This window comes from Glycine soja, chromosome 12 (genome assembly GCF_004193775.1).
Source record: "Glycine soja cultivar W05 chromosome 12, ASM419377v2, whole genome shotgun sequence".
NCBI lineage: Eukaryota > Viridiplantae > Streptophyta > Magnoliopsida > Fabales > Fabaceae > Glycine > Glycine soja.
In genome coordinates, this window is record NC_041013.1 from 9,756,113 (window position 1) to 9,900,291 (window position 144,179).

At 32.3% G+C, this 144,179-nt stretch overlaps 12 protein-coding genes, 4 non-coding genes and 1 pseudogene across 20 annotated transcripts; 6 read left to right on the forward strand and 11 right to left on the reverse strand.

Moving 5' to 3' along the window:
* The first annotated feature begins 289 nt into the window (after positions 1–289).
* On the forward strand, positions 290–1,406 carry LOC114378683 (diacylglycerol kinase 5-like). The gene is made up of 3 exons (XM_028337324.1): positions 290–373; positions 566–682; positions 890–1,406. Exons 1-3 carry the CDS (start codon positions 290–292, stop codon positions 1,205–1,207), a joined length of 519 nt encoding a protein of 172 aa, XP_028193125.1. The 3' UTR covers positions 1,208–1,406.
* A 714-nt stretch (positions 1,407–2,120) lies between these two features.
* Positions 2,121–5,855, reverse strand: LOC114380328 (protein THYLAKOID FORMATION1, chloroplastic-like). Of its 3 annotated transcripts, XR_003659696.1 has the most exons (6): positions 5,479–5,855; positions 4,531–4,798; positions 3,889–4,105; positions 3,496–3,569; positions 3,295–3,410; positions 2,121–2,654 (listed from the first exon to the last, which is right to left on the reverse strand). XR_003659696.1 is itself a non-coding variant. In XM_028339330.1 (5 exons), the coding sequence occupies exons 1-5, from the start codon at positions 5,666–5,668 to the stop codon at positions 2,570–2,572; spliced, it is 876 nt and encodes a 291-aa protein (XP_028195131.1). In that variant the 5' UTR covers positions 5,669–5,851; the 3' UTR covers positions 2,121–2,569. The 3 variants fall into 3 exon arrangements, 2 of the variants coding, with proteins under 2 accessions (XP_028195131.1, XP_028195132.1); XM_028339330.1 differs by lacking the exon at positions 3,496–3,569 and having other exon boundaries at positions 5,479–5,851; XM_028339331.1 differs by lacking the exon at positions 3,496–3,569 and having other exon boundaries at positions 4,531–4,757; positions 5,479–5,673.
* A 46,191-nt stretch (positions 5,856–52,046) lies between these two features.
* Positions 52,047–55,156, forward strand: LOC114378395 (vesicle-associated protein 4-2-like). The gene is made up of 7 exons (XM_028336983.1): positions 52,047–52,561; positions 53,076–53,146; positions 53,732–53,813; positions 53,905–54,023; positions 54,132–54,209; positions 54,555–54,674; positions 54,782–55,156. The coding sequence occupies exons 1-7, from the start codon at positions 52,294–52,296 to the stop codon at positions 54,839–54,841; spliced, it is 798 nt and encodes a 265-aa protein (XP_028192784.1). The 5' UTR covers positions 52,047–52,293; the 3' UTR covers positions 54,842–55,156.
* Positions 55,157–63,461: 8,305 nt separating this feature from the next.
* Positions 63,462–68,479, reverse strand: LOC114379570 (external alternative NAD(P)H-ubiquinone oxidoreductase B2, mitochondrial-like; the record flags this gene model as incomplete). The annotated part of the gene is made up of 9 exons (XM_028338246.1): positions 63,462–63,758; positions 64,081–64,200; positions 64,948–65,069; positions 65,192–65,452; positions 65,927–66,031; positions 66,128–66,347; positions 66,699–66,949; positions 67,363–67,569; positions 68,210–68,479. Coding segments are annotated over 9 exons (1,644 nt in total), but the record flags the coding sequence as incomplete, so codon positions are not given.
* Positions 68,480–71,441: 2,962 nt separating this feature from the next.
* LOC114380115 (external alternative NAD(P)H-ubiquinone oxidoreductase B1, mitochondrial) lies at positions 71,442–76,659 on the reverse strand. Its single transcript, XM_028339051.1, has 10 exons — positions 76,496–76,659; positions 75,277–75,547; positions 74,776–74,979; positions 74,338–74,588; positions 73,819–74,038; positions 73,529–73,633; positions 72,977–73,240; positions 72,753–72,874; positions 71,826–71,945; positions 71,442–71,720 (listed from the first exon to the last, which is right to left on the reverse strand). Exons 1-10 carry the CDS (start codon positions 76,570–76,572, stop codon positions 71,633–71,635), a joined length of 1,722 nt encoding a protein of 573 aa, XP_028194852.1. The 5' UTR covers positions 76,573–76,659; the 3' UTR covers positions 71,442–71,632.
* A 2,238-nt stretch (positions 76,660–78,897) lies between these two features.
* On the reverse strand, positions 78,898–79,003 carry LOC114380618. The gene has a single exon (XR_003659794.1). It is a non-coding gene; the product is annotated as a small nucleolar RNA snoR97 (small nucleolar RNA).
* A 94-nt stretch (positions 79,004–79,097) lies between these two features.
* On the reverse strand, positions 79,098–79,214 carry LOC114380606. Its single transcript, XR_003659782.1, has one exon. It is a non-coding gene; the product is annotated as a small nucleolar RNA Z278 (small nucleolar RNA).
* Positions 79,215–79,508: 294 nt separating this feature from the next.
* Positions 79,509–79,596, reverse strand: LOC114380628. The gene has a single exon (XR_003659803.1). It is a non-coding gene; the product is annotated as a small nucleolar RNA U36a (small nucleolar RNA).
* A 261-nt stretch (positions 79,597–79,857) lies between these two features.
* Positions 79,858–79,996, reverse strand: LOC114380632. The gene has a single exon (XR_003659807.1). It is a non-coding gene; the product is annotated as a small nucleolar RNA snoR134 (small nucleolar RNA).
* A 1,487-nt stretch (positions 79,997–81,483) lies between these two features.
* Positions 81,484–84,166, reverse strand: LOC114378107. The gene is made up of 2 exons (XM_028336650.1): positions 83,751–84,166; positions 81,484–82,473 (listed from the first exon to the last, which is right to left on the reverse strand). The coding sequence occupies exons 1-2, from the start codon at positions 84,055–84,057 to the stop codon at positions 81,776–81,778; spliced, it is 1,005 nt and encodes a 334-aa protein (XP_028192451.1). The 5' UTR covers positions 84,058–84,166; the 3' UTR covers positions 81,484–81,775.
* A 15,935-nt stretch (positions 84,167–100,101) lies between these two features.
* LOC114378684 (QWRF motif-containing protein 3-like) lies at positions 100,102–102,324 on the forward strand. The gene is made up of 4 exons (XM_028337325.1): positions 100,102–101,250; positions 101,723–101,842; positions 101,984–102,100; positions 102,184–102,324. Exons 1-4 carry the CDS (start codon positions 100,258–100,260, stop codon positions 102,322–102,324), a joined length of 1,371 nt encoding a protein of 456 aa, XP_028193126.1. The 5' UTR covers positions 100,102–100,257.
* A 1,071-nt stretch (positions 102,325–103,395) lies between these two features.
* Positions 103,396–104,103, reverse strand: LOC114378260 (annotated as a pseudogene).
* A 2,414-nt stretch (positions 104,104–106,517) lies between these two features.
* LOC114378685 (QWRF motif-containing protein 3-like) lies at positions 106,518–108,306 on the forward strand. Its single transcript, XM_028337326.1, has 6 exons — positions 106,518–106,838; positions 107,325–107,444; positions 107,581–107,697; positions 107,933–108,019; positions 108,099–108,206; positions 108,271–108,306. The coding sequence occupies exons 1-6, from the start codon at positions 106,518–106,520 to the stop codon at positions 108,304–108,306; spliced, it is 789 nt and encodes a 262-aa protein (XP_028193127.1).
* Positions 108,307–110,812: 2,506 nt separating this feature from the next.
* LOC114380444 lies at positions 110,813–113,105 on the forward strand. Of its 2 annotated transcripts, XM_028339512.1 has the most exons (4): positions 110,815–110,993; positions 111,485–111,555; positions 111,680–111,766; positions 112,727–113,105. In XM_028339512.1, the coding sequence occupies exons 1-4, from the start codon at positions 110,897–110,899 to the stop codon at positions 112,742–112,744; spliced, it is 273 nt and encodes a 90-aa protein (XP_028195313.1). In that variant the 5' UTR covers positions 110,815–110,896; the 3' UTR covers positions 112,745–113,105. The 2 variants fall into 2 exon arrangements, with proteins under 2 accessions (XP_028195312.1, XP_028195313.1); XM_028339511.1 differs by lacking the exon at positions 112,727–113,105 and having other exon boundaries at positions 110,813–110,993; positions 111,680–111,915.
* Positions 113,106–113,648: 543 nt separating this feature from the next.
* LOC114380443 (uncharacterized protein DDB_G0290685-like) lies at positions 113,649–116,384 on the reverse strand. Its single transcript, XM_028339510.1, has 2 exons — positions 115,860–116,384; positions 113,649–115,181 (listed from the first exon to the last, which is right to left on the reverse strand). The coding sequence occupies exons 1-2, from the start codon at positions 116,058–116,060 to the stop codon at positions 113,835–113,837; spliced, it is 1,548 nt and encodes a 515-aa protein (XP_028195311.1). The 5' UTR covers positions 116,061–116,384; the 3' UTR covers positions 113,649–113,834.
* Positions 116,385–125,261: 8,877 nt separating this feature from the next.
* LOC114378686 lies at positions 125,262–126,622 on the forward strand. The gene is made up of 2 exons (XM_028337327.1): positions 125,262–125,513; positions 125,594–126,622. Exons 1-2 carry the CDS (start codon positions 125,262–125,264, stop codon positions 126,620–126,622), a joined length of 1,281 nt encoding a protein of 426 aa, XP_028193128.1.
* Positions 126,623–136,118: 9,496 nt separating this feature from the next.
* Positions 136,119–140,930, reverse strand: LOC114380010 (beta-glucuronosyltransferase GlcAT14B-like). Of its 2 annotated transcripts, XM_028338891.1 has the most exons (5): positions 140,333–140,930; positions 139,348–140,178; positions 137,256–137,331; positions 137,053–137,168; positions 136,119–136,896 (listed from the first exon to the last, which is right to left on the reverse strand). In XM_028338891.1, exons 2-5 carry the CDS (start codon positions 139,943–139,945, stop codon positions 136,388–136,390), a joined length of 1,299 nt encoding a protein of 432 aa, XP_028194692.1. In that variant the 5' UTR covers positions 139,946–140,178; positions 140,333–140,930; the 3' UTR covers positions 136,119–136,387. The 2 variants fall into 2 exon arrangements, with proteins under 2 accessions (XP_028194692.1, XP_028194691.1); XM_028338890.1 differs by having other exon boundaries at positions 139,348–140,930.
* Positions 140,931–144,179: the final 3,249 nt, after the last annotated feature.

The window sequence follows — 144,179 nt, forward strand, 5'->3', positions numbered from 1 at the left end:
ATTACAAAAAAAAAAGGGTTATTGAAAAAACTCCTGCATTTTCAACTAGCCAAGGATCAAACTTTCTAGTGACAATCAATTAATGTTTATAATCATTTTTCAGAACATTGCTTTTATGGTTGTTGCTATTGTTGATTATTGAATGATTATTGTCTCTCACATTGGAAACTTATTGTATATGGATGTTTTATAAAAGGCTATTAGTATATTCAATATAATATTTTACTTTTTCTTCCTCTGCTCTGCTTTCTGCTACATGCTGCCTTTGTTTACTTGAATAACACCTAATATGGCACTTTCCATTATATCTACAGCATTCAGTCAATTGTATGTCTCAACTTGCCCAGCTTTTCTGGTGGATTCAATCCATGGGGTACACCAAATAGGAGGAAGCAGAGTGACGTAATTTTCATATACTAATTCTGGAATCTATATTTATTTTGCAAAATATATGTTACCTGTTGGTTTTGAGATTAAGTACTAGGTAACTACTGAATATGATACTTTCATGTAAGTTTTTTTTTTTGTTTTTCTTAGAAAACTAAGGTTTCTTGATTGAATACAGAGAGATTTGACACCACTATTTGTAGATGATGGCCTTCTAGAAGTTGTTGGTTTTAAAAATGCATGGCATGGACTTGTTTTGCTTGCTCCAAAAGGACATGGAACTCGTCTTGCTCAGGTATGTGATATGATAAATTACTGGGTACTGGGTACACATTTGCTTTTGTAGTTTTTTACTCAAGCTCCAGCATCTTCCTTTAATCTAAATCAAAATGACGTTATAATTATTTTCCAAAGTTGACTCATGAATTTATACCATTGTAGAAAAAATTCAAATACACCAATACAAACCAGTGTTTATTTGCCTTTTTCCTTGTTAAGTTAGGCACACAGAATCCGGTTTGAGTTTCGCAAAGGTGCAGCAGATCATACATTCATGAGGATTGATGGGGAACCTTGGAAGCAACCTCTTCCAATTGATGATGATACTGTTGTTGTTGAGATTTCTCACCTTGGCCAGGTCAACATGCTATCCACTCATAATTGCAAGTCTAAAAGTGTGTATGATCCTTCATCACCACACCATGAGGATGAGGAAGATGACACTGATGAAGAAGACTCTGTAGCAGAGGAATTTCGGAAGTTCGGTGCAGCCGATACATTTAGAATCCCAGATGAGGTTGATGCTTCTCAGCATAGTTAGTCCTTCATTATTAATCCATTCAAGTGTTATGCGGCTGAGATTTCTTATACTAATTAGTAGTTAACCCCTTCAAATATTTGTGGATTCTATCGATGTGAGAACCGATTTGTTCATTTCTAGCAGCATTATGGCCGCAAACATGATAACTGTATTGGGAAACAATAATTGCAGTTGAAATACATAGATTTCAAGTAGACTTCATGTATGAGGGCTGGTTTTGGCGTGATTCTGGAAGACTTGAGTAGAAAGGTTGTTGAGTTAGTGCATGTGCTTAGTGCTGTAAAAAATTGTTGATTAGAAGTAAATTCAATCTCTTCTCAGTCCCCGGACTTGTCACATGTTACAATTGCACCATAATTGTATACGAAGGAACTGTTGCATTAACTTCGCATACAGCTTTGGTGGCCAGTGAGGATTCTTAGCGTAGTGACTGAAGTTCCATTATAAATTAATACCTTCTTTTCATATTTTTTTGTTTTAACCTTCTAATTTTATTTCCAAAACAATTGATGTTTTAGAATTTCAAAGTCTAATTAATATTTTTTCCTCTCAAATATACTTTTATTTAATACCCACTACTAATGATACAAGTATAAAAAATTAAGGTATTACATAAGAATATTTTAATCTAAATATTATAAATTTTAGTTCTATTAAATATTTTTTAATCTATGTGTAACAACCTTAAACATTAAAAGATATGAGAAGATATGAGAATGAGATGGTATAATTTACCAGAACAGCTAGCAAGCTGCGTGCCGAACACGTCACTACTGTGCTAATATTGGCAATCAAAATCCAATTAAACCAATATTACAAGTAAAGTTGTGGTAAACATATGTTAGGTGACTATCCAATATACCATGGTCTTCATATTTCCCGGTTTAAGTGTGTAAACAGATAGTCCAGCAAGTTAAGAAGGAAATAAAGTCTTGTTCATGAATCTAAAATGCTTTTGTATACTGTTATTCTGGTTGTGAAACCTTATTTTGTACATGGATGTGAACTAAACATCCACCCCAGAAAATGGGAGATGCTGAAATATGAAGAATTTCAATTACCAGAACATATGCTTTCGGGCATGTATTTGAGAACTAAAAAATACATCTTCGACCGTGTGATGGAAAAAAAAAAATACATGTAAGAAAAGATTACACAAGACTGTGTTGGACAGGTAAATTGTGGTTGAGCATAAAGCAGGATTTAGCTGGATCACCATGAAAGAAGTGCACCAAGTACAGTAGGCAAAACCATGATGATAGAAGTGCCCCACTCTGATTACCATGCCAAAGACCAACAGAAAAAAAAAAGCAAGTCAAGACCAAATCTTCACAAGGTGATCATTCCAAAGGAACCCCATAACTAAAGGCTAGAAAACTGTTGTTGTTGTGTAATGGCCTCATTAGACTTTTGTGGTTCAGCCCTTTCTTCTCTTTTCTTCTTCTCCCTGAAGCAAAAGATTATTTTCAAAGAATCAAGATCTTGCTGAGGACAATAAGCAAGGTAACTATAACATCTACTAGAACAACAGGTTAAGGAATCCAAAGACTTTGACTACTGAACGGACAAGGGTATTAAATGCAGGCTACATGAAGCATTATTGAGCAAATGCGATCTCAAATTGGTATCAGGAAAAATAACTTGACCATAATATATTTACCACAAAGTTCAAAAGTCAGCATGATGCGAATGTTCTCGGTGAATTACTTGAAAGTTTGCAAACTTCTCTAAAAATTATATTTAGAATAGAATGTTAAATCTGTCTTAAAACTTAAGAGCCTAATAAATAGGCTGTGTAAAACCACCTCAAATTTCAATTAGAAGTTCATACCAAAATTCTTAGTATGTTGCCCTGATGTTTGTGATGTCATTTTTTTTTATAAAAAAGGACATTTAGAAAAATGTGTCCATGGACTTAATGGGCTAAACTGCTAAAGAATAGGTAGATTTAGAGCTGCAGACACAAGGTTTGTTGTGGATAAAAAATCATTAAATGCTACAGTCATAGATTTATATCATGGATGAAAACTCCTGAGCAGGGAGAACAACTAAATAGCATTGCAAGATGCAAAGATCTGATGTTTTACCTGTCAACATATTCCTTTAGAAGCTCTTTAGCTTGAACCAATTTGGAAAGCAAGTTACGATACACATCCAAGTCCCGATCCACACTTCTTTTGTTGACATTCAAAACCGCACAGAGCTGTTGAATTGACACCAGAGATTAATTGATAAATAATCCTATACAAAATGTTATTATGCATTGGAAAATAGATAGTTTTACTTACAATCATGATATTAAATGCATCCTCCACAATGCCATTGTCGTATCATCTCCTATGCTTAATATTGTTAGTTTTATCTGTGATTTTGCTGCCTATGATGTTAACATCCTAAATGTTTATTACAAAAGATGCAGTATTCTTCTTCACAAGTCATAGAGTAATGCAATTATTTCAGTAGAAGCAAAATAGAGAAATCATTTTTTTACATTATCAATGAGACCAAGGCCAGAAAAAGGTCATCTAAAAAAGTTGGACAGTCTTGAATTCGTAGTTTTCTTGAACTGGTGTAAATGAGAACTAGACTTGGAAGTTTAAACTTCAAATTGTATAAACTAAATATATAATATATTAAATCAAATCAATATATATCATGATGCCTTAAATGAATTGGGTAACCTTTTCCAAAATTGTTGGTTCCATTGCATTTGCTAACTCAAGAAGACGAAAGAGGCCTATTGCAAAGAAACGGCTATAACTGAAGTCCCCCTTTCCTCCTGCTCTTTCTGCAATATCCTTTAATATACCCTCAACTTCTCCTTCTCTAGATGAAAATTCTAATAGCGAATTTGGGTTTTGAGACCGAGCCCACTCTTCTAATTTCTTTGCATCTACTCTGTAGTGGGAAATATAAAAGATCATTTGATGAACAATAAAAATTCTCAAAATTGAAATTTATTCTAAATCAGTTGATATAACAAAAAAAATCTACAGAGTACACATAATTCTCCTTGCATTTCAGCTAACGACTTTTTCCTTCAGCTTCAGGTACATTTCCTGAGATGAAATTAAGTATTCAACAGATCTCATGAAAAACAATTCACTCTTCTACTTATCATTGGGAAGATTAAATTTCATAACACTCAAAATCATGTTTAGAATCTCCCAAATGCCCCCCAAGCACAGCATTAGGTTCTTGGTGAATTGATGCGAAATAGTCTCTAGTCCCATTAGTTTCCATTTCCTGATCATTAAGTAGAAGATTTGTAATAGGAACCCTTGAGAAGGGGAAGAAAAGGCCAAATTATTAATTCTACTAACCTGTATTGTTCAGGATCTTCTTTCAATGCCTGAATGTATGCTTGGAAGATGGCATCTCGGTCCTCATCACTTGGATACCCTTCCATGAGTTGCTCATATACAGTGACGAAGCCAAGGGCAAATACAGCGTCATAGCGATACGATCTCTTGTATCTCATTAAATGTTGCTGGACAATGAGCTCCTGCAGCACGGTGTTGTAGATACTAGGAATTGGTCGCTTATATGCCTTGAGAAAATTTAACTTTGTCTCAGAAACAGTTGGAGGTTCTGCAGATCAAGTATGTAGATAACCCATAACCAACTATTGATAACAAGATTCCATTTCATCTTTTATTTATTTTGCCCATTTGGCTATGAATCTTAGAACAATAAAGGAACCTAATTTGGAACAATTCACACCATTAGACACACTACAATCACATGCTCACTATCAGAATTAAGCCCTCAACATGTAATTCTAACAGCATCTTCAAATTGAAAACCAAATCATCCGATGATAATATTAAAATTTAAAATTACATTCAATTTTGCAAGAAAGAGCTGCAAAAGAATTTCAGTTCGACATTCACACAAAAAATGTCACTGACACAACAAGGTGGCATCAATCAAGAGAATTTTCAAGTCAATTGTACATAGAGCTGCAAGCAATTACCTTCATTGATTACAAAAGAAACTGTAAAACAAGGTTCAAATCAAATCTCATCAATCACACTTTAAATTGCAGCATTATCTCCATAAAACAAATTCTCACTCAAAAATCAAGTTGCAACACCAAATTTCAAAAATAGACACCCACAATAAATAAATAAAAAATCAATTTTTCAACTCCAAACCTTAAAAAAACAAAAATTGAAAACTACCCATTTCTCATAAAGCTGAAAAGAGCTGAAAACACGTATAAAGTTGTACCCTTTTGTCCCCCACACTCAGTGGGGAACCAAACAAACCTGCGACGGAAGAGGAGCAACGAACGACCATTTTGGAAGCGGAATTGGAAGCTCGAACTCCAACATTGAGGCAGGAGAAACCAACGCGGAAGCGAAAGGTTGGTGAATTGGAAGAGAGTGTGGTGAGGTTCCTCTGCGAAGAAGATTGAGTGAGAGTGGAGAAAGAGAAAGAAGAAATAACAGTAGCCATGGGATATATATATATATATATATAGAGAGAGAGAGAGAGAGAGTGGTGGCCGGTGGGATCAGAAGTTTTGCGGCATAGCAGTGAAAAGAAAATTTATATATTCAGAGGCAGAGATGCATCTGCAGCATTGCTTTGGGTCACGGAAAGTGAGAGTGAGAGGCTTTTGTGAATTGCTGCAGAAACAAAGCTTATCCATGCTCTCTGATAATGAAAAAATTTCTTCATTTTTTTCCAAGGAGACAATGGTGTAATGACACGTGGAAATATGTATCTTGTTTTCAAATCTCCTACAAAATCTTTTTTATTAATCCTTTTACTTAATTAAAATTAAAAAAGAAAATAGTTGTATAAATATTAAATATATTTATTTTTTATATAATATTTTTCATAAAATAGAAAAATAATACACTAACTAATATTGCTTTTGAGGATGAACTGATATTCTTGAAATCTTATTAATCTTTTGTCTTCTTTTTGTTTTATTTTCGTTTCATTTTGAGGATCAATAAAGATTCATTATTTTTTTAGCTCTAATGATCACCAAGGTTAACCGAAAGAGAACTGCTGGTAATACTCAATTTTATACAATATATTTTAGAGAAATACATATTATAAATCGACAGTGTAAAATAATATTCTTTCGTTTAATGATGATTTATTATGTAAGATAAATTTATTTATTTTTAAAATAATTATGTTAAAAAGTTATATTAATATTGATTTGTGTAAATTTATGTTGCATTTTTTTTTTGACTGAGAAATAAAGCAAACTAGACCGATTACAACCTTGGAAAAGAAATGCCTACGACATCTGCCAAAACAAAAGACAAAAGAGTAAGAGGACAAAGATTGTAAATCTTCAAATTATCTAAGAGAGAGTCCAAGGCTTATCCAAGAAAGAGCGAATACGATTGATGAGGGGCGCATGAGGATGCAAAGCAGAATTCTGATTGTTGATCAAATTCAAAGCATTCATGGAGTCTGATTCACAAATGACATGCCTATACCCAGAGTTCCAAGCTAAGAACAAACCTTGATAAGTTGTCATTATTTCTACCAGAACATTGGTAGTGTGACCACAAAAACCCGAGTAAACCACAAGCCATTGACCTCCAGAATCACGAAGGATACCTCCAAAACCATAATCACCAGGATTGCCTAAAGAAAAACCATCAATATTCACTTTAATGCAATTAACCTCCGGTGGGGACCAACTAACATTATGTGTTGATTCGTTGAAGTAGACACTGCAACTTCAGGCAAGATGATGGAATGCAAAACATGAATCTGGTTTAAAATATACCACTGAGACCATACCTGGTCATTGAAGACCTGAATTCCTAGCTCTCCAAATCCACCAACAAGCACAAGCAAATAAGCTTCCATTAGATGTAGAAAGTTGTTCGGAAATCCATTGTTTGACGGCAGAAATGAAGAAGTTGTTGGCACCATCAATATCAAGAACTCTCCAAACAATTTTTGCACTGTTGCAATCATGAAGAAGATGAATAATAGTCTCCTCCTCCAAGACACACCTGTTACCAAAAAGGTCAAAAGAAAGATGTCGCTTAAAGAAAACATGGTTAGTTCATATGCTACCATGAAGAAGTAACCAAAAAAAGTGTTTCAAAGTTTCTGAAATTTTCATATTCCAAATGCAGGCCCAAGTCTTTGGAGAGGACAAATGAACAACAAGCACATCAGATAACCAAAGATAGACAGATTTAATGGAATGGATCCCAGTGGAAGTCTGACTCCAAATGACAACATCATCAGTGGAATCTGGGAATGACAATAAGAATCGAACTTGTGGGTATCTATCCGACCCTACTCCTTTGACAAGAAAAATTCACTTTGATTGGGATTGGGGTCAGAGTTCAAGTTTTTCTTGACTTAAAAATTCTGGGTGGGGTTTGGATATACCACTTCCCGCCCTGCCACCACTCCACCCTCATTCTGACCTCCTATGTATATATTTATAATTATTAATAATATAACTATACATTTATATATAATTTTATTATAACATAATATATAATTATTAATTATATAATATGTAATTATTTTATTATATAATTATTTAAAATATAGAATAGTTATTTTGATAGTTAAATAAATAAGATTACAATTATAGTACTAATAAAATTAATAATTATACATTTAACTAAAAAGATCATTTAATTCTTAAATATCTTTGCATTATTTATTCTTTATTAATTTTTATATATATATATATATATATATATATATTGAATTAAAATGTAATTAATAACTTAATTTATGATTTATTTAAAGTATATCTAACAAATAAATATAAAAAAATATGAGATGAGTTTTTCCTAGGTTTCTCTTAACCTGATGAAACCTGATGAGGATGGGTTGGATTTTAATTTTTTGTCCTTGATTTTTATAAATCTAAACCCAAACTTGTGTCACCATTTGTGGGGACGGGGATAATTAAACCCGCACATAAAGGTGTCATGCCTAGTATTATCAAGAACAACACTTAGCAATTTATTTTTCAAGAGGGAGTGGAGTGACAATATTTTGCCATTGCCTAGTACATGAATCAAGTCATCCTTAACTCTTAATTGAGTATCACTAATATGAACAAAAGAGGAGTGTTAGAAATATATTCTTTAGCATACTCTTTCCAATACACTTTTTTTTATTAATTAAAATTTATTGAAAATTACAAAATCAGGAGAGTCATTAAATATAATGTGAGACCCACCAAATTTTATCTTATTCAATAAATTTCAACCAATAATAAAGAACATGTTTGAATAGGTGTGTTAGAGAGTGTATTCTTAACATTTCTCATTAAGATAATCCAATGATTTACATATAGGAACCTTTTCTAGCCATCTATCACAAAATAAGGAAACATCACCACATCCCACTCTCATATTAAATGTCGATTTCAAGTCTTGAAGAACGACATAATGGATGACCATGAGTATGATGAACCTTTTCTTTAAACTTGCATGAAACAAAGGCGAACTTGAAATGAGCATGATGGTTGCCCTAAATAAAACCAGGATTTAATAATGTCACAAATCTCCTTTGAAAACCAAATATTCTGCATGGTGTCAGACCCTAATTTTATTCGAACCCCCTCAAGGAGAATCCATTAGGTCAAGAGGAGAGCTCAGTGCATAAAAGAGGAGTATTTGCATTAAATGAACAAAGAGAGAGCACAGATCCCAAAGATGAAAAGCGGACTAATCCGGTGGTGCCATTTGGCAACGTCGTCAGAAAAGAGAGAAGGTCACTAGGTAACTCCTCATTCCATCCCTCTACTCTCTTTTTCTTCCTTTCTTCTCTTCCCCATTCTTTCTTTCTTTTCACTATCTCTTGCTTCATTCTGTTCTATTTCGCTGGTGGGCATCTTGGTTGTCGGTGAGGTTTGTGCGGATTGAATCGCAATTTTCCATTCATTATTGCACTTTGTTTTGTGTTTTTTTCACAATTTTCGTCATCATCTTCACTTATTTTTTCCTGTTTCACTTGCCTCCTCTATGCCGCCACCGTTGCGTTGCCACCATCGACCCTATGACGGCCTTGCGTCATTGGGCCTTGCACCAATGGGACCGTTGAAGTGCGCCACCCTTCGTGGAGATGCATTTTTGGGGTGAGATACTTAGGGTTTTCAACCTTATTGTCTAATTGTAGGTTGGACTGGGTCATCTTGACCCGGTTCCAACCCTAGCCCAAAAAATACATTATTAAACAAAAATGAAAAAAGTATTTTGTTTAAACAAAAAAATAAACTGAAACATATAAAATATTTAATAAAAATTAAAATGAAAAGATTTTGTAATGAAAAACAAAAATCATAGATTTATTAAACGAGATTATTTTCTTAAAAAACAAACAATCTGAGACATAAAATATTTGATAAAAAAATGAAAAGATTTTCTAATGACAAATAAAAATCATAGGATTTATTATAACGAGATTATTCTCGTTTGCATTCTTCAGTTTACAGGAGTTTACAGATTAATAAATTTCTCTCTATATTTCAATGTGTCGTGGTAAGAAAATAATAATCCCTTTTGCTTGATACTTTTTTATTTAAAAAAATGCCAATAAATCATACTACGACATATCAATAGCGGTGCAACGCATTTCTTAGTTGTTTCACTGGAATAAGCAAGAAGATGTTTACATTAAATTATACTATTCTAAAGGGTAGATGGTCATGATGTTTTCTAAGTCATTCTTCCACTTGTACATGTTTGAGCAATCTGAACTTTGTGTCTGAAAAAATAATTGCACCTGAAAACCATACAAATCACCAAAATTAGTATAAAAAAAAAGAAGAAAAGAGAAAGACTGGTCTCTTTATCATCTAAATAATATTTAAGTAACTTCATTTAAATTATACAAAATAAAAATGCTTTCACCAATCAAAATACCCAACTCAGGAGTTGTGATGACAACATTCTATATTTCTATATGCATATCATATCAGCTGCATGTATCCAAAAGATAAACTTCATCTCGCATTAATTACTTTGATCTTTTTTATTACAACATCTATCTATTAGATTTTATTCTTAAATTAATCTTATACTACAAAGAAATTCAATTTGTTGAAGAGTTGTGTAATTTTGTGAAAAAGTCAGTCCCGTAACAACCTATATAGAAGTGTTTTCTAGTGAATTACAAATTCTTATAGGAAATCCTTCTTTACAAATTTCATAACCTCTCAACAAATTAAATTAAAATAAAATATATTTCATTGAACAACTGGAATTCAAGAATGATATCCAAAAAATAAAAGGTGGTAAAAGAGATACATGTGAGATGAAATCTATAATTACCTAGCTCTTTAGCACACAAAGGAAGAAAAAAAAAAGAAGAATGCAGATATAGTTCACATGCCTAGATTATTAATTGTGGCTACCACTATTGGTGCTATATGAGACACATTGAAGGATTAAGGTGTTTGGAGGTGGAACTATAGTGGTGTTCTTTTCATCACATCAAAATTGTCTTCAAGAAAATGTTTTATGAACTTCAGGATGGTCATGAACATGAGTTGCTGGGACTGGGGTATTGTAATTGGAAAAAAATTGTTAAAACAATAATACGATAAAATAGATGAAAAAAATTTAATGTTAAATAAACTGTAACAGTCCTAAATGAAGAAACTTTTGTGTGTAAATGGAGATGAAAGCTACATAATTTATGCATGATTTCCAATGACCAAAACACTTCAATACGAGTTGTCTTTTATGTTTCATTCAAATCACAAGTTTCAGTCTAGGGAGTTAGTTCGTACCAAAAGAATGGTGTTACTTAAACTATTTTATTTTAAAAAGAAAACATAAACGTTACCATCAATTTTTATTAATATTTAGGTATCATTATGAAAAATGTTGAATAATTCAATTTTTTTTCCATGCCGAAAAAATTGCTGGCTTTCCATGTCATTGGTTTCTAAAAACTTTTGACATTTACCTTCTTTTACATTCTTAAGTTTACCGGGTAAAATAGAATCACTTGAGCTTGGAACTCTTCACAGGAATTTGCAAAATTAAAAATTTTCTCTCTTTATTTCAGAAACAGCTGATAAATATCATACTAAGACATATCAACAGCCATGCAAGGCATTTCTTCGTTGTTTCACAGAATCAAGCAATATGTTTACATTATCATTGGACTTTAATTTTCTAAAGACTAGAACGATCACGGTGTTTTGGAAGTAATTCTTCCACTTGTACACGTTTGAACAGTCTTTCTAAAGTGAACTTTTGCACCTGAAAAAAAAAGATCACACCTGAAAATCAAACAAATGGCCAAAATTAGGGGGAAAAAAGATTAGTCTTTTATCATTTAATATTTAAGAATGAAACTGCAATAATTAATACAAAATAAAAATGTTTTCACCAATATAAATATTTACCCCAGGAGTTGTGATGACAACGTTCTATGTATGCATGTATATCGATCATTTATATTTGTAATTTTAGGGGAAAGATTTCTTCATATACTATTAGGGGCATATGATCTATCTCCGATCTTTCTTTTCTTTTTTACGGTATTTTATTTCTTACAGGGTTTGTGAGATTTTAAAAAAGTTAAACACATTTTTTCATGAGTTAAATAACTAGCTAATTATAGACTTCATCCCATATTACTTCCCTTCACAACCTCTATCTTCTAGATTTTACTTTTAAATTAATTTTGTCCAACAAAATAATTTAACATATTGAGGAGTTGTAGAATTTTGTGAAGAAGATAGTCCCATAATAACATGTAATTAAACAAGAGAATTTCTTTATGGAATTAATACTTCTTATAGGAAAATCTTCTACACAAATTTCACAACCCATCAACTAATTAAATTACTATGTGGAACAACAATAATTTAAGAATAAAATCAAAAAGATAAAAGGTGGTGAAAGGAAGTGTAATAATTTGGTCTTAATATTTTGAAAATTTGTAACGCTCGTCAGTTATGGAAGCCAAATTCAATGGCTGTTAATGGGTGGTAATGACCACTAATGAATTGTAACAGCCAATAATGAGTGGTAATGGCTAGTAAATGCATTCTTGATAGTAGAATGCCTATATAAGCACATGAATTTGGTCCCTGAGCTCATCCCTTCGAATTCAGTCTTATACACCATCTAGAGAGAGGAAGAGAGAGAGCTTGGAAGAACCAAAACAAGAAACTCTTCATGGCAATGGCTGGAGGTATGATTTGATCTGTAATTTTCGCATTTTATTAATAATTTGTGTTTCTTTTGTAGTTTGTAATATCACAGGTTAAGAGATTTATTCTAACATTTGGTATCAGAGCCACAATTGCCTCTGCCTTGTCCATTTTCGGTTTTCGGTATTTTTCCGATTTGATTTCGTTTATGGTATGAAGGGCCTTGTTTCTTTAAAATAAGATTAGAAATCTGAATTTCGTTTGATTTCCTTAATTTTGACTTTTGAATCGTGAAAAATGGTGTCCAAATGAATGAAAAACGACAGGGTCTGCGTATGGGTCGGGTTTGACCCGCTAAAGGTTGAAGATGATGAACAGTGTTTAAAAAAAAATTCCTACATTTTGAGCTAATTGGGTGTCAAACCCTTGACTCCTAGAATGTAGCAGTACGAGCAGACCACTAAACCAATAAAACTTTTCTGATATGCAGTCGTTTTTAATACGTTATATACTCATTCTGCTTGACAGTTTTTGGAATTTTGATTTAATTTATGCATGAATATATTCTGGAAAATTTTATTCTATGCATATATATATGAAATCAAATGCATAATATTATATTTCAATTATAAAATTATATGAGAATCTTATTCATAATTATATTGTATCTTGATTTTGAAATGCAAAATACTATTTATTCTCATATAATAAAGTTTTATGTCTAAGTGATCTTTATAATTTTGATTAATTATGGATTAGCCACAACATCTATATTTGATTAAAATTATATATTAAGTTGGTTAAAGATCATATAAGGAATTAGACATAATATTGTAATTAATTATACTTATATAATGAATTTTATCTCACAAGAATTTTTATTATATCTGTATAATTAATTGGGATAAAATGACGTATTATTTTTCATGATTTACCCACAAGCATCATGATGTATGTATAATTTGTCGATTTTATCATAAAGTAAATATTTACGATAGAAATTAAATTATTTTCATGTTGTACCCGTAAAGCATGAATATTGAGCAAGTAATTTGATTATTCTATCATAAGGTTTAATTGTTTCTTATTGAATTAAAAATTTAGCCCACAAGCAATTTTTATGTCACAGGATTCAATTTTATGGCATGTTTACATTGGTAAAAGATACAATTAAGATTAGTATGCCTCAAATTTTGACATAAGCCTTTGAATTTTGCAGCTTCTCAAACTATTAGTTTTTCTTATATTCAATGTGATGTTCCCGAACTCAAAGGAGATAACTATAAGATATGGAAGGAGAGAATTCTTCTACAATTGCGGTGGATGGACATAGACTATGCTATAAGGAAAGACGAACCACCTGCAATCGCTGATGAAAGTAGCCCAGCTGACGTTGCGCTATATGAGCGATGGGAGCGATCCAACTGGCTCAACGTGATGTTCATTAAGACCAAAATCTCAGCTGGGATACGTGGTTCTGTTGACCAGCATGAAAAGGTCTGAGACTTGCTTAGGGCCATTGATGATCAGTTCATCACTTCAGATAAGACTTTAACAAGCACCTTGATCATGAATTTTTCTTCTCTTCGGCTCACCAGTGTGAAAGGTGTGCGTGAGTACATCATGAAAATGCGAGATATTTCAGCTCAACTTAAGAAACTAGAGGTTGATATGTCTGAGTCCTTCCTAGTGCATTTCATTTTGAACACCCTTCCACATGAATATGGGCTGTTTAAGATTTCCTACAACACACATAAAGATAAATGGTCTATCAATGAATTAATGACCATGTGTGTTCAGGAAGAAGAAAGGCTTGTGATGGAGATGGGTGAGAGTGCATTGCTGACTACTGCTTATGGGAAGAACAAAGCAATTAAGTCTCAAGCTAATCAGAAAGGGAATGGTAAAATACCACCTCAAGCTGATATTAAGAAGGTGGCAAAGTGTTTCTTTTGTAAGAAGAAGGGACACATGAAGAAGAATTGCCCCGGGTTCCAGAAATGGCTTGAGAAGAAAGGTAAATCAATCTCATTAGTATGTTATGAATCTAATATGGTTAGTGTTAATATTAACACCTGGTGGATTGATTCTGGATCTACTATTCATATTGCAAATTATTTACAGGGTATGCAAAACCTAAGGAAACCAGTGGGAAATGAGCAAAGCATTTTATCAGGCAATAAGCTAGGCTCACATGTGGAGGCCATTGGAACTTGCATTTTGACTTTAAGTAGTGGTTTTATTTTAAAATTAGAAAGGACTTTTTATGTACCAAGTTTTTCCCGAAACTTGATTTCTATTTCAAGGCTTGTACGGTTTGGATATTCCTTTAATTTCAAAGACACATCATTTGAGTTATTTTATAATTCTGAATGTGTTGGGAATGGTATCTTGTCTGATGGTCTTTATCTTCTTGGTTTACAAAATAATGCCACTTATAATTCTATGCAAGTTCAAACTGGTATTAAAAGGTGTAATATTAATGAGAATTCCTCTATGTTATGGCACCGGAGATTAGGACATATCTCCATTGAGAGGATTAAAAGGTTAGTGAAAGATGGGGTACTCAATACTCTAGATTTTGCTGACTTTAAGACTTGTGTGGACTGCATTAAGGGTAAGCAGACCAACATGTCTAAGAAAGGTGCTAACAGGAGTTCAAGCATATTAGAAATAATTCATACTGATATTTGTTGTCCAGATATAGATGCACGAGGTCAGAAATATTTTATCACCTTTATAGATGATAATTCACGATATATGAATGTTTATTTGCTTCATAACAAATACGAAGCATTGGATGCCTTCAAAGTCTTTAAGGCTGAAGTTGAGAACCAATGTGGCAAGCAAATAAAAATAGTGAGATCGGATAGAGGTGGAGAATACTGTGGCAGATATATTGAGAATGGACAAGCACCTGGTCCCTTTGCAAAGTTTCTTCAAGAACATGAGATTGTTGCCCAATACACTATGTCTGGTTCTCCAAATCAGAATTGTGTGGCAGAAAGAAGGAACCGAACATTATTGGACATGGTGCGGAGTATGCTTAGCAACTCCAATCTTCCTAAATCCTTGTGGGCTGAAGCACTAAAGACGGCAATGTATATATTAAATCGTGTTCCAACCAAGGCTGTCCCAAAGACACCTTTTGAGTTGTTTAAAGGTTGGAAACCGAGTTTGAAACATATGCGCGTTTGGGGTTGAGGTGAGAATATATAACCCACAAGAGAAGAAACTTGTCCCGAGGACCATTAGTGGGTATTTCATTGGATATGCCGAAAGGTCTAAAGGTTATAGGTTTTATTTCCACATCATATTACTAGGATTGTGGAATCAAGAAATGTCAAATTTATTGAAAATGATTTGATCAGTAGGAGTGATCAATTGAGGGACTTAGGTTCTGAAATTGATTATATAAAATCTCAACCTTCCACGTCAAATGAAAGATTGGTTGTAATTCATACCCCTCAAGTTTAAAGGGATGATGAACAATACATGATTGGCATTCCACAAACTGTTGTTGATAATCCAGTAGATCAAGTTTATCATCAAATTCATGAAAATGATGAACAACCAGTTGAACAACATGATCCCCAAGAAAATGTTGATGCAACACTAAGGAGGTCTACTAGAGTAAGAAAATCAGTTATTCCTAGTGATTATATTGTATATTTGCAAGAATCTGACTATAATATTGGAGCTAAAAATGATCCTGAAACTCTTGATCAAGCCATGAGTTGTAAAGAGTCAAACTTATGGTATGATGCCATGAAGGATGAGATGAATTCTATGCAGAGTAACAAAGTTTGGAACCTTGTAGAGTTGCCTAATAGGGCAAAGGCCATTGGATGTAAATGGGTCTTTAAGACCAAAAGGGATTCATTAGGCAACATTGAGAGATACAAGGCAAGACTTGTTGCTAAGGGATTTACTCAAAAGGAAGGAATAGATTACAAAGAGACTTTTTCTCCAGTATCTAAGAAAGATTCTCTTCGTATAATCTTGGCATTAGTTTCTCATTTTGACCTTGAGTTGCAACAAATGGATGTGAAAACAACTTTTCTTAATGGTGATTTAGAGGAGGAGGTTTATATGAAACAACCTGAAGGTTTCTCCTCTAATAGTGGTGAGCATTTGGTTTGCAAGCTTAATAAATCTATATATGGTTTAAAACAAGCTTCTCGTTAGTGGTACCTTAAGTTTTATGGGATAATTTCTTCATTTGGTTTTGATGAAAACCCCATGGATCAATGCATATACCACAAGGTCAGTGGGAGTAAAATATGTTTTCTTGTTTTATATGTAGATGATATTTTACTTGCAGCCAACGATCGGGGTTTGCTACATGAGGTGAAACAATTTCTCTCTAAGAATTTTGACATGAAGGATATGGGTGATGCATCTTATGTCATCGGCATTAAGATTCACAGAGATAGATCTCGAGGTATTTTGGGTCTATCACAAGAAACCTATATTAACAAAATTCTATAGAGATTTCGGATGAAAGATTGTTCACCAAGTGTTGCTCCCATTGTGAAGGGTGATAGGTTTAATTTGAACCAATGTCCAAAGAATGACTTTGAGAGGGAACAAATGAAAAACATTCCTTATGCTTCAGTTGTTGGAAGCTTCAAGTATGCTCAAGTATGCACAAGGCCTGACATTGCTTTTGCAGTTGGAATGTTAGGAAGATATCAGAGTAATCCAGGTATTGACCACTGGAAAGCTGCTAAGAAAGTGCTGAGGTACCTTCAAAGGACCAAAGATTACATGCTTATGTATAGACAGACAGACAATCTAGATGTGATTGGTTATTCAGACTCAGACTTTGCTGGTTGTGTTGACTCTCGTAGATCAACATCTGGGTACATTTTCATGATGGCTGGTGGAGCTATTTCATGGAGGAGTGTTAAGCAGTCTTTGACTGCTACTTCTACCATGGAAGCTGAGTTTGTCTCTTGTTTTGAGGCTACATCACATGGTGTATGGCTTAAAAGCTTCATTTCTGGGCTGAAGATAATTGATACTATTTCAAGGCCTTTAAGAATTTTTTGCGATAACTCAGCTGCTGTCTTTATGGCTAAGAATAACAAAAGTGGAAGTCGAAGTAAGCACATCGACATTAAGTACTTAGCCATTAGAGAAAGAGTAAAAGACAAGAAAGTGGTCATTGAGCATATAAGCACTGAGTTGATGATCGCTGATCCTTTAACTAAGGGCATGCCACCATTTAAATTTAAGGATCATGTAGAAAGAATGAGACTTGGTTCCACTTTATGATTGTATACTTATATGTTAAAATTGAAACTTTTATATTATGATATTTTCTCATATTCGGGTGGACATTGATTTATTTGAGAAAAATTATGTTTTGGACCAAGAATAAACATTGGGTTTATTCATTAAGTTTTATTACCACTTTGAGTATATTGCTTGGGAAATTGAGTATATTGTAATACATGGATGAAATTACTCGTTATAAGAGGAACTATCGCTATGATTCGTATATTCATTTCTTAAGAAGATTGAGCATTAAGTCAAAATGTTTGGACCAAGTGGGAGAATGCAATAATTTGGTCCTAGCATTTTGAAAATCTGTAACGCTTGTCAGTTTTGGAAGCCAAATTCAATGGCTGTTAATGGGTGGTAATGGCCACTAATGAATTGTAACAGCCAATAATGAGGGGTAATGGCTAGTAAATGCATTCTTGATGGTAGAATGCCTATATAAGCACATGAATTTGGTCTCTGAGCTCATCCCTTCGAATTCAGTCTTATACACCATCTAGAGAGAGGAAGAGAGAGAGCTTGAAAGAACCAAAACAAGAAACTCTTCATGACAATGGTTGGAGGTATGATTTGATCTGTAATTTTCGCATTTTATTAATAATTTGTGTTTCTTTTGTAGTTTGTAATATCACAAGTTAAGAGATTTATTCTAATAGGAAGTACATGTGAGATGAATTCTATAATTACCTAGCTCTTTAGCACATGAAAAACGTGTTTAATTTCTTTAAAACCTCATAAATTCACTAAGGAAGAAAAAAAAATGCAGATAGTTCACATGCCCAAGAGTATTGTTGTTGCCAATATTGGAGCCATGGAGAGGAATTAAAAGATCAAAGGTTTGTAGGTGGAACTAGGCTGTAAGGTCAACTCAAGATTGTCTTCAAGCAAATGTTCTTGTGATCTTGAGGATGGTCATGAACATAAGTTGATGGGATTGGGGTATTGTAATTGAAAAAAAAAATGTTTAAACAAGGATATGATAGAATAAATTGTTTGTAAACTGAGATCAAAGCTATGTCTTTTATACATGATTTCTGCTTATCAAGACACTTCATTCTGAGTTGTCTTTGTAAAATACGATTCATTCAAATCACAAGTTCCAGCGTATGGAGTTATTCAGACACAAAGAATGGTGTTACTTAAACTTTTTTTATCAAAAAAATAAAGCATAGACGTTGGCATTAATTTTAATTAATATTTAGGATATTAGTATGCCAAATATTGAATAATTTAATTCCTTAAAAAGAAACGGTTTCATTGATATCATAAAATGCAAAAATAGTGTGATTTTTTCATTAAAAAAAAGGCTCCATTTTGAAAATACTCTCAATATTTTGTTAATGACGACATTTAGCATAGGAAAACGAAATAGGTTATGTATTTCTCAGGCAATGATGCATTCAAAGTCATGTTCTTTTTTTAAAAAAAAAAGTTTGTCGAGACTTGTTGATTTTAATTAAGTATTATTTGAGTTCTCCCTAAAAAAAATTGTATTATTTGAGCATATAAACAATAAACATTGATTTTAGACTTTGAAAGAGTAAGAATTACTAAGTCGTCATATTTCAGATATTTTCTTTTTTTTTTTAAATGAGAGGGGTTAATACCCCAAAGAAACAACAATACATACCACAGGGGAAAATATGTGGAAGAAGCATATGCTAAAATAACAAAATACAAAAAAAAAGGAACAAACTAAAAAATCTTCAAGTGACCCTCCATGAAATAAGCATAATTAGCTAACAAATTCGCAACTTGATTAGCCTCACTTTAAGTATGAGACCACCGGAACTAAAACCAGCAATTCTATCAAGCAATGAGCTGGAATCATGAGACTGGGATTAGACAGTGAAATTTTTTAAGCCCCCTACTCCATGAAATATTAATACCAATGTAAATAGCCCATAGGTCGGCATGCAATATGGGTACAAAAAACAAATAAAACAGAACCATTGTGGTCTCCAAAGACACTATCAGTAGTTACTTGGCTTGAATTAAGCTTGACTGAACCATCACAGTTCAGTTTATACTTTATACTGACCAACACCAAGCGGATTTCAACGAATGGAGGGGAAAATTGTTGGGAGTTGGACACCTTTTTAAAACTAGCTAAGTGATGAAAACTAGTTTCAATGGCATCCACTTGACAAATGACACACTCTACTACTGCCCATATATGAATATCCAGCTGCTTGAAAATCCATCCACTCCTAGCTTGCTAAATGAGATCCAATGTAACCACAAAGAGCAAATTCCACTTCCTGCCTTTTACAATAACCTTTGATGTAAAATTTTGGACAAGCCATTGATCGAAATCCATGTTATAAAAATCATCACGCATGTTGATATCCAAAAGCTTTCTCCAAAGATCATCAATTAAGGGACAAAACCTGAAAATATGATCATAGCTTTCGATGGCTGCATTACAAATAGGACACGAATCATCTTAGGTCAAGTGTCTAATTCTCCTTGCTTCAATAGTGAGTAAAGCATTTGAAGCAATCTTCCAAAGGAAAAACCTCAATCTTTCGAGACCTTTCCACTGCCAAATAAATTTAAACATAGGATGAGGCACAACTAGCAATGAATTTAACAAGCTTTTATTCACACCAACCATGGTAAATTTCCCACAAACATCACCATTCCACACCAACAAGTCAGAACCAGGCAAAATCAGGCTTAACTGATGAACACCCCAATTTCTAGTAGAATTAACATATTGGCTAACCAACCTGATGCTCTCGTGATTTGCTGGAATATTATTCAAAACAGTTTTGACAACACTCCTTTATGAGGAACCTAGGAATAATTCCAGAAATCTATAGATTGCCCATCTCTGATACGCCAATAAGAGTTATTCTGAACATGAGGCCAATTATGGCAGATACCCTACCACAAATTTGAGCCTAGTTTTTGCACATTAATCTTAAGGATAGGATCATCCCCACACTTGTTTTTTTCTCTAATAATCCGAACCCAAAACACATCTTTTCTATCATATAGAGTCCAACTTGTTCTCATCATAAAAGCAGAATTGACTTTCCTTGACTGTCTTAAACCCAAACCACCAGAAATCTTTGGAAAACAAAGTTTAGCCCAAGCCACTATACAGACTTTACGATGGTTTTCATCATCCCCCAAATGAAATCCCGACCCTTCCTATCCACTTCATCACAAATAGCTCTAGGAATGTGGACTGATTGCATGGCATAAGAGGGCATAGCTTGGAGCAATGACTTCAGTCACACAGCCTGCAAAGGATAATTGACACGATTTCCAAGCTAAAAGGCACTGATTCACCTTAGAAATAATAAATTGGAAAGTCTGATTATTAATCTTATCATGGAGAATAGGAATTTCTAGATATTTTCCCAAATCATTAGTACACTAAAACCCAGAAAGGCTAGTTAGGTCATTTCCTCGCTGTCACCCCACATTCTTAGAGAAAAAAAAAAAGGGTTTTATCATGATTAAATTTCTGACTTTAGCTATTACAAAAAGAGAAAAAGCATCTTTTTAATCATCTTCACTTGATCAACACTAGCTTCAGCAAAAAAGGAGCAAGTAATCTGCAGAAGCCAAATGAGACAATTTAGGAGCCTTGTGAGCAATCTGAATAGGCTTCCAATACTTGTTATCCACTGCAATTTGAATAAGATGAAAAAGCCTGATAGCAATCAGCTTACATGAGGGATTTCGTCTGAGAGCAGAATCTGCTGAGTTGGCAACAGGATCTTCCTCCCCGTAGCTTGGCTGCCATTAGCCTTATGATTTTGTAATTCCGTTAGGATGATCCTAGCTCAAAATGACAAAATCAGTTATTCTCATTGCATTATAAATAGATGATCAATGTAATAAGGCAGAAAGAAGCAATGAAATTACTTGAGTTTTCCTAATTCTCTTCTTCTTCTTGGGAGGTTTCTGGTCCTCTAAACCAGCTTTTTATTCCTTGCTCCTAACAAAGCCTCTTCATACAAAGTACAAACAAATATGGTGAAATAACACCACGCATAGGAGAAAACTCCTCAATGGCCTTACCATTCCAAAGCATTTTCATTATAGGAGATACAATGCCAAATTAAATTGACAAAGTTATCAGGACAACCAATATCAACTAAGATATCTTTTATAAAATCCCAGCTAAGCTTATCATAGGTTTTTGCCAAGTCAATCTTAATAGTCATTAGCTCCTTTTTTTCCCTTCTCATGGAGTGAAACACTTCCTGGGCAATCACAATATTATCACTGCTCCGGGCGGTTTGGAATAAAACTGCATTGACAAGGGTTCACCAAATCTTCCATAATGGACCTAAGCCTTTGTGCTAAAATTTTGGTAATAGCTTTGTAAGACACATTGCATAGGCTAATAGGACAAAAATCTCGAAAGGTAGATACATTGTCAACTTTTAGGAATAAGAGTAATGTGCGTCTCATTAATTTCTCCCACTTTATGAGGATCTTGAAAGACTTTCTGAATAAGATCACAAAGAGCATTGCCCACAACCCTCCATTAATGTTGGTAGAAAATAGCTTGGAACCCATCAGTTCCTGAAGCCTAAAAAGCTCCCATGCTTCTAATAGCTCTATGGATTTCCTGGTAAGATACCATGGAACTCAAATTAATCGGCAAGCTATTATCAACACTAGGAAACATACTTGTAACTGCATAAGGAACAAAGCCTGATCATTCGAAAAAAGCTTTTCAAAATACATAGTAACCATGTCCTTCAGCTTCCCTGGATCATCTATCCAATTGCTCTCTTCATCCTGAATAGTGGTAATCTTATTTCTTCTTCTTCGAATAATAGTAGACCTATGAAAAAACTATGTATTGCGATCACCAAAAGCTAGCCATTTTGATCTAGACTTTTGAAACCACAAAAGCTCTTCTTGAAGTAAGGTTTCCTCATATTCTCTCCAAACTCTATGCAAAGTGACTTCCAAGTTATGAGAGCATTTAGAAGAAATTCGTCTATTAATATTATCCAAAGTCTTCAACAACCTTTCTTCCTAGTAAATATATTGCTAAACACCTTCTTATTCCACTTCTGTAAAGCATCACAAAAATTGTGCATATTTTCAGGACGTAGATGGATTCCAATTATCTCTAACCACCCTGTTAAAATCAAAATGAGTGATAAAAAAAAGTCATAAATCTGAAAGGACGCCTGAAATAATTATGAGAAACATCACCTAACAACTTGATCAAAAGAGGTATGCGATCAGATTTAAAAGGAGGAAGATGCAAAACAAAAGCTTCCTGAAATTGCATTCACCACTGCAAATTCATCATCACCCTATCCAATCTCTGCTCAAGATTCCCTCTCTTTATCAAAGGTGGAACTCACACCTCCAACACACTCACTCTCAACCTCACAAGAGAATTGTAGAGGATGCACGATAATCTGATTGTATCATTCATAACCCAAATTATATACATTCATTCCTATTTATAATATCAGAATCCATAACAACTAACAGAATTAAGTTTTTGTAGACCCCAATTTTGCATCAAAGTAGTTGAAGGCTACAATAATAAGTGCTGAAGAGCTTTTTGATCCGTCTTTATGATGAAATGTTGCCCCCATAAGTAGTCTTGCCATTTTTTTACGGCAAACAAAACTGCATAAAACTCCTTCTCATAAGCTGACAACAACTTGTACTTAGGTCCCATTGCCTTGCTGATGTAAGTAATAGGATGTCCATTTTGCAACAGAACAGCCCCAATGTCTCCTCCAAATGCATCAGTCTCAATGGTGAAGGTTTGTTTGAAGTCTGGCAACCTCAACACTGGTGCAGACATGAGCGCCTGTTTAAGGCTCTGAAATGCAGCTGCAGTTGCTTCAGTCCACTTGAACGCCTTCTCTTTTTGAAGCAATTCTGTTAGCGGGACTGCAATCTTTCCATAATTCCATATGAACCTTTTGTAATATCCAGAGAGTCCAAGAAATCCTCTTAGTTCTTTAACTGTTGTTGGTGTTGGCCACTGTTGAATTGCTGAAATTTTGTCTTTGTCTAATTGTATCCCTTGAATTGAAATCACATGGCCCAAATATGCTATTGTCTTTTTTCCAAAACTTCATTTTTATAGTTGACCACCAAGCCATTTTCCTCCGGTATTTGTAATGTTATCATCAAACATTCCACATGATCATTCCAAGTCTTATTATAAACTAGGATGTCATCAAAGAATACTAAGATAAACTTCCTTAAATAGCTTCTAAAGATATCGTTCATGAGTGATTGGAATGTGGCCAGGGCATTACATAAACGAAAGGGCAACACAACCCACTCATAATGTCCACTGTGTGTTCTAAATGTTGTCTTATGTATATCTTCATCGGCCATTCTTACTTGGTTATACCCACTTCTAAGATCCAGTTTAGAAAAATAACATACCCCATTTAATTCATCCAGCAATTCCTCTATTAGTGGCATAGGAAACTTATTTTTGATGGTAAATGCATTAAGTTTCCTGAAATCTATGCAACACCTCCAAGAGCCATCCTTCTTTTTTACCAACACCAACGAAGAAGCATAAGAACTAGTACATTCCCTTATAAATCCTGTTGCCAATAAATCCTGCACTTGTTTTTCAATTTCTTCTTTTTGAACATGCGAATATCTATAGGCTTTCAAGCAGACTGGTGTGTCATTGATCAGATTGATCTTGTGATCATATTTCCTCTTAGGTGGCAGGTGTGTAGGTTGCACAAATAACTGTTGAAATTGCTGCAGAATTGTTGTGAGCTCGTGTTGTTGTTCTATTGTTAGTGCCTCTTGCTCCACTGTATTTGTAACACTAAGCAAAACTGAACCATACAAAGCAAACAACACGCAATTACCTTGTACCAACTTGAGCTTCCCAGTTAATTCATGAACTTCTGCACAAGATTTCTCTCCTTGCAATGTCACTTCTTGGCCTTGATGTTGAAATCTCATTGTAAGAGTTGCACAGTTCCAGCATATTTCGCCAAGTGTCGTGAACCAATGCATGCCTAAGATGATCCCAAAGTTGTTGCTAGGAAATATTAAGAAGTCCGTTGTGAATGCACAATCATTGAATTTCCATGTTATTTGCTTACACTTCCTAGTAATCAGCAATTTTTCATCTGAAGCAACTGTTACCGAAAAATCCTTGACAAACTGAGTTTTCAACCCAAGAAACTTTACCCACTTGTCACTAATAAAATTATGTGTACTCCTTGTGTCCATCAAAAATGACATTTTCTGCTTTTTGATCAATCCTTTAAGTTGCAAGGTACCGCCACCTGCTATGCCTTATAAAGCATTAAGGGATATGTGGACATCTGCGTCTTGAATCATATCTATATTGCTATCTATTATTGCTTGTTTGTCTTCACAATCATTTTTCTGCATCATCTTCGCATCTATTTCTTCTTGAGCAGAGAAAATAGCATTTAGCTTACCCCAAACTTTACATTTCGTCCTATGAATTTTATCCCACTTATCCCCATAGAACCTACACAATCCTTTAGCAATCATGTCACTAACTTCCTTCCTAGAAATAGAAGTTGATGGGTTACGCTTAGAATCAGCCATTGCTAGTGACGACATTGAATCCGTATGATAATTTTGTTGCAAACTCGTGATGGACTGGCTCCTCTATGAATTAACAGGTATTGACCACGACCTTGCGAATCTTGTTTTAGGTTTAAGATTGCCCTCTTTTTTCTGCTACATCTTCTTTTCCAATTCTTTTAGAATTTCTTCTTGCAATCTTGCAATATGTACAGCTTCTTGCAAAGACTGCGGTTTGTGGAACCTTACTGATTTTTCCAACTCTGTTTTCAGTCCCGACAAAAAAAAACTTAATGCCATGGATTCGGACACCCCTACACGAGCCAGCAGAGAATCAAATGCTTCCAAATATTCACCCAAATCTTCTTCTTGTTTCAATCTCGATAACTCCGCTACAGGATCATCAAATGCACTGTCATCAAATTGATATGCCACATCTTGTAAAATTTGTTCCCATGATTTGTCCTTGAAGCTAGGTTGTTGTATGTAATGTCTTTGCCATGAGAAGGCTTTGCCATCCATGGATAAAAGTAGTAGTTGCCCACGTTGTGCTATCAGTGTAGCCTCTAATTCAAAAAATTGCTCAGCTTTTACTCTCCAATCTTGAAAGTTTGTTCCATCAAACATAGGGAATTGAATTTGCGCGCATTCTACTATTGATCGATCGAAATCTGGAGTTTCTATACCACCGTCTTCATCGATCAAGATTTTCTTTTCGCCATTCAAAGATGCTATGGATGAAACGAGACTCTCCAACGTTTTCTGCAGTGAATCTAATGTTTTCGTGGTTAATTCTTGTGCCTCTGTAAATGTCTGCTCAAATGATTCTAGATGGGTCTCAATTTCCTTCGTTGTCACCATCGTCCCAAATGTCCCAAGCTAACTGATACTAATGTCAAAGGTGGAACTCACATCTCCAACACACTCACTCTCAACCTCACAAGAGAATTGTAGAGGAGACACGATAATCTGATTGTATTATTCATAACCCAAATTTTGTACAATCATTCTTATTTATAATATCATAATCTAAACAACTTGCTTTCTAAACAAAAATAACAACTAACAGAATTAATCCTATTTAATTTTTAATTCATTTATTCCTATTCCAAGTAAAAGGATAACCTTGGAAGCCAACATCAATAACGAAACATGAAAAATCTATTGTCATTTTTGTAATCAAAAACCATCAAAAAGTCTCACAACAAACCTCTCCATACAACAACAAAGAATACAGAATTGCTAACTTCGGTAATTAACAATCTACAATTGCGAAATACAGTAAAAACGATTGGAGCTACAACATTGTGAAAAATGCAATTTCACAGTACTACGAAGAACATTGCGAATCTGGGATATCGTGAAGACAAAGCCACACGATTCTTGAAGCTCTGGCTCAGAATTATTGCTATCATAAAATTGAAACTAGGATTCGCGTGGGTGTTAGGAAGAAAATCAGGATTAGGGTGCAAATTAGAGTTTTTGATACATTTTCCTATTAAATATTTTTACCTGACTGCAAAAAAAGCATATGTAAGATTGGAAGAAAGAGATTACTCAATCGGTGTTACCGCCTTCAAAGGAAGAGAGAAATAATGTGATAAAAAAAAAAAGTTTCGATGAGAGAGTAGAAAAGTCTTTGATGGGTGTGACATTTGTAGATTCAAATAAAAAGTTATGCAAAATTTATGAAAATCTATTCAACAAAATATTCTATCAAAATTTGTGTGATTTTGAATAGCAAATGATTTTTTTTAGTTGAAAAAAATCTCATTTAAATCTCATTGGATTTTTTTTACCAATAAAAAAATCTTAATAGTATTGATTAAATATCATAATTTTTTAATATTTAAAAATTTTGATTAAATACCACAATATTTTTTTTTATAAAAAATATCTTTTAAAGTCCTAATTGATTACACCCTTAAACTTTAAAAGATCAATGGTCTTGATACTTTATGGCCACAAAGAAAAATAATATATAGGAGTCATTTATGTAATTATAAACATAAATTCGTAAAAAATAGATATAAAATATTACATGTGAATAGACATTTAATTTTTTTGGTAGAAACTAAAATTTTATTAGCTTTTTTATTTTAACCAAGAATGTTTTCAAATTGATTGGTGGAGTCTAATTCCTTTCAAGTCATAGAGATCACCTAAGTTTTGTAGCTCAACAAAGCAAATTTTGTACTCAATAATGTTTGAATAAGTTTGAGAATTGAATGAGTTTTGATAAAGCTGATAAGATGAAGTTGTTCATAAAACAAACGAGTTTTTTTTTTCTCTTCACAAAATGTAAAAATCTCATAATAATTAATTAGGAATCAACAAGTTGTTGGCTTGGATAATGCTGGACTCAATCTCATTAAGCAAAGATTCAAGTTCAAAGTCTATGGATGACAGAAAACGTGATTGAGAGGAGAGATCCTTCTAAAAATGATCAACCAAAGGAAGATTTTTTATCAGCAAAATTGATGGGTACTCCACACCACTGTTATGATAACCCCAAAAAAATAAAAATAAAAAGGAAATAAATCTAAAATATTTATCACTAATAATTCTTTGTAGAAATGATTCATTTTGATAACGTAATCAATTAACATTAATTAAGAGGATAATTTTATAAACGTATAGCTATTAATCAAAAGAAAATTTTAAAATATAAAAAATCAACGTGGGAATTATGAAAAGCATAAGGAATAAAAGGATATTTTAGTCTTTTTTTCTATTTTTTAGATTTAATCAAAGCGTAATAAACAACAGGTTTGATTGTAAATTTTAACCATCATTATTTTGCAAATTTTACTATTGAATTTTTTTCGCTTTTTTTCATCATGTTTTTAATTTTCATGCATTTTGTTGATCCTTTAAATATGTAATAAAGTGTTGACGTGTTCTTATAAAATGATGTCATTTTATCACCAATTTTTTTTAAAATGATATTATTTTCTTAACAATATGGTGATAAAATACACAAAAATTAAAAACATAATGATAAAATATGTGAAAAATAAAACTTAGGTCATAAAATGTGTAAAAATTAAAAATTTAACAGTAAAATGTGTTAAAAAATCTAAAAGGTAAATAATCATTTTTGTTTCTAAAAGTGTAGGATGGTGACAATTTAGTCCCTGAAAGATGAAAAATTAAAATTTAATTCCTGAAATTGTAAAAAGTGTAACAAATTTGTCTCTTTGTTAAGTTTCCTCTTTTAAGGTTAACGAATCCACCTACATGGAACTTAGGGATAGAAATGTCACGAAAATGTTTGCTCACATGGCCTTCATTGCTTCCGGTGGCACCCTAATCCGTGAACAAATACCTTTCGGTACATCAAATCTTCATCCGTCGCTTTTCGGATCTTCTCTGCCACGTCACGGTGCTTCATCGTCGCCTCACAGAGAAGGTTGAGGACCTGGTCCTTGCTCAACGATTCCAAAAGCTTCAGGATCTAGTTCTCGTCTTCGTCTTATTGTTGTTGCTACTGTTGGTCTTTGTTCTCATCTTCTTCCTCCTCTTCCTCAACTTCCTCTTCGACCTCTTCGTATTTGTGAGGGGCATTTTGATTATTACATAGAAGTGTTCTCAACACTTGCAGCAAAAAATTAGAATCTATTTTGCATTAAAAAAATATACAACAATAGAAATGGGAAAAAATATGTTTGTGTATCCGGATGTACGTTCTTGAAGCAACAAATCTTTTTTAATAGTGTGAAGACTCTACGTGTATCCATACTGAGACTAATATATGTTATCAACTCTTTGATGAGTGGAACTCTAAAGAGTAAATTCTCTTTCTACTTTTTAGGTCTAAAACTAGGCTTGAATTTTTCTAGGTTGTGTTTGGTACACTTTGCTCTGAGGTAAATGTTTTTATTTATATTGTTAAAGAGATATGAATTTAGGTCTTTTAAAAAAGAGATTTTATTTAAAATAATTTCATATCTCTTTATCTTTATATTTGAAAATAAAAAACTATCTCATATTTTTTTTCTTAAGGAGTTTCCTGGTATAAGGCAAAGATAATTCCCAAATAATTACATGACTAATTAATTATATCATAGAGTTCAAACTCATTACCTAGAGTTGATGGATTCCTTCTTGATTAATCATTAATTCTACAAGTATTTAATGATGTCTAATATTCATTCAACTAGTGCCCTAAGGCATTAGGTGTCCGAAATTAAAATATAACAAATAATTTATTAATTACTATGATAATCTTATGTCAAAGGAAACTATTATATTTCTTCTTGAGAACTTCCTATTGAGAGATTAAGGTAACATTAACCATTAGGAATTCTCATTTTGAGTTAGTTCAATAATTTCATTCACATGTGCATTATCTATATATGTAATTTAATAAATAAGATTTATTAATCTTTATCCAATAAAGATCTACATATATATTGATCTATCCATATTATTGATGTCTTATTAACAATAATTATATGATCAAGAACAATTTAAATTAAAATTATAAAAGACTTATTTCTCATTATTATAATCTCTATCATGATAACAAGTCTTAATTTTAATCAAGAACTTATCAAATTAACAATTTAATAAAATAGTAAATATGATAATAAAATAAACAATAATTCTTTACTAAAATTAATAACATAATGGATTGAATATTGGGCATACACATTTATTCCCAACACATTTTTGGGTTATGGTTGGTGTTGCTTAAGTGGGGGCTCAACGGACAGAGAAAATTTGGGTAATACCTTTCACTTCCTTCCCATCGACATTGCTCGAGTGCATGGCGGAGTGGAGTATGGTGTGTCACACTAGGGTTTTTTTTTCAAGTAGAATGGACCATTCTATCAAGTTTGTGTGATGTGATGTGGATTGTTCGATCAAGATGTATTGACTGTTGAGAAAAGTGTCAACCAATGAAGGCCACATGAGCAAACATTTGTGTAAAAATTTTGTCCCTAAGTACTAGGTAGGCGGATTCAATTAATGGAGAAAAGTTAATGGAGAGATGAATTTGTTATATTTTTTATACTTTCATAAATTAAATTTTAATTCTTTTATCCTTTAAGGATGAATTTGTCACCATCTAACACTTTTAAGCATAAGAATAATTATTTATCGAAACTTAAATGATAAATTTTGTAAAATAATAATAGTTAAACTTAAAGTAATAAAATGTGTCATTAACCCTAAACAATAGGAATTAAAACTGCATATTTTAGAATAAGAAGATAAAGAGATAAAAACAAGATGCAGAATTAAAAATTAGCAGGCGAAAAAAAATAATTGAAGTATAATTTAAGCCCCTATTCAGCAGAAAAAAAAAATTAAGCCCCAAAAAATGTAAAAATATAAGCCAATTTGCTGGAACTTTATCTTTGATTTGGCAAGCAAGTGTGCCACGTAAAGTATAACAGCAATTAGCAAATACACGTGTTGCTATCATGCTATGCATGTAACTTATTCAGAATCACAACTCATTGTGTTTCCTAAAACCACTAGTTTGCTTCCTTTGGTTTTCCAAAAATTAAACCTATGGCCATTTCCATCATTGGTTTCATGTACTTCCCTGTATATAAGAGCCACCTTCTGTTCATTACCTCATTCATTCACAACTCAAAAATCTTACTTGAGTACAACACTACGGTTGTTTTGTTCTGTCATCTTAAAGCAAGATATGAGTTCATCAGGAATTAGAGCATGGAGTGGTGGAGGCCTTGAAAGACCAGGGCATATGCAGGTGGAACCATGCTTTAAGATCAGCTCAACACCATCTCAAAACCCATTTTGGCTCATTCTCTCAGGCTAACAGGCTTTCTGCTTCTGCTATGCTCTCCACAACACTAAAACATGAGAAGCCAAAGCAATCAGAGGAGTCCTTCAGAAATGTCATGTACTTCAGCTGCTGGGGTCCCAACTAGATACTATAAGGCCAGCAAGAAAATATTCTTTCTCTTTCAATTTCTAGAAATCAAGCTTAGTCTTAAGGAAGATGAGAGTTGAGATTTCTGGGGCTGACTCACTGTATAGTATTCAAAGATTGCCAAATTTTGATAAATGATAGTGTTGAGCATTGCCAAATTTTATTTTTCTTCTTTAGTTTTTTCTTCCCACTTCCATATAATTATTTAATTCTTCTTGTGACGTCAGAAAATCAGTTTCTATTAAAATTTGTCTGCACAAACTTCCTTGATTTCAAAAAAGGAAAAAATAAACAGGAGATGGAGGCAGCACCTTTCCTTTAATTTGTTTTTAATCAATTTTAATAATCAAGGGCTCATAAATAATAAAGGGTGTAACTATATAGAATCCATCATAAGAGCATGGAAATTTCTTTAGTAAGTTTCTTTAAGTTATTTTTTTGGCCTTCACAAGTTATTTCTTGTGGTTGTTACGTGTATAGAAATTTATATATAATTTTATTTTAATTTCAGCTTTTAGAAAACTTGAAATTCACATTTTTTTTATTACGTGATATGGTTATAAGAAATTTATATATAATTTTATTTTAATTTAAGCTTTTAGAAAAATTTAAGAAATTCACATTCTTTTATTACGTGATATCATTATAAGAAATTTATATATAATTTTATTTTAATTCTAAGTTTTTAGAAAACTTTAAGAAATTCAGAAGGTTTTACAAAAAATTTAAAAATTCACAATTTTTTTATTTTTTTAATTATGATTTAATTATGGTGCATTCACATTTTTTATTTTTTAATTATGATTTAATTATGGTTTATTTATGTGTCAAATAAATAAAACAGTTTCTTTATTTTTGAAATTATCTTTTATTGCCAAAACAGAAATCTTTCAAGAAATTTAATTAGCAATACTAAGAGTATTGCTAAAAAGAAAACTGGATGTTACTGAATTCCCTTAATTTCAATTCAATATCTATGGGTTGATTCTCTGAGAAAAACAATGCGATGTATTTGAGCTATTAATTGGGATCCCTGCTGATATTGGAATAGCGCAACTCGTTTTTTAAAAAAATGTGTAACGAATTTTTAATTGAAATCATAACAACTCTTTGAATTTGATTAATTCCCTCCATTGTAATATTTTTCATCTTGAATGATCAGATTAGAAAACAATTCTCATTTCTATTCAATAAACTCCAAAACTCCGAGAATCTGAAAAAAAAAAAAAAAAGAGACATTAGTTAATTGTTGAATTTTTTCCCTCGATGGTGACTATCATGCAATTTATCCACTGAATTTCTCTTCAAGGCTATACAATTTTAGCAGTAAACACATGTAAACAGTAAATCCAAAGAATATTAATATACAATTGACAATAAAGATTAGCAAACGAACTTGTTTCAGGCCAAAACTTGAACTCGATTTGGTTTGTTTCTAAATTTTGCGAGTTATGCCTAGCTGATTGAATTACAAAAGGATAGTCAACCTTAAAAAGTCATTTGCTTAATCAAAATATACACACCAACACTGGATTTTGCTTCAGAAGAATGCTTGTGGTGTTTGTATCTGAGATAGCTGTTCTGCCTTGTTTTCATTAATTCTTTAATCCCATAAAACAAATTGTTTCTTTTTCTTTAACATCCAACTTTTTAAAATAATTACTTGTAAAATATTATTTTTTATTACAAATTAAAGTAAGAGAGGATTGTTGAACCGAAATGTTTATCTATCTATCCGCCTAAAAACTTTTATAATGTATCTTTAGAGTTGATTACAGTGAAGTTGTTTTAATGCCACAAAAAAAGATAAGCACCAAACAAGTAACTCAATCATTCCTCTAAAAATGGGTATATAATATGTTGGAGTATAAATGTAAGGTAAAATCTCATATCGATATTTGAATAGAAAGATTGAATACCATATAAGTGAAGGAGACACTCATAAATTTGAGCTTTAAAGTTTTAGATTTAGGTGTGATGTCAGATTTACTTATATGGCTGCTCATGATCCATTGGTATAAATTTCCTCAGTGTTTATCCTCCTCGATTGCACAATAATTGATATCAAAGTCAGGTTCAACATGATAATCGACTTAGACAAGTAAGATGACAATGGTGGATCCTAAACCTAAGAATCCCTTGTGAGCAGAGTGATTGTTTCTATTTGTTACATCACAATATTTAATATTGCGAATACCACAGGCTTTACCTGCATCCCAACCTACTTTGTAACCTAACAACAGGTGGTTTGGCCTTTACCCTCTATTTCATCATTTTTGTTCGGCCCATAAAATGAGTCATGCACAACAATCTCTACCTTAGCAAATACTTAGCCCTGTGGAAGATAAATAATAAATCTTCCTACTATTCACCCTCGATTGCACAATAATTAGTATCAGAACTGATGGTTCGACTTGGTGACCGGCTCAAACAAGTAAGATGGCAGCGACGGATCCATGGACATAGAGATTCCTTGTATTGAAAGTCGTTCTGACGAGTGAGTCCATGCATGAAAGTCAGACAACGGATCCCACAAGTGTTGCGATGGTGCAAGATACTAGAGCATGTTGGCAACAACGGTTAGACGAGTCAAGACAGCCACAGTACACTCGAGGGGGAGGCTATCATGTAGATGAGACTCACACTTGAGGGAAAAATTATTGAAGTACAATTGTGAGGTGAAATCCTACATCTTTTGAAAATGGAAATGATGAAATACCATATAAGTAAAGGAAAAACTCATAAACATAAGCCTTGAGATTTTTAATTAAAGTATGGTGTAAGATTTACTTATATGGTTACTTATGACTCATTGATATAAATCTCTTTCATATTTACCCACCTCACATGTGTTGGAGTTGTGGAGGCCTTGAAGGAGTCCTTAAGAACTGTCACAATATCAACAAACACATGTCTGTTATGATTGATGAATGAATGTCATGTAATTATGATAAATGGCAATTGCCAAGTCATTGTTTTTCCGAATTGGAAATACGTACGTTAAGCTTCATTTGATTTTGATCCTAGCTCGTTTGAATTCGCAATTTTATATGGGGGTCGTTCCAACATGTAGGTTTACTCTTGTGTATAGTCACACTCAAAGTTTATAAATGGCATACACCTAATAATTAGGATTTCAAAGGAAACTGAAAGCAGTAAGTCAGTAACATACAAATACAAATTTCAGAAAGTTCTTTACCAAAACTACCTTAAGGGAATTATTACTCTGGCATGAACCTTTTTTACATTTATTCTCAATTAGCATCATTAATCTTCCTTTTTATATTCTTAATTCCTTGTCGATCACCATTAAAGACCAACCAATACCATTCATTAGCCTTGTTATTTACACATTACAAGTTTATAACAGATGCAAGTTCCATAAAATGAAAAAAGGGCTATGAATATATTTTAGTTTCTTACATCTGGCTCTTATCATAACATTTCCAATTATTCCCCAATGGCTCTATTTTGCAGAAAATGCTTCAAGCCTTCGCATTTTTTTCCACAATTGTGTGTAAGTCGTTTCATTAATTAGAATTTAAAGCAATAATGAAGTCTACCAATGTACTATTATGTCTCATCCGCTGGCAAGCCTGTTAAAGTATGTGAATTAGTGAAGTAAATATGACTCCTCATTTTTATGAGACTGTGCGATCCCACATTTGTTAAATTACTGCTAGAGTTTTGTACCTACATATCTTGTCCCATTTTTCTTTCAATGATCAAATTAATCTGTCAGTTCCTGTATAGTTTAAGCACACTCAACTAAATCCTTAAAGTTCTAAAAAAATCATAATTAGATTCTTTATAATAAAAATAATTTCTATTTAGTTGCCAGTATAAAAACTATTAAATGTTGACCGCTAGCAATACAAATCTATAAAACTCTTAAACCTTAAAATTATAATTATGATCGCTTAATGTAGGCTAGTGCCCATAAAACTTGCTTTTTTCTTCTCTAAGTTTGAGTTTGATTTGTTGCAAGTTTTTTCTTATATAGTTAAACAATGTATTAACATATATTATATAAAACAAAAAAAAAATACTAAACACCATGAACGGCAATAAAACTTAACATAAAATGCGAAGAAAACTCAACAACTGATGAGTGGTGAATGGTGATGATTGACTTAACATAAAATGTGAAGAAAACTCAACAACTGATGAGTGGTGAATGGTGATGATTGAGCAGGTACGAAATTATCTATATTCAGAAGCTAAATAATTGGTTTATCCACTCAAAACAACTAGTTATTTTGTTTGCTCCAGCCCGCTGTTTTTCCCATTCTCTGGTCACTTCTTTGCTTTATTTGTTTGGACATATCTCATGTTCCATTCCTCTGTAGTCCGTGGATGATTTTTAAAATGATTTTCTGTCAAAACTAAACTACAACTTAAGTTTCAATTGAAATTAAGACTTAGAGTCCGATCCTTCTAGTCAAAATGTTATTTTCTAATTAGCTCCTCTTAAAAATTTCACTTCTTAATCAATAATTAAATCAATAATCTTATGACATTTGACATTTACTTTTTTAAGATACAATGATCATATTGACATTAGAACTTATAACATCATGCACTCTATCTAAAAGTCCTCACTATAAGATCGACTCTAATGAGTTACATTTTTTTAGGATTGTCAAAAACTCAATTTTACCTCTTTTTCAAATGTTAATTTTGATTTTTCAGTACTTAAAAATATTCACACCAACATCTACACAGAAAAAGGTTGAAATATATTTTCAATATAATCCATGTAAATATGACTATATTTAATTTCAATCCTTCAAAAAAATTATTCTTAGCTTTAATTTTTATAAATTTAATATAAAAAATATAATTTTCGCACTTAGTGATATACATGACGTCTGTTTAGATAGGGAACCCCACAATCATTATATAGTGACATGTAATATAACATGTTTAGATGCATACCGGGTCATCATTGAATAATAAGAAAGATTATATTTTATAAATATATTAGAATTTATGAAGATGAAAAGTAATAATAAAAAAAGTATAGGTGTTTGAATAGGATTAAAAATTAGGATTAAATTAAACTAGTTTAAGAAACTAGGAAAAGTAATTTAAAAAGATTTTTAATGAGATGTATAAAATTGTGATATACATTGACTTTTTTACGTTCTCATATTCCTATTGTTCTTTAATTAATATCCTAATAACACTACTCAACCTTTAAGAAAATGACTTAAAAAGGCTTTATTTAAACCAAAATAAAAGTTAACTTGGTGGAACATATATTTGGTTTTCCAAGCAAAGGTGCCAGATCACTTCACTAGAAAAAAACTACACGTGTTCCTACAATCCAGAATGCATGTAACTGATCCTCAGTCAATAGTCATAGCCCATTGTCTTTCCAAAAACCGACAGTTACCTTCCCCTGGCTTTCCTAGAAGATATGGCCATCTCCACCTGTTTGAAACTTTGGTATTCCCATGTGCTTCATTCCATATAAAGACCACCTTCCTTTCATTTCCTCATTCATTCAACTAAAAGCCAACCAATATACATAGTCTAAGAAGAATTACTTGGGTGTTTTCTTCTATCACATAATTGAAAGTCATCTAAGAATTACAAGATATCATCACAAGATACGAGTTCATCAGGAATTAGAGCATGGAGTGTGGCAGCCAATGTTGGATGTTGGTTAATTTGAAAATCGAGATGATACTGGATAAATCTGAAGTCGTGTATAACACTTTCTGATTGAATCAAATTTCGGGGTTCAACCAAAATTGTTCAATCGGATAAAATCAGAAGATTATAATTCAAGAGTTTTGTTTTGGTCTTGTATGTTTTGTCACACCGTTATACTTTCTGAACCAGAATGATTATTTATGATCAAAGAACAGGTGGTTTTTGGCGGTTGATGGAAGTTATTTCTTTTTAAAAACTGCCGTTGATGGAAGTTTTAGTAACTTCCATGTAACTTCCAACCGTTGATGGAAGTTTTAGTAACTTCCATGTAACTTCCAACTGTTGATGGAAGTTTTAGTAACTTTCATGTAACTTCCAAAATTTGCCTAAACCGAACATCTCGTTATTACATTAAAATAAGCGTGCACTCTTATTTTAACATAATAAAGAGATCAATTACACTAAAATATCCAACAAACCTCCCCCATTTTAGTGTAATTACCGATCAAATCACCAAAGTCATAACATACAACAAACTACTGCATAGATGAAATATCGTGACGATTGAATTTCATCTTAGCAAATTACACGTTTCAAATATTCGAATATCAGGGTGTCACTAAGGATTGAACTCTTTCTATTCATAATGAATACATGAAGATAATTTACACAATAGTTTATAACATTACTCTTGCTCGACACTAGTTTACTAGCTTGTGTCCCTATCCTTCATAAGCATATCAAAGCCAAGTCCCAGCTTCTTGAAGCGGCTAAACTTCATGCTTATATAGGTAGTCATTTTCTTTCTTGCACCTGCAAATGCAATTTTTCAAAAGAACCATTGAGAAGTTATACTTCAACCTCCTTAACTTGCAGAACCGAACACATACCTTCTGGGATACTTTCGATGATGTGTTCCAATCTCTACATGTTAAGCTTTCCACATTGAATTCAGCACCTAATGTCATATTAGATGGGAATTGGGTATCTTAACATAAGAGATTTCAGATGGACTTTAATCCTAATCCCACAGCCGACCTTTTCACGAGATCTCTACTTAACCCTTTGGTTAAATGATCGGCCAAATTATGCTGAGTTCTCACAGTCCTACATCCCCAAATTTTGAAATAACTCAAATTTGGTGTCTTTTTGTGCCAAAGTTCATATGGGGTAACCTTATTCCTTTTGTTAGGAATTCGGTTCAACAAGTAACAGGCTGTCAACATAGCCTTACCCCAAAATCCTTCACTTAAACCCGAATAGGATAACATGGAATTCACCATTTCTTTCAAGGTTCTATTCTTCCCTTCGGCTACACCATTCTGTTGTGGTGTATAAGGAGCTGTAGTTTGATGTATTATTCCAGTAGATTGAAAATAAACCGGATCATAATACTCACCTCCCCTATCCGTACGAAGAGTTTTGATTAGCCCATTTTGATGAAGTTCTACCTCTTTCTTATAAATTTTAAATTTATCAAGAGCTTCATCTTTTGTATTTAATAAATATACATAACAATACCTTGATGCATCATCAATAAAAGTAACAAGATATTTTTTATGACCTAATGATGGAGTAGCATGCAAATCACACAAATCACTATGAATAAGGTCCGAGACTTTAGTCTCACTTTTAACATCCTTAAAAGGTTTCCTAGTGGTCTTGGTCAACATGCAAGTTTTGCATTTTTCAATGTTCATATCAAAAGGAGGAATCATACTTGTTTTTGACATATCTTTTAATCTTTTGTAATGAACATGTCCTAATCTAGCATGCCAAATTTCTGATTTTGTCATATTAATTATAGAACTACACGAGGCCATACAAACAGATTCATGAACAAAAGGAACATCAATGTTTAATTTAAACATTCCATTACAACGATAACCAAATCCAACAAACGAACCATGTCTTGACAAGATGTACTTGTCACTTTCAAGTACTTGCTTGAAACCACAATTATTTAAAACCATACCAGACAATAAGTTCTTACGAATACCAGGTACAAATAAGACATTATCCAAATACAAACTTTTTCCGGAAGTAAAAACTAAATTCACATAACCTAATCCTAGGATTGGTTCAGTTGCAACATTGCCCATCTTCACAATAGAGCCATCATCGATTGGTCTAAATTCCTTGAACCAACGACAATCTTTGCACACATGGCTTGTTGCTCCCGAATCAAACCACCAAGCAACGTCATCATCCTTGTTGCTTTTCAGGATCATTAGACCCACTTGGATTAGCCTTGTTCTTTCCTTTGAACACCCGGCAATCCCTCTTTAAATGACCAGGTTTCCCACACTTCCAACATGACAATTTTGTCTGTTTATTTGGACCTTTGTTCTTATTTCCTTGAAATTTGCGTTTGTTACCTTTAGCATTATAATTTTGCTTAACTGTTCCACTTTCCTCTACCATATTAACGGAAGAGGAACCTGCTACGTTTTTATCATTGACTTTGTCAATTTCCTGAGCCCTCAACGACTCCTCAATCATGAAATGACTACCGAGTTGAACCAGAGTCAACTTTTCCTTCTTATGTTTCAAGGTATGCTTGAAGTCTTTCCAAGAGGAAGGCAGTTTATCAATTATAGATGAAACTGCAATGGATTCATCCATTTTCAAATCATGTTGAGTAAACTGACCCAAAATCCGCAGCAATTCATTATATTGTTCCATAACAGGCCTCGAATCAATCATTTTGTAATTAAAGAAATTACTAACTAAGAATTTGTTACTTGAAGCATCTTCTGCCATATACTTGGATTCAAGAGAGTCCCATAATTCCTTAGCAGACTCAACATTTTGATAAATATCAAAGAGAGAGTCAGACATACCGTTCAGAATGTGTCCACGACAAATGTAATCGTCGTTCTCCCATTTCGAACGTTTCCTTATTTGATCCAGAGTTTCGTCTTCCATATACACCGGCATCGGTGTACTCAGCACATACACCACATTCAATGTTGTCAAGAGAAAGTGCATCTTCTTCTGTCATCTTCTGAAATTCTGCCCTTCAAACTTGTCCAACTTTGCAAACTTGCTTGTCATCTTCGAACTATCGTTCGTCATCTCGAAAGATTTGATTCAATCTTTTGTTGGTTAATTTGAAAATCGAGATGATACTGGATAAATCTGAAGTCGTGTATAACACTTTCAGATTGAATCAAATTTCGGGGTTCAACCAAAATTGTTCAATCGGATAAAATCAGAAGATTATAATTCAAGAGTTTTGTTTTGGTCTTGTATGTTTTGTCACACCGTTATGCTTTCTGAACCAGAATGATTATTTATGATCAAAGAACAGGTGGTTTTTGGCGGTTGATGGAAGTTATTTCTTTTTAAAAACTGCCGTTGATGGAAGTTTTAGTAACTTCCATGTAACTTCCAACCGTTGATGGAAGTTTTAGTAACTTCCATGTAACTTCCAAAATTTGCCTAAACCGAACATCTCGTTATTACATTAAAATAAGCGTGCACTCTTATTTTAACATAATAAAGAGATCAATTACACTAAAATGTCCAACATTGGAGTGGTGGAGGCCTTGAAAGACTAGGGCATATGCAGGTGGAACCATGCTTTAAGATTAGATCAACACCATCTCAAAACCCATGTTGGCTCATTCTCTCAGGCTAACAAGCTTTCTTCCTCTTCTTCTACTATGGTTTCCACAACACTATAACATCAGAAGGAAAAACCGTCAGAGGAGTCCTTGAGGACGGTCATGTACTTAAGCTGCTGGGGTCCCAACTCGATGCCATACGGCCAATAAAAAAGAGATTCTTTCTGTTTCAATTTCTGGAAATCAAGCTTAGTCTCAAAGGAAGATGAGGGTTGAGATTTCTGGGGTCACATTGTATAGTACTGAAAGATTGCTTGACTGATGTGACAACCATTATGTAAATTTTGATAAATGATAGTGTTGAGCATTAATTGCCAAATTTTATTTGTCTTCTTTAGTTTTTTCCCCCACTTTCATATGCCTAATTCTTTCTACGAGAGTTGAAAATCAGTTCTTTTTTTAAAATTTGTTTCCTCAAACTTGTTTGATTTCAGTAGGGGGAAAATGAGGAGAAGATGAAGGCAGCACTTATTTCCTTTGTCTTCTATCAATTTAAATAATCAATAGCTCACACTAAAGTAGAGGAAGATCAATTCAATCACATTGAAGGGTATGGCTATATAGAATTCATCATGCACTTCAATATCTATTAGTTGATACAATAGTGTATTGTATTCGAGCTATTGGGGTCCCTATTGATATTGAAATTATCTGCAACTTATTTGTTGAAGCTTTTGTTGAGTGAAGGGACTCTGTCTTGTCTCGAACCAGGAATCTTTTTGTAGTCATTGGTAGTCTTGTAGAGGAACGGTAACTGAATTTTTTTAGGCTTTATTAGAATTCATTATGTATGTATTTTCAAGTATGTAATTAATTAGCACTAAACAAATTGTAGAATTAATTAGCCTCTTTATATAGTCAAGTAAAGGAACATGGCAATATACAATATTAGTAATAAAAAAGGAACATGTTTTATGAAGTTTTGCGGCTTTATTTTTCAAGTTCAGATTTATACTTCATATTCATTGGGATTTTTTGTTCATATACGGTTTGTGGTTTGTGCATGTTACGAAATAATGGAAAATAGAAAAGGAGAAATACGAAAATAATGAAAATCAAGAATTTAGGTGAAAACCAAAGAAGGAAAAAAATCACAGAGAGGACAAAAAAAATTCACTATAATCTCAATTGTGTAAAAAAAAGTGTTGCAGAATATATAAAAGGTAATAAAACCAGAGGAAATAATTAGTATATCAATCAAATGATATATTTAATATACTAATTAGTATCTGGTATTGATGCACTAATTAGGAAAAATACCTATCAATCATAAATTTACTAAGTTATTTTCTCTAAATATTTCTTCAACAAAATCCAACATGATTCAGATCACAAAATTCAACAAATTTCCACCTTGACACAAATTCTATAATGCACTAAAGAAACCACACACTCCAACCCTCTTCCACGCAAAAGTTCCAAAGAGCTAAAAACTTAACAACCAACGCCAACCAAGTCTAAACAATGGTTAAACTTGGCTGTAGGAATATCTACAGGATTATCATGGATACTAAATTTGCTCACAACTATGAATACCTCTTTCACAACGCCCCACCTTGCGAATGTTTTCTTCATATCTGGTTCATGATAGTTTGTTGGGAAATTAGTGAAATAGAAGCTGGTAATAAGATCAGTGGAGTTTAATGTCCCATAATGTGATTTCCCACCTCCCCTCTTCCTCCTCCTAACCTCCGTCCACCCCATGCTCACCGTGTTTCTCTCTCTCTCATCTTTTGTTTTATCGTGGCTTTTTTCTCAAGCCTGAACAATTTGCTGGATTGAAGATCCCTAACCCATCTTACAAAGAAAATAATGAGTTAAAATAATTTTAAGTATATTTGATGACGATGATAGTTATATAATAGTGTTCCTTTCAAAATATATAATAATAATAATAAAAAAAGAAAAAAAAATATTTGTGTCGTCGTATGTGCGTCCTTAAAATAACAAAATTATTTTATATAAAGACTTTACAAAAAGAAAAGATTTAACATAATTTTATATCTCTTTATCTTTGTAAAATTAAAAATTATCTCATATATTTTATTCTAAGAAGCTTCTAATATAAGATAAACATAATTCATAATTAATCACATGATTAACTACAATAATTAATTATATTCCTGGTATGTAACAATAGAATATTATTTTTATTTTATGAATCACTTTCGCATTTATAAAATAATATTCCTTTTTTTATATTAATTATAATTTATAAAATAATATTCCCTTTTTTATATTAATTATATTATTGATGCTAGCAAAATATTTCAGTAAAATATTTATTAGATTAAATTAAATTCTTTAATTTAATTATCAAATAAATTATTTTATTTTACAAAGATTGAAACACTCATTTGTGTGTGATCCCATAGCTTCAATATTAAATCGGTAATAAATTAATCATAACTAAATTACTAATCAAGATAGACGTTTAGTAATACTCATTAATGTTCGTATAGCATGAAATAACATATTTTATCTTTAAGAACCAATAGAAGAATAATGTAATATTTTTTTATCATTTATAGCTAAATCTTAACTCTAGAGTATAATATTATTGTCAAACTCTAATAAGATAACACATTTAATCAATGAATGACTTAAAACTCTTTTCTTCTTTCATTCAATTGTTCTGACTGGTGTCTTAATTCTACCATAGAGTTCAAACTCATTACCTGGAGTTGATAGATTCCTTCTTGATTAATCATTAATTCTAGAAGTATTTAATCATATCTAATATTTACTCAACTAGTGCCCTAAAGCATCAGGTGTCTGAAATTAAAATATAACAAATAACTTGTTAATTGCTATGATAATCTTAGGTAAAAAAAAACTATTATATTTCTTCTTAAGAACTTGGTATTGACATATCAAGATAATATTAACTATTAAAAATTCTTAATTGAGTCTGTTCAATGATGGCATTCACATATACATCATCTGTATATGCAATTTAATAAATGAGATATATTAATCTTTATCCAATAAATACCAATACATATATATTAATTTATCCGAATAATTGATGTCTTATTCACAATAATCTTACTATCAAGAACAATTTAGATTAAAATTATAAAGAACTTGTGTTCTCATTATCATAATTTCTATCATGATAACAAGTCTCTAATTTTAATCAAGGACTTGTCAAATTAACAATTTAATAAAACAATAAATATGATAATAAAATAAAGAACAATTATTTACTAAAATTGATAATATGATGGATTGGATCTTCAACATATATATTTATTCCCAACAATCTCCCACCTGCACTAGAGCCAATCACTATGTATTTCATTACTAATTCCAATTTATGCTCATTAAACTACTTTAGATTTAATTTTGAGTCTCCATAATGAGGCACAATCTTTAGTTTTTCTTAAGTTCTTAAGAATGGTCTTACCCATTTTCAATGCTCCCCACCAAGACTTTCTTGATATCAACTTGTTACACCTAATGCATAAATGATATTAGAACATGCAAAAAATCATGTCATATACAATAGCTCCCACTATGCTAGCATATAGTACTCTAGTTATGTATTCTTTCACTTCATGAGTTTTAGGACAATCCTTCATATTGAGAGTAACTCCAATTCCTATTGGCAAATAGTCACTTTTAGAGTTTTCATGTTATATCTCTTTAGGATAATATTAATGTACTTAGATTGGGAGACACCAAGCAACTTTCTAGATCTATCTCAATAAATCTTTATTTCTAAAATGTAGGTTGTTTTTCCCAAATATTTCAAGGATATTATATTAGTAGTCAAATCTTTCTTCCTTGCATTGTGTATTATTTTATATGTCATCTACATATAAATGGAATGCTCCCAGTAAACTTTTGTACTCACAATGTTCTTCTTCATAGCTAACAAGATTAAATCATTCAATTATCTTGTTAAAATGAATGTTTCAACTTCTACACACTTGTTTCAATCCATAAATGAATCATTGAAACTTGTAGACTTTATTATGATCAGACAAGGATGTGAGTCCCTCAGGTTGTGTCATATACACATCTTCTTTTAGCTCTTCGTTAAGGGAAGTCATTTTCCACATTCATTTCATATTTCATGATCATAGTATGCTACTACAACAAAAAGAATCTGAATTGATTTGATCATTGCCATGGGAGAAAATTTTTGTCATAATTTATACCTTCCTTTTGACAATATCCCTAGGCAACAAGATAAGCTTTGTAGGTTTCAACCTTCCAATGTGCTCCAATCCTTTTCTTGTAAACCCATTTACGACCAATTGGTTTTATATCCTTTGAAGCTTCAATTAAAGTCCATACTTTGTTGATCTTCATTGATTCTATTTTGGATTCCATAGCTTCTTGTCATTTCTTACAATCCAAGCTTTGCATAGCCTCTTCATAGCTTCCTGGATCATCATCATCATGATAAACCTCATTTGATGTGTCATCTAGGACCATCAAGTTTAATCTATCAGGTGCATGGTGCACTCGGGTAGATTTTCTAGAAGGCTCATGCATTGGGTTCATAGGTTGTTGAATTGGTTCTAAGATTGGTTCATTAACCTGCTCTTGAACTATAGCTGGCTCTTGAACCGCAATTATTAGAGGTGATGACCTTTGTGGTAACTTTAGAACATTAAAGAAAATTATCTCAGTTTTCATCTCATAGTCCTGAGTTGTTTCATTGGTTAATTGAGTTTCATCAAGCTCAATTTCTTTACCATGATTTTCTCCTACAAGGAATTTCCTTTCTAAAAAATATAACTCCTCTTGCCATAAGCATTTTATGGTCAAAAGGCTGGTTTAAACAATATCCCATAATTTCTTTAGGATACCCAATAAATCTACATCTCTCATATATTTCCTTAAGTTTGTCTATTCTCAATCTCTTAATGTAAGTGGGACAATCCCAAGTCTTGTTGTGTTTGAGATTCATTCTAGCCCTTTTCATATCACATATGGAGTTGTAGATACTAGTTTTGTAGAAACTTTATTTGACAAATAAGTTATTTCTTCTAAAGCATATATGCATATAAACTTACTAGAAGATCATAGGTAACTTGATTCTCATAGTCAATTAGTATATTAAGCATCTTATGCATGAGAACAATTCTTAGGTAACGATATTAATCGTCATAATTGGACCCAACCAATTTTGTTTCAGTATTTCTTTATGTGGGAAATTCCTTAAAACTATGAATGAGTCACTTGGTTGTCAAGTCATTTCTCACACATATTTTAAAGCAAAATATATCACATATTTTTCTAAGACATGATGTATCACATACACTTTGAAAAATAATCATACCAAATAAGTATCTAATTGTCTGATCAATCTTATTGGTATCTACAAATTAAATTTTATACTCCCCGGATAGTCCAGATGTTTAATATAAAAATATTTTCAAAATTCACATCTCATGCTATATTAATTAATTATAAGTCTCTGATTGTCAAGTCGTTCCTTATTATTAATTAAATAAAAAACTTGCACCATATGCTTTTATTTTAAGCTACAAGTCTCCTAGTTGTCAGGTCGTTCCTTATAATAGAAATATTTTTCATCACATGCTTCAATTTATTTTCAAATTACAAGTCTCTTGTTAGTCAAGTCATTCCTTGTAATAAAATAAATCAAAACAATTTGCATCATATGCTCCAAATTTTTTTAAAAAAAACCACAAGTTCTTTGGTATTAAACAATTTAATATATAAAACAAATTGTATAATATAAAATTTTGCTCCTAAAATAATATTTTTATAGTCATTGACAAGATACAACTTGAATTAAATCATTTTAATTTGAAATCTTATTTCTATGTTAGTGGTTTCGAATTGAATTAACTTTTGTTGTCAACTTCTTTGACATGCGGAAAGAAAAAAAACTTAAAAATTTTTTATGCTTCCATTTTGAGAGAATAACAAGAAAAAAGATAATTGTATGTTTTTCAAGTGGCAATGCTCTTTTTACAGCGCACTTAAAAAACTTCTTTTACTAACCATTTGGAAAAAACTCACATGTATTCTCTCTTGTTTCTATCTAATGTTTAAATTTGAAAACAAAATTCATTGTTGTTTCTATCTACGAGTTATTAACATATTTAACTTTAAAATAATTTTTTTTCCTATTTGCCAACTATTAACATATTAAAAACAAAATCCTTTTTGTTTCTAACCAATAAATCAAATATTTTCATATCGGGAAAAAAAATCAAAAAGATATATAATATCACATATTATTAACTTTTATCTTAATAATCAAAATCTTGACACAATCCTATAAATTATGTATTACAATATATCTCTATATATTACAATCATATAATATATCCAATATATATTATATGTATATAATAATGTAATAATATATATATTATCAATATAATATAACAATCTAATATGTAAGTCAAATATCTCTATGCAAAAGTATATAAATAGAAAAATATATCATGGACATAATGTCATATATTATTGACTTTTATCACAATAATCAAAATTTTGGTGCAATCCTCTAGATTATATGCTACAATATATTTTCATATATTACAATCATATAATAGAATAAAAATCATGAAAAAAAATCACCAATCAAAATTGACACATCAATATATGTGATATTTCACAAATCAATATCAACAATGAATTATAGATCAATTTATATATCTCCCTAGATATTTAATAAATATTCACGTAAAAAAGCATGAGATATTAATTTCAAAATTTCTAAATATCTAAACAAATATATCATAATATATAAATGTATATTTTGTGAACAACTTCACAATGAAAAATGTCGAGCCTAATCATTTTATAAATTATACAAAATATAATTTCACTTAAAATGAATGAATTCATTAACATTTAATTGGACACACTTTTATGATTTTAACATTTGATATACTCAATTATAACAAAGTCATCAATTTATATAGTAATGTTAAAGACAATAGTTTTCATCTTCAAATCTATTCAAAACATGTTACATCTAATAAAAATTACTTTAACATCTTATAATTCACATATTTAATCTATATTTGTATAACCTTTCAATATGTGGAAAAAAAATAATCTACAACTATATCCAATATAAAATAAACAAATATATATCTCAATACATCACATGTACACCAAATCCAATATCATATGGTGATCAACATATATTATTTTTACTTCATTGCAATCACCATATCTTATACTAGATATAATATAATAATAATAATCTAAAGTATATATTAGAATCTTGATTCACATGTCAAATATACAAAACTCATTAAGCATAATCCAACAATTGAATATAGGTTTTAGATTTAACAAATCAAGTCAAAGATATTTCAACAAGCTTATATCATAATATATGCATTTACGATTTCGATCTCAAAAAACAATTATGCAACCATTGCAATACAATTTAATAAACACACATTTTTTTATTATTCACAATGAAGTCAATAAAAGGTTTTGTAACAAAAAAAGAGCACACACACGGTTCTTTCCAAAAACAAGATATATTATATATCTAACAATCTAATATAATGACTATACATCTATGCATGTTTCATATTCAATGAAACACATATTTTTTCACAACAATTGCAATATGTTTGATGGCACCGAACAAAAACATATTCACTTTTAGAAGAAAAACACATTTCACATTATAATTTTAAACACAAGACCCATGGCTCTTATACTAGATAGTTAGATAGAAGTATTCCTAACACTTGTTAGGATCTATTTTGCATTCAAAATATACAATAATAATAAATAGAGAAAAATAAATTTGTGTAGATAATTCACAATTAATCACATAACTAATTACGATAAGTAATCACATTCCTGATATGTAGTAATAAAATATTATTCTTATTTTATGGATAACTTTCACATTTATAAAATAATACTCCCCTTTTTATATTAATTATATTCTTGGTGCTAGCAAAAAATATGATAATATTCCACTAAAATATTTATTTGATTAAATTGAATTCTCTAATTGAATTATCAAATAAATTATTTTCTTTTGTAAAGATTGAAACACTAATTCGTGTGTAACCCCATAAGTTCAATACTAAATAGTAGTAAATTAATCATAACTAATTTACTAATCAAGGTAGACATTTAGCCGTACTCATTAACGTCCGTATAACATGAAGTGACATCTTTTACCTTTAAGAACCAATAAAAGAATAATATAATATTTTCTTCCATCATTTATAGCTAAATGTTAACTCTAGAATATAGTATTATTGTCAAACTCTTATAAGTGAACACATCTAATCAATGAATAACTTAAGAAACTCTCTTCTTCTTTCATTCAATTGTTCTGCCTAAGGTCTTAATTTTATCATAGAGCTCAAACTCATTACGTAGAGTTGATGGATTTCTTCTTGATTAATCATTAATTCTACAAGTATTTAATCATAATCAATATTCATTCAACTAGTACCCTAAGGCATTAAGTGTCCAAAATTAAAATATGACAAATAACTTGTTAATTGCTATGATAATATGAGGTCAAAAAAAGTTATTATATTTCTTCTTAAGAACTTCGTATTTACATATCAAGGTAATATTAACTATTAAAAATTCTTAATTGAATCAGCTCAATGATAACATCCACATATACATAATCTATATATGCAATTTAATAAATGAGATATATTAATCTTTATCCAATAAAGACTAATACATATATATTGATCTATCCGAATTAATGATGTCTTATTCACAATAATTTTAAGATCAAGAACAATTTAGATTAAAATTATAAAATACTTATTTCTCATTATCATAATCTCTACTATGATAACAAGTTTTTAATTTTAATCAAAGACTTATCGAATTAACAATTTAATAAAATAATAAATAAGATAATAAAATAAAGAATAATTCTTTACTAAAATTGATAACATAATGGATTAAATGTTTACCATACATATTTATTTCTAACATATGAATGTCATCATTGTTTAGTGCTCCACAAAATTCAAAAAGTTATTAAGTTATATATTGAGACGATTTATTTTATTAGTTTTCAAATTTAAAAAATCATATAAAAATAAATTAAAAGAACTGAACATTACTTTTTGCCTACATATGTATCCCAACATGAACATGTAGAAGAGAAAAGTAACTTTTTCTATTGCAAAGACTGTTGGATTATTCCCTGCCAGATTATTGGTAGAGCTTGAAATAATTACCAATCGATAATGAATTTTATATATTTAGAAAAAAAAAACATAATGTGTGTAACTAAACTAACAATCCACGTCCAGTTTGTAGGAAATAACTTGTTAGATTCTCACATAATACATATTCAGATAAGAACAATTTTTTTTTTAAATTTAACTAAATTTCAGATCAATAATTAGTCTTATGATTCATTTAAAAGATCAAAACTTATAAAAATAGTTTATAATTTCTTCGGAAAACCAAAGACTCATAATTAAAAAAAAAAATCTTGAACATGAGATAAAGATGCCGTTGTGCAAGAGGGCAACATGGGAGAACCAGTTTGTTTCCCCATGTAGGACCAGTTTGTTTTCCCGTGTTGTCATTCTTAATGACACCACCAACTTGTAATGTTCTAACATCATAGCTTATCATGGCATTTTGAAATAGTCTCTAAGCCTAAGGAAACCCTTCATCTATCTATCTATTCTTTACAAGCACAGTGCGATTCTATCAAATCAAGGGATAAGAAAAGAAGAATGAGATGTCAATTTGGTAAAAGCATATATCCAATGCTTTTTCTATTTTCCCCTTATTTGTTCACCTTTTGTGGTTTAGATTTCAAGCCAAGTCGATTATCGACGCTGATTTTGTTTTTGTTCTTATCTCAATTGATTTTTGCTAAAAGGGTCCAAACCATAAAACAAGCAACCTTTTCTATGTTACTGTTTACCAATTGAGTTACGTGCACAATTAGCAAAATAGAGAATGGAAAATCAAAATAATAATAATAATAATAATAACCAAAAACATGTGGATACAACTTTGTTGTTGCAATTGATGAATCATTTTGTGGACAATAACAGATCAATTTGGGTAACCCAGATTCGAAAGCGAATAAAAAAAGAAAACAAAGATTCTCAAATAATACTTGTTTTCTTAAGATGTATAATAATATATCCCAAATTGTCAATAATTAATATATTTTACTAACATACTTTGGGATACAAATTCAGTAATTACCTGGGAAATGAAAAGGTGGGAATGGCAAATCTTAAGCGAAATCTCAAAAAGAAGTTGCAAATGATTGCACAGAGGGTAGAGTCCAACCAACTGCAAATGATCCCACACATAGTTGGACCTCGAAAGCATATATCAAATACAGAAAACACATCACTCAAATCCGAGTCCTTCAAGAAGTGTTTAGGAATGGGAAATGGGAAATGGGGATAAAAAATATCATTTTATTTTTTATAAAGAGTTTAAAGGAAATTTTCATGGAAAGTGAAATGCTATACCCAAAATTCCGATATTCAGAAATAGGAGATTAGACGGCATTCAATAACTAGCAAATACTTCTACATTCTATGGTTGTTTATTCAATACATAATTATATAAATATAAAAATTATAAATTGTAAAATATTTAAAAATTTATTATATTCATGATAAAAGTATAAATTGAAATATAAAAATCAAGTAATATTTAAGGTTATTAACATATTTCCATCATCGAACCAAAAATAAATTATTTCAAGTATGACTTTATAAATTTTTTGTTATGTTTGACAACATTTTCTTGGTTATTCACATGATTTTATTTATTTTGAGATAATCTTGTTGAAGTACAATCATTTATTAGATGTGGGCACTTCTATTAACAAAAATTCAAACTTTAATTAGTTAGGTGTGAGAAACTAACATTTCTATTAAACTCAACCTTGAATGATACTACAAATTAGGAGTATCCATAAATCAACCCAATTCATATAATTCTTTATAAGAAAATCCAATCCATAAAAATTGAAAAATCAATAAAAAGAAAAATAGAATAAATTGAAAATCAAACAAACATAAGATTGAGTAAATCAAAGTTTTCTATTGGATTAAATTTCTTATTTGATTTTAAAAATACATCAAATCTAATCTAATATAAATTTATCATATTACTCATGCTTAATTTTTGTGTATTTATAAAATTATCACATAATTTACGCATATTAATGAAAAGTGTTTTTAATCATAGATATTTTTTAGTAACTATTTGAGAATAGGTATATAAATAATTTTTAAGTTCTATAAATTTATTTTTAATAGTATGTAGTATTTAAAGAATTACACTACTATTAGTGATATAATGACTTATAGATAAGATACGTGGTATTTTTTTTATTTTAATATTTTCCTCGAATAAATACAAAAGTAAGAGTAAAACTAACAACTAACTCAAATTCTTTTAAAATAGACTGGACTGAGATAGATTCAATTTTTAATCCAAACTAAGTCGAAGGATAAATTAAGAAAATTAAAATGATTGGAACATGAGTTTTCCTTGATTCAATCTAATTTGGAAACAGTCCTAATATTATTTTTTGGGTGCATAGTAACACTCCCAACATAAACAGTTGATTCTAATTAAATTCTACGAAAAATGTTACTATTATTTCGATAATTATAAAAATTTTGCCCAATTTCCCTGTGCTGCCAAATTACCTCTATCATAAAGGTACTAAGAACCCACCGTTTTGGACAAAACATGAAAAAGTTGCAAGTCACAAACAACGAAAGGTCACGTTCAATCTTCGTTTTGCTGCTGAGGCAAACTACGATAAAGAGCTTTCATAAGCAAAGACAACCCAAGTAGGGTATCTGATCTGATACAACACTAGTGCCAAAATCCATCTTCACCCACAAAACAAAACAAAAGCTTCAAACTTTGGCACCAATCTAGCAACCCAGTTGCCGGAAGTCCCATTTTCCGGCGAAGAATGGCGGTGGAGAGTGACAAAACGGGTTCTGTTGGGAAAGGTTGGAGCTTTTGCAGCATGCCATTTTGGCAAACAACTCATGCTTCTTCAACTTCTTCAACAACAACTTTTTCTATGCATCATAGCGTTCACCATCAGAGCCAGATTCTTCAGTCTCTTGATAGATCCACCCATCAACCTTCCACCACTGTTTCTTCTGTGGCCAAGTCTCTTCTGCCCACAAGGAGAAGGCTCCGTCTTGATCCTCCCAACAAGCTCTACTTTCCTTGTATGTCTCTCATTATTAATCCTTTTTTGTTTTTAGCATCAGTTTCTGTTTTGTGTTTTTGTTACATTATCCTATTCAAAGTGTGGTTGTTTATCTCGTTTTCATTTGATTGCTTGTGAGTGGATTGGTCATGACTAATGTGCCCATTTGTGAGTTTAGTTTTTGGTTAATTATTCATTTGGTACCTATAGTTGTCTCCATTTTTAAGTTTTAGAAGCTTTAATCACTACACAGGATAAAAGTTAAAAGTTTTGGTCTCTGGTGCTAAAGACCAGAGAAGAATTTCTACTAGTGTCAAATCATTACAAAAACATTCTAGCTGTGATAAACCCCTACAAAAAAGTATGTTGGGACTAAAACAAGGATAACTATAAGGACTAAATTAATAGTTTAACCTTATTTTTTTGTGTATGTTTTGCTGTAGTGGCTAGGAAGAACATGGGTGTGGTGTGGAGTTTGCATTGGATGTTGGTTTTGTCTCTTGTCTGATATGATGTGTGACTTTGTTTTGAAGATGAACCTGGTAAACAAGTTAGGAGCGCCATCGCAATTAAAAACACTTGCAAGTCTCATGTCGCTTTCAAGGTGCGGTGCATATGGCTACTGTTGTTTTATTCTTATGTTGTTGGATTCAGAAAGTGGTATTTGACTAGTAACTTTTTCTATCTTACACATAAGATAAAATTGGAGACTAATTGTGCTTATTTAGTTTGGCCGTGTTGGAAATTTAGAATGTTGCCGACACTAATTGTCAATGTGTGTTGACATTCTTTGGAAACATTTAGCCGTGTTCAACTTTCTACAATGTAGAAATATGAGGTCAGAAAAGTGTCTTAGCTGGACTGCTTCTCTAACTGTGGCAAGATTGGAGAAACATTTCTTAAGAGAAACTACAATATTTCTTAACAAATAGGGGGTTTCATTAAAAGTTTAAAACAGATTCAAACTCTTCTGAAATTTTGCTATAATTAGATGATATTAGGATAGATAGAAAGTGTAACATTTTGAACATGATTATCTTCATATTTGGTGTCACTGCTTTTATTTTATAGTATAAGTACTTCTATTGTTGTGTATTGAATTTAGTGAAATAATTATATCGTCTTGTTGCTTGCTCTATTTATCCTCCGTTGAGGCTACTACTAATAGTTTTGTTTTCTTTTGACTTAGTTTCAAACAACTGCACCCAAGAGTTGTTATATGCGCCCTCCGGGTGGTATTCTTGCACCTGGTGAAAGTATAATTGCAACTGGTAATTAATCCTTCTAAACTAGTGTTAAACAAAAAATAGGTGAATGCTTGCAAGTTGGGGAATCCTCTAACAATTGTCATGCATTTGGCAGTGTTTAAGTTTGTGGAGCCACCAGAGAACAATGAGAAACCAATTGATCAGAAAAGCAGGGTTAAGTTTAAAATCATGAGCTTAAAAGTGAAAGGCGAAATGGACTATGTACCAGAACTGGTAATGTATTAATGTCCCTTTTGCATGGTGTCTGGCATCACTCTTCATACTTCATCCGTAATGCTTTTAAACACTGATCATAGTTGTGTCATGTGATCCATCATGCAGTTTGATGAGCAAAGGGATCATGTAGCTGTGGAGCAAATTTTGCGTGTCATTTTTCTGGACCCTGAACACCCTTGCCCTGTAAGACTAATAATTAGAAAAATTAAAATTAGTGATGGAAAAATTCAAACATAAATTTTAAATAATCCATTACTAAAGTCTAGTGATTACAAAATTAGCAAGAGAATAACATTTCCATCACTAAATTTGGTTACTAAATCATTTATTATTAGTAGATATATCACTTATATGTCTAAAAATGTCGCGAGCAAAAACTCAGTTTTACATAGTAGGCTGCAGATCCTAGATTATGAGTAGTAATAAGAATCAATTACCAGTAAATGTGTTACACCTCATTCATACTGTTTGTGAAATAAACTGTTGGTACTAATTATCTTCTCCAATTTGAAACATGGTTTCTTAAAGGCTTTGGATAAGCTTAAACGGCTGCTAGCTGAGGCTGAGGCTGCATTGGAAGCAAGAAAGAAGCCCCCAGAGGAGACAGGTCCTCGAGTAGCTGGGGAAGGACTTGTTATAGATGAATGGGTCAGACATATTAATCATGTTTTTTTCTCTCATTTTGGTCTAGCTTATGTTGGAATTACATTGCCTCAATTCATTTTGTCTCATTCACATTCATTTTTTTTATGTAGAAAGAAAGAAGAGAAAGATACCTGGCCAGACAGCAGGTTGAAGTGGTAGATTCTGTGTAAAATATTTCTTTTTATTTTTTTGGTTGTGTCTTTAATATTCTCCAATTTGTATGTTCAGAAATTGAATTCCTTGGCCACTGATATATCAAATGTGGTTTAGTGACTTAGTAAAAGTGCTCTAAATAGATGTTGTGAAAGCATTTCTTTGTTCTATTTAGGTAGCATGTTTGTGGTGTTTAGATGCGATTGAGTCAATGATTGGTGGTACTTAAATTATACTTTTGCATCAGCTCTATAATTTTTAGATAGACATCTACAAATGTAATTGATCTGTGGATAGTTGATGTTTTACTTTCATGCAACTGTTGCTGTGGATGATTGATTTGCCCCAGACTTTATGCTGGTGAACTGTAGCCTCTCTAGTCTAAACAAACATGATACATAAATATACAAATGTGGGTGGGGGAATATGAAGATGCTATTGATCTTTTGAAAAATTATGGTGGTTTATGTGTCAATTTTGGAAAGAATAAAATGTTGGGGTGATATTTTTGTTTTTTTGTTATTTTAAAATATAAGCTGAAAAATTACATTGATAATTAGTGCCATCATTTAATGTTAATTTTTATTAGGCAAATTATTAAAGGAAAACTTTAATTGTAATTAAAATTTCATATAAAAATATTTAAAAAGCACTCCACCTATAAAAAATAATTGCAATACGTATTTTGAGGGAAGGTAATAACTAATATCAGGTGAATAGTTCAAATTAGTAACATTTCTTTTATTTAACTATATAAATTTAATAGGTGTGTTGTGAGAATAAAAAAACTTATACTATCAGTTTCATAAAAATTAATAATATTGTGTATAATGATTTGTGATCATGATAGTATAAAAGGAATGTTTTTAATTCATATATATTATTTATTCTACCTATATTTGGATTAATTTCATATGGTTGAAGGCAGATATTTTATCTAATTAACTAGTCTAGCTTAGTTAATTAAGAGTTACTATAAACTCTTTTTTATGGATCAACGTTAGTTGTTGATTTGTTAAAAGAAATTTAAACTTATAGCATCTCCATCCTTCCTTCAACCAAATTATTAAAATATCTTTTATTAAGAAAATATATTCTTTTCTCATTAAATGCAGAGGTTTGCAGTTAAAATTTGGGTTAAATTAGTTTTTTCCTCTAATTCATTATTTTAGTTTGATTTGTTCTTCTAATTTTTTTTAATTTAATTTGATTCTCTATTTTTTTTAAAAAAAAGTTTAATTTGATCCTCAATATTCATTTTTGTCTAATTCCGTTTAATTTATGTCCATGTTTCTATTTAAGGAAATGTCACATCATCTGTTATATGAACTTGTACGGACAATCTTGACATAGTGAATAACAATGATTAAATTGAATCTTTTTTAAAAATTAAAGAATTAAATTAAAAAAAAATTAAACGACTAATAAAATGATTTATAGTCGGTTAACATTACTTTTTTACATTAATAATGCACATGCAAATTAAACTAGTTTGTTATAATATGTGACGTGTATAATTTGAACTTTAGAGTGTGATTATTTTACTAGTTTGGTCTTTAAATTAAGATTCATTTCACATAAAAAGTTGTATATGTATGTTTGACAAATTATTTTTAATTAAACGTGATTTTCATTCAAATTGAGGTTGAGTCTAAAGTTATTTTTCTTTTATTTTTTTATTAAATATAAAAAGTTTCAAACATAAATCAAGTTATATTAAATATATTTTTAACTAAACTTAAAGTTACAAAATCAAGTTCAACCAAACTCAAAACACACACACTCAGTACTTTCATCAGAACATCCCTACGATCATTGAAGCTTCCACTTTCCAACAGCCAACAGGTGATCCTTTCGATGTCTTTAATTATGTAGTAATTTTTTTTAGAATTAATGGATTATAAAAGTATTAAAATCTAAACCTATACATTATTATTATATTTTATCTTCTAAATAATACAATTTGAATTTCCCACCTATGTTACTTTCAGAAGCAATGATAAATTCGTAGCTAAAATTGGCTGCCGACCGCGCAATCTTGCAGGTTTCATTTTAACAGTTTTGTATTTATACTTTATTATTTGAAAGAAAGCGACTTAAAATTGGCATGCAAATATCATTTGAATATTTTAAGTCAGCGACATAATTTTTAACCACGAGGCAATTCTTTCATGAAAGGAAAATACTTAACAAAGCTAGTTCAGTTGGAGTTAAAAATCTAGCAGTGACGGTATATTATATGAGTATATTAAATACTTTCAAATACTATGTAGAAATCAAAGAAAATTTATAATAATAACTCATCAATTAATTTAGTTAAATTCTTTTGACATTCTCTAGTCTTTTCTATAAGGTTCAGTTAACTCATTCACAAGGATTAAGAAAATGGATTAATGTAATTGACAACATTAAATTTGTTTTAAATTAGTAAAAAAATTAAAAACTACTTTTATGAACAAAACTAACAAACATTATTAATAAATTATGTTTTTCACATTATTACATCATTCTAGAATTGACTTTAATTAAGGATATATATTTTAATGAAAAATAATTAATACTAATGATATTTTAAATTAAACCTTAAAAAAATATCAAGCCATGCTTTTAATTTGACCCTTATACTAAGGACCAGAGGAAGAGGTATAACTAAAACAGCTTTCCACATACTTACTACTATCTTGTATGGAGGCAAAGTGGAATAATATTTTTAAAGGAGTTATTTCACTTAAATTCTTAAAAATTGTTATATAATTAACCAAACATTGTGAGGGATAAAGATCATGAGGACAAGTGATTTAAGAGAGATACACTTTCAAAAAGTAACATTTTATTTTATTAAAACATTACTAAATAAATTATTGAATATGTGGATCAAATAACACAAAATTCTGTATAAAAAGTGACAAAATTATTGTAACTTAATCAATAATCTTTGAATCATGCGTTAAATATTCGGAGCCAATCAAATTAAGGAGCTTTTGCTGGTATTTTGCAGACCTTATTGAATTAACCATGTGTAACTAACTAACTAGTTGTATACTCTTTTAGCTTTTGAAATAATATTATTTTAGTCAAACTACCAATATAAATGTAACTCTCTTTTATCTGATTGCATAATTTTAATAATAGACAAACAATTTCATTCTGTTGAATTTCTCTCCCTTTGTTTTTCATCTTTGTTATGATATTTTATGGCAATTGAGTTTTAAAATCTCCGATGAAAGTTAAGCTATACGTACTAGGCATCACCATTTGTTCTGCAAACCTTATCAACTCGTATTCTATTCAAGCTTAGCGTTAGTTAAAATTATAGGACAGAGGATACAAGCTTGAAGCTGAAAGTCAAGAAGCCATAATTACGAAAGCCATTCCCTAACCACTCATTCTCACGAAAGCAATTGTTAATTAGCATAGGTTAATCGGTTAATGCTTCAAGTTATATTATTCATAATCACTCTCTTTACTTTTATTATAAAATAATATATATATATATATATATCACAATACTCCTTATTATATATTTTATGATATAACTAGCGTGGGATCCGTGCTTATGCACGGTTTTAAAAAAATATATAAATAGTGAGAGAATGATTGACTGAGAAAAAAGAAAAAGTAGAAGTGAGATATAAAAAAAAAAACAGTTTTTTCTCCGGCCAACCGGTATCATTTGGCTGGACATTATATATGTACATGCTTAGTTTTTTACATAAAATTTCAATAGAATTATAATTTAATTACTGTAAATTTTAAATAATCCACTAAGATCTACTTACTAGTGAGAAGTTAAAATAGTTTACATGAAGTCTTAGATTCAAATTTTATTGTCACCATCGTGGATCAAAATAATTAAATTTTAAATTAATTGTTCAACCAATGATTGTTTCAATATCTTAATCTTTGCCTAAATCGAGAAATAGATAAACAAACAACGTGTTTGGATGTTCATATGTAATTATTTTTTTTTTACTGTGATAAAAAAAATATGTAAAAAAAATGTGATTTTTTAAATTTATTGAAAAGTTAATGATTATAACTTACACCTTATAAATATGATTCCTCACTTTTTAACGGGTTTCTAAATACATGAAGTAATTTCTCTTTGATAATGTAATGGCACTGTGTTAGATACTAAAGGAATAACAATGTGTGATCAACAGAGTAAGGGTTTCATAACCGTAATGAAAGTTTCCTTTTTCCCTTCACTCATAGCTTTCTCTCTTCCTTTTCGAACCACTGCCTTCATATCCTCCATTTTTCTAATTCTCTAGTTTCTCTGTTGTCTATGGCACCTTCATCTCCATCCCTACTCCTTTTCCATCATATTTCTCCTTTTCATCCAAACTTATTAGAGTATCATTTGCAACTGCATTCAAATCACTACAGTAGTGCGAGATCTATTTTGCAACATTGCTTTGTTCAAATTCATTGTGAGTTGTTTTCCTCGTCTCATTTTAGTTTTTGAGAAGTGTCAATTCAAAAAGAATAGATAAATGCTAGAAATATGTTCTCTGAATATATTCTTTTTTATGGGTTAAAACTTATTGAAAATCATGAAATTTGTGAGTTTCACTTATTTAATGATATTCTCATCAAATTAATGAATTTTAACCAATAAAAAATATATTTACAAAAATGTATTAAACTGTATCACACTAACACAGTAACACTCCTAAAAAGAGAGAAAAATAAGTTGACACAGGACTCTATCAAGGTTTCTTTATAACAAGAGGATAGGATTTGTAATTATGCGGATGTAGTCCTTGTACTAATCTACTTTCTTTATATATAATATACTACTTTTGCTTTTAAAAAAAAACAAGAGGATGTGATTTATATGTTTTATTTTGTTTGAAGGATTGATATTATGTTTAGCTTTGAGTGTATGTGCCTGACTTAATGTTATTAATTATTTGTTGTGGGTGTAATTCTTTTTCTTTAACATTTTGCATTTGTGTAGGTTTTGTTGGACATTTTAATGAATGATTTTTTAGAACAAAAATAATAATGAAACTAAAGTTCAATCTATTCTGTCACAACTCCCAAGATCGATCATGCTGCGCAAACTAGCTAATATATACTTTACGTATATTTTTAATAATAATAATAATTAATATTTAATTAATATTAGTTTTTTACATAATTAATTTTAGTTATTTAAATACACAATTAAGATAATTGTTTAGCACCTAATTTTTTAAGCCCCGCGTTATCATAAATTATTATTTTTTATTTTATATACATAGTTATTGCTTACCATATTATTTGAAGAAATCTTTTTTATATAAGTCTACATACATACATGTGTTATTTATGGGAGGTAATTTTATTTAAATTAAATAAGATTATTATAAACATAAAAAAAAATTCTCTAAATATTTAATGTGATTCATATTTATGGCTTGAATTCAATATCTTTAATCAAATTCAAATAATCGTGCGTTGTTAATCATGTGTTAATTGATTTACGAGTTCGATGATTTGAAATAATTTAATTAAAATGCTATTGTAGTGTTAATATCTTTTATATTGCTGTTTAAATATAATTTGTCATATATGATAAGATTGTGATCTTTTGTAATAATTACTAACTCATATTTTTAACTAACTGATATTGTAAATATTTTCATATAGAGAATGTACATAAAAAAATAAACTCTTACTTGAAAAATAATTTTCCATTGGTCAAAATGAGTAATTTCTGAGGAAGAATGAAGAGTTTTAATATTTCAATGTTAATTTTACCGTAAATCATTACCCAATGCTAATTTATACATTATTACTGATTAATAATTTTAAATGTCATCTACTAATTTTCTAACTATTTACACTACAAAAAATTTAATTTCTCTTTTAACTTCCTTAACTCTGACATTCTATTCGCCTTTCTTCTTATTTTCTTATTTTCATAGAGTTTCTTAAAAAATATTCCCATGGGAAGGGGGATAGAATCTAATTTTTCTGAGTTAAAAGATCAGTTTTACCGTAATAAATATAATTAAAGTTTTTTATATTATTCTTATTAAATCATTTAATTTGGTAAATATTTAAAAATTTTGATATAAATATCACGTCAATATTTTATTTTCAAAAATATTTTATAAATATTTACAAACCAACCATTTTTTAATTATTCTTAAGAATCATCATTCTTGGGCAAAAAAAAAAAACTTTCCTTATACTAAATGCCCCTTAAGACTAAGCCCCTCTAATAATTTTGTCTACAACCTTAACATTGATGGTTAAATTTTTTTACATAATTAAATAATTAGAAATTGTCTTACATATTACTTTTAAAATAATTATTATAAAAAAAATTATTATATATAATAAAAGTTCAATACCTATATATTAATAATATAAAACAATTTTACATTATCATTCATTCACAAATTACCGTTTGAATTACTTTAAAATATAATTATTTTAAAAATAAATAAATTTATTATACATAATAAATTATAATTTGACTATATAAAAAATTTATACTATCGGTTGCATAAATTTTATTCTCATATAATAGTCTATTATTAGATTATGATATAAATTTTTTTTATAGTGTATAGATTCTAATTAAATTCTAAAATTTTAGACACAGCTATATAATACACCTCAAAGATATTTCCATACACAATATACTCACCTTATTCTATATTGACATGCATAATTCAATACATTAATTTAAAATAAAAATAAAATCTATATTTACAGTGAAGGAGGACAAATAAATACGATACTATTTTTCTTTTATAAAATATTGTGTTGTTAAATATTTTTATATTCATCTTTTTATTTTTTTGATTCATAAATCTTGTGTTGTTGTATACTAAGACCAAAAGTATAAAACTTGACAACTTTTTTATTACCCATCTTAAACCGTGATTAAACAAACTTATCCGTTAACATGGTAGCATAAAAATAAAATAAAGATGATGGGAGGGAAGAAAAGAAAGAGACAGAACGTGAAGTTTGTAAGAGGTGTCGGGTTTTAATTGGCCAACTACCTATGTGACTCATCCATATCTCTTCCCTTCTCTTCGGATAAGCCCGCCACCTGTTACTTTTACCCTTTTCCGCCAACAACTCACAATTCTCATTCTCTAACTGTAATTTTTTTAAGGTGAATGTATTTTTAAGACTTAAATTTATATTATAATTTGTGATTATTTAGAGGATAGAGGTTTATTTTTATACAAAATTAGAATAGATAAAATTTAAGCACAACATTTTTTAGATATTTTAGTAGTACTTTTAATTAAAATTTTGTTTTAATTATTAACACTAATTAACTTTTTAATGTTTATTTTTACTGTATTTCTTATTGAAAAATTAATTCTAATTATTTTAGAAGACTATGTTTATCCAATTGGGTTATGAGGCAGGATTGGCTAGCACAAAATTATAGGAATATCCTTGTCTGTCATATTTAGATTCTGTTATTTCCATTGTCTGTGCAGCATGCTATATATGTATTGCAATTGTAATGAGAAGGCAGCAAGAAATAATACCTTTCTTCTTCGTCTTTGTTCTTAGGAGCCTCCGTCCTCCAATTTTAGGAAGTCAATCTCTGGAAACCTAACATCTGAGAGAGTCATGGCCGAATTCACAATTGGTATAAAATCAACAATCCAAATTAAGTAAAAGTATACAAAGTAGAAATAATATTAACTCTTTACTTGTAATTATTACGATTATTTCTATATAACTTTATAAGTAAATTTGGAATTGATTCATTTTATATCAATGTATTATATTGTTTTAATTTTAACAACTATTTTTATCATTAAATTATTTTCTGTTGTTAATATTAAAATAATTTATATAATAAAATTAATATTATTTGATATATTATAAGTTAATATTAATAACAAAATATTTTAATATTTTCATTTAAATTTAAATTCTTTTATATTATTCTTTTTGATTTACAAAATAAATAAAATTCATTAAAAAAAGGTGAAATTATTTTTGAGTTATTTGTTGTTTCTATTTCACGCCAAATAATAAAAATGAATACAAAAGTAATTATTTGTTTTTTCTGATTGTACGCACATCACTTACGAAAAAGGTGAAATTAGTAAATGATACTTATTTTTGAGTTATTTTTTTATTAGTGATTTTTAGTTTGTTTGGACAAATATAATTCTATTTAGACAAACTTTTTCATAAGGATTTTTTTTTAAAAAAATAATTAAATTTCTCTGACAAGCTTATAGACTTTAGCTTTTCGATAAACTCTGCTTTAACAACTCTTACATAAAATGCAATTTGTGTCTATATACAGAAAATCGAGCTCTAATCATGTAGTGTATTGACTGTTGTGTTCGACATTGCAAGTGTCTGTGAATCATATATTGTCCCACAATTATAGACACATACAAATTAATGATGCTTAACAACACTATTTTCCTGATTGTACTACACCTTACTTGATGGCCCAATAATGCATCGCATATTTACCTCATTATGATCTGGACTAGAAAACCACTTGTAAATTGGTTTAGTTGTAATGACGAATTTATTATTTTATAATTTGTGGATTGAGTTTCAGTGTCTCCGGTAAACTAGCAGCGTATAAGCTTCTCAAAAGTCCAAATTGATTTATTGCAGGAGATGAAGTGGACCCTGTAAATGTGATGTTTTTTTGGCAACCAAAACCAATTTAAATCATAAGGTTGTTTATCAATACAATTAATATAATATACTATAAGATAGGGACAAAGAGAAAAAGAAAATTGCATGAAATTAAACACTTTTTTTTTCTATTTTTTGTGGGCACTCTGGGGTAGGGTTGGGATTATTTACTCTGCTGTGCCAAGCCAAGAAATCTATATAATGAGATCTTAGATTTTACTTGAGTCCCTGCCAAATATGAATCGCCTTCCCCAGTCACCAACCACCAAAAACCTTGTCCTCCAGCTCACTTGTTTGCTGCATGTTTTGGGAATCGTTAGAAGATGGAAACATACTATCACTAAACCTCTATGATAAAATTTTGGGTATAATATGTTTTCTGTACCTCAAAATATTTTGAGAATAATTGGTTTTATTTTATATGAAAATTTAATACGTTTTTAGTCTATAAATCTACCGAAAGTAATATGATTTTTCTCCTTTATTAGGACTAAAAACAGGTGTTTTCGAATAAATGTAAGACTAAAAACGTATTAAATTTTTATAGAGATTAAATTAATATTTCAAAATATTTTGAGAGATTAAAAATATATTTTTACCAACTTGTTGAATAGATTACCTTGTATACACCGAATACCAGAGCCATTGGGTGCTGTGACCAATTGAAATCCAATCTCCTGGAAGCTGAGCTGCAGTTTGCTCTCCTCCTAGAGGAGCAAATTGTCCCAAATGCCTGTACCTTTAAATAAATAAATTATGGGAAATGAAGAATTAGGCCTTTTAAGTTGTTGGTCAATACTATTTCAATTAATCATGCACCATTTTGGTTACACACGTATAATAAACTAAACAATGAACTGAAATAACCATTTGTTTGTTTTTGGTGAATTACAAACACACTAACCATAAACTATTTATTTAACTAAATTAACCGTACTTTATGTCACATAAATTAGCATAGTTTAGATTTTAGAATCCCCTAATACTTATGTTCTTTATTCGCAGTTAACCCTAGTGGCTAGTTGGTTATGCTAAGTTAACAATACCCTTTTTACAGCGGTATCTGGTTACATTGGAAGATAAATCTGGACAAAGCAAAAGTTCTCCATAATCGGAGAAATCATTAAAATCATTACATAGTCTCAGTTTATAGTCATATATCATTAAAATCATGATATATGGCTAAGATTTTCAATTTACTTGAAAGAATTTGTTGGGAAAGTTGGGGAGTAAATATTGAGAAGAATTTTTTTTACCAACAGGCCATCCAACAATGACAAATAAATTTAACACCATACTTTTAATATAAAATCTTAAAGTTTATGAGATCTTCACTTATATGTTGCTTAATTTTTTTATTTTTATCCAATATACGACTTCAACTCACACTTATACTTCAACATAATTAATAAAAATCAGGTACATGTCACTTAGATGTTGCTAGGAATCATAGTAGTCCCAAACCATATAATAATTTCTCCCATACCTGAAGGGACGGAACCGATGGCGTCCAACTCCCCTGAACCTAAGAGGGCCTTCTGGATACTTCTCACACTCCTCCATGCGGTTGAAACAGTCTGCAAGATAGACTCCTTGTTGTGCAGCTACCTATAATGATTCAAAGTTGGAAGGGATCACCAAAGCATAAGTAATATGACCCTTAGTTTATAAGTAGGAAAAGTTTCAACTTATCAAGTTTTATTGAAAAGTAGTATGTGTTGTACATGTACCTGAGCTGTTGCAGGAAGATTTTTCATCTGAGAGTCTACTTTGGAAAGGGCTTCTTTAAAGTATTCAATGTCCACTATAATATTGCTCTCTTGAGATTTCTTTAGCAAGCTGGCCATGTCTCTCATTTGGTTCTTCTTTAAATAAATGTCTACTTGAGGGTATCTCTCAATAATGTCGCCAACAACGTCTTTAAATTCTTTAAGATCTAATTTTCCAGAATTGTTCTTGTCAGCCTTGCTAAATATCACGGCTATATCTTCCTGTTAAAACCGTGACACACAAAAGGACACAAAAAAGTTACATTAGAACTTAAAGAAATAGCATATCACTGCAGCACCTAGAAGTGTTATTAAAATATCAATGATTCCTAGCAAAAGTAACATTTGATGTCAATGGTTGATAAAATCAATAGTCAACAAGTGTTAGGAAATAGGAGGGGGCAAAACACCAAAGAAATCACGATTAATGGATCACAAACCAACCATACAAGTGAAACTTAATATCGCATCTGATTCAAAACTTTAAGGCATTAGATATGTAAGTTCTTATTACTTAAATGTTGCTTAACATGTTCATCTCTATCCAATGTTGAACTTTTTACCCACTTGCATAATGTGGTAGCTACTACCTGATACTATGTTCCTTCCATAATCACATCACATTATAGGCTAAATGAAGGACCATAGGTTAAAAAAACAAGCTTATAGAATGCACAATGCATAGATTGCACCTACCATAACTCTACGTTGATTTATAGTAGCACAATCACCTAGAGCATAGATGTTGTCAGATCCTTCCACCCTTAGCCATTCATCAGTGACCAATGCACGCCTGTTAACCTGTTACATAAAGAATTCTTCATTGCTAGCAAAATTTGAACAGTGACAGTGACTTCTAAATTCTGCCCTTGGATTGTGAGAAACAATTAAACAAACCTGGCCAAGCTGCTTCATAAATTCAACTACTTCAGGGCGAGCACCAATACCAGTTGACCAAACTACCATTCCATGAGGTATAGAAACAACTTGACCACTTGCCCTTTCTTTGGCAGTAATTTCGTTTTCACCAACTTTGACAACCATAGATCCCAACCTCACATCAATGCCATCTCTAGCAAACTTTTGTTCAGCAAACTCTGTAATTCTCTTGTCAAACCTGCAATGAACGAAGGAATTATATCATAGACTCACATCTAAACAACAAAGAGTGAAAATATGTCTCATCCAAAACAATTTTTAAATTTTCAAATGCTCATTTTCACTCCAATCATGCAATAAAGAGCAAAACTTAGATGCAGCTTCATCAAGGTTTTTGGTGTTGTTCTCTAATCAATAATAGGAGTTTCACTTCGATAATCCACGTAATAAAGATTTGCATTAAAAGTCAACATAGATTATTGAGATGAAATTCTAATTCGAATTGAAGAATAACACTTAAAGCACTTATGAAACTGTATCTAAGTTTTGTCCTAATCTTTATATGCTAATAAAGAAAAAAATATATTACATGTTTAAGATATGATCGCCTGCCTCCAGGAGAGTAATCTTCACATAGTCTTTAAGGGAAGGATATAGCTTCGCCATATCCTCAAGTACAAAGTCATGAAGCTCAGCAGCAAACTCTACCCCAGTTGGACCACCACCAACTACTACAAAACTCAGAAGTTTTTTCTTCTCTTCCACTGGTAAAGAAGGAAGGCTAGCTCTTTCAAAAAGGTCAACCACTGAATGACGAATTTTTAGAGCTTCATCCACTTCCTTCAGAGAGAATCAAGAGTCGTTTAGTTTAGCATATCATCTAATTAAAAGGATTTCTTTTACATATGAATACACACACATGCACACATGAAAAAGGAGAAATTATTACATGGTCTAGGATCACCACCATGCTCCCAATCAATCTCCATGATTGAATGTTATTAACTCTTTCTCGTAAATTGAAAATCCCAGTTATATGTTAGGTAAAGATTGATCGGGAGTATGAACACGTGGAAGTCTTAGACCATACAATAATTTATCCCAGATAAGATAGGACAAAATTTATATACAATTCTTAAGTACTTTTGGTGCTAGTTTACATTAAACATTAATATAGGTTGCCTTGGTGAAAGTTCTAATTGGAGAATAATAATAAAACCATATAAGGAATTGCTACTTTAAAAGATATACACCTTCAAGAAATGGGCATGCTCTTGAACACCAGGTGTGTTGAAGGTATTAGAACGGCCTCCCATAGCTATTACCAGGTAATCATAATCAATGGAAAAGTCTTCTTGGCCACCCAACTTTTTGTCTTTACTAGCACGGCAATAAACTTTGTTGTTCTTGTTATCGATCTTATAGCATTCAGCTTCACTGAAATGAATATTTACACCGCTCTGTTCAACACAGTTTCTCCTTGTAAGTAAGTGTATATACTGTAACTATGGTTTGACTAAGATGTAATTTTGAAGCTGAAACATTGTGCACTACTTGTAAATGCATAGAAATGAAAAAAATATTGAAAACAGATATGAAAAATGTTGCATAGACATGAAAACTCAAATTCCACAAAGAAAGTTGGAGATTAGAAAATAGCTACTGTGTTGGTTTCAAAATAATTATTACTTTAGGTGTTTTAGTTTATTTCAAATTATTTATCACTGAAATACTCTAAGGATACATAAATTATTTTTTATTTTCATGTTTATTTTGTCTTTTGATAAATTCACAAAGTGAAATAAGAAGAAATAATGGAGTTAGAAGGTAATATAGACAAATAAGTTCATATTATCCAAAAAAAAAATATTTAACAATTTTCTTAACCTTTATATAAAATTTAGACAAAATTAATCAAACAAGAATTACGTATTGACTCTTATAGTAGTAAGTCATAAGTATGTTTTCTGCACTTTTTTTAACAAAAACACAAATGTGACAGTTAGCACAAAGGATACTTATAAAATAATAACACCTAAATTTTGTTCTTATTTAAAACAATAGAGATCATATATAAATTGATGGAAAAGGTAATAATACCTTCCTGGTGATGCTGCGAATCGGTTCAACGACGCTCCTTGCTTCCACTGTGCCACACGTGACACTTGGTAACAATGGAGTGAATGCAAAATAGTTACGTGGTGAAACAACATGAATATCATAGGAGTTGCTTTTCATATTTTTCAAAAAACTGGTTCCAGCCCAACCAGTTCCAAGCACCACCACCTTCTTTTTTTTACTTTCATGATTAACATATTCTGGTTTGGCATCGCAATATGCCACTAGACCTCCACTACTGCTAAACCCAATAAAGAAAGAGATAAATATAAAAACGAATCAAAAAATAGGAAAAAAAAATCAAATACCTCCAAACAACTTATAAGAAGATTAATCACACTAAAAAATGTTACATACTAAAAAAAAAGTGATTTCACTGTTATAACTCTCTTTATTTTTTTAGAAATTCACTGGTATAACTCTTTCGTAAATTAAACAATTTTTTAGTGAATATATTTGAATCTAACCATATTATCAATATAAATTCATAATATACAGAGGAATCATTTCCGTTAAATAAAGCTTATATCAACACAAACCAACTCAAACCACAACAACAAAGTCTTACCTAACTTAAATATATGAGGTCGATTATATGAATCACATGCATGAATATTGAAATTCAACTTTAAAAAAATGTTTTTGCAATGACAATTAACTTCTTTATAATATTTTAAGAGAATGATAAAGAACATCTTCTAGAATGGTATCATGCCTAGGCATCACAGTTCACGGATCGACCATTAGGCCTCGGCCAACCAAAAAGTCCAACATTCTAATATGATTCAATTTTCACTCTAATCCAATTTATTTTAAATCACTTTTGGATTAGACTTTTAAAATTCATCCATATCTTATTTCAGTTTAAAGATTTAAAATTCATTGTCTGATACATGAATCTTAAGTGGATATCTGAATCCAAACTTGCCTCTAAATTGTGTCTCTTGTAACGGTAAACCCTCCTTTTCCCCAACACCTCCGTCGTGCAGGTGAGTTGATAAATGCAACCGCTCATATCCTTTTCATCGCGGTTTAAATCTATGGTGGCCTTTTTCATGTGCCACTTTCCTCTTCCAATCCACCATGTTCCCTTTGGAGGAGGCACGGATTTTTGGCTCTAAACTCAAACGACCAAACTTAGTAAACTTTTTTTCTTTTCAATTTCTAGTGTTTAATTATTAAAATTTGTAAAAAAGAATCTTTATAACATTTAAGTGGATACATATTGAATATGACCAAATTCATATTTACTTAAATGAATTGTATTTTGAATCCAAATTATTTTAAAAAAAATATAGATATAAATTTAAGATCCAATCCATTTAAATAGATATAAATTGAATTCTTAAAAATTCAATTCATGCCCACTCCTACTGATCGACCATCCCATGACCACTTTTATATCTAGCTCATTCCTTTGAGCATGATGCTTCTGGTCACAGTCACTTGGCACTCAATCACTGAAATCATGCAACCATCACTGACATAAACATGTATGTTGCGTATATGGGATACTTAACATGATTTGCAACTAATCTCCTGAGCAAACATGACAAAGTAACGATGTTAAACCGCTAAACATGTCACTCACTCCCTCTATAAATACCTCCATTGCCACCTTCATCAAGTACGCTTTATTCCACATATAATGTTGTTACTATGCCAAAATTATTACATGATTTAAGATTATGTAATTCTAATGAATATGTTATTAACTTTTTTTAATAAATTGAAAAATATGATTATATGTCATATAAAAATTCACCGAAACTACATATTGTTGGTCTATATAATAATTTTTCACCCGACACACACAAAGTTGTTGTAGAGTTGGACTAGAACAGAACATATTGAAAAAAAAAAAAAATGCATGAACGTAACGTTAGACCTGATGACACTGCAAACAACAACAGTCTTGGCCCATGATGGACAGTCATTGAAAACCCTCGAGGCCGTGTGATAGAAGGAAGACCAACGCATTGTGAAAACCCTAGCTAGCTAGCTAATTTGTCTTCTTCAGTGCTTGTTCCTATATGTTACTTTGATGTGCCTTTTTTTATTCCTTCTGCTATCTTTGTAAGAAAAAATGAAAATACAATTGAGTGCTAGAGAAAAACGGAAGAGTAACAGATTTTTAAGGTATGGTTTTAAACACTATGGCACGGTCAAAGTTGTTACTTCTGCCACTTAGTATGTAAATGCATTTTCTTATGTTGACTTGTTAAATAGGGAAATAATACACTTGCCCTGTTTTGAGAGGAATAGATACCCAATGTATGGGGAGTTTGAACACGTTGAAAAATGCATGGCCAAAAACAAAAGACGATGTTGTAAAAAATAAAAATGACTGAACAAGAACAATGAGAGGGGGAGTTGCCCATTTAATTGAATCTCGAGGTTCGAGCAACGTTGCGCTCATGACGGCTTAATTCACGGATCATTACAATGAATCATGAATCAAATTATATGTCACTCTTTTAGGGTTTTATTTTAAAACATCATTAATATTCTTTTCACATGACCAACTAATTAAAAATTACCTTAAATATAACCTATAAGATTTATTTTAATAAAAATTAATAGTTTTTTTTAGAAGAATAAAAATTAATATTTTTTTTAATAATATGACAACGTAAAGAAAAACAAACGTATATACTACCGTCTACTTTAATGTATTTAAATTAAATTGTCTATAGGTCCTATACACTAAATGCATAAGTTAAGAAATTTTAAAAAAGTGAAATAATTATTTTTTATATTTTAGCATGTAATTTTTTTATTTTTTAACTCTTTTAAGCTATACGTTTAATGTATAACAGAAAAATGATTTTATAATTCATAATTTCTCCATGCTAAGTTGGTCTAATAAAGAATTTTATTTCATTAGGCAGCAAACTTTAAAAAATTGAGTTTGAAAATTAAATTTTATAAATATTCTTAGATAGTTATAACTTATAAGTATTAGACTAATTTAATTCTGAAATAAAATCATTTGCTTTGAAATTCATTAAATAAAAAAACATACATTTCCTCATCTCCTAAGATGCCTCCAAGTAGGATGACAATAATGAGCCCTACGTAAGATTTGGATACTGAATTCCTGTATGTTCAACTTCTTTTGTCATGAGAGAAAAAAGACAAAATTATAATATAATTCATTAATTTGATTCTATATCTTTTTTTTCTCTCATACGTTGGAGGGAACATGAGAGAATAGGCTTGAAAGGATTCAAATCCACATATATTGATGCAAAATGGAAGCTGTAAACAACATAAGCACTCAATGAAAATCTAATATCAGTTCTCAAACTGTTCCCAATCGAGAATGGAGCAAAATGCTGTTCCATCAACATATATCACTAACATTAGGTACAAAAATTAACAAGAGAGAAACAAGGTGTCAAATTAAACTCTACTTGAATCCCTGCCAAATATGAATCTTCTTGTCCAATCAGACATGACCAAGACCCTGGTGCGCCAGCTCACTTGCTTGCTGAATGTTGAACGGAAGAGTTATTAGATAAAAGTGGTTATGCACATAATAATCTAGTTGCCATGTGTCAAACAAGTGTGTTTTGCATCACAGATCATTCATTACCTTGCATATACAGAATACCAAAGCCATTGAGTGCTGTGACCCATGGAAACCCAGTCTCCAGGAAGTTCTGCAGCTGCCTGCTCCCCACCCAGTGGAGCAAATTGCCCCAAATGCCTATACCTTTTGTTAACAGGTACAATTCGTCAGGGATAAAGCTAAGGGCATAAAAACATAATTACCTATTATATTATGTCTTTGATTAGACAAAAAAACTAACCCAAATGGTAATCTAAACCATCTTTTATCCCAATTAGTGTTTAATATTGAATCATAGCCATTATATGTGATGCCCCTTATCTTTTGGTTAGATGTCCTTTTCACATCTTATTATAAAATATATATATTTAATCAAGGAAAGGGTTAGTTTTGGTCAAATATTTTACCAACATAATATGATAGGGTTGACAAATAACTATGTCCCATAAACATATGATCAGGGGTTTGATTTCCAAGTTCGTATGTATGAAAGAATATTTGTTTGGAGAAGTTATTAGTGTTTGACTATTGGCTAGGGAATACCCTGGATTCACCCAAAAATATAATGTTTTATCCTTTCACAAATGTTTAAAGAAAAACACATTTGTTATATTTTGCTTGAACAGTTGAGCAATAGGTCAAGTATAGTCATAACTCATATGTAACAGACCTTAAAGTCCAACATAGGAATGTGGTTTCAAATAGAAACAAAATGCTTCATCTCAAAAAGTGGCATAGAGCAAAGAGTGCACACTTTGCATAATTGGACATCTAATATCTTAACTTGTGTGCCACAGCAATGTTGCTTATCAACTTCTGCTTTCAAATTTGAAGCAATCACTACATAATGGCATTTTATTTACATTCACATACTGTAGACAATTTAGCAATTTCCACCCCATAGACAGGAAACACAACTATAATATAAGAAACATGAAGTGCAGTATTTACCGGAAGGGGAGAAACCTATGACGTCCAGATCCGCTAAATCGTCGAGGACCTTCAGGATTCTCTTCAGTATGATCCCTGCGATTAAAGCACCTAGCTAGATATGCACCCTGTTGGGCAGCAACCTAGATATATCGATACATTAAGAACTTACTGTGTATAAGATATGTGACAGCAAAAACCATCAGCATAAGAAAGCATTAAGTTACTGGTGAAATGATGTATACCTGAGCAGTTGCTGGCAGACTCTTCACCTGTGAATCTGCATGAGAAAGGGCCAGCTTAAACGCTTGGATGTCTATTTCCTTGCTTTCATTCCCTTGCAAATCTTTCCACAGAGTGGTAAAATCACGCAGATGCTTCTGCTTTAGATATTGCTCAACTTGTGGATATCTTAAGATAATGTCATCCATCACCTCCTGGAATTCTTCAATAGTTAAGGTGCCGGAGTTATTTTTGTCTGCAGCCTCAAATATGGCTGTGATATCATCCTAGAAACCAAGGTAACAAGTTAATTATGACAGATGAATTCAATCGAATCGTGATTTACATAACTGTCTTAGGGTGACATAAGTTCCTCAGTTCTCATCTCATGATAGAAATTATAGCATTTAAGTACATGTAACAACTTTGTTGAACTTGTCAGAAATAATCAAATGACAGGCACAATAAGCTTAATTTCTTCATCAAAACCCAATTAGGTTGGTCATATCTGTATTCGTTCAGATAGGATGCAGCACATTGCCATATTGAATAAGCTTAGAAGTAAGAAGAAATACCATGATTTTACGTTGAGTTATGCTAGAACAGTCACCAATGGCATACACATCTTCACATCCATTCACACGCAACCATTCATTAGTTGCTAGTACATGCCTTTTAGTCTGCACATAGAAGAATTCTCACTTATACGGATATGATTACCCATACAATAGTTGATTGTGATTATAAGCCAAGAGAAAATTACTGATTACATGTTGGATCACTACGTGCACATGCGCATACACAAGAAGTAAGAACAAAGAGTGGGGCAAAAAGCATTTCAGAAATGCATGGAATGAAGCAGCACCTGACCAATTTCTTCCATAAAGTCCCTTATAACTGGAAGAGTTGAAATACCAGTTGACCAAACAATCAACCCATGGGGCACCGAGCAAACATCTCCCGTTGATTTCACCTTCACTGTAATATCCTTGTCATTAACAGCGACAACCCGGCATCCTGTTTGAACTTCTACCCCATCTCTTGTAAACTTTTGCTCCGCAAATGAACTTATTCTTTCATCAAACCTACAACACCGAAGATGATATTTTATCCAAGTTGTGACTTCTCATATAGGCTGGGTTGAGAATATGAATGATTTAAAGTCAGACTTCCTTGATGATTAATTGGTTTTATTTTATGAGAGTAGCAATATTAGAAACTCGATACAAAATGTTAAAAGGTGCGGAATGCATAAACAATAGAAGGCTAAAATTGTTGTGGGGAAACAAGTAATGATCTACAATTGCAAGTCTCAACCAAATACCATACAATCTTCGACCAAAGCAAAACAGGATCAAATACATAGGTGGTAGTAAGTTCTTACATGTTCAAGATATGATCTCCAGATTGAATCAATGTTATTTTCACTTTATCTTTAACAGTTGGATATAGTTTGATTAGATCTTCTTGGACATAATCATGCAGCTCGGCTGCAAATTCCACACCAGTTGGACCTCCTCCAACAACTACAAAATGAAGATTTGACCTTCGCTCATCATCAGATAGACTAGGAAGAACAGCCTTCTCAAAGCAATCAATCACAGACAGTCTAATCTTCTGAGCATCCTCAACATCCTGTGAGTGAACATACAGCACATTTTGGATTAGTTGCAGACCGATCAACAAACAAGAGTGTGATTATAATAATTTCTCCTAAGCAATAAGTTCAAAGATTCAATGAATCTCCTGATAAACCAACAATCATAAACAAACAAACAAAATTGAACATTAAATGATTATAACACAAAACAAATAAATTTACCTTCAGAAAATGACAGTTCTCCTTGACACCAGGGGTGTTAAAAGTGTTTACTTGTGCTCCTACTGCTACAACCAAGAAGTCATAGTCCAAGGAAAATTCGTTACTTCCCACCAAGTTGTCAATATTGGACCGACAGAAAACCTTTTTGTTCGAATAATCAATCTTGACACATTCTGCCTCCCAAAAATTCACTTCTCCTTTTCTCTGCAATGGGAAAGGAGGGGAAAACTCCCTTATCAATTAACTAGTCAAAATATACCCTTTAAAAGCAAAAAAAAACAGAGGGGGAGGGGGGGTGGCGAGAAAGAATTCAGACGTGACCACAAGGTGATATCAACAATCTCATACATAACAAAGTCAAGTCTCCAAAAATCTTGTTTTGTAAGTTAAGCATCAAAGAACACTTGATTTCTCATTACATTATACCTAGATGTGATCATTGCTAAAAAACAAATCATTTATCAATAGTTATTCTTAGAGCTCTAGCTTTGTTTCCTCCACCTTTTTAATGATGTTTCGGACCGGCTCTACAATGCTCCGTGCTTCAACTGTCCCACAAGTGACACTGGGTAATAAGGGAGTAAATGCAAAGTAGTTACGAGGTGAAACAACTTGAACATCATATAATGAAGCATCCAGATCCTTAAGGAAACTGGTAGCAGCCCATCCTGTTCCAAGAACCACCACTTTCTTTTTGGCAGGCTCATTAGCTTCAATACTAGGACGTTCAGCTCCTGATTGTGATTCTGAGTATGCCACTACACCACCACCACTGCAATTTCCAAGGGCAGGTAGACTTAATGAAATAGAAAACTTTCTTAAATTTCCAAGGGCAAAATATTTCAATATCTTATCATTTCAGTCTATCAAGGAGGTCTCATCACAAGTTGAAATACTCATCTACCATAACCATTTGAGCTATACTCTCCATAGATGTCATCTAACACTATAAGAAAATGAATCATCCAAACAAACTTTTAATGAATAACCAAGTCAGCATCTGATATTAATTAGAATTCTCCCAACAAATGATGATTTTCTTGATCTTGTTGCATTTTTATTAACAAAGAAATAACCTTCCCCATGCTTCAAAACATTAAGAACTAGTTTTCCAGTCTCTCCAGCACATAACCATGATCCCCTCTTTCAATAAACATGGAAAAGTACATGTGGAAGCTCACATCACTAGAAATCATCCCTTTTACCCGAAACAACATTGCATCGGATCTGACCTGAAAGGATTTGCAGCAAGATCCAATATTTTAAGGCTTTAAGCTATATCTCAAGATCTATAATCTTTTTGGATGATGGCTAAGAAAAAAGGCACTATATCAAACAGAACTCTTGATAGTGGGGGAAGTAGTATTCCATGAGCATATCAAAGAACATTGGAAGTATAAGGATATGAAGTTAAATTGCGTGGATCCATTTGCAAGGCTAATCCCATACATGATGAACACTCATTGAATGATCTTCACTAATAATAGCCAATGGATCAAGTGCAATAATATAACAATCCCCCCTAAAAAAAACTTATCAAGCATTCTTACACATGTGGCTGATTGTGAATGTAAGTTAATCAAAACTCTCAAGTAAGAATATCAACCGACAACAAACAATAGAATCTTAAAATAGACACTATTGCCAGAATTAATCTTCCTACGGCTGATCAATAGAACACCCAAGAAAAATTAATAATGTAAAAAAAAAAAAAAAGAACCTGAGAGTGCAGAGAAGCAGAAAGTTGGAGGAGTTGAGAACCCTGGAGGTCCTGATGAAGAAGGAACCAACTGTCATGGTTACCACTGACAAGAATTTGGGTTAGCAGCTTTTACTTCACAGCTTTGAACTCTGAAGTTTTTGTTTTTAATATATCAGAAGTGTTGTTCTTGTTTCAACTTCAGACAGACAAAGTGGTTAGATCCTGACACCTGGCGTTGACGCGTGGATAGGATATTATTTAGTATTGGACTACGCATCTGGAACATTGTTACCTGCCTTGCTTTTTGAACCTCAATCGCAGATTAGAAAAGATAAATCATTTAAAAAAAAACAAACAGTACATCACTTTATGTAGGAAAAAAACAAGAAAAAAATCAATTACTTTATGTAAAAGTAAAAGGAATATCATTTATAATTTTGTTTCAATTATAGAGAAAGAGAACCATAATTCCTGCGTTTACCGCGTAGTAATTTTTTCTGAAGCTTTAGTTTTTTTCTTAAATTAATTTCCCTGTCCAAACTGATTTTCTTTCCATTTGTTTTCTTATTTTTATACAGTTAAGGGGAAAGCACAAGTAGGAGTTGCCTATGGATAAAACCTCTCAACTTTTGCTTTTCCGGTATTTAAATTTACTTGGAGCACGTACGGAAAAATCGTTAATAATACTAGAAGTCCGATGAGGTTTAACAATTAATTTTTGTACAAACATTAGGTAAAGATGAGCAGAATTAAATTTGAACGCAAGAGACTTTGATACTAGGACTTATTTTAAAATTGACTAACTTGAGAGAGTGTTGATTAACTTACAAAAATATTAATTAAGGAGTTTAATAAAAGCTATCTTGATGTAAGCTACTTATTTACTTACGCACAAGTAAATAAAATTACTAATGCATAGGTAAATAAAAATAAAAAACTCTTCAAGATAGCTTTTTTTAAACTCTTTAATTAATATTTTTGTTCTTCCTAATTAAGTAGCTTATTTTAAAATTGCAAAGTGAAATCCCAGCATTCCAATACTCAAACACAGGAAGTTCAACCTCCAAAACATTGCGAGAAACTGCAACGAGACCCATCTAGAGGAATCAGGCACAGATATTGCGCCACACTGGAGTGGTGGCTCTCTTCCACTGCATCCACTCATTGAGAGACTTGGACATGGCTTTGGTCTTCTAACCTTCCAGAATCCATAAAAAATTTCCGTGGCTTCCTTTTCACGGAACATGTTTTTTGTGCCCATAGGCACCTTTCTACTAACCTTTGTTGCAGGTGTGACTTGTTTCTCTAAAGCACAACAAATCCGAAATTCTCTTCACTGGAATACCACTTCACAGGCGTGAAATCATGGAGACATTATTGGATGTGTTAGGAGATCAGGGTACGCTGTTTCCGATTGTTTGTTGGTTCATCTGGGGGTCAAGAAATGATAAACCAAATTCATAATATTCATAAGTTCATCATGTCATCCGAGACTGCTTGGGTCAGTAGATAATTGGTTATTGTGGTTCGTGTGGTATTACAACATCCTTGGCAGCTGAATTCTTTTGCTTTGTACCATGGGTTGAAAATTGCGTGGGAAAAATGCGTTAGATGTTTGAGTCTTATTCGTTCTATAGTAATCTCTTGACTTTTAGTTACCTTCAGCTCCCAGTTTGACAGCCACATCTGCCCAATAATCCCCTTCCTCAATTGTTTGTCAGGATTGGGATTTTAATTTAACACCATTCCTAATGCGTCAGTTTAATTAGAATTTGATTAATTCAAAATACTTGGTTAATTTATAATTTTTTAAAATACTAATATTAATACTAGTGTTTTAATTTGAATTTAAATTTATTCTCAACTTTTTCCATTCAATTGTCATTTCGGTCATACTTGTATCATTCTCTGTCTAATTGCATTTCATTAAAACCGAACCATACTTTATCACCACAACCTGAATGTTCTTGTCAAAACGAAGAAAAACATCTTTGCGCTAATCTAAACTACTCTTGTAGTCTTGTTCAAAGCTTTTGTACCTCCAAAAAAACACATTCGCGCTGTACTAGTCTAAATTACCCATGTTCAAGCTCCAGTGACTGATCATTCATGTGTTCATGTTTTTGTAAAGGCAAGACGAATCTCACCTCACCATCATCAGAAGCCATCTAAAGCTATGCCACATCTACAATCAATACCATCATCTCACATGCACGACAAAGTCACTAACAACTCCAAAGTCATTTGCAACAAACATGACTTCCGAATTTCATTGAATTTTACATTACGAATTACTAATGTGAAGGCAACAAAATATGGACATACAATTGAATAAATTTTAGAAGTTAACTTACTATCAAGAACTCAAATAGAGCATAATGAAAAAATTCCACAAAAATGTTATAACATGTTTTTAAACAAGATGTAGTGCTGTTATTTAACTCCTATCCCGTGGTTAAACAAGAGATCAAGCTGATGACAACACTCAATCTTTGAGTTTTTCAGACCCAGATCCAATCAAGTAGGAACAGGGTATAGTGAAACTCATGAAAAATTGTATTAAAAATTCACAGTTAACAAAAACAACAAATACACTAGAAAATATCTCAAATACTAGGTGACCTCAGATCAATCGTTGCTGTCATTGGAAATGTAGTAACACCAAGGAGGTTCTCCCTGAAAACAGGGTCTTGGATCAACTACAGCCTCTAACAAGTTGGATTGTAACATCATTGGTGAATTTACAATAGATACCTTTCTAGTAAGCTACAAGGAATAATTTTTAAGATACAAAACAAAAAACAAATCATCATATGCAAAATTCAAAGTCATTTAGAAATATTATTTAGCTGGAAATCTCCCTAGGAGGAAATAATCGTTGCTTTGTCTCAGACTAAATAATATTTCTAAAACTTTAATTTTTAACGGTGTCTGATGACATCGAATAATCCATTTAGACAACCTCACGTAGTATTTAGGCAATTGTGAAAATTGAAAACAATTAAAACTAAACATTCTATTTCACAAAACATGGCTCATATCAAGAAATTCAACCATATTTTAACCAATTGTGCTTCATCGAGAAAACTCAGAAGCGCGGATAAGGTATATCATCGCCGAGAAATTCCAAAACAAACATAAAATAAACAAATAAACCCTTAATTGAGGGAGTTATGTGATGGCTGTTTTCGGAGGAACAAAAGAAGAACCCTCGCCCCAAGGTGAAAAACGACCGCGTTTCGATTTACGCCTTTAGGACTAGCTCCGTTTTCAGAGAACACGTGTGGTGTTCGAAAAGAAGCTGAAGGTATAGCAAGGCGAATTCAGCAAGCATCCATTCAACACCAAATCGAAACTAAGAGAGAGAAATTGAAAAAGAGGAATTTCGCCGTTACTTTGACACAGATCAACCGTGGGAAAATTGGGGCTAAACTGCAACACGAACGGCGGCGATTTGGCACGTGCATCGGGGCGTTCACGTCATGGGGATTTCAGAGAGGCCCGGGAGGCATCGTGCGGAGAAGAATTTCATGCAAGATTGAAGGAAAAGAAAACTTAACCCTAAACCTAAACTAATTTCGAGAGTCGTGAATATTTTGAGTTGGTGCGGCTAAACCCTATTCGCTGCGAGGTTTATATAGGCACACCAAAACCCTAAAATTTCTGTCTTTCCAACGGTAGAGTGTGTTGCCGTCAATGAGTAAGGCTTACCCGACCCAATTAAAAATATCTGGGTTAGATTTCCAAAATGTATGGGTTCAGTCCAAACTTTAATACAGTTATGTATGTTGGCTTTATTATTATTATTATTATTATTAATCTGATACCTGAATAACTCATACATATTTCTTAATCAAGTGAATGTTTGGACCATTGGGGCCGGTCTAATGGTGAGGAATTTGGAATAATATGCATGAAGTGTTTAAACCTCAATGCTAGTTTAACAAAAAAAAAAACTGAATATTTACTTTAAGAGATATTGTATTTATATAAATAAAAAAATGTAGCTTTTTGTTTGATAACAAGAGAGATAAGAAAAAGAGAAAAGAAAATGTTAGATGAGACGGTTGATGTGATCAAGAGAAATAGAAAACATAATGATATTAAAAAAATGTATGAATGTTATAATTCTGATTTTAAAGTGTGTGTGCAAATATTTGTAACAAAAATGTATTTTATAGTCGATTGAAAATTAAACTTACATGTGTCTTTATAATGTTAACGACATTTTGCTATATCTTATTGAATTATCTCAATTTGACTCTATGTCTTACATTAAAAAAACATTTTTACTAATTTGTGTATTATTGAAACTTTTTAATTTCATAAATAATATTATTTTAAATATTAATATTATTTATTTCAATTTCAAGTTAAAATTTTAGTGAAATAACTTGAAATTAAAATAACATTAATATGCAAAATAATATTATTTATTAAATTAAAAAGAAAGAGTAGTAAATTTAAGCATAACTCCTTTTTTATTTGATTTTTTACCTGTATCTTCCTTCAAAGAGAATTATATCCAAGATATATTCAAACACAAAACATAAACACTCTAATAAAAAATCAAATTTTGATTCACTGCATTGATAGATTAACCCTTTCCAGTATAACTAATCCTTGTTGTTGAGTTGTAAATTTAGGAATAACTTATTAACATAATAATTACTTGTATTATATGCACAAGTAGTATTTTCTATCTACCTATAACGGTAATGCGATACACTTGTGCATTTGACTCAGATACGGCAAAGATGTTGCACACTAATCTAATAAATTGTTTCTTTTACAATTGGACTCTTGGAAAGTATGGCTGGCGGATACTCAAACACGCCCTAGCATATGAATTTCTTAAATCACTCAGATTCAATAATAGAATAGATCTTTGAAAAAAAGAATTATGTAATAAGAATTATTTGCACTTGAGATATAATTTATTTGCCTTGTTGGTAATCCAAATTGCTTTTCTATTCCATCCCTTTCTCTTGCATTTCATTCCAATATTTCTCTACAAAATTTCAATAATAAAACTCAATGTTTGTCTAACAAATAAGATCTAGGCTACACTGGCCACAAATCAAAATTGTAAAATGCATTTACCGAAGTTTGACAAGAAACTTATATTTGCACAGCCTTGTGATTCACTGCTCATTTAAAAGCATGCAAGAAACACTACAATAATTGCATCAAGGAGAACAAAATAAACCCCTGTCCATCTATATCATATCCTACCTCAACTATCTAGAACACCAAACTTCATTCTTCCCTAGACTCAGATACATCAATTCTCAGCAGTCATCTAGTCATCCATGTCAAGTGTCGATACCCAACCCACTTAGCAGCAACTCGCAAACCAATAGCAAAAGCTGCAAGGAGAAGTGGAATTGGAAGCCTCATCTGTCTTGTTTCAACTTCTCCAACTTTTTTCCCTTCTGGGGGCGTCTTGGAATACTGATATATGGCCAAGGCAGTGTATGAAATAATCACCAAAGCTCTAACCCAAGGCTCCCCAACACCAGCAAGCACAGCTGCAACAGGCATTGCAGCTGCAACATCATCTCTCTTCTTGACAAATTTTGAAAAGGCATACACCCCAACCAGAAGGGTCCAGAAAAAAAGTTCAGAAATATATCCTCTAACAGCAGCATAACCAATAAGACCAGATACAGTCAAAACATTATGTTGGTCGTTGATGGAGTTTGGTACAGTGGCTTCAGCAATAGCTAAAACAATTGATGCCAGCACAATGATGGTGGTCAGGTCGGTTACAGGAGCATTGTGAATTATCCAAGAGTAACAAGCCCGAATTGTGTAAAATAAATCCTCCATGCATCTAATTGAAAATGTGATTGGACTTCCTATGAATTGGTAGACTACTGCAAAAGCGTATTTTAAGACGTATCCTACAAAACGAATAATTGCAAATGCACCATTCTTCCAGTTTGACAGTTCAAATAGAACAGCTCTCCAAGCATAGACGAGAAAAGCCAGTACTGTACATTGACATGAAATCAAATTATTACATGATCGCATAAAAGAGAAAACAAACCATTAAGGAAACAAAACAACAAAAGTGTTTTAAATGATAACCAAGACCATACAACTTTTGACTTCCACATCTAAGGTTAGTTTCATATTTGTAACCACCATTAATAATGCAGTGTGTATGGGTGTTTGCAATTTTGTTTGGTTCAGCTTTTAGACAAAAAGCCATCCAAAGCAAATACCAAAAAATATTATGTGGTTGTTTGAATACTATATCAAATATGAACCAAGGTAAACTGATCTTATGGGGTTCAGTTAACAGTTTTTTTATATTTTTTATGACTTTCAAAATTGTTTTTAATTTGACAACTAAATAAAGTGAAATTTAATAACCTTAACCCTTAAAAACGCAATAGAGCAATAAAAGTTATTATATAGATCATTCATAGTAAATTAGTCATATACTGTTAATTGGTTATATATTGTTAATGTCATTAAACTCATAGTTTAACATAACCAAAATGCCCAACACCCATGGATCAACATACTACCATAAACAAAAGTTTGAAACACTATTATGTAATGGTTCAAATTGATATAAGTATATTAAAGGTTGTGTAGTTCAGCTTTATTCAACTCAGTTTTAACAATAGATACTGAAAAACAAACCAAACTAAAACGGGGAAAAAATGTTTTCTGGTTTCATCAGTTTTAGTTTTAATTGTAAAACAATTTTATACGATTTAGAAAAACCCTTGTGGAGGAAAAACCTAAATACACACCCATCACCCACAGGATGCATGACAACCTCTTCAATTCGACTTTATAGTTTATATAATCACCACTCCAACAAAACGTATAGAGTTACAGCACCCCTAAAATTATCAAGATTTGGAACTAACTGAATTTCAACAGAAATGAACAATACCATCCACCAAAATCGTATCATTTTGTATGTCAAAGTCCCAGTTCGTGAATGACTGTGTATTGCCAAATGTTTAACCAAGACACAAAACGCAAAAAACAGTATTTAAAATTCATAAGAACATTGTGTTTTACCATCTCCTATAGTCCTATTTGCCCCCCATCTACCCTTCAATCAAAGATAACCTTCACAAAATAACTAGCACCATTCTTCATAATTATTTTTAAAATTAAATCCCAATAACTCAATTATTCGGCTGCTGAAAATTAAAAAAAGAAAAAAAATCATTTATTTTTTCTCTTCCTGTATTTCCCTTAATAAGCAAATGCAGAAAGAGAGAGAGAGAGAAATGGGACTGACCAACAAGCCATGGCCACCTAACAGGAGGACTTGGAACTTCTTTGGCGAGGTACCTAAAGCGTTCGGGCATGGTGCTATTTCCTCGCGCCTCTTTCTCGGCTTCATCCAACCCGGTCAAAACGTCGCCGTTGTTACTCTCCTTGTTGTCGTTTACAGCAAAACGCTTCCAAGGAGAGAAGGTGGGGGTTTTGGGGGAAAAGGAAAAGCCGATGAGGTTGCGTCGGAATTGGGGCCTCAAGGGTTGGAGTTTGGTGGGTGGAAACGAGGGTTTGAAGGAGAGGGACGATGGGATTGTGGTGGTGGACATGGCTATTGAGTTCGTCTTCGGTTACAGTGAAAGAGTCACTCACCTGCTGGCTGCTGCTGCTACGGTGCTACTACTGCCCTATTACCCTTTTCTTTGGGCACTAGAGAAAAAAAAATTGTGAAATTTATATTATTTTTTAAAAATCTATTTTTAAATAATAATTTCTTCTCTTCAACTAAAGCATTCCTAACTTATCACTCAAAAAGGAATTATTTTTAACTCAACATAATTTTTACTAAATATCTTTTTTTATTTATTTTCATCTTTTATCTTTTAAAAAAATTATTTTAATTATTTGTTTTTATCATTGTATTAGCAAATTCTTTTCTCTTTTTTCTTTCTTTTTCTTTTCTTCTCCATCTCTGGCAATGTCGACAATCTCCTTTTTCCTTTTAGGCAAAATCTGGTGAGTACAATAACACTGAAGAACCAATTTGGAATGATTGTTTGACCAACACCTTATTATCACTTCTCATGTGATTTTTTTCCTAAGTGTACACAGGGTGGAAAGAACAACCTAGCTTCGAGGGTTAGGAACCTCCATAAGAGAGAAAGATAAGGAAGAAAACTTGTATTATTTTTCTGGTATTTCAAATACCAGCCAGACACTTATTTATAGCTAGTTCAGGGATGAATACAATGAGGGTGCATGGGGAGTAACAAACAATAATGGAATATCATAACAAAAATGGTGCACAAATGAGGTAAGGAGCAAACAACACGATCTCTATCTTCCAATGAGGGCTTGCCAGCTCATGATTTTGTTAGATGTAATCCACCAAATGTCAGGGTGGGTGGCTCTTGCATTTGGGACGTTGGTGACCACCTTCCATGGTGCGTTGCAGGATAAGGACTTGTTTCCTAACACTAAGCGTGAAGTTTCTATCTTGAAGTAAGTGGTGTACAACATAACCTCTATCTAGTAATTAAGTAATCATAACTTGGTTCCTTAAAACATATTGTGCAGACCACCCCTTCCTAGGTGGGTTAAGTTGAATTGTGATGGAACTCTAATAAATTATTTTTGGAAAGTTGGCCACAAAGGCTTAGTTAGAGGTGATTCAGGAAGATTTATCTTAGGTTTCTCTATTAAACTAGGTGTTTCTTCCATTCCCTGTCTGGAGTTATATGGAATTTTTCATGGTATCAAACTTGCTCGGAGTGTGGGGTTCGATCAGGTTGTTATTGAATCTGATTCTAGCATGACCATTCAATTCACTGTAAATACTTTTGGTTGATAAATCACCCATGGTCCTCCCCTGTGATACATATTAAGAGGCTTTTCCCTTCAATTGGGGATTTTATTTTGAATCACACCTTAAGGGAAGGCCCATTTGGGGTGACTTCTTGTTTTAGTTTTAAAATTTTTAAAAACCAAAAGCAATTTGTGTCAAGTTATTGTAGTTTAATACTACCATGTTAGTATGATTAGTTTACTCAAGTTTAAATATAAAAAATTTATGTTCAATTTTCTTGTGGCATTAATATGCTTGTGGTGCTACAATAGTGACACATGCAAATTTTGTTTACTCTAGTAAAAAAAAAACATAATTGGGTGCTCACAAACATGATGGTATATGTTTTAAGAGCTTTTTGTGTTTAGAAGTATGCAGTGTTGAATAAAAGGTTTATTACCTATTGGGTCGATGTTTAAAAGCTTTCTTTTCTTAAAAGTGTTTTCTTTGTCATTTAATTTCTGCAACCATGTTACCTTGTCATTATTTCTTACTCCTTTTGAATTGTCTTGGTTATATATGATTGCAATGCACTCCTTGGCAGTGATTCTATCTTTTGTTGAAAAATGACAGAACTATGGCTTATCAAGGTTTTTTGGGTTTTGTCTATAGTGTCTGTGTGCATCTTGAGTGTGTTATTATTTTTAAAAGTATGAAAATTGCATGAATATACAATTTTTTAGTTGAAAAAAAAATCAGGATTGACATGCATCCAAATACATCTTGAGACATTAGTAATGATTATGTATTGTAATACAATGTCTCGTGTCAATATAAACTTGGTTTGAAATTTGATTTATCTATTTTGGCCTTTATCTTCTGTTACATGCATAGTTTGATTTATCCATTTTGGTCTTTATCTTCTTAGATCAAATATTATTAAGTACAAACACTAATAATTGATTTAGTCAAATTTATTTATAACCATTTGTGACTCAAAGTTAACCATTTTTACATATGTACTTAACTACACATGATGCTTAGTAAGATTGTTAACCACTAATCAACAAAGTTAACAATAATTTATAATTGACATAACCACCTTATCCGTGGCATTAATACAATTTTTCATCAAATAGTTTGCCTAAATTTAAAACAAAAGTAAGAGTTATTATGTGTATTATACACTTATCAAATCATTTAGGATCATTTTTTTTGTAATTTTTAGTGAAAGATTAATGTAAAATGAAATCCAATCAAATCTAACAATTTAAGTTACTAAAATAACCTTAACTTTGAGTGTAACTAACTTGTAATTGTAGTTTACGTGATTCCCTTGGTACCCGTAGAATTATGACATGACACAAGTTTTGCTCATACTAGTTCAATCTTTTAGGCATGCAATAAAAGAAAATTAATTTTACATGTGAATTTTGAATAATAATATTATAAGGATTAGAATTAACCACAAATGATAAAATGCTAATCATTATTTATGATAGATTTAACTACATTATTTATAGCATGAAAATAAATTTTCATCATATGATGCATCTAAGTTTAAAATAATAGTAAGAGTTACATGTGAATAATACATTTTTTGAATCATTTACGATCATAATTTTTTATAGTTTCTAATCAAAGTTTGGATGTAAAATGACATCCAATCAAATGTAATCACCTAAGTTATTAAAGTAACCTTAACTTTGCACATAACTAACCAATAAATATAACTTGTGTGATTCTCATACAATAAAGGTTGAATTATTCTCAGATAACATGACACATGCTTTCCTCATTCAAGTTCAGTCCTTGATGTATAAGATAAACAAATTTTTGTTCATATGTGACTTGAGTAATAATATTATAAGGGTTAGACTTAGCCACTAATGAAAAAAATAATCTTTATTTCTTATGGACTTAACCACCTTATTCATAACATGAATACAAATTTTCATCATATGGTGTGCCTAAATTTGAAACAATAGTAAAAGTTAACATGTGCATTATATACTTACGAAATCAATAAAATTATTTATAATAAAATTTTGGACTTAAAATGAAATCCAATTAATGTAACTACTTAAGTTATCAATGTAACCTTAACTTTACACATAACTAACCAACAAATATAATTTCTTTGATTCTCTTGGTACAAGTAGAATTATTCTGTTAATTGACATGCCACAAGCTTTGTTCATACAAGTTCAATCTTTTAGGTATGAGCCAATAAAAATCTCATTCAGGTGTGACTTTTGAGTAATAATATTATTAAAATTTATAAACAACAAGTTGATCTTTAAAATTATTATTTAATTAACAAAGCCATGAGCAAAATTAAAACCCACGATAAACAACAAAACATATTCGAGTATCGAAATTAATAAAGTCATGCCAGAAACAGTCATTTTTGCAAAATAAATCAATGTAAAGTGTCAAATATATAAAACATCTAAAGAGTTTTAGGCCAAACTCATTTTGAGTCAAAACTATAAAAAAAATTCAAAATCAATTATAGGAAACCTCAATTCGCCCCCAAAGACAGTAGAACTAAGAAGAATAACAATAAGACGGTTGGTTTTGATATTATTATGATGAAAAAAGGAAGGACTTACGAGGAGGGTTAGAGTGAACGGGAGCAGGAATAGGAGGTGGAGGAGGCTCAGAAGAAGACGAAGCCATGAGTAGCAGAAGAAGAAGGAGAATGAGGAGTTTCTCGACAAAATAGGGTTTCTTTTCAAACAAATTCCTTGAGGGGGTTTGTTTTTTAAAGGGTTCCGCGGTTTAGAAATTTTTGTCCTCAGACGATCTCTTTGTAAACTTACTCTGGAAGGGTTCTTGTACTGGCGGAACGAAAAAACGGTTACCAATCAAAAGATTTCGCTGCTGGCGAGATACACATGCCCTGGTTGCACTGATTCTGCCAGTGGGCCTGACGTTTTTGCTCTGGCGTGTTCTAAAGGAGAGGGCAGAGGGAGCATGGATTTAGCGCAGTGTAGCAGGGGTTCATACATATTTGTTTAATCTTTTTGACCAATAACGGAGGAAAGAAAATACAATCATGCACTTGTTGTGTCTTGTGGCTGGATCAGTGGCACATGCTTTGCCAAGCTTGTAATGCCATTCCGGCCACTGACTCGGTACCTGTGAAATATGTTGCTTGCAGTACGCGTTTGAGTCAGCATATATATCTTTTAAAATTTATGCGCGTTTGAGTCAGCATATATTCCGGCCACTGCCATTCAAATTAATAAAAACCAATAAAAATCTCTTGAGTAATAACAATGTTCTCTGGATTTTTAAAATTTATTACAATCAAGTTGATCACAACTGAAGTGGCAAGAATGTTATCAGAGAAGACACAAAAATGGTAAAGATCATTGTCCTTGAGTTTCATCTCCACTTGCCTTTGATCCTTCAAACTTTTTTGCAAGCTCGGGTTGTTGAACCATTTAGATGTCAACTTGATACTAAGGAAATATAGGCTTTTTGAGACTTCTTCAACAGCTATTTGTCCATATTAGAAGAAGAAGGAGAATGAGGAGTTTCTCGGCAAAATAGGGTTTCTTTTCAAACAAATTCCCCGAGGGGGTCTGTTTTTTAAAGGGTTCCGCGGTTTAGAAATTTTTGTCCTCAGACGATCTCTTTGTAAACTTACTCTGGAGGGGTTCTTGTACTGGCGGAACAGAAAAGCGGTTACCAACCAAAAGATTTCGCTGCAGGAGGGATACACATGCCCTGGTTGCACTGATTCTGCCAGTGGGCCTGGCGTTTTTGCTCTGGCGTGTTCCGGAGGAGAGGGTGTAGGATCAAGTGGCCTCAAAATAATTAAGAAAGGGGGGTTGAATTAATTATTCCTAAACATTTACTAATTAAAAATTTACTCTTAGGCTTTTACTATATTATTAAGAAAATAAAGAGTAGAGAAGAAGCTTAACCAAAAGTAAAAGCGGTAATTAAAATGCACAACGGAAATTAAAAGAGTAGGGAAGAAGGAGACAAACACACAAGAGTTCTTATACTAGTTCGGCCACAACCCATGCTTAGGTCCAGTCCCCAACCAACCACCAGTTCTTGAGATTTCCAATAACCTTGTAAAATCCTTTACAAGCAAAGATCCACAAGGGATGTACCCTCCCTTGTTCTCTTTGAACAACCTAGTGGATGTACCCTCCACTAGAACTGATTCACAAGAGATATACCCTCTCTTGTTCTCAGTCAATAACCCAAATAGATGTACCCTCTACTTGTACCACAAAGGATGTACCCTCCAATGTGTTAAGACAAAGTTCTTAGGCGGTTAAACCTTTGAAACTTTGTGAATGGGGATACAAAAGAATTCTCAGGCGGTTAGTCCATTGAAATCTTTTGTATATGGGAAAGGGAAGAATCAAAAGAATTCTCAGACTGTGTCTTATTGAATTCTTTGACAAGGGAGAAGGGAGACACAAAATAATTTAGGCGGTTAGTCCTTTGTTCTTTTGGAAAAGGGAGAAAAGAGACACAAAAAGAATTCAGGCGGTTAGTCCTTGGTGAATTCTTTTTGGCAAAGGGAGAAGACAATGAAAAAGATGAATAACACAATTTTCAAGGTTTAGAAAAACCAAAAAACTTTGGAAAGTTTTTGGTAAGGAAGAAGAAGAAGAAGTTCAAAGAGATTCAGAAATCAATTGGCAAAAGTTTGTTGTCAAAAGAATTGTTAAATATCATTTTAGAATGCAAATCAAAGTCTTGCTTTTATATACTCTTCATGTCTGGTCAAGAGAACCATTAGAAGAGTTATAACCTTTAGAAAAACTTTAAAAACCATTGGAAAAGTTATAACTTTTAGAAAAACTTGAAAACTATTGGAAGAGATACATCTTTTGATTTTATTCAGAAACTATCACGGGTAATCGATTACCAAATCAGTGTAATCGATTACACAAAGCTTTTTTGTGAAAGGATGTGACTCTTCACAATTAAATTTGAATTTCAACGTTCAAACACACTGGTAATCGATTACCAAATACTTGTAATCGATTACAACATTTTGAAATTAATTGAAACGTTGTAAATTCAGTTTGAAAGCTTTTTGAAAACCATTTTGCTACTGGTAATCGATTACCTATTGTAATCGATTACTAGAGAGTAAAAACTCTTTGGTAAAAGGTTTTGAGAAAAATTCATGTGCTACTCAATTTTTTGAAAAAACTTTTTAATACTTATCTTGATTGAGTCTTCTCTTGATTCGTGAATCTTGATCTGATTCTTGAAACTTGATTCTTGAATTCAACTTTCCCTTGATTCTTGAAGTGTTCTTGACTCAATCTTGAACTCATTCTTGAATGTTTATCATCTTTGTTATCATGACGTGATCTTGACTTTTAAGCTTTTTGTCATCATCTTTGTTATCATCAAAACTTCTTGAATCGATCTTGATTCATCATGAAGCTTGCTTCTACAAAGGGCAGAGGGAGCATGGATTCAACGCAGTGTAGCATGGGTTCATACATATTTGTTTAATCTTTTTGACCAATAATAGAGGAAAGAAAATACAATCATGCACTTGTTGTGTCTTGTGGTTGGATTTGTGGCACATGCTCTGCCAAGCTTGTAATGTCATTCCGGCCACTGACTCGGTACTTGTGAAATATGTTGCTTGCAATACGCGTTTGAGTCAACATATATATCTTTTAAAATTTGTGCGCGTTTGAGTCAGCATATATTTCGGCCACTGCCAATCAAATTAATAAACAACAATAAAAATCTCTTGAGTAATAACAATGTTCTCTGAATTTTTAAAATTTATTGCAATCAAGTTGATCACAACTGAAGTGGCAAGAATGTTATCAGAGAAGACACAAAAATGGTAAAGATCATTGTCCTTGAGTTTCATCTCCACTTGCCTTTGATCCATCAAACTTTTTTGCAAGCTCGGGTTGTTGAACCATTTAGATGTCAACTTGACACAAAGGCAATATAGGCTTTTTGGGACTTCTTCAACAGCTATTTGTCCATATTAGAAGAAGAAGGAGACTGAGGAGTTTCTTGGAAAAATAGGATTTCTTTTCAAACAAATTCCCCGAGGCGGTTTGTTTTTTAAAGGGTTTCGCGGTTTAGAAATTTTTGTCCTCAGACGATCTCTTTGTAAACTTACTCTAGAAGGGTTCTTGTACAGGCGGAATGGAAAAGCGGTTACCAACCAAAAGATTTCGCTATTGGCAGGATACACATGCCCAGGTTGCACTGATTCTGCCAGTAGGCCTAGCGTTTTTACTCTGGCGTGTTCTAGAGGAAAGGGCAGAGGGGGAATGGATTCAGCACATTGTAGCAGGGGTTCATACATATTTGTTTAATCTTTTTGACCAATAACGGAGGAAAGAAAATACAATCATGCACTTGTTGTGTCTTGTGGCTGGATCAGTGGCACATGCTCTGCCAAGCTTGTAATGCCATTCCGGCCATTGACTCGGTACCTGTGAAATATGTTGCTTGCAGTACGCATTTGAGTCAGCATATATATCTTTTAAAATTTGTGCGCGCTTGAGTCAGCATATATTCCGACCACTGCCAATCAAATTAATAAACAACAATAAAAATCTCTTGAGTAATAACAATGTTCTTTGGATTTTTAAAATTTAATGCAATCAAGTTGATCACAACTAAAGTGGCAAGAATGTTATCAGAGAAGACACAAAAATGGTAAAGATCATTGTCCTTGAGTTTCATCTCCACTTGCCTTTGATCCTTCAAACTTTTTTGCAAGCTCGGGTTGTTGAACCATTTAGATGTCAACTTGGCACTAAGGCAATATAGGTTTTTTGGGACTTCTTCAACAGCTATTATTCCGTATTAGAAGAACAAGGAGAATGAGGAGTTTCTCGACAAAATAAGGTTTCTTTTCAAACAAATTCCCTGAGGGGGTTTGTTTTTTAAAGGGTTCCGCGATTTAGAAATTTTTGTCCTCAGACGATCTCTTTGTAAACTTACTCTGGAAGGGTTCTTGTACTGGCGGAACGAAAAAACGGTTACCAATCAAAAGATTTCGCTGCTGGCGGGATACACATGCCCTGGTTGCACTGATTCTGCCAGTGGGCCTGACGTTTTTGCTCTGGCGTGTTCCAGAGGAGAGGGCAGATGGAGCATGGATTTAACGCAGTGTAGCAGGGATTCATACATATTTGTTTAATCTTTTTGACCAATAACAGAGGAAAGAAAATACAATCATGCACTTGTTGTGTCTTGTGGCTGGATCAGTGGCACATGATTTGCCAAGCTTGTAATGCCATTCCGGCCACTGACTCGGTACCTGTGAAATATGTTGCCTGCAGTACGCGTTTGAGTCAGCATATATATCTTTTAAAATTTGTGCGCGTTTGAATGGCAGTGACCGGAATCTATGCTGACTCAAATGCGCAAAAATTTTAAAAGATATATATGCTGACTCAAATGCGTACTGCACGCAACATATTTCACAGGTATCGAGACAGTGGCCGGAATGGCATTACAAGCTTGGCAGAGTATGTGCCACTGATCCAGCCACAAGACACAACAAGTGCATGATTGTATTTTCTTTCCTCCGTTATTGGTCAAAAAGATTAAACAAATATGTATGAACCCCTGCTACACTGCGCTAAATCCATGCTCCCTCTGCCCTCTCCTCTGGAACACGCCAAAGCAAAAACATCAGGCCCACTGGCAGAATCAGTGCAACCAGGGCATGTGTATCCCACCACCAGCGAAATCTTTTGGTTGGTAACCGCTTTTTCGTTCCGCCAGTACAAGAGCCCCTCCAGAGTAAGTTTACAAAGAGATCGTCTGAGGACAAAAATTTCTATACCGCGGAACCCTTTAAAAAATAGACCCCCTCGGGGAATTTGTTTGAAAAGAAACCTTATTTTGCCGAGAAACTCCTCATTCTCCTTCTTCTTTTGCTACCCATGGCTTCGTCTTCTTCTGAGCCTCCTCCACCTCCTGTTCTTGCTCCCGCTCACTCTAACCCTCCTCGTAAGTCCTTCATTTTTTCTACATAATAATATCAAAACCAACCGTATTATTGTTATTCTTCTTAGTTCTACTGTCTTTGGGGGCGAATTGAGGTTTCCTATAATTGATTTTGAATTTTTTTTATAGTTTTGACTCAAAATGAGTTTGGCCTAAAACTCTTTAGATGTTTTATATATCTGACACTTTACATTGATTTATTTTGCAAAAATGATTGTTTCTGGCATGACTTTATTAATTTCGATACTCGAATATGTTTTTTTGTTTATCGTGGGTTTTAATTTTGCTCATGGCTTTGTTAATTAAATAATAATTTTAAATATCAACTTGTTGTTTATTAATTTTAATAATATTATTACTCAAAAGTCACACTTGAATGAGATTTTTATTGGCTCATACCTAAAAGATTGAACTTGTATGAACAAAGCTTGTGGCATGTCAATTAACGGAATAATTCTACTTGTACCAAGAGAATCAAAGAAATTATATTTGTTGGTTAGTTATGCGTAAAGTTAAGGTTACATTGATAACTTAAGTAGTTACATTAATTGGATTTCATTTTAAATCCAAAATTTTATTATAAATAATTTTATTGATTTCATAAGTATATAATGCACATGTTAACTTTTACTATTGTTTTAAATTTAGACACATCATATGATGAAAATTTGTATTCATGCTATGAATAAGGTGGTTAAGTCCATAAGAAATAAAGATTATCTTTTTTTCATTGGTGGCTAAGTCTAACCCTTATAATATTATTACTCAAGTCACATATGAACAAAATTTTGTTTATCTTATGCATCAAGGACTGAACTTAAATGAGGAAAGCATGCGTCATGTTATCTGAGAATAATTCAACCTTTATTGTATGAGAATCACACAAGTTATATTTATTGGTTAGTTATGTGCAAAGTTAAGGTTATTTTAATAACTTAGGTGATTACATTTGATTGGATGTCATTTTACATCCAAACTTTGATTAGAAACTATAAAAAATTATGATCGTAAATGATTCAAAAAATGTATTATGCACATGTTAACTCTTACTATTATTTTAAACTTAGATACATCATATGATGAAAATTTATTTTCATGCTATAAATAATGTAGTTAAATCTATCATAAATAATGGTTAGCATTTTATCATTTGTGGTTAATTCTAATCCTTATAATATTATTATTCAAAATTCACATGTAAAATTAATTTTCTTTTATTGCATGCCTAAAAGATTGAACTAGTATGAGCAAAACTTGTGTCATGTCATAATTCTATGGGTACCAAGGGAATCACGTAAACTACAATTACAAGTTAATTATGCTCAAAGTTAAGGTTATTTTAGTAACATAAATTGTTAGATTTGATTGGATTTCATTTTACATTAATCTTTCACTAAAAATTACAAAAAAAGACGATCCTAAATGATTTGATAAGTGTATAATACACATAATGACTCTTACTTTTGTTTTAAATTTAGGCAAACCATTTGATGAAAAATTGTATTAATGCCACGGATACGCTGGTTATGTCAATCATAAATTATTGTTAACTTTGTTGATTAGTGGTTAACAATCTTACTAAGCATCATGTGTAGTTAAGTACATATGTAAAAATGGTTAACTTTGAGTCACAAATGGTTATAAATAAATTTGACTAAATCAATTATTAGTGTTGGTACTTAATAATATTTGATATGAGAAGATAAAGACCAAAATGGATAAATCAAACTATGCATGTAACAGAAGATAAAGGCCAAAATAGATAAATCAAATTTCAAACCAAGTTTATATTGACACGAGACATTGTATTACAATACATAATCATTACTAATGTCTCAAGATGTATTTGGATGAATGTCAATCCTGAATTTTTTTTTCAACTAAAAATTTGTATATTCATGCAATTTCCATACTTTTAAAAATAATAACACACTCAAGATGCACACAGACACTATACACAAAACCCAAAAAACCTTGATAAGCCATAGTTCTGTCATTTTTCAACAAAAGATAGAATCACTGCCAAGGAGTGCATTGCAATCATATATAACCAAGACAATTCAAAAGGAATAAGAAATAATGAGAAAGTAACATGGTTGCATAAATTAAATGACAAAGAAAACACTTTTAAGAAAAGAAAGCTTTTAAACATCGACCCAATAGGTAATAAACCTTTTATTCAATACTGCATGCTTCTATACACAAAAAGCTCTTAAAACATATACCATCATGTTTGTGAGCACCCAATTATGTTTTTTTTACTAGAGTAAACAAAATTTGCCTGTTTCACTATTGTAGCACCACAACCATATTAATGCCACAAGAAAATTGAACATAAATTTTTTATATTTAAACTTGAGTAAACTAATCATACTAACATGGTAGTATTAGACTCCAATAACTTGACACAATTAGAATTAAAGTTGAACAAAAAAAAAACACTTCTAATCAAAGATTATGCAACACATAAACATTATGGGAAAGGAAATAGATACAAATATGTTAATGAGAGAAGTATTATAATTCTCTATTAGTTCTTAAAAAACACCAACATTTCTATCATATTAATATATAAGTTGTAGTTGAACATTTTCAAGGATTTATCTTTTTCCTACATAAATTAAACCTTATTACATTGAAAGAGATACCTTAGAAACAACAACAGAAGCATGTCGTGATGGGTCGCGACCAGAGTAACAAAGGGAGCAAAAAAAATGGATGGAGATTTTGTGTTTGACGAATGAATCTAACAGATGAGAAGGAGAAACAGAGCAACTAAACAAACTTCCTTCGACATCGACAAGGCTAGACCACCTCCGATGAGTGTGAAGGAGAAAGAGTGCGCAAAAGAAGAAGAAGCATTACTATGCAAACTAGGGACTTCAATTTGCATATAAGGAGCACCCTTTTCCTTGCCCTCTTTTCATTTTTATTTTTAATTTGAAATTTTGTTTAGTTTTTACTTTTTATTATTAATTAGTTGAAATAATAAAATAATATATTTAAAGTCAGCTAAGCGGATGACTAATGGGTGTATAACACTATTTGGGTGTTTGTCTATCTTTTTCCTGAGAAAACACATGTACTCAAAGGGGAGATCATTATTGAATGAAAAATTGAAGAATTTTCAATTTCTCAACCTCTTGTATGTTATTCTTACGAATCGATGAGTTATTGAACCCTCACTTTTTCCCATCATGTACTCTATATCAAATTGGTATTACCTTGCACTATCCCACCAACGAGAGGTGCTACTCATAATGCTAACTGGGAGAACATCATTTGATAGGATGAGATCACACAGTTGCAATTGCAGGTGGCACATTTGGCACAACAATTGGTTACTTTTCAATTGCGTGCACAACACCATATCGACAATCACCTAGTATTTGACGATAATGATTCTAATGTAGTCGACTATCTCTTTGACGTTCTCCCTCAATTAGATAGTCATTGGGAAGCGAGATTCAAGGTCAATATTCCTAGTTTTGATGTCAACATTGAACCTATTTTTGACACTAATGATGAAATTGCATAATGTTGTTTTTAGTCCCCAAAATGAATTTAAAGGACTAAAAAACAAATTTTTAGTCCCCTAAAGTGAAGTTGAAGGACTAACAAGAGCAATTTTTTAAATTTGGAGACTAAAGTTAAAAGTGTCTAAAATTTAAGAGATTAAAAATATATTTAAGTCTTTATTTTGCTAAGAATATTTTTTTAAGTTGAATTATTGCTAACATATTTGTATTTTAATGCTATAATTAATTTGATTAAATTTCATCTAATAGCTACAAATAACTTGTGTGTAAAATCAAGGGAATTTTCCCTACAAATGTGCACGAAAATGCAGTGCCGAAAAGATTGCTTCAATGTTTTTATCTCATTCAACATGTGTATGAAATTATTGTTCGAAGTGCTAGGCTCATCAATAAGCCTTATAGCTTCAAGACAATCAGACTCTACCACCACCTTTTGAATCCCAACATTACCAATTAATTGCAACCCATAAATGATTGTCTAGATCTCAACTTCAAGAATAGAGCAATGACCTAATCTTCTTGAAGATTCCTTGATAAACTCTCCGTTGCTATCACAAATAACAACACCACAAGATACCATAATATGTGGACTTATTCTTTAGCTAAACATGAGTTATTTTTAACATCTTATTGTTGTTTTTATGATTCTTTTCCTCATTTTGTTATCAATTCCTCCATGGAAGTTGTAATCAACTCTCATCTTGTTGGTGGGCTAATTTGATTTTGTGCTTATAGGGCTTTCTTTGCCCAAAAAATCAAAGGGATTTAACTTAGTTGGTTGAGTAGAATGTGTGAATTGTAAATCTTGTCGTATTTATCTTTGATTCCTATTGATAAAAAAATAACTTGCGTGTAAATTATAAGAATAACACTTCATTCATCCCTTTATATAAGATTCATTTAACTAATTCACACTCATTAATAAAGCTAGTTAATTTTGTTAGTTGCATTTAGTTTGTGAATAATTTGTATTATTTGTTAAAAATTATGCAAAAATTATTGGGATTCATCATCTCACTTGTTTCAGTTAGTTACTTTTCATTTAATTAATTAACTAATGTGTTAGAGCATCTACAATGCATATTTTTTAAATGAGTTGCTTATTTTAAATTTGTGAGCACTACAATGTCACATAAATTTAATAACTTTACACAAAAACTTACTCCAATACTAAAGTTGTTAAAGTAAGTATAACTTGGGTCATATGAAATTTTGGATTGAAAAAAATATTCTTTTTTGATAATAATCAATTAAGTAATGGCGGCTATTTACAACCAACTCAATTAAGTAAGTACTATCAAGTCATAAGATTCAATAAAAAAATTGTTAAACAATATTACTTAACTTTAAACAACTCATTTAAGCACTCACATAAGAGATCTTATATCATTTTCTTCATTTCAAACCCACTAGGTCAGTCTAGTTGGTGGGAGTTAAGGTAAATACATCAAATTTTAGATTTAATTCTCATTGCCTCCATTGTACACACTATACATACACAAAAAATCTATGTTCCTCCCAAGAGAAAGAATAAATTTATCTTATTAATTTATACTGCCTTTATCCCTAATTATAAGACTATTTATCTTATAATTAGGAAACACATAAAATAATATTTTTATCATATATTGATTGTAAAATTGTAAAATAATTAATGATATTTTAATTTAATTTAAAGATACTAATATAAAAGACAATTATTTTTATAAAACGACAATTTTGTATATACCATTAATTGCTTTATAATTTTGCAGTCAGTAATTAATACAAGTGTATAGGATTCTTTTAATTTAGAGATACAAAGAATTTCTAATTTATTGCTATCTATTTCCTTATATATGTATCTATATACAAAGTTCTTTTAATAATTTTTTCTTCCTTTTTTATAAGATTGTTTTAAATTATTAATCGAAATTTTGTATATATCATTAATTTTTTCCTTATATATAAATAATTAATAATAGCAATAATTAAAGTTTATAAATAAGTCCCTTCACATTCCAAAGTTAGAAACAAGAGTAGGTTATTCACTGAATCAGTAGTTGCCGGCGTTACACAAACCGGTGGAATTCTCACCATAGCATTTCTTCCCCTTTGGTTGTTGGTTTCTACTTGGCTACTTGCTTTCACAGTTAAAACAAAACCATCGCTTTCCAATCAACCACTCCTTCTAACTTACTAGAGCTTTTAATTATGCTCTTTTATTGTCCCATTAATGCTACAATATCAGCTGCAATGATCGTTATTATCTATGTCTCCATTATTAATCAGGATTAGCAACATTAGAACTATGCTACTCAAACTTAAAATTATATATATAATTAATACTTTTAAATACTTATTTTATATAAATCAATTTTATAAAAAAAATATTTTTAATATATCAATTGTATTATAATTAAAATTTATAACAAATAAATATTTTTTAAACATATAAAATATATTTTAGATTTATAAGAAATATTTTATATTGTGATGTGAGATTTTCTTTAATTATTGATAATATCATTAAATATATTGAAATTTAATTTAAAAATAAAGATTAGAAAAGATGAGAGATGAAGAAAAATTCTTAAAAAGTTTTCGTTAAAGAAAACCACCTAAAAATGCTCTCATCATTCTAATTTTTATATAAAATAAAAAAAAGGATGTTTACAATACATCTTCTATACATATAATGATTATCTTGAACAATAGCATTTTTAAGCACTATTTTTCAATGAAAGCATTTTCAAATGTTTTTCTTCAACTATAACGTTTTTAGACAATTTTTTTAATCTGTTGTCCTTTTCAATTTATTATTTTTAAATTAAATTTTAATATTTTTAGTTTATAAACAATCATTGATAGTTAAAAATAACATTACATCATATTATAAATTATCTACCATAAATCTAAAATATAATTTATATATTTGTTTGTTACAAATTTTAATTATAATATAATTTATATATTTATTTTTTGTAATTTTTAATGATATAAAATAAACACGTACTACCATATGCAATATACGTGCTAAAATACTAGTTCATAATAATACTTTTTCAAATCTCCTAAAATAATTCAAATGTTAAAAATAATCCTTTCCTATTTTTTTCAAATATTATGTCTTCAATCTCCAAGTAAGATAATCTTTCGTACTTTAAAATTTTCAAAATTAAATTAGCATTACAGTTACAAGTAGTGACCACCAGAAACAAACAATTAATTATAAGATGATATGAAAATTACCTTAAATATTTGTCTCCCTCTTCATCAACAGATATGATTAGATGAACCAAAAAGGATAGTTGAATAATTTAAAGTAATTTAAACTGAAAGAAAAAAGGAACCATCTCCACATGTGCCGGCGCACATGTCTGTATTAATTTTTTTTCCGCGCCATTTTCAATCGCTCGCTGTTACAGTGTTACGTTACATTCACACATCCTCTGTTCTCTGCTACCTCTGCAAACACTCTTCCTAGCCCCTGTTCTATAATCTTTCATTGTTTTCTTTCCATGATGAGCGATTCCAATGATTCTGTCTTCCCTTATTCCCCGAAACCCAGAACCCGTCAAGTAGGTTCCCGGTTCATGTCTCCAAAATCGACCGGTTCGCCTGAACCCCGTTCAGCTTCTCCGCTTCCCCGGTTCCACCGGTCGGCAAAGCGAAACTCCGCCACTCTAGCGGATCACATTAGCATCGAGAGGCTCAAAGAAAGGGAAGAAAATCATCAGAATCAGAATCAGACACCCACAAACAGAACAGCCTCTGTTTTCTCCGCTCTCACGAAACAGAGGAGCTACAGAGAGTTCAGAAACAACACCAATGGCTCAGAAGAAAACGATCAAGATCAAGACGTTATTGGTAGGTCCACAAGGAATGGTTTCTCTACAAAATTTTCCGCTTCGCCGGTGTTAAAGAAACCGGGTTCTCATATTGCTCCCGGAAGACTCTCTCTGGATGAAAATGCCCTTAAGAGAAACTTTCATTGTTCTAAGAACTCAATTGATTCTGAATCAGATAATACGATTTTGGATTCTGTTTCTCTGCAAAGAACATTCTGTTCGAGGAAATTGGGTAGGGAGGTTTCATCTAAGTACAAGGCAACAAGTGGCAGAAAAGGAGAAGCTTCTGATTCAGACCCTTTGTCTTCTGATGATTCATGGATGATGAAGAAGTTTATGACACAAAAAACGGTGAAGAGGGCTAATTCGCTTATTGGGTACATGAGTTCAAAGTCTCAGTGGGCATTGTCTCCTGGGAGATCAGGATCACCTTCTTTGTCTTTGGAAAGTAAGGATAAGCCATTGTCGTTTTCGAGCTTGAGGCCTCAACACAAGAGAGTGGAGAAGATTCTGAGCATGGGTTTTGATCTCTTTAGGACTAAGAAACCTTCAACAAGCGAGGTGGTTCAGCAGTTGCGTCTGCTTCATAACCGGTTGATTCAATGGCAATTCACAAATGCTAGAGCAAATGCTGTGAATCACACCATGTCTCTTCAGGCTGAGGTATTGCTCGCACTCATGAATTTTGTTTAGTTTGCCACTCAATTGGAGTACACAGATTTGTAAGAGATGTTTGATTCAGTTCATTTTGGAGAAATGGCTTATTTTTTCACCTTCACTAAAGAATTTTCGAAAAAAAAATAGTTTATTAGGCATAGTGAGTTTTAAAAGTTTTAACAGTGCATACTGTCAACCAATCATAAATCATCTTTAAAACAATGAATGTTTTTCTAATGATGAATGGTTTAAGATAGTTAATTATAAAAGTTAATGAACTTACTACCATAGATGATATTTTCTAATAGAATGATACTGTCAATTATTTTCCCATACTCAGCTAAATCAAAACATGCTAGTAATTTATAAATATTATGTTTCTTTGTGTAAGGTTTCGGGATAGTTGGTTTCTGAAATGGTTTTATATTGGATGTCTAACGAGGTTAATGTTTTTGTGAATTGTTGTGTACGCGTTTAGAGCAATTTGACATATGCTTTGGATGGTCTAGCCAAGTTGCGGCATTCAGTGATGCAAAAGAAGATAGAGCTTGAGAAAGAAAAGCTTGAGATGAAGCTAAGTTTTGTACTGCATTCTCAAGTGAGTGTAGTGGTGTATGATTCAATTAAGATTGAATTGATTGAAATGGGTTCTAATTGAGATATGTGCATTTGCATTACGCCATTATTATCTTAAGAGGCTTAATTCTTTACTTCATTTGTGTATCTTATGGGTTGATAGATGAAGCTGCTGGAAACGTGGGGAAGTATGGAAAGGCAACATATAACTGCAATTACCATAATGAAAGAGTGTTTGCAGTCTGTTGTAAGCAAAGTTCCTCTCTTCGAAGGTGCAAAAGTAAGTCAACTAAAAGAGAATTAGGGCTTACCTCAGTATAAAAAGAACATCTATTTAAATAATTCTTAATCTAATGCTCATAGGTGGATATGCAATTAGTGTCCATTGCTCAGAGGCATGCATCTGATCTAGCTGGTTCCATCAAGTCAGTGTTATGTACCTTTTCACCCTTGGTATGTTTGTTAACACTGCAATATTCTTGTTATTGTTTGGTGAGGACTTAAAATTTAAATTGAAGTTGAAATTCCTCCATAACCAGGCTGGTAAGACTGCTGAGTTGCTATCAGAGTTAGCAAGAGTTGTTGCACAAGAGAAGTTGCTCTTACAGGAATTAACTGATATCTTCCACAGCATGTCTGCCCTTGAGGTAACTAAATATTGTTGCAATGCCTCTTCATATTTTGCTTTTATCTTTTTATTTTTGTTATGGTGTTTTTCTATCTGATGGAACGAATAAGAAGCAAAAAAAGGTTCAACTTAGTTAACCTTCTGTTTATGTCAATCAAAACAAAGTTTTGTGGTCAATTTTTGACAAATTAGAAGACTTCTATTCATTTATTACTTAGACATGAAATGTTTTACTTAGTTACTTATTGATTGATTTTCACTTTTGTGTTGACAGCTTAAAGAAAGGAGCCTGATGTGCAGTCTCATTCAACTGAAGTGTTGAAAAGGAAAATATCAAAAGCTGCAATTTACTGTCCGAGATTACATGTTAGGTATTCAAGTAAATATTAGATCAGCAAAATTAACAAATACATATAATCTACATGTAAACAATAAACTACAAATGATATTCAATGGTAAAGAAGTATTTGTATAGAGGCTGCTAACATAGCATTAGCATTTGTTCATACAACCTCCAATTTTTTATTTTTATTTTCTGAGCATGCAAGATTAGTTTCTGTTTATTTGCGGAAACATTATAAACTTTGTTATGCAATATATTGATATTCGTGTAAGCTCATTCTTTTAATACTTGTTTGCTATTTTTTATTATAATGAGTGCAATGCTCTTATTTATCAGATTAGAGAAGAAGAAATCATTATTTTGGGCTTTAGTGCTTGAATAGAAAATTGCTTATTGCTTATTTTACTTGAAATTTGTCCCAGTAATCTTCAGTTAGAACTGAAAACTACTAAGAAAACATTTGTTGGGAGTTTATTGAGAGTTATTCCTTTGTATGCATGGCTGCGGCTTTCAATCGCTATACTGAACTTGAAGTTCTCAGACTAAAAGGGAAGCATGTAAGTTGGAACGATCCACATACGAAAGTGAGAATATGGATAAATGAAGTGTAAGGCATTTTCAATTTGGAAAAGTCTAACTTTTCATTTATAACATTTACATCATCAATTTGTCACAGTGAACAAACAATACCTCTTTTGCTATACAAGACCCAATACAACTATAGAAGTCTCAGGTCTCTATTGTCTTTAAGGCCTAGATTCAAAAAACAAAATTTTCTATATCTCTGATGCCCTTGTTCTCTAGTTGGGACCCCAGCAGCTTAAGTACATAATAGTTCTTAAGAACTCCTCTGATTGCTTTCCTTTTAGTCTTGAAGAGGATGAAACCATAGCAGAAGATGAGGAAAGGTTCTTTGAGGAAAGATTCTTTGCCTGTGACAAAGATCTAACATGGTTTTTGATGACATGTTGAGCTGACTTCAAGGTGTTATTCCATCTACACACACCTTGGTCCAAGGCCTCCACTACTCCAACACTAGCTGCAACAATCCAAGCTCTCTATGCTGAACTCATCTCCTATACTAGTTGCTTTGCTTTTTCTGGGATGGCAGAAGAAAACAACCAAAGTTGATTTGTAAAAGTATAACGTAAGAAAACTAGCAGGTTTCGTTTTGATGAAAAAATTTGGAGAGAAGGGGTTACTTATATAGAGTTCAAAGTAGTAGGTAGTGGTGAAACATGCCTAATATTTGAAAAAACGAGTGGCATAGTTGGTGACAATCTTCACTATAAATAAAAAAGATAATTAGTGAAAAAAATATAACAGATGAGAGTCTCGAAAGAGAAGAGAGATTATAAAACAAAAACACTTTTATTTTATTTTATTAAGAGAAAAATGTCTTTCATTTTATTAAGAGAAAAATGTCTTTATGTGAGAGTGTTATCATTTCTTGTAATCATTGAGTGAAATACTTGAATTTGTAAAGTGATACAATTACAATCTTGTAAATTGTAATTATTTTTGTGATAGTAAAATACTTTTTGAAACGATTCCGTGAACGTAGATAAAAGATGTCGAACCACATTCTTGTATTTATTATTATTTTTATTACGGTATAATCTTTGTTTTGTTGTCGAAGAGAATTCAGTAACTTCCCGTTTGCTTTTCAGCAATACTATTATGAATTTATGATGGATTCTATAAGTCACACCCTTCGATTATTTATGAGCCTTGAATTGATTAAAACAAAGGATACAGGTGCTGCCTCCATCTCCTCTTTATTTTCCCCCTTCTGGAAATCAATTTGTGCAGACAAATTTTAATAACTGATTTTCTACCGTCACAAGAAGAATTAAATAAGCATATATATGGAAGTGGGAAGAAAAAAACTAAAGAAGACAAATATAATTTGGCAATGCTCAACACTATCATTTATCAAAATTTGGCAATCTTTGAATACTCTAATTCCTGATGAACTCATATCTTGCTTTTAGATGACAGAACAAAACAACCGTAGTGTTGTACTCAAGTAAGATTTTTGAATTGTGAATGAATGAGGAAATGAACAGAAGGTGGCTCTTATATACAGGGAAGTGCATGAAACCAATGATGGAAATGGCCATAGGTTTAATTTTTGGAAAACCAAAGGAAGCAAACTAGTGGTTTTAGGAAACACAATGAGTTGTGATTCTGAATAAGTTACATGCATAGCATGATAGCAACACGTGTATTTGCTAATTATTGCTATTCAAAGTAAACGTGGCACCGTTCCGTTGCTTGCCAAACCAAAGATTAAGTTCCAACAAATTCCCTTTACATTTTGTTTGGCTTAAATTATAATCCAAACAATTTTTTTCGCCTTCTTATTTTTAGTTGTCTATTGTTTTTATTCTCTTATTATTATAAAATGTGCAGTATTAATTGCAATTGTTAATTATGCTTTGAAAAAATAAAAATATAAGAGCCAAAATATCCTTTTATTACCAAATATTTTTAGTAAGTCTTGCTTTAACATTTTATGTTTTAGTTCTTTAAGTTTATAATATTACTCAAAATAGTCATCCCTCCTACTGATATCATTAACGTTTTAAATTTTAAAATAATAAATTTTAATCACCACAATCTTAATTTTATTTTAATAAAACAAATTTAATATAGTGACTATTAAAAAATACTCACATCATTATTTTGAACTCAGATCTCAAGTACCTTCATCTTTAACATAGTGCCTTCATCTAATAATTTTTTTTAACTTATTTGTATTTTGGCCTGCATGGATTGCCAACAATATGATATGAGTGTTTTGGAGGCATCCCAATACTCTAGCTCATAAAAAATTAAAATTATAAAGAAAATTTAACTTTTCTTTTGTTTTAGAATAATATTAATGAAAAATCATTCAAATATTAAAAATACAAATTTATTTAATTAAATTAGAAATTATTTAGTATAAAAGAAGGAAATATATACAAAATAACTACAATCGTCGTTTATAAAATAAAATTTAATAAACATTGTGTTCATTTTTAAAATAATAAGTTATTAAAGATTTAAATATTAAAATGATATATATATATATATATATATAATCAAATAATTAAATATATTTTTATGTCATTTTAAATATATCACCTATAAAATATTTTATTAACAAATTTTATTAAACACTCTTAATTCAGATAGTTACTTGTACCTTTGGGTGAACATTTGTACCCTCATTTACAAAATGTTACCTTTTATATTCGTAAAAAATATGTAGTAAAAGAATTAAAGTGAAAGATGGTAAGAATTTTTAAAATTAACAAAAAAAAATCAAAACTCCACCACTCTCGCCGATCACGTAGGCAACGAAAGGCTGAGAGAAAGTGAACAAAATAAACATCATCAGAAGAAGAGCACAAACAAAACATGCTCTGTTTTGATGAAACAGAGGAGCTGCAGGAAGTTAAGGAACAACACCAATGGCTTCGAAGAAAACGATAAAATGAAGACGTTACGAGGTTTGGTTTATCCGGAATATATTGTTCTTCGTCAATGAAGAAACCGAGTTCTCATATTGCTCTTGGAATCTCTCTGGACGAAAATAAAATACCCTTCACAGAAACTTTCTTTGCTCCAAGAACCCAATTGATACAAAATCAGGTAACACGAGTTTGGAATTTGGATTCTCTGCCAAGAACTACATGGAATTCGAGCAATGTAGGTAGGGAAGTTTCATCTAAGAACATGGCAACAAGAGGGGGAGGCTCTGATGATTCATGGGTGGCGAAGACCCACAAAGCGATGAAGAAGGCTAACAATTCGGTTATTGGTTACGTGACTTCCAAGTCTCACTGGCCATTGCCTCATGGCCACATAAGCTTGAGGCCTCAACACAAGAGTGTGGAGAAGATTATGAGCATGGGTTTTGATCTCTTTAGGCATAAGAAACCTTCAAACGACGAGGTGGTTCATGAGTTGCGTCTGCTTGATAACCGTTTGACCCAATGGCGGTTTGCAAATGCCAGAGCTCATGTTGTGAATCATAGAATGTCTCTTCTGGCTAAGGTATATTGATCACACTTTCGAAAAAAAATAAATAAGTGAATGTCTCTTCAAATTTAAGACAAAATGAAACATGTTAGCAATATAGAATTATTGTGTTTAATTTCTCCGTATGATTCAGTCAACCAATCTTTAGATATCATTTTTAAGATAGTTGTTATTAGAACAGAAATCATGTTAGGTATAACTTTCAAGTTATTATAAAAATTAGAAATCAACACATTTACTAATCATAACAATCTGTGATTGGATTAGAAACCTAGATATAACTTTTAAGATATATATGGTAAAAATCAATAATTTTTTTATACATGACAATTTGTGAATTAAATGACGGTGTGAAAACTTTTTATGTTATTCGGACACAGATTATTTAAGTCGTAATTATTATGTTTCTTTGTGTAAGGTTTTTGGATTGTTGGTTTATGAAATGGTTTTATAGTTCATCTCCGATGGGATTAATGTTTTTGTGAATTTTTATGTGTTTAGGGAAATTTGATAGGTGCTTTGGATGGTCTAGCCAATTTGAGATATTCAGTGGTGCTATTGAAGATAGAGTTTGAGAGAGAAAAGCTTGAGCTGAAGCTAGATGATGTAATACATTCTCAAGTGAGTGTGGTAGTGTATCTCACTTAATTAAGAATGAATTGACTGAAATGGATTCGAATTGAGATATGTGCATTTGCATTATGTCATTATTGTTTGAGATTTAATTCTTTATCTTCTGTATGTTATGGCTTGGTAGATGAAGCTATTGCAAGTGTGGGGAAGTATAGAAAGGCGACATGTAACCGCAATTACAATAATATACGAGTGCTTGTATGCTGTTGCATGTAGACTTCATCTTTTGGATGGTGCAATGGTAAGTCCAACTTAAAGAAATTTAGAGTGCGTTTGGATATAAATTATATTCACGTTCAACGAAATAATAATACATTTCAAATTTTCAATGCACAAACGGAAAACTTTTGTGAGTGGTGCATTGAGTTTAACGTGGGTTCGGTTCACTTGAACCCAACTATAATCCAAACACACACTTAGGCCTTATCTCGATATCAAAAATCTGCAATTACAAAATTTTATTACTATGCTTACAGGATATAGAATTAGCATCCATTGCTCAAAGTCATGCATTGGACCTAACAAATTCGATTGAGTCATTGTTATCTACTTTTTCACCCTTGGTATGTTTGATACCACTGAATTAGTCTTGTTATTATCTGGTGAAGACTTAAAATTGAAATTGAAATCCTTCGTAATCAGGCTGATGAGACTGCTGAGCTATTATCAGAATTAGCAGAAGTTGTTACACAAGAGAGGTTCCTCTTAGAGGAATTCGATGATATCTTCCACACCATACGTGTTCTAGAGGTAACTAATTAAATATTGTTTCAATGCCTCTTGATATTTTGTTGTTATCTTTTTTATTTTTCAGGGTGCTTTTGTTTTTGATGGAACAAAAAAGAAGTAAAAAAGGTTCTAGTCAGCTAAGTTTATGATCAAAGCAAAGTTGTGTGGTCAATTTGTGACACATTAAAAGATGACTTCTGTTCATTTATCACATAGACATGAATTTTACTTAGTTATTTATTTATTGATTTTAACTATTTGTTGGCAGCTTGAAGAAAAGAGCTTGAGGTGCAGTCTCATTCAACTTAAGTGTTGAAAAGGAAAATACCAAAAGTTGTAATTACTGTCAGAGATCTCTTGGTAGGTATTCATGTAAATAGTAGGGTAAGCAAAATTAACAAATTAGATGTAAACAAAAAACTACAAACAAAATTCAATGGAAAAGAAGTATTCGTATATACAGGCTGCTAACATGGCATCTGTTCATACAACCTCCAAATTAGAATTCATTTTTTATTTTTTGTTTTCTTCTGTTGGCTGAACATGCAGGATTAGTTTATCAACGGTCAAACTGTGTAGTGAAAGTTTGAACTTAGATATAGTATTCTCGTGTCAGTCCATTCTCCTAATAGCTGCATTATTTTTTCGTTACAATGTGCGATACTCTTATTTTTCAGATTAAATAAAAGGAAAATCATTACTTTGTGCTTTAGTTCTTGCATTGGGAATTGCTTATTTTATTTGAAATTTGACATGGCAATCTTCATATGTTGGAGTTTTATGAAAGTAGTTAATTATGTTCATTTAATTCAATTATTTGCACTTAAAGATATTCCTTCCTACAATCTTAACTTTTTTGCTTTTAAAAAGTGCAATAATTTCATCATAGATGATACATTTGCTCAGTGTCATAGTAACTAGCCATTTGCATGGTCAATCACCATAACTTTTTCACTTTTCCCCTGGAGTTCTTTGAATTAGTTAAAAATATAATCAATAGATTGGCATTCCACTATGCCACAATGAATTGAACATTTCAGCCCTCCTACGCATTCCCACATTGCAATTTTTCACTTGAATTAGATTGTTTTATGTTCTGCTTTTATTAGGCCTCTTACATAAGCTTAGCTTATAACATGTGAGAGCATCTGCCACGACGTAACTTCGACGGAGTTGCTTAACTCACTTTTAGTGAACCTATAACAAATTTTCTCTTTAGCAGTACAATCTTTTAAAAACTTAAAAAGTTTACTGCAATTGTCTCATAATCCTTAAAATCTATTTAAATCTTTGCTTATATGAATAACAATTTTATATAAAAAAAAACTGTCACATCAATTGCCCCAATAATAAAACTGTATAAGAATTGATTCTTAAGTTTAAGAACCCCCTTAAGCAACTCTAACTAAAGATACCCGGAAAGGCTAGAGGCAATTTTTAATGTTCCAATCTTATAAATTGGGTTCGAATATATTTTTGATACTTGAAAATATCACAATTTTTCTTTTAGTTCTTACAAGAATCTTGTTTTTCTTTTAATTTTTGTACTTAACAAAAAATGTTGCGAGGTTAGGAACTAAAAGTTAATATGATTTTGTAATTTTTAGAAACTAAAAGTGAATATAAAATTTTTATAGAGACTAAAATAAGAAAAAAACATATTTCTGGGAACTAAAATCTTGTTTGAACCTATATGTTATGATACATCATATTCCATTTATTCGTGAAAGAGTTGTTGATCCTGAAATGCCCATCATTCATTTTATTGAAACTAACATGATATATGAGACAAAGCGAGAAGTTGATTTACCTTTCAAGAGAAACTTGTTAATTTGATATTTCAATATAGCTAACCTTGTGATTCGCCTCCTTCTCAAATTCAACCCCAAAACGCTAATTATTTTAGCCTAACTTTACAGGGCTCTCATTTTACAAAAAAGAGTATTTACTGACAACACAGTTGAAATATATCTTTAAAGATAATTATTTTAAAAAATCAACCAATTTATTATATATATATATATATATATATATATTTATTGAATGATAATATAATATTCTTTTACATTATTAAATGTTAATACACGTATTATTCAAATTTTCTTTTAGAAAAACTTTTTTAGAAGCACTTTCTTGAGAAAATAAGAAAAAAATGAACTAAATTTTTATTATAAATCAAAATCAATTTATATACTTTAATTTTGATAGAAATTTTTTCTTCTAACCTTTTCAAAAACCAAAATACGTAAATAACTTTAACTTAAAAAAAGAAACTTATTTATATAGATTTTAGTGGAGTAAAAATTTATTTAGTTGGTTGAGTAGTATGGGCATAATAATCTTAAATTTACTAATGTCTTAATTCAATTATTATTAATAAAAAATAAAAAATAAATAGTGAAATTTATCTTTAAAAATGTGAGATGTTAATAAATTAATTCTTGAAAAATAAAAAATTTAAATTTAATTAATATAAAAAATGTAACAAACTAGTTTGTTAAATTTGTAAAAGTATTTTGAAAAATTAAATTTATGTTTTGACATCAATTTGTTACCATATTACATCGGAATAAAATTGATTATTTATTCAAAACGAAAATGAGACGAATACGCAGTCGTTTTAAAAGCTCCCTCTGGGCATTTCCGTCCTCGAATAGCATCGGCAGCACCACAACACTGTGCCCTCTTTCTCTCTTTCCTTCGCAGAAGCCATGGCCTCATTTGCACGTGGAGCCGCATCTTTAACCCGCATTGGTCTTTCCACTTCCAAGACTCCCCTTCAACTCATCCACCGCCGTGGCCTCGCCGGTAATTTTCCGATCCATTTTTTCCCTCTTTTAATTTCCTCAAATTCCGATCAATCACTTTCATTCCATTTTATGCATCCGCAATAATCGAAATCGAAACAGCCGAGTTTTTCGTCCGCTAATTTAAACGAACGAAAACCTAGGAATCGGATTAGCGGCGTGAAAAGCACTGTTAGGTTAATGCTATTTGATTGAAATATGTTAAATCAGATTTTAAAGTTATAGGTTTGATTAATTATTGAATGTGACATGCAAAATGGGTATTCAGGATAAGAAATGATACAAAAAATTATTAAATAAATAATTTAACTTGATTGAAATTAATCTAGGTTTTAAATCTTGTTTATCTATTTGGTGATGGTGGAACAAGACAAGGAGTTTTTGGTTTTGGTAGTGTAATGTGGCTTCATGAACCCAAGTTGATATTGATTGATTTTCAGATTTTGTGTGTTGTATGTTTGTGTTTAATAATTTATCCTTTTGTTGTTGCAGATCACCATGGCCCTCCCAAAGTTGCCTGCTGGAAAGATCCAATGAGCCCATCTAAATGGAAGGAGGAGCACGTGAGTCTCTACCGAGCTGATTTGGATTTTTTAATTTTTTCCATGAGATGATTGGGTCACTTTTTTCCTTGGAAATTGAAAATGTATGTTAATATTCTTTTGGCTGGTTTATTTGTGCCTGCAGTTTGTGATTGTCTCTTTAACTGGTTGGGGACTACTCATCTATGGGGGATACAAGTTGGCCACAGGAGGCAAGGGCAAGAAAGAAGAGGTACTTTCAATTTCTGTCTGAATTGTTACAGTTAAGGAATATCTATTGGATAATCCAGCACAAACATGATATTCTCATTTGTATTGGTGTAAAAGTTTAAAAAATAATAGTAAAAAAATTTATAAAATGCAGCTAAGGGTATTCAAATATCCAACATTGGTATGTTTCTTGCGACTCTTGCTTGCACACATATGACCTGACACAACTATTTTGAAGTGTTTGTGCTTGTAGCCAAGTTCACTATGAGTCTGTGTAGCCTTGTTTGTTATAACTGAGCTATGCAATACTGTTCTGCCATCAGTCAGTAGAATCCTTTCCCACCATTTACCATTCTAAAATTTTTGTTATGTTTTAGTTAATTGTGTTCTGCACAATATATATGTTGTTGTTTGGGAAATTCTTCATACCCAGGTAGATGATGGAGTAGAGAAATTATACTTTTGATGATGAAACTCCAGTTTTGTTTTGGGTTCCTATTGAAGCCAAGGCAACTGTAGCAATTTTCACTTGATAGTTAAAAAATAAGATGATTATGTATCGAAATGCTTGTTTGGTACTTCTACTTTGTTGTCATTGAAGGCTGTTTGCCTATTGATAAGCAATATTGTAAGGCAAGAAATTAATCAGATCAGTTCAGAGGGTGCAAAGGATCAGTGAGTCTGGGAAAAAAAGATGAAGTGTTATTATATATTTATATTTCTCAAGTGCTTTTTGTATCTCATAATATTTAATTTAGGGCAATGAAAACTATTCAAACATAGTTCCGGTGGTGAATTTTATCATATTGTCCAAAAAAAAAATATAGTCTATGTTATAAAACTTGTTTTAAACACTTTAAGTGAACTTTTTAATCCTAATTAGATTAGATAGCCAGTTTTGTGTTTAACAAATTAGTGTATCTTATTTGGGAGGTGTCAAAAGTTTTTATCTTCGCTCACTAAATGCTCTAAACTTTTGCAGGAATTGGCAAAAGCATAACACTGAGGTTTGGAGAATATTAAAAATACAAAGTGTTCTTGGTAATAATGCTGCGAGCGCCCAGACTTTTCCAAGTTTTTCAGACTCGGTCTTGTTTGATGGCAAACAAATCTTTTGGCTAGTTATTCATTAATATTTGCAAACAGTGAATATTGGGAGGTTTTTTTTTTCAGAACAATGTGTTACATTTAAGTTTTATTTGCCCGTTTTACGCAAATTCCCGGATTCTCTACATTTGCAAGCAGTTACTTTTATTGGCATTAACTACGGAAGGAAGCAATGTTATGTTCCTGCTTACGAGTTATGAAAACTTGAATGATCCTAATACTAAAGCCCTAAACATCAAGTGTGTGTTTGCTTTGACGTTGAAAGTTCGTAATCTCGATGTGCAAGTCTATATATGGATCACTTGTTGAACACTCCCAAAATTACTTTTAACGAACAATCCCAAAATTACTTCTTCCAAGGCACTTTCAATGAATGTTCACCTTCCAGAAACGGTTATCCAAACGAGCTCAAGGCTACTGTTTTGGCTTTAAATTATATTGCAAAGTGTGTTTATCGGTTTCAACTGGAAAAGCAGAACCTATTTCATTTTGTCATCATAGTATTTCGAGCAAAATAGTCCTTTTTCCCAAAGATGGATGGTATATTGATATTTGGTTGCTCAGATCTTGTAGGCCATGCAATTTCAGTAAATAATGGCGTTCTGCTTTGTGTTTCGAACCCCATTGACCTGTTGAATGAAGCTCTGCAGAGGGTGATTCTGTGCTAATGTTCAACTGTTGATTGCGAAAAGACAATTATTTTTTTTAACAAACTTTAACTATGCTAATTTGCCCGATATCATCAATATATCATGAATGTTGCTAAGTTTGTGTAGTTAAAGAAATTGGCCTAAATGTACGCGTCTGCAAACTAAAATATCCAATATATTACTAAATACAAAAAGAAAGAAGGGAAGTCCTTTCACTGACATTATCCTCTTAAACTGATACACCCTCTTATGTCAGTAATTTGAAATATTTCTAGGCATTTCAAGCCTACATCCACTATTCTAGTATAGATAGACATAGTAAATACAGTTTAATTACAAATCAGTCTGAAACTCTGACTCGTCTATCTCTTCCTTGTATTCATCCTTTTCGTCTAAAAATTCAGAGTGCAAATCCTTGAAGAAATAGTTGTCATTATCCTCATCATCATGGTCACTGTCAATGGGATCCTCCTCTTGCTTCTTTACATCCAAAATCTCCTCTAATTCTTCAGGCCCTTCAAGTAACACCTTGGATTTTGTTTTCCCTGCATTCTTGTCAGCTTTTCTGATATGCCTCTTGCTCCAGTTTTGTTGGACTTGACTCTGTTCATTCTCTTCTAACTGCCTCATTTCATCCAGTATCTGATTCTGTGAGTATATGTTAGTTCCACTATTTGTCTCCTGGTGTTTTGTATTATTCACTTTCATGTCATTGGCATCTTCTTTGCTTTCATGGTTTTCAGGCTTCAACAATTTGGCTAGTGGCTTGTCTTTTCTATGGCTGTTATTGTTCAATCCCACATCCTTTCTTGCAAAATTTCCCTCATTAGAGACTTTCCCAAATCTTCTACCTTTCAACTCATCTTTGTAAACCTTTCTATCTCCCGAGTGGTTTTCAAAAACCCCATTGTTCTCCATTAAACTATTCTTGACAGTGGTTCTCCAGCGCTTCCCTTTTGTTCTACTTGCACGGCCATGTTTCCTCTTCATCCCAGCCAATTGCTTCACCTGATCTCCACCATCTGTATTATTCTCTACTTGTCCTGCATACTCTTGTATTGCTTTCTTTTCTCTCCCATCCGCTTCTTCAACATCATCAAGATCTTTTGCCGCGCCACCCCCATCATCTCGAGGGTCTTCATTTGCCTTTCCTAGCTCCCCATCAGTCCTAATTTCATCTTTTATCTCAGTTGCAACCTCTCCATCTTTGAACTTGGTTAATTCACTTTTAATTGTGCCTTCATTGTTATCAGTATCACCTTCGTGTTTGGCAGATTCACCTGAAATCTCATCCTTCCCATTTTCATCCTGTGCTGCTATTGTTCCATTTGCTGTCACAATTTCAGGAAAGATAGTTGGATGATCATTAACCGGGATTTCAAGACGGCGCTTCAAGTCCTCCATCTCTGCTTCCTTATGCTTAAGATTATCTCTTAATGCTTCTATTTCAGATCTTCCTTGTCCAACACTTTTCCCCTTTTCTTGCATCAATCTCAGCTCATTCTGCTGCTCCTCAAATTCTGATTCCATCAGTTTCTGCTCATCTTTTAGTGAATCAAGGGTGGACTGCATCTCCACAACCGTTCTAGCCAGCTCCATTTTTTGACTTCTCAGGGAGTATAGCTTCCCCTTCATCTCTTCGTTCTTCCCTCTCAACTCTTTGCTGCCATCTCTTTCCTTCTGCATGATTATGTTAACACAGTCACTGCTGCTCTAATCAATCAACTTTACTACCAATCTAACATTTTGCAGAATTGAATTGAGAGAGTATTGAAAATGCAAAACATCTTTATCATATTTCATCCCAGATGCAAACTTCTGGCATTGCACCCCAAAACAAAACAAACTATTTATTTTTGGTGTTTAGAAAAAGACAAAACTTATATGCAATTTCTTAAGTGCACATGGCATGCGCATTATCAAAGATAATTAAAACTCCAATTCTAAGTTTAGAATAATACGTAAAACACCTATAGAATTGCTGCTAACTTTTTTTTTCTTCTCTTTAGGTAAAGTTCTAAATTAATTCATAAAGGGACTCGGCATTGTGAGAATTGGCAAATTAGAAAGAAAGCATTGCTTCACCAGTCCCTCAACTCCCGATACCACCTTAATTTTCTTTTAATTTTCGATTTTTTCCAGGAATGCATTAAAACTTAATAGAACTCATCAAATTATATGATTCTCTTAACAGTGTGTTAATAAAAAGAGTCTTGAAAAATGGTATGAGTGTGTGTTCTTACTTCCTAGGATGCTTTAATTTTTTATTGCATGTTGCCCTTACGTGTCGTGATGAGTGAGTAACACGTAAAAGAAAGAAACGGAAGGAGAGAGAGAGAGAGAGAGAGAGAGAGAGACCTGCAAGAGAAGCTGAAGAGCAAGAATCTGTTGGTCTTTCTCTTTGACAAGAATGGTGTAGATGCGCCTCTCTCTGAGCTTGTGAAGCACCATAACCCCAAGCAGTGCAATCCCAAATGTGATAAGCAATACCAACGCATAAGGCCTTCCTCTGTGACTCCCTCCACTGCTGCTGCTATGCACCCCCTTGTTGTAAGCCATCTCTCTCTATTTACCTCTCCCAAAGTGGTGAAAGGTGATGACCAAGAATATATACTCAACAACACTATTAAATATGAATGGCTTCTTTGTTTCTCTAAGTCCTTGGAAAGGAACAATGAAGAATGAAGTGGGGTGTTTCTCTCTCTCTCTCTCTCTCTTTTCCTGAAGAGTTAGGATTTTGGGTTGCTTGTCATGCAAAAAGAAGGTGCCACCTACTCATGATATCTGTGGTTGCGGAGTTCACAAAGTTAAGTGTGCATGGAAATTGTGTCAGAGTTTCATTCTGGGACAGTCACTTTCTGTTTCCCATGCTTCTCCTCATTTTGACTATAAAACCCCTTCTGCATAAAATATAAATGTTGCTAATTTAATAATGACTCAGTTTAACACTATTTTTATTATATGTGGCAAGAGTATTCCTTCCTTTCCAAAATAATAGGTTGTTTTATTTAAACAAAAATAAATAATAAGTTGATAAAAAAATAATTTTATAAAATTAATCTTAAATCAGTATTAATTTATTTATTGATTTTATTGTTCACTATTAATACTATGTGAAAAAATAATTAATATTATATTAAAACATTACCATAATAATTATTCTGGAGTAGCAATTTTTTTTCCAGTGGGGAAGAAATGCAATTAGCAATTTAAACTTGAGTTACTTGCGGTTAACGATATTAAGGTCACGGTGCACATACAATGGGCCGGATGATGCGTCACGCCTGTAGTACAGCTATTTGCTTATTTATTTAAATTAAAGGTATTTTCCTTTGTAAGTTAGTTAGTAACGTTATTAAACTTTAAAATCCCTTTTCATTGTTGTGCGGGTATAACGTAGTTCAGATTAATTTAGAAAAATAATTTCTTTTTTATCACAAAATATTTTAGAAAGTTAATGAAAAATAAGTTGTTTTTTCTAAAACAATACTCCTCTAAATTTATATATATATATATATATATATATATATATATATATATGAGTAAAATTAACTAATTTTACATTAGTTAAAAAAATAGTTGATATCGTTTAATTTTCCTAATTTCAAGTAAAAAATAATATTATTTCTAAAATATTCTTTATTAGAATTTGTTATCATGAATTCAAAAAAGTCAATGAAAATAGAATTAGAATTAAATGAATAATGTTTTAAGATGATAACATTAAATATGACAAAATTAGTTAGATATATTTATATTTATGTTTAATATATAAAATCATTTTCTTTGCTTGTATATGAGTCTAAAGAAAATACTACAATGAATTAAATTTGTTTTTTTTTTTTGTCTTCTAATGATAGTATGAGTAAGAAGCAGAGTATCCATATAGAGACTAATGTTCGTGTTCAATAGAAACCATAAACACAAACCATGTCAGGATTTGAATCCTAGACCATTTTATTAAGAAGCACTAGCAATTTTCACTTATGTTAAGTGTTGGTGTTAAATTTGCTGCTTGCACTTTGTTTTTACAACATAAATGTGAACAAACAATATAGTTTTTGAAAATAGTATTTAAAAATAATATGATAAATGTTAATCAGTGTTTTTATGACATTAATTAAGAAATTAAAAAAATATTAAAATAGGTAAAATTATATTATCTATTACTTTTTCATATTATTATATGATTTTAACAATAATTATATTTTTCTTTTAGTTTTTTAATCGATACCTTAAACGTATAAACATGGTATCTTTATTCATACTAGTATGTAATGTACGTGACCCCATGCTATTCTGTATTCCTGCTAAGTCCTCCCTTTTTTCGCGTGAATGCCAGATTTGTTCTGAGTTGTTGAACACTTGCATTCATAGCCATAGTTATGTCAAATATCGGTTTCACATTATTTTTTCCTGGGTGCTTTAACTGCTTCATTAACTTTTACTACATCATTAATGCGCGATTTAGGAATTTACAATTTGATTGCATTTGGGTTCTTTCTTAATTATGAGTAGTAGGATATGATATAATGGTTCTTCCAGTCCTTTTTATAAGACTCGAAATCTTTTAAAAATAATAGAAAATAAAATTTCGTAATATATTTTTATCAAAAAATAATGTTCTGTTATGGAGACATAATATCATGAATTGTTTTCCAATTAAATTCATAATATCATGCAAGTCTAAAATTTCATCAAAAGAAACCTAGTTGATGATATGATACACATATAAATGGGTTCGGATCCTCTGCAGGTCCAAGAAAAGCATTATAATATAAAATATAATTATCTAATATAAGTTAATGAATATCAGTCTTTTGATAAACAATGCACCCCCTGGAGGATCCTTACCTCGGACCTTGGTTGGTTTTGTGATCCAAAATTTATAAGTTTGAAGATGTACCTTTGTGTGATTGTGTAGTTGGTTCCAGAATTCTCTTCAATTAATGAAGTGGTTCTAGTTTGAAAGGTTAGTTATAATGGAAAATGTTATCTCTTAAGTTTCTATAACAAAGTTAAATTTCAACCCAATTAATAGCTTGTTTGGATAAATTTCTTAACAAGTAATTTATGGGGGAAAAGTTTCTATGTATGAAAAAGCTTCTAAAAATCAATTAATGCATAAGTTAATTTATAGAAGTTCTCATACAATTTTTCTAAAAGATGATTTTTAGCTTATAAATAAATTAATTTTAACTTGTGGAGAAAATTATTTTTTTTCTTATTTTTTCTCCTAGAAATGTTTTTGGATAAGTTAATCTAAAGTGGTTGAAGATTTAGGTAATTTTACTGTGATCAAATCTCGTTGTTGTAGTTGTAAAAAAAAAAAACATTGAAAGATTGTTTTCTAGCTATTTAGAAAATTGCTCTTAAATATAAATGATGAGTCTCTTCACAAAAAATGTGTAAATGAGTCAAAAAGTTGAACCCAAAGCAACTTTCACAAATTCCATGTTATGCTACCAAGCGTTATTTGTTTAAACTTTCCTTGTTCATACATATGAATTAGAGAAAAAAGATTATATATCAGCAATATAAAAAGTTTTATATTGATAATTAAAATTCATCATATATAATAAATTTGTTTATTTTTAAAATAATTTAAACGATAATTTATAACTAAATGATCGTATAAAATTATTTTGTGTAAATATATAAATATTAAACTCTATGATATAATCTCACATTACAGAAATACCTTCCATATGTTAATCTTTTTTTTCTTTCAAATTTATACAATTTTTCATATTAATGATCATTGTATTTCTTTGAAGTTTCTACTTTTTTATAAGGGGCAGCACATCGAGAGTGATCACTTGATTTAATCAAAAAAATATTTGATTATTTCAAGTTAAATTATTTTAAAATAATTCAAATGATAATTTATGAATAAATGAGTGTATAAAATTATTTTATGTAAATATATAAATATTAAACTCTATGATATAATCTCACATTATAGAAATATCTTCCATGTGTTAATCTTTTTTTTCCAAATTTATACAATTTTTCATATTAATGATCATTGTATTCTCTGTAGTTCCTACTTTTTTATACGGGGCAGCACATGAAGAGTGAGCACTTGATTTAATCAGAAGAATATTTGATTGGGGGGAAGCTACTAAAGGCAGATATATATAGTGGTCCAGCTCAAGAGACCCAACAAAAAAGGTGTTGTGGTAATTGGAGCAGCCAATTGCGTTGATAACTATACTGTCTCTCAACTATCATTTAGTATTAGAGCGATTGTTGTAACTTAGGTACAAAAGAGAATCCGTTGCAAAACATTAATCAAGTGAGAGAATTTTAGAGTTATAAAGTTGATATGATGGTTAAGAGAGAAGGAGGAGAGAGAGATTGTGGGTTCAAATCCTTCTCATTAACAACTAATATTGACTTTTAATAAATAAAAAAAACAAGTGAGAGATTTCATGATTTAAGTAATACATTAAACTTTTTATTCTACTCAACTACTTATATTACATAAAAAAGGAAGTTGAATGCCTTGCTTGCATGGGAAGAGGAAATTCCTACTAGGACAGAATACTTCACTGACAGAATTTGATGCCAATGGATCATTGTTTCCGTGTGAAAAATATAATTGAATGATAGTATAAAAATATTTTACATTTTTACTCATTACTCAGTTAAAAAGGTTTTTGCAGTCTAGTGAATTTTCATATTTCGAATCTTACACTTCATCTGTATTGCAAAAACATGGGATACAAATTGAAGAGGAAATGAATAGTAAAAAAATATAAATATAAAAAAAAAAATCATTCCTTCATTTGGTGGAATGAGATAAAAGAAAGAAGGTATCCAATATCTAAGTTTAATCACATTTTTAGGTTCTGCCCATTTACATAAATGGTCAGAAAAGGAAAAGAATGATATCATTTTATATACTTGACAAAGGCATTTTTATTTATATTATATTTCATTCTTTAATTAGAGTATTTGTGTTATTTTATACACGTATTTTTTTTACTTTCCTTTTACAATTTCTTTTCTTGTATTTTGTCTTATCAAACAACTCAATAAATCATCTCACTTTCTATTCATTTTCTTTTTTTTCATTTTTTTCCTTTTCACTTACTTTCGTAATTCAAACATACTATCAATAAGTCATTCAATATCCTTGAAATAAACAACATGCAATGGAATGTAGGATGGTGGATGGACCCGAAGCTTATATTGATACCAGCTGATTAGTTGGAAAGGTTGTTGATTGCAAAGTTAGAGTATATTTGGATTAGAGTTTGGATTGGTGTTTGAAAGACATGACTTGAGTTTAGGATGGATCAAACATAATTTTGCATTAATCAAGATGTTTGAATGTGAGTTGAAAACATGATTTTAAATTGTAGACTCAAATCTCATTGAAGTACTTGAAAATAACTTTTTCATCATCCATAACTTGAATCATATATTTGTTTCAAGTATATCCTTATTTAATGTTGATCTTTTCTTGATAAATAACAAGAAAAAAACACATTTTAGTAATTATACATTCAAAATCAATCTTGATTGTAGGTTTCCAAACAACATTTTGTGGCAAAATCAATTTTCTAATATCTACTATCCAATAAACAAAAATCAAATTATTACAAACTCATATTTACTTAAAATCAATTCTATAAAATCACATTGATTCAAAATCAATTCTACAAACACATTCAAACATCCACTTATTCATCCAAATTAAAATAGATCAGGACTTGAAACACTCTAATTATTTTATTTTCCCAAAGAGAATAAGCAATCATGTTAACTCATACAACTGTACAAGTACTATCTTACATTTACACACTTTTCACCACCTGATTTCAGTAGGTCCTACCAAACTATTTCGGTACCTGCTCTTCGATTTTGCTATCTATATTGATACCGATGAGAAGAGATGTTAATGAAGGGTGATATGTAAGAGGCATATTTATCCTAAAATAATCACTACACAACTTTTATAGGTACTGTGTTTTCTAGTGTATAGGTTCGAAATTGACATAACTTTACTTACATCTTAATATATGAATTTATGGAGGGAAAACTATAGTTTTAGCTTTTAATTTAATGCACATGCAGTAAAGTTGACACTTGACAGGAGCAAAAAATTCAGAAAGATAAAAGTACTAGTCCTCCTCGTGCATCCAATGGTGGACCATGCCTGATGACTAATGGGCAAATAATCCAAGTGAAGGACCTGTTGTGCTCTAGAGTTTGAAGTTTGAACTAAAGCCATGTCCCATTGTTTACGCTGGAATTTGGTAAACAACCGCTAGTCTAAGTTAATTGCTTGCGAGATCAACTAGTGAATCTCAGGAGCATGCCATTTGTGTGTTTGCTTTAGATGTAGAACCGTTAATGTTCATCATTGCAACAAACATTTACTGGTTTGAGACTTACAGGAAGTAAAATTGTTTGACAGGATCGAAATGCTGGAAGTAACTCGACAAGAGAAAAGTAAAATGCAGAAATTAAAGGATCAGCGAGTTCATTCGATCGAATGAACCATTTAAAAGGCAGGAATTATAAAGTGAAACGTAAATTGCATTGCATTCGAAATGTAAAGTTTATAGAAATTTAAAATGGTTCACAAACATACATTCTCCTTGCGTACTCGTTTCTCTCTGCGCTGGGTACTTTGAGTGTATAAGGATTTGTATAAATGATTTGCGACCCCGAAATCTGACTAAAAACTGCTATATATAGACATTCGAAAATAAACTGCCCTAACGGTCGAACACTATCCTAATGCCAAGTGTCCTGCTACGTACACCTTATATGCACATAACTGCTCCTTAGAACGGTTATCCACATTGCTCGAAGTCGAACTGATTTTGTGAAGTTTTGTCAGAAATTGTGCTAAGTCCAGAAATCTTGCTGCCTTGACTTCGACTCGACCATACACCAGCTCGAATCGCCCAATGGTTCGAAGCCCTCCTTCTTGTCTTAGCCTTATATTTCGTAAATACTTCCTTGAACCTGTGAATCCCTTTCAATAGACTCTTCTTTCTTTTCGATTCGAACAGTATCCAACAAAATTCGTATTTAGAGCATATTTTTAGCTCATCAAAAAATATGGGCTAACAAATTGCCCCCAAAAAATGTCTGCTTCGATTCGAGATCGAAGGAAGATGAGAAGTTGACATTTTTTCTCTTCTTCTAACAGTTTCCCTGGAACGGCGACACGATGGCACGTTTACTGGTAACCGTCGCCTCGATCTCCCACTACCCATCATTAATTCCACCTTTCTAGGCAGAGTGGGACACGTGTCACGCTGGGGAGTCAAAAGGGAAATCTGATGTGATTGATTTTTGACCATTGATTATTATTATATTGTTTTTTTCCCCTTTTAAAAACGAAAACTCCATAAACAGTGCCATAAACTCCAGACAAAAACCCTTCAGCTTCTCTGCTTAAAAACCTTTCTTCTTCTTTGCTTCCGAGACCCTTCTTCTTCTAATTCGTATCCATTATCTCCGACGAAGCTTTCTTATTTTCAGATAACTGTTATTCCTTTCTTCATCAACCTCACCGTATCCCTGAACTTTGCCACTGTTCTTTGCGAATCCAAGTTCTTACTTACTGATTCCAACAGCTACCAAACCCTTCACGAGAAAATCATCCCTTTTCAGATTTCTTACAATGTCGCAAGGACAAGCAGTTCCGTTTGCTGGGAAATGGCACCATTTTACAGTCAGGACTGATGGAGAAAAGGTGGTTCCAGAACCACATGGTGACGCCGAACACACAGAAACCTGGGAATCGGAGGTGATGATCCCTTTCGCAGTGGAAAGAACAGTTTACGCTTTCGGTGGACCCCTGCCAGACCAAGCATCACTTTCGAGTAAAATGAACAAGGTATTTTCCTGCTACCCAACTTGCGAACCTAGGATTTTTGATAGTGAGCCTTACAACTTTAATTGTTTAAGCAAACCCCACAAACTCTTTCGATCCGCCCCGTCAATAGCCCATAGGGATTACCTACCTTGGCTTGATCGAGTCGAACAAGCGTATGAGGATTTCTGGAAGACACATGGCATCTTTGATTTGATACAATTCTCTCGATCTGGTCCTGAATATCGACCAGAAATGCTGATAGCAGCTATGCACTTTTTCGAGTCTTCTACCAACACCTTTCAATTTAAATGTGGTATGATGACCCCCACTCTCTTAGATGTAGCCGCCCTCACAGGCCTTAAGCCTAGCGGAGAAACTTATGACCCCACTAATTCTAGTGACAATATCAAGCTAGTATATAAGGAGAATACCTTTTCCAAATATATAGCTGAACACAAAGGACCCGTCGAAGAGGAGGTTTCTGATGAAGAGCACGTAGCCTTCTTAACCCTGTGGCTATCCCACTATGTCTTCTGCACGAAATCCTTGCAAGTAGCCAAAAGATTTATTCCAATGGCATTACAAATTCATGAAGGTCAGAACTTTGGATTTGGACGCCTCTTGTTAGCAGTGCTATACGAATCGCTTGGTGAGGCATGCGATGATCTGAAGAAATCGAAGGATGGGTCTTCCTTCTTAGTGTCCGGGCCTATGTGGCTTCTCCAATTGTGGCTTAATGCCACTTTCGAACAAGAAATGGGATTAATAATCCCACAAGATTATGCTGAAGAAGTTACAAATCGCTCGATCGAAGGCCAGAGAGCACTTCGATTAACACCCAAGACCTTAGATCAAAACTCACAAAAGCTGTTCCTAAAGTACATGAGGATTTTTCTGAGCTTTGACAAGTTTCTTCCCCAACATGCTCCATTCATTAGTCGAGAGGTTGGCCCGGCCTGGTTCACTGACTATTTTCCTGCTGTCGATCCGGACAATGAAGAAGAAGTGAACGAAATATGGTCATTTTACTTGAATCCACAGATCCTGTCTTGTCGTACAGGTGTTCAATCGAACTATTTAGGCCTGGTTGGATACCAGCCTAATTTGGTTTCAAGACAATTTGGCCTCTCGCAAATCCGTCCTAAAAGCTTGTTCGAAGATCCTCGAGACGTCATAAGAGGGGCCAATCTTTCGGAAAAGACTTTCAAGAAGTTTTTGAAGATTTCTCTTGATGAAAACTATAACCTGCATCCTTTTGAGTTCAACCATTCCCACTTCTGCACCATGGGGTTTGTTACCTGGTGGGAGAAATATTATTCGACCCGTTCAATTGGAGACACTACTATCATGATCTCCAGGCTTGAGAGTGGTTTTACACAACCAACGGTCGAGAATATTCGCTCAAACCTTCAAGCTCGAGGTATTAAATTACTTTTGACTTTCTAAATTGATATATATTTTTGCCTTTTCTAATATTCTTACTTTCAGGCAAAACAATCATGATGAAGAAAAGTGCTGAAACGTCTCGAGCTGATGTGAGACCCAAGAAACCTACTGGGGTGAAGATCCAAGAAGGGAAACAAGAAGAGAAGGTAACTCTTCTGAACTTATCTTTTACTCTTAACGTCTTGCCTCATATTTCTTTATTTTTCAGAGTCAAAAGAAAGATGATAGCATTGATACTACCACGACTTCAAAACGCTCGAAGCATGCGGTCGTCGAATTAGACGAAGAGAAAGATGCAAGTTTTATTTCTAATGTCAATATTATAGCTTTCTTTCAAGTCTATATTCTGACAATTCTTTACCCTCGTAATGCAGGAAGAAGAGGAAAGACCTCTTATAAGAAAAAGAAAATTACCTGCGACTTCGACCAAGTCTGCTGAACAAACAGAGGCAGGCAATTCCCAGGCTCAAATGCCTAAGAAGAAAAAGAAAGTGAAGCAGGTCGAGCCTGAACCTTCTGTGGCTGTTGAGGGTGGTGAGCCAATCAAGAAGAAAAAGAAAAAAACCAAGCCTTCAAAAGAACAAGGTGACAATCAACCTATTGACGTCCAACCACCTTCGACCGATATTGACGGCACTGAAGTAGAGGCTACTCCTTCTATTGCTGAGATGGGCAACCCTGTCGATCAACCGGACTCACCACAAGAACAACCTGCCGTCGAGGTATCATCCTCTTAATGTGTTTTAAATCATAGCTTATACGAAACTATTTGTTAACCTTTTTCCATGATAATTCGAATCAGGTACAACAAAATGTTTCTGTAGAAGAAATACCCTCACATGCTCGAACATCTCCCGCTCCTGAGACGGATGCAGTGAATGTTGAGGAACAGGGTGAAGGTCAAGGCATTGGATCCAGCAGTCCTCATGGATCGAGTCAGAAAAGTTCATCCGAAGAAAACTTTTCCGATGAAGAGGCCATAAAAGAGGCTGAAGCTGGAGGTTCGGACATTTACCCGGCGTCTTCAACATCTAAGCTTTCCGCTAGCATAGGGATTGCAGAAGATACATTCATTCAAATGCAAGACGAAGACCCTGCTGCAGCCCTTCGACTCCTGCTGAACACAAGTCAAGCCAACACCTCAAGTGAAAAGATTCCTGGCGCTTCGTCCTCATCTGATGCCGAAATAAACTCTTCAGTACGCCAAGATTCTCTGCTCTTGAAGTTATCCATGGAATACGCACGGGAAGATGTGCTTAAATCCATTGAAGAGAACCCCTCTGCTGCCTTTGGGCACCTGAACTTTTTGAAGAAATTGCACAACCCCCTTACCTCTGATGAGATTCTAGGCAAAGTTATCCAAATCGAGGCCATCATTGACCAATTTGCAAGTACTGTGCAGAAAAAACGCGAAAATGGCGCCAGACTGGATGCCCAGAAACAGGCACATATCCTTCTGCTCGAGAAAGCCCGAGCTGCTCAACATGAAGTCGAACGTCTCACCAAAGAGGCGAAAGAAGGATCTTCTGAGATCAAAGCCTGTGATGATAACATCTCCTCCTGGGAGGCAACTATTACGAATTTGCTGTCTCAGGTCGATGATCTAAGGCAGAAAATTGTAACAGAGCAGGCCAAACGCAAAGAACTCCAGGAGAAGGCCGCTAATTCGATTCAGAAACTGGTTGCTGAAAAAGGGAGGGAAGGCCTGAAGGCCTTTAGCGCATCTCAAGCTGTAGCAGATGAGGCAAGGGTTATGGAGAGTGCTGACCAGGTCTTAACTAAAGAGATGACCACCTTGAAAAAGCTGTATGAGGATTTGGTCATGACTTAGTAGAACTTATGATTTCTTTATTTCGAATTCTATATTTCGATTCTACTTTTCGATGTAATATTGACACATGCCCTTTCGTGGCAATTTACTGTTATCGCCATTTTTATGTTTCCCGTATTTCTCTTATTCTATGCTTATTTTAACTTCGAGCAGTGTTGGTTTATATTTTTTCAAATACTTACCATTTATGCTCAAAGTACGTTTCTGAGGGGTTAGCTCCTCTAACTCATAAGCACCATTCGAATAGATCTGAATTATTTTAAACGGTCCTTCCCAATTTGGGGACCATTTGCCCAAGGCTCGATCCTTACTATCTATGGGCAGGATAACCTTCCAAACTAAATCTCCAACATTAAAAGTTTTTGACTTTACTTTCTTATTATAAGCTTTAGCAACTCTTTCTTTTTGTTTAGTCAAAACTTCTAATGCTCTTAATCTCTCCTCATCTAAATCAACTAACTCATCTGACATCATTTTCCAATAATGGTCGATTGGAATGTCCATTTGTTTTTGTACCCTGGCTGATTGCAAATGTATTTCGACCGGAAGTACAGCATCATGCCCATAAGTCAGTCGAAATGGGGTAGTATTAGTTGATTCCTTAGGAGAATTTCTACATGCCCATAGAACTTGATCTAACGTTTTATTCCAATTTCTTGGCTTTAGGGCAATGTGTTTTTTAATCAAGTTAATTACAATCTTATTGGCTGCTTCGACCTGACCATTTGCTTGCGCGTAATATGGTGTTGAGGTTAATAATCGAAAGCCAGTTTTTTGGGCAAATTCTTGCATTTTTCGTCCAGTAAAAACTGAACCTTGATCAGTGGTAATTGTTTCAGGAATACCATACCTATAAATAATATGATTTTGAATGAAACTAATTACTGCTTCCTGATCAACATTTGGCAAAGGGACTGCTTCGATCCATTTTGTAAAATAATCGATACCAACTATAATATAACGCTGGTTCTTAGAAGAAGCAGGCTTGATTTCACCAATTAGGTCCAAAGCCCATCCTCTGAAAGGCCAAGGTTTGATTATGGAGTGTAACTCACTAGCAGGTACATGCTGTATCCCTGCATGCTTTTGGCATTCCTGACAGCCTTTAGCAAATTCTATGCAGTCTTTTAATATCGAAGGCCAATACAAACCTTGTCGAAATAGAAGCCATTTCATTTTATGACCTGCTTGATGCGAACCACAGGCCCCACTGTGAACATGGGAAACTGCCAAGTATGCTTCTGATTCACTTAGACATTTTAGCAACACTCCTTCTGCAGTCTTTTTAAACAAATCATTTCCCACAATCACGTAATTTAAAGCCGTATATTTAATCTTTCGAGCCACATTACCTATTGGATTTTCCAAATATTCAACAATGGACTTTCTCCAATCATTATCTAACATATTGTCAATGGCCAAAATTTGAATTTTTCCCTGGAGATCATCCATGCTTTCATCTTCATTATTTTGTGGTGTACTTGCCCCCACAAGTTTTGGCATTGGCAATTTAGTGCTTAATGGCTCTTGTAACACCAGTTTATCTTTTATTTCGATCAACTGAGTTAATTTCTCCTTCGACATTTTGTACCCTGAAGCTATTTGGGCTAAATCATTTGCTTCTTGGTTTTCTTGTCGAGGTATATGCTCAATGTTAATGTAATCGAAATGATTCAAAAGAGAACTTGCCATAATAAAATATTTTGCTAAGTGTTCATTAACACATTTGTATTCTCGTGTTAATTGCTTCAACACTAATTCTGAATCACCTCTTATGTTAACATTTCTTGCCCCCAGGCTAATTAAAATTTCAAGGCCTGTAATTAGAGCCTCATACTCAGCCTCATTATTAGAACAAAGCCCTTTGATTTTATATTTGAATTTAGTTGGAACTTTATTGGGGGATATTATTAAAACTCCAATTCCAGTTCCATGTTTGTGTTTCGAACCATCGAAATACAAAATCCAAGGCTCTGTATCCACATAGTCTTGCGGCATTTCGATCAGTGAGTGATCTACAATAAAATCAGCCACAATTTGACCCTTAACAGATTTCAAAGGCTTGTACGTTAAAGAATATTCTGTTAATGCTAAAGCCCATTTTCCAATTCTACTGTGTAAAATAGGTTTTGACAACATGTGCTTAATAATATCATAATGAGAATACACATAAACATCAACAGGCTTTATATATTGCTTAAGTTTTGCACAAGAGAAATACAAACAAAGACAAAGTTTTTCTATGGCAGTATATCTAGTTTCTGCATCATTTAATACACGACTAAGATAATAAATTGCATGCTCTACGCCATCATCATCTTCCTGAGCCAACATGCTACCAATGGTCTTGTCAGACGCAGCAATATACAACTTCATAGACTTGTTTCGACTAGGAGGCATTAACACGGGAGGCTTGATCAGATATTCTTTAATTTCATCGAAAGCCTTTTGATGCTCTTCATTCCATTTGAATGGTTCATCTTTCTTGAGTCGAAGTAATGGCGAAAAAATTTGAGCTTTGCCACTTAGATTCGAAATGAATCGCCTCAAGAAGTTGATTTTTCCTAGCAAAGACTGAAGCTGTTTTTTGGTCGAAGGAGGCTTCGTCTCAAGAATAGCCTTTGTCTTATTTTGATTTATCTCAATGCCTTTTTTATGCACCACAAAACCAAGGAAATCTCCTGCACGCACACCAAAAGCACACTTTAATGGATTCATTTTTAATCCATGTTTCCTCATTCATTCGAAAGATTGCCTAAGGTAATCCAAATGGCTATCTTCTGAGGAGGATTTGATGATTATATCATCAATATAAACTTGCATAAATGTGTCAATAAAATCATGAAACATAGAATTCATGGCCCTTTGATAAGTGGCCCCAGCATTTTTCAACCCAAAGGGCATAACCACCCATTCATAAGTGCCTAAAGCACCAGGACATCGAAATGCTGTTTTTGACACATCACTTTCAGCAATAAATATTTGGTTATAACCAGAATAACCATCTAACATGCTTAAAAATTCGAAGCCAGCTGTTGAATCTACCAACATTTCCGCTACTGGCATAGCATATTCATCTTTAGGTGTAGCATTATTTAAATCCCTAAAATCTATGCATACTCTAAGAGTTCCATTCTTTTTAATGACAGGGACTATATTTGCTAACCATTCGACATACCTGGCAGATCTGATGAATTTACACCTCAGCAGCCTTTCGATCTCTTCCTTAATTTTGGACATGATTTCTGGTGCGAATCTTCTTGGTAGTTGTTTTACTGGTCTTTTTCCCTCCTTAATCGGTAATTTCATTTCGACCATTTCTCTGCTTAACCCAGGCATTTCGTGGTAATCCCAAGCAAAACAGTCTTTAAATTCTCTAAGAAGAAGCACCAGCTTTTCTTTTAGACTTAAGGTGATATTGGCACTGATATAGGTTGACCTTTTTATCGAGCCATCTCCAATGTCGATTTCCTCCAAAGGATCTTGAGCCTGCATCTTTGGCACCTCACTTATGGGATTTTTCTCAAAACCCAGCGGCTCATCATCATAAATACAATCCAGTCTTCGATCCTTTGTTTCTTTGTTTTCATGATCTTCGATCTTGGCTTCAACTGCCATATTTTGTTGAGATTCAGCCTCAAAGGCCGTATTTAGTCTATTTTCGGCCATATAAGCCGTAATTCTGGCCCATGCAGTGGCCTCAGTCATATTAATCTTCATATATATTCCACCCAGTTGGTGGAATGACTCCATCTTCAGAGGGAACAGCATCAATTTCCTCCCTCTCCCATATAAACCCATAGGTAGGATGGAGTTTGACAGAGTGGATAACATTGTCACTTGATTCGACAACAGCCTCCTTGTCACCACAAGGTGCTATGTTAGCCAACTTTTTGTCAAAGGTTTGTGCAGTAACATTATCGACCTCTGACTTATAGAAGCTTTGATCCGCCTCTATATTTTCAACAATCCCATCCTCCCTCCAGATAATGAGTTTCTGGTGAAGGGTAGATGGCACAGCCCCAACTCCATGAATCCATTCCCTTCCTAATAGCAAGTTAAAATTAGCCTTAGACTGTATCACCAGGAATAGAGTTGGTCGAACTATACTGCCTACAGCAACATCTACTTGAATGGCTCCCAAAGAATAGTCAGTTTTACCTTCATAATTCGAAAGCACAATGTTGTGGGCAGATAGATCAGTGTCATGTTTCCCGATCTTGTGGAGCATAGATCGAGGCATTAAGTTAACAGCCGCTCCTCCATCTATGAGCACTTTGTTGATTCCAACATTCTCAACTTTTGCTCTGATGAAAAGAGGTTTGAGATGACTTTTCATCTGAAAATCTGGCTTTTCGAAATAAGCTAATTGCTCTTCCACACAGCTATTATTCATAACATAGTAACATACTGGCTTTGGGTCAGCCATATCAAAATGATCGAACTCGCTTTCGATCTCAGTAACTTCAGACTGGACATCATATTCAGATGGCAAGATAGATACCACACAAATGACATCAAAGTCTGGTTCAGAATCTAGTAGATCCTCATCCTCCATCTTATCTTCATCCACTGGAGGCAGGAGTCTCTCTTTTACTGGCCTCCTAGATACTTCTTTATACTGGCCCGTTTGCAGATTCTGTTGGGCCAATTTCTTCTGACGCTGGAACCTACGCCATTGGGTCCTCGTCATAGGATTCTTTCCTCTGTAATTGTTCCTATAAGAGTATCTATTAGCCTCCTGTGGGCCAATTTGCTTCGTTCCACTCGAACCACCTACTTCCATGGCCCCTTTGTTGAACCTTATGAGTCCCTGGTGCATCCATTTTTCGACCGGAACTGAACCAGGAGGAGCGAAAGTATTCCTTCGACCAGACTTCTGATTAGTGTTCGACTGCACCATAACTCTTTTGCCTTTATCGAAACGTTGGTTCTGCATTGCCCCCTTGTTAACAACTTGGTATTTTTTGAGGCCCTCAGTAGCCTCCCTATCACATACTGCACTGCAGCGAGGGCAGAGCATCACAATCTTGTTTTCTAGTTTGCATCTGTTCAAGAAATCAATTAAATCCTCCTCAGCCTGAGGATACACAACCTTCATTTGTTCGTTGTAATCCTCTTCAGATATGCCCTGAACTTGCACCTGAGACAACTCCATTGTTTCGACCATCATTATTTCTTGGGGTTCTGCATAGAGAGTTTCAGCAGCTTTGGATGTTTCAGCATTTGCCTGAACAACCTTTGGTTTCTCACCAAATTTGAGCCTCCCTTCGTCGAGAGCCTTTTGAACCAAATCCCTGAAAAGAACACAATGTGAGGTTTTATGGCCAAGGAAATTATGAAATTTACAATAACCCCTTTTCTTCTGTTGTTCGATTGGGGGTACTTTCAAGTCCTTAGGAACAACAATCTGGCCATCTGTGACTAATAAATCAAATATTTCATCACATTTAGTTATGTCAAATGTATAAGTTTTAGACACAAATTTATCATTTTTAGGTTCAACAGAGTTTTTTCCATTGGAAGGTCTAAGGAGTTTACAAACATAAGGAGGTCCAGGTTTTAATTCTGCTAAATCAACCTCATTGTCTTCGATATCTTCATAAATAATATCGAACTCCTGGTCACCGTCATTGGTTTCAACATATGCAAGCTTTTCCTTCTTGTGGAATTTAGAATTTCTAGCCTTTTCAGCCTTCAATCGTTCGAGTTGTCAAACTCTATCAGCCAATTGAGCCATATCCCTTAAATACTGGGTATCTAATTTCTTTCTAATCGAATAGTCTAGGCCACCAGCAGCCATTTCGACTAATTCATGTTCAGGGACTTGGGTGAAACACCTTGCCTTTAAGAGTCTGAATCTGTTCAAATAATCATCAATTGATTCAGGTGCCTTGCGTCGAACGCTGGCTAACTCTTTAAGGCTTATCTTAGACTGTCCCATATAAAATTGCTCATGGAAAATCCTCTCCAATTGGTTCCAATTATGTATGGAATGAGGAGAAAGGGTTGTAAACCATGTGAAAGCATTTTTAGTTAAGGAATTAGGGAAATATTTCATTCTTAAATTTTCATTATTAGCCAAGTCCCCTGCCTCGACCAAATATCTAGCAATGTGTTCGACAGTGGACTCATTTGTCTCTCCTGCAAACTTAGTAAACTTAGGGATTTTCACACCCCTTGGTAATTCTGTCTGTAACACATACTCAGATAATGGAGACACAAAATTAGGCCTGTGTAAGCCTAAGTTCAAACCATTCTGCACCAAAATCGTTTCGACCATTTGGGCCAGGTTATTCTGCCTATCGAAACGGTTTTGTTGAATATTCCCTATTACTTCATCAACATTTTGGTTCCTATTTACCAATACTATACCAGGGTTTGGTTCGACCTGTTGGGCTGGTGGCTCTATGCGTGCCAATGGTTGTGGTGCTTGAGCCATTTGCATCCCTGGATTGTTAGGCATCTGTATCTCTTGGACAGGCGCCTGTATTTGGATCTGTCGAATTGGTGGTTGCTGTATGGGTGGTGCCCCAAAAAAGTCAGCAATTCGACTTATTTGATTTGTTAACATTTGGTAACTGTCATTTGTATTTTGAATTAAGGGGTTAATAACAGTTCCTATTTGTTGTGTTAACATGTTAACCATATCATGGTTACTTTCATCCATTTGTTGTCTGAGTGACAAAACGGATGTATTGGTTAAATGTTGAGGAATTACCCTACCTTGATTGCCCGCTACAGATCCTGATGGAGAGGACATATTAAGATTCTCTATATTTGGTTGAGAGTTTTGCAACCCTGCCATCAAAGATGTAGGCATGCCATATAGAGGGTTTTGAGGCGGTCGAAAGGGACTTCCACTGGGATTCCCTAAACTAGGGTTATTCCATGGGGCAAAAGCAGACGCTGACGTGGTCGAACTTGCCAACGTCATGTTGGTCATGGGAGAAGTTACCCCTGTCTGATTCATAACCGTCGAAGCGGTCGAACTTATCGTGCCAACAGTTTGGTCAGGAATTGCTCCTATGCCAGAATTTATATTGGCATTACTGACAGATGTCTGCGTTGGTTGCCCCTCCATATTTGGAAGGTCATTGTTTCGATTACTTGGGGGTGGTCTAGCCATCCTTGTACGAGTTTTGAATTCTGTTAAGTGTGGAACAGATTTCCCACTTCTTAAATGCATACAAGATCAAAACAATTAAGAATGCAATAAACCAACTGCACTAAACAAAACTTTAATAATAATTTAAAACCAAAACACACAATTGACCTGTCCCACTGGGCGTGCCAATTTGTTTACGCTGGAATTTGGTAAACAACCGCTAGTCTAAGTTAATTGCTTGCGAGATCAACTAGTGAATCTCAGGAGCATGCCATTTGTGTGTTTGCTTTAGATGTAGAACCGTTAATGTTCATCATTGCAACAAACATTTACTGGTTTGAGACTTACAGGAAGTAAAATTGTTTGACAGGATCGAAATGCTGGAAGTAACTCGACAAGAGAAAAGTAAAATGCAGAAATTAAAGGATCAGCGAGTTCATTCGATCGAATGAACCATTTAAAAGGCAGGAATTATAAAGTGAAACGTAAATTGCATTGCATTCGAAATGTAAAGTTTATAGAAATTTAAAATGGTTCACAAACATACATTCTCCTTGTGTACTCGTTTCTCTCTGCGCTGGGTACTTTGAGTGTATAAGGATTTGTATAAATGATTTGCGACCTCGAAATCTGACTAAAAACTGCTATATATAGACATTCGAAAATAAACTGCCCTAACGGTCGAACACTATCCTAATGCCAAGTGTCCTGCTACGTACACCTTACATGCACATAACTGCTCCTTAGAACGGTTATCCATATTGCTCGAAGTCGAACTGATTTTGTGAAGTTTTGTCAGAAATTGTGCTAAGTCCAGAAATCTTGCTGCCTTGACTTCGACTCGACCATACACCAGCTCGAATCGCCCAATGGTTCGAAGCCCTCCTTCTTGTCTTAGCCTTATATTTCGTAAATACTTCCTTGAACCTGTGAATCCCTTTCAATAGACTCTTCTTTCTTTTCGATTCGAACAGTATCCAACAAAATTCGTATTTAGAGCATATTTTTAGCTCATCAAAAAATATGGGCTAACACCCATAAGATGCGCTCTATATCATACAATCATGTTCCCTGATGACAAGCAGCAAAGGGGTTGCAAGCATGGAGGTAGCCAACGGTGCAAACATTGCTGCTTGCTCATGTAAAAAATTCAACTGAAATAGTTTGCATGCTATTGGAGCCTCACCAGATTGGAGTATAAAACCACACAGTGTATATATAATATATGGGTTAAAAATTTAAAATTCAAGGTGTTCTCAAAGGGTAATTCATGGACTAGTCTTCAAAGAATAATAACAAAAGTAATAATATTTGGACATTCTAATATTTTAAACATGCCATTGGCGTTTCTTATCTTTTTCTCTCTTGTCAAAGAGAATACTTATTACATCTATCACTTTTCTCTATCATATCTTTCTTTCTCTGGGTGTAAATTAGCATATGGGTGTCCAAGAATCATTTTCCAAATAACAATTCATGAGCCATATCTCTTTTGCATATTATCATCACTCAAGAAAAAGAAATTATTACGTGTTACATATCCTGTTTATCATGCACTCCCTTCAAAATGTGTTGGAGATCCCAAGATACATAATAATCTGACAAGTTCTTATATTTTAACACCTCTAAATATCAAATACCCCATCAACAACCTTAATTTCTCTCTATTTCTCTCTTCCTATTACATCTCATCATCTATCATATCAATTGGTTTTGGATGTTTAAAAATAATTTTCCTAATCTGGCTAAAATAATATATATAAGTGGAGGATAATTCCAACCTTATGAGTTAGATTTTGAGGTTAAACTAGGTTAAAACCCAAATTTAAAATGGTATCATACTTGAGATGTCTTGTACTTGACATGACTAGAGTATGCTGGAAATCACACATTAATTAGTGATATGGCCAAAATAGTGTTATAAGTGAAGAACAAACATAATCTCAAGCTAGTTTTTGAAGCTTAGTTAGATCTAAATCTGAATTTTAAGAATATCCAACTACACTTGTAACTTATCTAAACAACTTAACAACAACAACAACAACAACAACAACGCTTTATCCCACTAGGTGGGGTCGGCTACATGGATCAACTTCCGCCATAATGTTCTATCAAGTACCATACTTCTATCCAAACCATTAATTTCGAGATCCTTTTTTATAACCTCTCTTATAGTCTTTTTGGGTCTTCCTCTGCCTCGAATTGTTTGTCTTCTCTCCATCTGGTCTACTCTCCTCACTACAGAGTCTACCGGTCTTCTCTCTACATGCCCAAACCACTTAAGTCTATTTTCCACCATCTTCTCTACAATAGGCGCTACTCCAACCCTCTCTCTAATAGTTTCGTTTCTAATTTTATCCTGTCGAGTCTTACCACACATCCACCGCATAACCAACCAAAAGTCCACTGAAATTTAATGGCCATTTTGTAACTCAACAAAAAATGTTGTAATTGCATAAATGGTTGCCCGGCACTGCAACCAAAAGCATGTCTAGACCGAAACAAGCACCAAAACTGCTGATGTGAGTGCTTGTTGATTGTTAATATGAACATATATTGAACACAAAATTCTGACCTTTTACATCAGATATATATGATCTATAATCAGACTTATGTACACTTGACATCATTCATCCTACTTGGAGGGTACGTCTTTGTCACAAACACTGCTTGCTTAGAGATTCTTTAGATAACAGCACCTGAAGCAGCTCACGTAGCCTCTCAGCACCAGGTCCTGGCCTAAACATTGTATCATTGCCACGAACAGAACAAGGGTCAGCCCCACCATCTGTGTTCCCAACACACCATGCACCAGGTGAAAATCTATGTGTGCGCCCCAGAAGTTCTTTGTCAATCTTGTCTAACACTGGATCCTCCTTTGCAAATTTGCGCGCAAAGAGTGCCTTGCTTTTAACCATTTTGTCAAAGTCCTTCACAGTTAAAGAGATGGGATGCTGCTTTGGAGGAGTGTCCCAAGCAATGTAGTGAAGATCGTGGTTTATCGCCGTGTGATGGAATTCCTCAGTGTTACAAATGACAGTGTGAAAATATCCCTCTGGCGAGGAGATAAAATTTGTATAATACATTAGCATAGTCCGTGGAAAATTATCCCATCCCCATATGCAGTACTCCACAAAGGACCGAGTCAGTACAACCCAAGCTGAACCTGTTCACATAGCATAAGACAAAAATATAGGATTCTGCCATACCGATTAATATTGTATAATCCTAGGGCTGTTAAACCTTAAAAGGGTATCTTACTTTAAATTTGCAGTAGAAAATAAAATTTATAAATGTTTATAGAGAATAGATATAGACATACCAGTAAACAGTTTAAAAGATGTTGGAAGTGTTCTTCTTTGAGTAGTCAATGCTAAATCAGATTTCTTTGATAAGTAAAGAGCAGGGTCAATAATGATGGGTCTTGCTCTTTGGTTCCTGCATATAAGCAGTAATACAAGGAAATCACAATCAACTACCAGGGGAGAAAAACATGCAGAATATAATTTAGAGCAATTCACTTACAGTTTCCAACCAGCAATGCGTGTATGTTCAATGAAATTGAGATTTCTTGACAGATTTGAGAAAACATGAAGCAAATCTGCAAAAGCGGGAAAGCAAATATCAGATGAGTTCACAGAGCATCTAGAAGGTTCAAGGAGTAAACTTCATGCATGCTTGGATTGATACCTATAGGCAATTCAATCAAACTTAAACTACAAATAACATGGAATGATCGATATAAATCTTGATTTATGCCAAATGACAGAATATCAATATATTAGCAGCACAGAAGATGCCAAAACCAGAAGACTCGATTTATTGAGTACAAAATACCCTCAAGCAAATTGTTATGCAGTTAAGCAGGTACTAGAAAGTAGAAACTTAATTTTTCATTTTTGGTCAACACTAAATTCATTTTATATTTGACAACAGCCCAAAACAAGTTTAGACTTGTAGTATGAATTTAATCCATCTACTTTAGGGGGGTTATCTTGAACCTTTTACGCTTTTGTCCAGCTCATACTTCACCATCATTTCAGCAGTATAGTAGCTCTAATCATATCATAATAAGCCTAATCATATCATAATCCATGTCCCAAATATATTCATAATTGAAGTTGTGGTTTCTTCAGCGACTGATTGGACTGAAAAAAATCCTGTGAAGTTTGTCTCTAAAGTGAGCAAACGTAATTAGTAATCAACCTTAACTTTAGAGGATTAAGACCACAATGCACTTTAATTAATTCAAAATAGGATACACCTTTGCTCACTTTAGATACAAACTCGAGAAATCCACTTAGATTAGAGTGCATAGCTTTTGTGGAAAAGAAGATTCAGACCTTCCACAAAAACAATGACTATTTATAGAAAAGAAGCATCATCTAACATCTTCTCTAGTAATGAAGACCTTGTTTAGCATCTCTGTTCTAGAAGTTCTAGATTATGAATGTAATCCAGCAGATATCAACTGGAGTGACCTTCATAATATCCAAACAAATCTCTCAAATATTTGCACAAAATGCACCTGGAGAAACTCCAGGAGAAATTCAAGAATGCAATGGTACGGGTAACAAGGCATATATCAAATCTTCAATAGTAAGACTACAAAATTTTACATCAAGTGGGATAAAGCATGGGTTTTGTTGTCATCTTACAGAGCTAGACAATGCTAACTTATGTAGATTCAAATTGACACCCTAACATTTGTTGGGGATTAGGGAAAGCACCGAATGCTAGCAGCAATTTCAATAACAAAATAGCCTGAATGGTACCAAACCAAAGTCGGGTTATAAGGATTTACACTATTAGACTGTATTACCCTAAAGCACATCATAGAGGCTTCATGATCTAGATAATTTCTGTTTTACTTCAGGAACAAGACTCATCCCTGAATTACTGAGAACAATTATGCTTTAGGCATGACAGGGATGGAAGATTCAAAGGAAGATTAGAAAGAGAATTTCCAGGAATTAGCAACACAATTAAACAATAGAATTACAGAGAAAGTAAATAAATGAGGGAATGAAAATGGAAAATGAACTTATTTCATTATCTCAGGCCCAAATTTACTTGCTAGCCTTCTAAAGTGGAAGACATGTAACATGAAGATGAAAGCAACAACTGTGTTTGAGAGTACGTAACCCATTAATTCAATCATTAGTTGTTTAAACAAACATAATGATGTTATATAGAGACCCATCCTGAAACATCAGTAATAATCACGATGGATGAAGATGAACTTCAATAATTGTTTCCTGTTGTTAAAACATCATTGCCTATTTTAATAAAGTTTTCTGTCCTCAAAACAAAAGTGTGGTGCTCAAGGGAAATAAAGCCACAACTTGCTAAAAATTAAAGACTAACTACACAAGATGTAGTAGCCTGTCTATTACTTGACATTGCTACACATCATAACAATACACCCTAATACCATATGGTTTTCAAGCTTTTTAAAACCTCAGTGAAATAGCATCATGTGTTCAAATCCAAAGAAAAGTTTGTAAAGGCTCACTATGTCCTCCCATGACCAAGAAAGTCGTAGCTTATGCATATGCATTTTGACAATAATAACAACATATAACATCAAAAAGCAGATAAAGGGTCAGTTACTAACCATCCTGTGTCATAAGGGGATAATCTGAGGCACTGAGGTTAATAAACCAGTCCCACTCTGAACTTTCCTTCAACAATATTGCAATAGCTTGGAGGGTACAAGCAATCATCGTAGGACCCTTATAAGTTACCAAATTGGATTGAGACATAACACGCACATTCTCCACCCCACGAAATATTGGATCAGCTTTCACTGCATTTGCCAATTCCAACCTTTCCCGGGGTGGCGCCTCAAGATCTAAGTGCAAGATATATTGATTCCTCGGGTGGTACACTGCCTCTAATGTCCTCATCATCCTATGACTATCACCCTTGGTGCCTGAAATAAGATATGCAAACCTTGGTGCCTCCCTTTTCACCACACTAACATTTAAGGACTTCTCTATATCTGATTCCACAAAATATCCACTTGAATCCTCTGATCTCTTGAAGGAAATGATTTCAAATGGTGACTGCTCTCCCCCGCCATCAGAACTAAGTAATCCAAGAATGGCTGTCAGAACTAGACTCATAGATATAATCAAACTTGCAAAAAAGGGGAGAATCCACTTCTTATCACTAAACATCCTTCCTGAATGAGAACCGACATTTTTCCTCATACTCTTGTGGCACAGCTAAACCAAGATCAAACTTCAGAGCCCCTTCACTTCAAGGGCAAAAACCAAGATCTCTACCTGTTCTCAGTTCCTGCAGATGAGTTTAAACCCAAATCTGCAAGAACCCTACTAATATTTGCAAGATAAGAAGAGAACTACAATGATTCAGCAATTGAACCAAATCCACCTTCTTAACAAGTATAGTTACCACATATGCAGAAAAGGGTCCATCTTTTCTGCAGGATAAAACATAATTTTCAAACAAAGATGCTTATCTTAAATCGGCATCAATCCACACTCAATGCCAAAGATTTTGATTTGGGAGCTAAATAAGTAACATATGATATATGACAAATTGACAAAGGTTTGGTTAGGGGAGCTGGGACCCACCTCTAGATAACAGGCTCAGATCTGATTACTCCCAAATCAGAAAGGAACAATTTTTTTTTAAGGCGCAAAAGGAGGAGGAAACTTCACAATAAGTCAATCTTCGGTCTCTTTACAAGTAAACTCCTATATTGGAATTTTAACTCAAAAAAGAACAATCCACACCTCAGATTTCACCTGTAGAGATGCAAACATGCTTTTTCTGCTTTCTTTTACTGTTCCCAAGGCAAGATCTATGTCATCCCAAAATTAAATACACCAATATAAGACCAATACATGAAACTGAACACACTTGAAAGGCAAGTCTTGGGTAACTTCAGATTCAAGAGATGGTTAGTTTCAAGGAGAACAAGAGAGAAAGAGAGAGAGGATTCAAAGTGATTGGAATTTTTGTTAATGATGTGTTTGAGTTTGAGGGTTATGAGGAGGTGTTGTCAGGAACAGGGTTTTCTAGAAAGAGTGGTGAGATTGTGTTGTTTTAGTACTTTTGTTGTTGTTTTGGCCATTCTTCTCAATCTGGGTGGCCACAGATTCAAGAGTGGTGACTTTGCTTTCAATGCTTTGTTGGTTGGCAAAGTTTTCGTTTTTTTTCACGTTAATATCTGGGATTTTAATATTCATGTCTGGTTTTTTATAATAATAATAATAATAAACACGCTTCCGTTTTAACGTTGGTGTGCTTTACACGTTAGTTTTCTTAAGGTGCTTGCATTCCTTCTTTTGTTGTAACGCGAACATTCAATTTGGTGGCCTCCATTTTCAAACTGCATTCTTTCTTTCTCAGCTCATTGTCTCTCCCTTTTCTATCGGATTTGTGGTTGTGTTGCACTTAGATCATATTATTAAGTGTGTATTTGAATTCACCATGACAAAATTGATTTTACCAGAATTAATTATGATCAAAATTGATTATGAAATAACATAATTTTATTTAGATAACAGATATAAAAAAGTGATTTTTAAAATGAATATTATTTGATTATTTTGAATCAAAATTGATTTTGAGGTCATAAAGATCAAAATGATTTTAATATCTTTGTACACTTTTTTATTATTATAATTAGTTATATATACAATTAAAGTTAAATAGACATAATTTAAATAAAATAAAATTAGTTTGTTTTTTTCTCATGATGAGTGCACACACCTAAATAAAATAAGAGGAAATAATTAGTCTGGTGAAAAGTTAAACATTTAGTATCATATTTTTTAAAACTTAGGCCGGTGCTTGTATAAGTGTGGTTGATAAGGGATTTTAATAGTTTATATAGTTGTTTTTCATTGTTTTGTAATCTAGTTTGACTAAATTAAGTTTGTTTATGGTCTGTTGAAGAAAATAAAAAGAAATAATTGAAATGAATTTTTATTAGTAAATTATTAGTTAATTTATAATTGTGATCTCATCTTTTACATAAGTTATATGAGAAAACTTTTATAAATTAGTTAATGGTGAGCTAAAAGTTTGTTTTAGCTTATAGAAATATTAATATTTCGTGATGATGTCTGATATAGTTGTATTAAGTTTATATATTGATTTTTAACTTATAAATATAATAAGTCATAATATATAATCGAATTCCCAATTATTTGATTTTCAAATAAAATACATGTCTTCTCAAACTAGGTGTATAGTTATAAATTAACTATAAAAGTTGATAATTAATTATATAAATCAAATTAAATAGATTTTTAACGAAATAACTTAATAAATACATGTATTGAAAATTGGAATCAAGTGCATTCCATTCCTTAGAAATTCTGCAACTCTTCATTATAAAAATTTTAATTATTAAAAAATATCATAAATACTTTGTTGAAATTTTAACTTGCAAAAATGTTATAAATGCTTTCATTAAAAATTATTACAACAACTCTCTTTAAATTTAAAACTTTTAAAAAAATTTAACTAAAAATAGTTGAGGTTAAATTAGCAATTCAAAATTTATTTATTTTTATTTATGCTGAATTCACAATAATATACATTTTAATTATTATTATATTTTAAAAAGTAAAAATGTAAACAAAAATGAAAAAAATCAACGATAGAATGACGACATTCTAATTCTTATCATTATCGATTAAACCAATACTGATGACCAATCTCATAACACTATGAATCCAATTGGCAAAATAAACACTTAATTAATATTAAATTACCAACGTTAACATACCAAATTAAATGATAATTAATTCTCCTAAATCAATCCCAAAAAAATAATTAACGAAAATAATCAATATTCAAATATTAACTATTCAAGCTTAAAAAATAATTTCAATTTTTTCTTAAAAATATTTTAAAACATGCAACTCATTTTGACAAATCTGTTGAAATAAAAAGGATAACCTTATACTGAAATTTTTTTAAAAAAATAAACAAATGAAACGTTAAAAAAAAAAGAATTCATCAAAACGACGAATAAATTTATTTAAACAAGTAATAAATTCTTCCTAATAAATTATAAACGTTTCAATTAAAATAAATTATATTCCAATCATAATATATAGCATTCAAATAAATTTAATATGTGGATATTTTTACAAATAATCGGACTATAAAAAACACACAATGCATTTTAGTATATTGGAATCTCACACACTACACATACATTTCTTTCTTTCGTATAGTTTATCATTCGTTCATAGAGTTTGTTATTATTATCATTCTTCATTCCTTACTACTTATATTGCAAACCTTTTGTATAAAACTTATACTAAATTTATGATTATTTTTCTTGCTTTTGTTTACAATTACATAAACACAAAGATGACAACAATGACATCATTGATAATGAAATTGATTTGCAACAATTTAACAATGATTTAGGATAGACAAGAAACATTACAAAATCAATGACTACTGATCGCGAAACATTGGTGAGAGTTTAATTGATATTTCTTTAGCATCATTATAATCTGATTTTAACATATATATTTTAAATTTTTTAGATGATCCCTGCAAAGTTTATTCATAATATTGTCAATTTAGACCAAAATCATGTTTATGTTCAACTAGAACAAGGTCCAACGTTTCATTGTAAATTGATGAAAACTAAACAAAGAAAAAATAATGATACATTGGATCAGCTTGGTATCTATTATTCAAAACTGACAAGAGTGAAGAAATGAAGCATCCTAATATCAAACAAATTGGATTGATGATCCTAAGATTTTGTATCTCAACATTATTAGAAGATGAAACACTTTATATTATAATTTGAGATATTTTTTACTTCACTATTATTCCATATATTGCGCTGCCTGCTGTTACAATAACAATAATGTCTTCATTTTATCTTTTCATTTCAACCAACAACAATAAATATATATTTAATTTATTGGATACATATTATCTCATCAATAAATTATTTATATTTTATAATTACATCACAAACAAAATAATTCAAAAAATAAAATTAAAATAACCAAAATTACGTTGAGTTTATACTTTTATATTAGTCAAAATAAAAAAATTGATAAACTTTTATTTTTGTGCTTATCATTTAATTAATCATACTTAAAATAACACATGCAGAGATACTTACGTTTAAAAGAAAGCCAGTTTGTAATTGTAAAACATACAGAATATAGAATAAAAGAATCATCTATTTATTTATTGAAAGGAATAAAACAATAATTTATAACATTTTAAAGAATGTAATTATATTTCAAAATAAAACTTATACAAATATAACCAAAAAAATGAATTATAGAACAATAACAGAGACCATTACGATAAGGTGATTGATGTGATAACAAAAATCAAAGACAATATACTACAAAAAGCATTATATAATTTTATTATATAAATAATACTATAATTTTTAAGAAATTAGTGTAAGACAATAAAAGC

Excerpts from the sequence above, each read along its gene's own strand:
- LOC114380328 (XM_028339330.1), bottom strand. The coding sequence starts at position 5,668 with ATGGCTACTGTTATTTCTTCTTTCTCTTTCTCCACTCTCACTCAATCT. Across the intron at positions 4,799-5,478 it reads TTGCTCCTCTTCCGTCGCAG|AACCTCCAACTGTTTCTGAG; the intron begins GTTTGTTTGGTT and ends CTTGATCTGCAG. Across the intron at positions 3,411-3,888 it reads AACCAACAATTTTGGAAAAG|CTCTGTGCGGTTTTGAATGT; the intron begins GTTACCCAATTC and ends TCAATTCAACAG.
- LOC114378684 (XM_028337325.1), top strand. The coding sequence starts at position 100,258 with ATGATGAGCGATTCCAATGATTCTGTCTTCCCTTATTCCCCGAAACCC. Across the intron at positions 101,251-101,722 it reads CCATGTCTCTTCAGGCTGAG|AGCAATTTGACATATGCTTT; the intron begins GTATTGCTCGCA and ends GTACGCGTTTAG. Across the intron at positions 102,101-102,183 it reads CTCTCTTCGAAGGTGCAAAA|GTGGATATGCAATTAGTGTC; the intron begins GTAAGTCAACTA and ends TAATGCTCATAG.
- LOC114380115 (XM_028339051.1), bottom strand. The coding sequence starts at position 76,572 with ATGACAGTTGGTTCCTTCTTCATCAGGACCTCCAGGGTTCTCAACTCC. Across the intron at positions 73,634-73,818 it reads TTATGGAAGAAATTGGTCAG|ACTAAAAGGCATGTACTAGC; the intron begins GTGCTGCTTCAT and ends TTCTATGTGCAG. Across the intron at positions 73,241-73,528 it reads TAACTCAACGTAAAATCATG|GATGATATCACAGCCATATT; the intron begins GTATTTCTTCTT and ends CTTGGTTTCTAG.
- LOC114380444 (XM_028339511.1), top strand. The coding sequence starts at position 110,897 with ATGGCCTCATTTGCACGTGGAGCCGCATCTTTAACCCGCATTGGTCTT. Across the intron at positions 110,994-111,484 it reads CCACCGCCGTGGCCTCGCCG|ATCACCATGGCCCTCCCAAA; the intron begins GTAATTTTCCGA and ends TTGTTGTTGCAG. Across the intron at positions 111,556-111,679 it reads CTAAATGGAAGGAGGAGCAC|TTTGTGATTGTCTCTTTAAC; the intron begins GTGAGTCTCTAC and ends TTGTGCCTGCAG.
- LOC114380443 (XM_028339510.1), bottom strand. The coding sequence starts at position 116,060 with ATGGCTTACAACAAGGGGGTGCATAGCAGCAGCAGTGGAGGGAGTCAC. Across the intron at positions 115,182-115,859 it reads CTCTTCAGCTTCTCTTGCAG|AAGGAAAGAGATGGCAGCAA; the intron begins GTCTCTCTCTCT and ends ATAATCATGCAG.
- LOC114380010 (XM_028338891.1), bottom strand. The coding sequence starts at position 139,945 with ATGAGGAAAAATGTCGGTTCTCATTCAGGAAGGATGTTTAGTGATAAG. Across the intron at positions 137,169-137,255 it reads CGCATTGCTGGTTGGAAACT|GAACCAAAGAGCAAGACCCA; the intron begins GTAAGTGAATTG and ends GCTTATATGCAG. Across the intron at positions 136,897-137,052 it reads ATCTTTTAAACTGTTTACTG|GTTCAGCTTGGGTTGTACTG; the intron begins GTATGTCTATAT and ends CTATGTGAACAG.
- LOC114378683 (XM_028337324.1), top strand. The coding sequence starts at position 290 with ATGGCACTTTCCATTATATCTACAGCATTCAGTCAATTGTATGTCTCA. Across the intron at positions 374-565 it reads TGGTGGATTCAATCCATGGG|AGAGATTTGACACCACTATT; the intron begins GTACACCAAATA and ends GATTGAATACAG. Across the intron at positions 683-889 it reads ATGGAACTCGTCTTGCTCAG|GCACACAGAATCCGGTTTGA; the intron begins GTATGTGATATG and ends TTGTTAAGTTAG.
- LOC114378685 (XM_028337326.1), top strand. The coding sequence starts at position 106,518 with ATGGCAACAAGAGGGGGAGGCTCTGATGATTCATGGGTGGCGAAGACC. Across the intron at positions 108,020-108,098 it reads TATCTACTTTTTCACCCTTG|GCTGATGAGACTGCTGAGCT; the intron begins GTATGTTTGATA and ends CTTCGTAATCAG. Across the intron at positions 108,207-108,270 it reads ACACCATACGTGTTCTAGAG|GGTGCTTTTGTTTTTGATGG; the intron begins GTAACTAATTAA and ends TTTATTTTTCAG.
- LOC114378395 (XM_028336983.1), top strand. The coding sequence starts at position 52,294 with ATGGCGGTGGAGAGTGACAAAACGGGTTCTGTTGGGAAAGGTTGGAGC. Across the intron at positions 54,024-54,131 it reads TGGACTATGTACCAGAACTG|TTTGATGAGCAAAGGGATCA; the intron begins GTAATGTATTAA and ends TCCATCATGCAG. Across the intron at positions 54,210-54,554 it reads ACCCTGAACACCCTTGCCCT|GCTTTGGATAAGCTTAAACG; the intron begins GTAAGACTAATA and ends GGTTTCTTAAAG.
- LOC114378107 (XM_028336650.1), bottom strand. The coding sequence starts at position 84,057 with ATGTCCACCACCACAATCCCATCGTCCCTCTCCTTCAAACCCTCGTTT. Across the intron at positions 82,474-83,750 it reads TAGGTGGCCATGGCTTGTTG|TACTGGCTTTTCTCGTCTAT; the intron begins GTCAGTCCCATT and ends GTCAATGTACAG.
- LOC114378686 (XM_028337327.1), top strand. The coding sequence starts at position 125,262 with ATGCCTAAGAAGAAAAAGAAAGTGAAGCAGGTCGAGCCTGAACCTTCT. Across the intron at positions 125,514-125,593 it reads AAGAACAACCTGCCGTCGAG|GTACAACAAAATGTTTCTGT; the intron begins GTATCATCCTCT and ends AATTCGAATCAG.